Source organism: Equus caballus, chromosome 31 (genome assembly GCF_041296265.1).
Source record: "Equus caballus isolate H_3958 breed thoroughbred chromosome 31, TB-T2T, whole genome shotgun sequence".
Classification (NCBI taxonomy): Eukaryota; Metazoa; Chordata; class Mammalia; order Perissodactyla; family Equidae; genus Equus; species Equus caballus.
The window spans coordinates 9139203-9244412 of record NC_091714.1 but is presented as its reverse complement, the minus strand read 5'-3'; the positions used below and the strand labels follow the sequence as shown (position 1 = coordinate 9244412).

Sequence of the window (105210 nt, the reverse complement as noted above, 5' to 3'; positions counted from 1 at the left end):
TTTCTTCTACGTTTTTCTTGGGCTTAAAAATAGGTTCATTGAAATTTGGTACTTTTCCCTAAGAGGACATTTTATGATCTTGAAATTATTGATGTGCTAAGTTGTTGTCACATTATATCCGACGTTGGTGTTGAGATTCCACTGTGAGAAAAAGCGAAAGGTAATTCAAGGCAAGAGCCCTTATTTAACCAGCCTTTGTTGTCCAAACGGAGTTAAATCGTGTCGTCTTTCCGGTTCCTAATCCTCACTGCGTTCATTAAGGGCTTGAACTGAGTGTCACATTTCTGAAGGGCATTTGTGTTCAAACGGCGAAGGATCACATGGCTTGAGAAATTTAAAAATTTTCTCTGTGAATCTGACTCTGAATTTCTAGAGGGTACTTTCCTTGAGTTTCTGGGAAATAGTCTAAATTTGATGTCCACAAGGAAGACTAGCACTTATTGAACGCCGGATGTCTTTTGGGGATGGAGAAGATCTCTGTGCGTAAGAGCTCATTTTGTCTTTCCATCAGCCCTATGGAATAGGTAGTATATTGTTGTCCCCATTTCGCAGAGGGGAAAATGCAGGCACAGAGAGGTTAAGTAATACGTCCAAGGTTAGATTTATCCAAGGCAAGTGGTAGGCGAAAGATTTTAGCCCAGGCAGCCTGTCTGTGGAGCCTGCACCCTTGGGCTCCTGGCCATACTCTGAGGAACAGAGTCCTCACCGTTCCGGGAGAACACCACGCCTGTTCCTGCCCTCACTCATCCTGTTCTGTCCTCCTGGAGTGCCCCCCGCCCCTCTCCATTGATCATACACTGTCCGCACTGTGTCATCTGGCTCTTTGTCCTTCTCTGTTCTCACTGCTGCTGCCCTGCCTGATTTCCTATTGACTAAGCATAATTGCTTCCTAATGTTTGAGTAATAACCTCAGAACCGGCAAATTGCTCTTGCTCCGAACCATTCTATGTGATCCTGGCAATCACCTTAAATACACTTTCATCAGAAGACTTGGGTGGCTCCCACTGTTCTTCTGTGAATCCCAGTTTGGAGAACATTCAAGGTCCTCCAAAATCTGTCTTTGACTCACTTTTCCAACTTTATCCAGGGGCTGAAACACCAACCCCACACAGGTATTTCTCAGGTCATTTAAGTGTGCTTGGCATATAATAAGCACTTAATGTTAGTTATTATTGTTTTATGTTTAATATTTGAATAGGTACTACATAGTTCAAACAACAAAAATATAGAAATGCATTATTGAAATGTCTTCTACTTCTTCTCGGCCCCATCACCTCAGTTCCCATTCCTCACCTGCAACACAAACTCTTGTTATGAATTTCTTTTTATTAAAGATAAATTATAGTATACTGTACATATTGACCTACACATTGCTTTTTTTCCACTTAATATATCTTGGAGATGTTTTTGTATCAATAGCTGAAGTGCTTTCTCATTTCTTTTTTTGTTTTTTTTTGCTGAGGAATATTAGCCCTGAGCTAACATCTGTGCTCGTCTTCCTCTATTTTGTATGTGGGATGCCATCACAGCATGGCTTGATGAGCTGTGCGTAGGTCCACACCTGGGATCCAAACCAGTGAACCCTGGGCTGCCGAAGTGGAGTGTGCAAACTTAGTCACTACACCACCAGGCCAGCCCCAGGCTTTGCACATTTTTAAATGGAGTTTTGCTCTTTTCCTAATCAATTTACAGGGGCTGTACATATTATGGGAATTAGCGCTTCTTCTGTTCTATGAGATGCAAATATTTTCCCACATCTGTTGTTTGTCTTTTGACTTTGCTTATGATGTTTTATTCATACAGACATTTTCGATTTTGATATTTTTAACTTGTCATTTTCCTTCCCGCCTTCTGGATTTTAAGTCATGTCATAAAGTGTTTTCCCACTCTGAGATTATATAAGAATTTTTCCTTATTTCTTCTATAATCTTGATTCTTTCATTCCCCACATTTAAATCTTTGATCCATCTAGAATTTATCCTGGTATATATTACGAAATATGGCACCATCTTTTTTTTTTTTTTTTCCATTTGGTCACTCATTTATATCAATACCATTTATTGAATTATCCTTATAGTCCCCACTACTTGGAACTGCCACCTTTACATACTAAAGGCCTGTGTGCTTTTGCCTCTGTTCTTGGGCTGTTCTATTCTGTTGGTTTGCTGAGGAGCCGCCTAGACACGTATTGAATATGGGTTAAAATCCCTAAGGCTAGTTTTCCCTCATTGCTCCTGTTTTACAGAATTCTCTTTCCTATTAGCATTTACTGATTTTTTAAATGGTCTTCAGATTCCGTTTGTTTAGTTCCAGTCTGCAACAAAAACAACCCAACCCCCCCCCCCCCGAAAACCTCTTGTTGATTCTTTTATCCCCATCACCCTAAGTTTATAAATTAACCTAGGAAAATGTCATATTTTATGAGTTTTGAATCTTACTCTCCAAGAACCTAGGAAGTTCTTCTATTTTTGTTCAACTCCACTTCCTTGTCCTGCAGGAATATTTTAAAGTTTTTGTCAATTCGGTTTTGTTAAGTTTATTCCCAGGTGTTTTACCTGTTTGTTGCTAATGTACAAGGAGTCTTTTCTTTCACTATATTTTCTAACTATTGTTCGTACATATGGAGGCTTTTGATTTCTGTATGTTAATTTTACAACTTGCTAGCTTATTGTTTTTTTTTTATTATTTCTAGTTGTTTTTGTTTTTAGTTGATTCTCTTGAATTTTCCAGGAATCTAACCATATAATCTACCAATAGTAATAGCCTTACATTCTCCTTCAAAATTTTTGTTCTTCTGATTTCTTTGCCTTGTCTCGTTGCTTTAGGAGGTACCCAGAAGAGTGTTGGATAAATGCAAATAGTGCCAACCTGACTATTTCCTGACTTCATGGGAGCTTCTGGTGTTTCCACATCAAGCTTAACACTGCCTTTTGGTCTGAGATTGACATCCTTAAAACAATCATATTCATTGATTTTTATTTCATTAATGATTTTTTAAAAATTCAGTAATGGAGATTGAATTTTGACAGGTGCCTTATCAGTTTCTATGGAGCGGATTATATTTTCCCTGTAACTTACTAAAATGATGGGATAGCAATTTTGCTCCATCAAATCACACTTGCATTCCTGTACTAACTCCACTCAGTCTTTGTACATTTTATCTGCTAATAGTTTATCTGGGATTTCTGCATCGATATTCACAAGATTGATTTATCACTTTCTCTGTTTCTTATATGAAATACATCTGTCTAGATTTTCTCTCTCTTCTGGAGTTAGGTTGGTAAATTATGTTTTTCTAGAAAGATGATCATCTTATTCACATTTTCAAATGCATTTGCGTGGAGTTGAGCAAAAGAGTTCTTTAATTCTTTTCATTTTCGGTCTCTGTTGTTATTTCCCATTATCATTTCTTATGTCGTGTAGTTGTGATTTGTCTCTTTTCCTGGCTTTGATTAAGCAGAAGTTTGTTTTCAGAGAGCTAGCTTTGGTTTTATTTATCAGTTCTGCTCATTTCCTGTTTCCTAAATTATTAATTTCAACTTTAATTTTATTATTCTTTTTCTAACTTCATGAGTGGTATGCTGAATGCATTCACTTTTATTTTTGTTTATTAATATAATTATATAAGGGCATGAAGAATTTTCATCTGAACGCTGCTTTATCTATGTCTTAGGAACTGAAAGATTGTGTACCCATATATATTTCATATTAGCTGTTGTTACTATTATTATTTATGGTAGAAAGCCACTGGAGAGTTAAGAAAAGAAATGTTTGGTTTCCTAGAATGCAGCTAGATTAAGGTCGGCCTTGACTAGTAGGTGGTAGGTAGAGGATTTTTAGACGTGATAAAAATAGTATTAAGAAGCCATTGGAGATCTCTGGTTAGGAAAGTAAGAAGATATAAGTGTCGTTTTGAAAAGTTGAACATATTAGCATAGCCCATAAATTACAGTTATCTTCTCTAGTGCTTTGTCTTTTCCAAAACAATTTTGGATAGGAAATGCCTTTTTCAGCAAAGATGGAAAAAAGAAGTCTAATCTCTTTCTTAAAGATGATACAGTCTAATCACATAAATGATTGCCTCCATGGAACATTTCATGATTGTTTCAAATGTTGTCCATCTGTTGTTTCATTACTGACTTTGGAATAAGTCAAATAAATTTGAAGTATACTCTAAAATTAATTGGATCGTGAAGCAATCGTTCATGTCTAGTACAGCACTTTATGTTGTTATCACTCATTTGGAAAGTATCTTTGCCTTCAAGGGTGTCTTCTTTCTCTACTATATTGTAAATTCCTTATACAAATACAGTATCTTTTATATTGTAAGAGATCAATTCATATTTGTTAGTAATTTATTTTACTTAAAACTACTCTTGTATAGTTATAAAATTCTCACAATGTACATATGAATAATTGAAATACTCCGAGTTTATCTGCCTTATCGTTATATTATCTCTAGTCATATTCAACATTTTCAGTTGTCTTATTGTACTAAATAGATAATCTGTGCTTTATCCCTCTTTCCTTTATTAGAACAACTAAATTAGTATGTCTTGTACCGCATCTGTGATCTCTTTGATTTGATTTTTGCGTCAAGGGCTAATAGTTCCTACACAATAACCATTGTCCTCTTCTTTCTAACTGATTTTGTTGGAGAAGGCAATGCGCCCATGAAAAACCGTATTTCCTGGACTCCTCTGCAGCTAAGACTAGCTATCTGACTAAGTTCTTGTCACTGGGGTGTAGGTAGAAGTTACTGAACAAGAAAGTTCCTGCCTGGAATTTGGAAGGCAAGGCTGGAGGAGGAGAACCATGCTCACAGGAAAGATGGTGGACTAGAAAACTACAAAGCATGAACAAGACTAGGTACATAATTTGCAGGATCCAGCACAAAATGAAAATGCCAACAGCAGAGCATTAAACACAATGCTGGGCCTTCTAAGTGTGGGCCTTATGTAACTGCACGAGTTACACGCCCATGAGGCTGGACCTGGGGTGAAGGACCCTGGGGCCCGAGGACGTCATGGAGCCCTCATGCCAGCCCTGAACTGCCTGTCTGTTCTTTTTTGAATAGACAGCACAATCCTCTTCTTGTTTAAGCCTCTGTTATTTGGGTTTTCTGTTACATGCATTCCACAACGGATGTGATGTTATCATCCCTGTTTTACAGATGGAGAAACTTACTTTATAGATGGAGAACCTGATGCTTAGATGTGTTTAGTACCTGGTCCATGGTAGGACATTTAGGATGTGGACTTAGGCCCCGTGAATTAGGGTCATGTACTCTTTCTTGTGCCAACCCATCGTCTTTCTTTTCCTACAAAGATGTTATCACTCTGCTTTGCCTTGTTCTGGCAAGATTTTGCCTTCTGCAGGTTTGCTGGTCTCACAGCCTGTCATAGGAGGAGGGTAGCCCTTCGTCCCGTGGGTTTTTGCTCAGTCACATTTCATTTGTACTCTGGAGTGGACAAAATGCAGGGTCTCAGTCCACATTTAAAATATTGCCAAAAAGTGATTCACTTCCATCTGTGGCAAAATGTTTATGCTCTGATGGCTCAGTAATTCTCCCTTTGCAGATACGGAATTAAGATCTTAGATAATTCAACTAAGAAAGAAACTCGAAATATGTGAGATCCCATCTGATGTGGGTTGCCTCTACTTGACCCTTCAGGAGGAAGGCATGTACTGGCGGTCCTCCAGTGAGATCACAACGAGGGAAATTCAGCGAGAATTTATATTCTTAATAGTGCGTTAGAATAAACGGTGCTTATCGTCCTTTAGACATTCTCATCTACGGCCACAGAAACACTGTGGCCATGAACTATTATCTGTTTTATTAGCACTACGAGCCCATCATTGCCACTTCAACTGCTCAGAGACCCCAGTGTAACACAGGCATTGTGTTTGCTGGGCTTGAGCTCTGAGGTGATGGTAATTTGCTCAATTCTGGCACAAGAACCCAACCTTGATTAACATTCACAAGTCAGCATTTCTGGACCAAGTCCTGGGTGGTGCAGGGGTGGGGTGGGCATAGCAGGTCCTCACAGGTAATCACAGTGCATCATGTGGGATGCTAGCAAAAGCATGTGGCAAGCTACCCTCCCCCTCTTTAAAGGAGGAGAGAAAATTTCCTACTTTCCCCAAGAGGAAGACATTCTAGTGTGCTCAGCCAGGTCCCAGGACAGTGAATGCTGGAATTTCACTAGTGTGCACGTTAACTGTATGTGCTTTCCCACCTCTCAGTTGATAAGAGGGCCAAGGGCCCTCATAAGCTAGGCTCAGGCGGGATGACGCACAGCTGCTTGGGGTGCCCAGTGGCTCGGAGGCTGGGGATCAGACCTGGATTTAGGTCGAAGACCCAGCTTAGGCGTTGACTTCCAACCTGTTTTTACCATACTTTGCACTGGGGCGTCAGGCACATTTGTGATTGCGTGGTCCTTAGGAGTTCCCTGGAGGATGGAACTCTGGTGTTCCTGGGGCCTTGACTACTGTATCATCTTAGTATCATGCAAATGTCACTGCAAGCTTGGGCCCTCTGCTGACGCCTTGATTTCTGTCTCGTCTTTCCAACTGTGAGACAGTACATTTCTGTTGCTGAAGCCACTTGTTGGTGGTGCTCTGTCATGGCAGCCCTCGCTGATGTATTCCCTTGGTGACCAGGTTGGGCAGTCCTATTTTAAAAGGCCAGCGGACTTCGTGGCTAGAAGTGGGAACACCACACGGTACAATATTTGAAATAGTCACTAGGCCGTTTCTCCACTGTGCAAAGACAATGACAATAATGACATTTGCTTGACTACGAGAAGGTCCTGAATGTTTGTCAACAAACTGTGCTACTTCCACGTGACAGTTTTCTACCTCCAGGGATCACTCCTATTTTTTTAAAATAAAGAAATTTGGGGTAGGGTTTTCATGACCTGAGTAGGGTCACTGAAGGTCGGGTCAGTGGTAAAGTGGAATAGATTTGAGTCTTCCTAACTTATGGTCTTAGTCATCTATTGAGAAAATTCTCTGATTCTCAAGAACAAGTTGCTAAAAACTTGATAGAGGATTTTTTGTTCAATCCTGAAATACTTAGCATAGTGCTTGGCGTGTGTTAGATGCTAAAATTTGTAGCTATAACTATTAGTGTCCAATTCTGGAAAAAGATTGCTTTTCTTAAGTTGGCAGTCAGGAGAGGAGTATCTGCCCCTTGAAATTTATACATTATTGCTGTGCTCAATAAAGTGTTTGTAATGATATTATCAGGTCTGAACATGCTGCTTTGAGCAATCTGGGTTACAACATTTTTAACTTTGTATCACATTATTAATAAATCACCTCTGAAAAGAATAGCTCTCCACCATCTGGTAGCTAGCCAGCAAAAATATTTCTTTAGCAAATCGAAAACATGCTCAGTGGTTTATGAAAGAGGTTGATAAAATAAGGAAAATAAAAGTCCAGTATCTCCAAGATACTGGATAAATACCTTAATCATTGAACGTTAAAGTTTTAACATATGACAAATATTTTACCATGAGGTTTGCTAATAATCAAGCAAACTGAGCATCATAAAAATAAGATTTGTAAAAGTACTGAAAAATTTAATTTACTAAAAACAAGAAATATTATATTTGCTATGTCACTTTTTATTTGCATACCACATTTTCTGGCCTCTGTGTGACTGTTTGCTGAAAAAACAGCTTAAAGCAGGTTCTACTTTATGGTTTTGCAAACTTCTAGAGAATAGGGATCGTCTCTTTTTCCTAAACACAAGATCCCCAGCCTGCCCATTAATCTAGAATAACGAACGTATATTCAGTCACCGTTGGTTGAATGACCAACGTGTGAATGGTTTTCTTGGTGGGTTTCTGTGAACTGAGGGAGAAGAGGCAACCTGTCAGCAAAGAATGAACATTTTCACTTTGAAATAAGGAAGGCAATTTATTGTAGTGAAATAATGTTGAAGTTTTACACGTGACCTCCAACACACACAAAGTAATTTCCTGCACACTATCGGAGAAGACATCACTGAACAACAAAAAATCTCAAAGTGCTATAAATCAGTTAATAATGACACGATGCATTTTCACTAATCTACCCAAATTTAAAATTCAATGATTAAAATGACATATCGAAGTATTTTCCATACTTTTCTTTTACTGGAGTCTGCAACGTCATTGATAACTGCAAACACGGAACTCTATGCCTTGCCACCTTTGTCTTTTTACTGTGGCCATCAGTTATCACAAAGCTGCTAATTCGAGTAAACTTCTAACAGCGGTTTTAACATTTTCCCTTCCATAGAGTTTCCGGAAAATGGGAAAATTGTCATGACATTTAAGGCAACATTAAAAAAGGCAACAATTATTTTTAAACACTAATCAATAGAAAAGCACCCCAGGAGGAAGAGAACAGCAATGTAGCTGACAGCAAGTTCACAAACAAATATATACACATATTTCTGTGGACATCTTTGCACCGGACGCCCTGTCTAGAAAATATTTTATACATCTGCTGCCTGTCACCCAGATTCAAGTACACACAGACACCACCTGAGTGGCCCCTCTGCTCTCTGAACTGGGCCCTACACAGCTTTTCTAAAGGAGCTTATTCTCGACTTTTCTTGAAAACAGAGTCTAAAAGCAGTTCTCTCTACAGTCGTGCATTTACAGAGACACTGCCAGCTGTGTCATGGTGTCCAGCCCGCTTTCCTAAATGTAGGATTCTCTAGCAAATTGGAGCTGGTCGGCCTCAAAGATCGGCTGACTACATCGCCGCACCAGGTAGTCCCATTTTGTCTTCTGTTTCGACTCGGACACGGTTCTCAGCCGGGGCAGCTCAGGCCTCCTTGGGACAGTCACTTGCCCTATTGTTTCCACAGAAGCACAGACAGTCCTTCTTTGTTTCCAGCTCTCAGTCCCGTGTCCATCAAGTGGCTCTCGATGGCATATATTTCTGGAATCCCCTCCATGGCGAAAAGGCAGAAGGGCTGAGAGTCCACTGTCCTGGCTGAGCATTTTGGCCCTCACGCTGCCAACTGTTTGGCTCCCGTAGGCCGCGAGTTCCAATGCCTGGCACCGAATGGACTCTTCGTAAGATGGCGGACTTCCAGGGCATCTCTGATCAACGAGTTGGAACACATTCTCCACCGAGAGAGCGTAGCATCTTGAGCTAATGTCTAGATTAGTTTGGCCGTGGATTTCAGACAAGTCTTCCTGGACGATTCGGCCAGCAAGCTGGCTCTCTTTCTTCAAATCTTTCCTTGCTTGGTCTCTGGGAAACCCTTTGGGTTTCCCAGACCCAAAGCTGGAGGTTTTGCTCAGTACTTTTTTGTGAGAGGAAAAGGAAAATGACATAGAATGCTTTTTAATTTCTCTGTTGGGCTTGCTTTTCTCAGTCTTTGTGAAAGACTGATGTCTGGTGAAGAAACTTCTTTGAGGACTGGAAGGAGATGCCATGGGGGAGCTGTCAGAGGAAGCATCCAGAGAGCCACTGGAGAAAGCTTTGGGCACCAGCCCCGATGGTAACCCCGAACCCTGAGTCCAGTACTTCACCTTCAGGTCCTGTGGCCTCTGGGTTTTGCTTTCAACTGCAGGAAACACCTCCTCTGGAAATGGGTCCTCAGCTTCCTCACTTTCAAAATGAGAGCTGTTGCGGGCCATGGTGAAGTCATCCTCACTTTGCGTTAGTTTTTGGGTTGTTTTCCGGCTCTCAAGGCATTCTTGTGAGGAGGGCATGTTGGGTTCTGAGTACCTCCTGTCGAGTTGACTCAGGGAGCTTTTCAGCCTGGCTACAGTACTGACGATGGGCTCCCGGCTTAACTCCCAAGTGCGCTGGGGGCCTCTGGGCTCCAAGCCAGCGGCCGTCTCCGAGGGCACCTGGGGCCGCCTGCTTGGAGAGTCGATGGCACAGCTGGATTCCACATCAGGATCGTTGCTGTCATAGGCTGAGTCATTCTGCAGGGTCGACATGTCTGGGGGAAGTGAAGGGACAGTTGAGTTTTTGTTCAATTACTTCTGGAAATAAACTTCAGGACAGTTCACCCTACTGATATCAAGAATGGCCCTGGGTAATTGGTGAAGCTACTTTGGGGCTTGATATGAAAGGAATTTGCCACATTAAAATTTGGTTTCTTTCCAAATCTATTATTTGGAGGTGGAGAAGAGAAACAGGAAAAGGAAATGAGAGAGAGAGAGAAAAGAGAGAAAAGAGCATCTCACTGAAAATTTATTGATCTTCAATTTAAAAATTGACCCTTTGGTAGGTCTGTTATTGGAAGTTTTCCATTTTAACGGACCCACATTTCATTATGTGGAAATAAAAATTTCTCACCTCAACCCTCTGCTTATTTACTTAGTAAATAAAATTGGCAGTTCTTTGTGATTTAAAACAGGAAGTGGAAAGTTCCAGGCTGAAGCTCGACGAGAGCGTAAGCCACAGGAGATATTGCAGGAAAATTCAAGAGCAAGGGTTTCATGTTTAAAGACTTCCCTACGGACTTGAGTCTACTCTGATTTGGTGATTTGTGAAGGTAATTTCTGCTTCAAATACCAGAGATATTTTTCGTTACTGGCATGGACTGGCAGACTGGCATGAACTTTTCCCCACAAATCATAATCAATCAGCAGTTACATTCTGTACCTGAACTGTCGGTGTGTTCCAGGGAGTCATCGGAAGCAATGCTGGAATGCACCGGAATGTTCTCCCCAAATATTTCAAGGCAGTTATCGATGAGGAATTCCACCAACGACTTAACCTGTGAGGAAAAATTAGCAGGTTGTCAGCTTAAAGATATCCTTATTCATTTATTTTTAAAGGGAGTGGGGAAAGAATGGGGACCTGGTGGGCGTCAGCTGTCAGGGAGGTGCCAAAATGAGCGTAAGAGATCTTTATGTCTCTGGAAAGAGCATCTAGAACATTGGTAGCAATCATCTACGTTAAAGTTATTTTTGAGATGTGTACTTTTAATTTGAGAATTAAAAAAAATCTTTTACTTTAAAGTGACTAAATTTTTCATTTAAGTAAGGAGTTGCCCAAATTGATAGTTGGACTGACAGAGTGTGATGCACAAAAGGAAAAAAAAAAATGAAAGGGCTTTTCGGTCCTGGGAGACAGTGACGTAAAAATCTGTAGCACTTATTGCCTGTCTGGTAGGATGACAGAGGACACGGCCCTGGGTCTATTCAGTGTCATCAAATGCACACATCTAAGGGAGCAGAACGATGACTAAAGCATTCTGCATTTCAGATTTTCACCGTGGTCTTGAGTCAGTCAGAGAAATTCAGAGGCATTTCATTGCTTGGCTTTTGCAAACAGATGGTGAGATCATAAATTGGGGGTTTCTCAGAAATAGACCGGAACAAACCTTATTGTTCAAGTCTTTCTGGGCTTCCAATGACAGGTTTTGGTCATTGTCTCGGCTCAGCATGTTGGGTCCCACGCAGATGGCCAGATTGCTAGCGTCCATCTTGGTGACCACCGCGTTCTTGCTGATCAGATAGAGCACGGACACCAGGTGCTTCAGTAGCAGGAGATTGGGCCGGGGCAGCTTTTCGGCAACCCTGGAATAAAGTTCAGGGGAGCTAGTATCAGAGGAAGTGGCTCATGGTCTCTCTAGCTTCAGTGTAGCAAGTTGAAAGTTTCTGTCTAACCCAGACTTCCTTTAAAATGAGGAAGATGCATTTCACAAGTAATATTGTGAAATGTTCATTCAGACACTTCCAGCGGCAACTAACAGGGAATGAAACTGGTTAACCACGAGATCCTGAAGACCTCAGAAACCCGCCTTTGTAATTAGGACACCAATAACACAGCCCTTTGTTATCTACGTAGATCTTAAATTACGAAGCCTTAACTCCTGCAATAGACTCCATAGTTTAATACATTTTGACAATCATTTTGTCGAGTAATCATTTAGCCATGTAGCATGTCTTTCTGTTTCTAATACTGTAAGACTGGTTTTTTTTTGAAATATAAGCATTTGCCTTTTTTTGAACTTCGATCATCAAACGAAGATGACACATTTTTGTCCGATTCCGAGAAACTATTATGGAGAATAAATCAGTTTATAAAAGCATGTTCATAAAGATGACTAAGACAGCATTTAAACAGCAACATTGGTACTAACAATAATAAACTAGATTTATAAAGCTGCACTTTTTCAAAAAATGAAATGGTGACTCTAATATAGGGATCATTTTCCTTTCCCATAAGAAGTTATTGTTATGAAAGTGCTTTATATCTTTAAGTAGAAACTTATTGTGATAAATGTAGCATTTTCAATTTGGAATTTGGAACAGTCTCCAATGTCTTCAATTCAATAAATTTTTCACTGAAAATATATAGCCATGTGGGCCAATCATAATATATAGGCAGACTTTCACAGGATTTGGCAGAAGTGCTGACATTTTAAAGTTAGGCGTTTAAGATCCTGTAGTCACTAACAGGTCACACTTCCATTTACAAATGTAATTATTTTCTTTGTCACGGGATTTGTTTTTATATAGTTTTCATTTGGGTTAATTATAAGACTACAAAATAAGCTATGGAATTTTGTGAACAGAACAATCACTTCCACATTGCTCTACTATGCTTTAGGGGATGTTTTACCGGAGGATTGCGGTCTCGCACAACACCAATCTATGAAGGTTAAGGAAAAACCCAAATTCCTACGCTTGGCTGGTTAACTGGTTTTCATCTACGAATTGGCCTCACACCTTCTTGAACTACTTCTATTTTTAGGCTCCCCCACATATTGAGATTTGTGAGTATTGAAGTTCATTTTCTACCTTTTGAAGAAGTGCTTCCTCTCATTTGGCTAAAACTACTTTTAAAAAGTTTCCGGGGTCCCTCCTGATTTTTATTCTGAGAGTGGATGAGCAATTCCACTCTGATTTCCTAAACATTTACAATTTTTGTGAAGTAGTTATATAAAGAACAAAAAGATGGAGCCCATGCCAGCCCGGCCTCTGGGAATGATTCTGGTGACTTACTGTTTCAGGGCCTCAATCCTGTCCTCCTCATTCAGCTTCTCCAGGGCGCCCATCCACTCCTCAAACAGGTCACAGGAAAGGAGCTTCAGGGGGATACTCCGGAGGAAGTCCTGGAGGATGAAAGGGGGACGATTTGGCCTCTTTGTATTATATCATGTGCTGGCGTCTTCATCCTTACCTTATTTGTTCCATCTCAAGGACCCTATGCTCATCCTAACACAGGCTGTGCCCCCTTCCTCCCTGCCTTTTATTAGTTTGGGGAAATCTCTCTCAGCAACTTCCTAACAACAGGCACAGTAAGGCTATCATCAGAGGGGCCACCCAGTTTAGAGGTACTGACTTGGCCACAGGACAGTCAAAGTTCTTAGAAACAGAGATGCTTATATAAGTAAATAAAAGGCTCAACAAAACCCCATAAAACTCCAAGATCAGTTTACTTTGATTTGTAGGGAGAGGAGCCCATTTCTTACTTCCTGAGAGTTAACGTGCCAGAGCCTCTGGGCAGGTTCTTTGGCACCAACGCCGTGAACTCACCTTAAAGACCGCCGCCAGCAGGTGCACAGGGAGACTTTGCAGATCCACCATGCCTCCTGAGTTGAGCTCTTCCTTTAGCTCCTTGCGGGCCTTCTCGTTGGCTCCTTTCCTGAATATCCCTTCCGTGGAAGGACCTTTTATGCACAGGATAGTGAGAATATCCTATAATAGGAAGGAGGCATAGGAATAGAAAATGGTTACCCTTGGCTTGAAGACACACTTTGCTACTACCAACATAAGAAAATCTACGTCTAGGTGGGAGAAGGAGAATTAAAATTGTGCACATGAACAGTAGCTAAATTCACCTATCAGAAAATATCCTCTCCATAAAAGTTAGCTCTTTGTGACACTAAGATGGACTGAACAAGAGACTATTGATGACAGTTTTTCCTTTCAGTCCAGTTGCTATCAACTGCCTCCCTCAACTGGGCCATTTTTCCAAAAGGAAGTAAATTGTGAAAGCTCTGATTCTGCACATTCTAAAATTATTTCAGGTCTCCCTCCTTTCAAGTCATTCCATATAAACATTGGATTTCTGATCATATACTCTATACCACATCTCTGTCTGTTGATTTTTCAGAAGCTACACGTTTTCAGCATTCTTGATTCCATGAAGTCAGAAGGATGGAGGAGGGACCATCGATCTGAGCTCATGGGCAAATACAACTAATTTCTAGACCGGAAGCGGCCAGGTGTTCTCCTGACTGTACTCATGTGTGGAAACACCATTTCTAAAAGTGGAAGAAAATGAAAGATCGACCCCAACAAGTTTAGCATGAGAACGACATTTAAATTTCCCAAGGATTTTTCACCTTTGGCAGAAAACCAAAGTAGGTTTACGAGGAAATGCGCACCTACCTGAATGGGTCTCGGGAGTGTGTCATCATCACCGCAGATAATTGACAAGGGCTGATCAAACAGCGACACTTTCAATTCTGGCTCTGAAGCCCCAGAAAAATCTGATGATGGAGAAAATCTTTTCATGAGAAAGGGCCAGGACAGCACCTTCTTTGTCTTCTTAATTTCTACAGCCAAGAAAACAAGGCAAAGAGAAAAATTAGATTAAAATATTAATAAACAAAGATCCATAGAAGATGATGGATATCGTCAGCCACGTAATGTCATCGATGGTGTGCCATGTAGGGGAAATAATTTTGAAAAACTGAGAAAGCAAAGGGCGTGGATCCTAATCTAGAAGAATCAATCCGAAAACAACCACATTATTACCAGGGCAACCAGTCTCTATACATCAACACCAAGGTTCCTCAAAGGCTCCACCTTTCCTGTTTTTCCCCTTCCCCAGCTGTTTGCTACAGAAAATTAGCAAAATCTAACTGTGTAGGTCATAAACAACCACCTTAACATATTGACCTTAATAACTATGGTGGGCATTTCTGATGTGAAGTAGATTATTTTAGTTTCCTCCTTTGACTAGTGAAGAAAACGAAACTTATGAGGAGAGGAAGTGACTTGCTCAAGATCATTTTGAAGGCTCTTAGCTGGGCTGGCCATTAAACCCTTGCAGCCACACTGGCGCCCATCAGCCACTAGAGGGAGCTACATCCTTCAGTCTGTCTGCCGTCACCCTCAGGGGATCCCGGTAGCTGCTTTAAGACAGGGCAGGCACAAATCGCTGCAGGAAGGCTTGCCCCGAGACCCGGCAATTGGGAATTACCAGTAAAACTTTACCAAGATATTCGATCCTTGCAAAATCCTGAAGACATGTGCAAAGGATATTGCATCTCACACATTTCCTTCTTTCTCTCTCTTTCCTTCCTTATTTTTTCTCTAATCATAAACGCTCTGTTTTCTGAAGGCATTGGTGTATGTTTCTATACATTGTATACCGGCAAGTGGAAGAGGATGGAGAGAGCAGTGGCTTGTCCTCATATATAGTTCAGGAGAACTGAATCAGGGTTATGTTATAATGAAATGCATCATGAAAAAAATTAAGAGTCAATGGTGGGGTTCTTTGGGATTTGAGGTTAGTAACAATGGGCTCTTAGATTTATTCTCCATTAAGGAAGAAAATGGAAAGGCTACTGTGTATTTTTCATATGTATGCATGCTGTGCTTGTCAAAATATAAATGGCCGGAAGATCAGTTAACCCCACTGAAAGCCCTTGGAGAGCTGGGGTGTCGGCTACGGAGAGGATCTTTTCCATCAGAGCACTCTGATGCTCTAGTGAGCTGGAGCAAGCCTGTCATTTAAGTGTTAATGTTCTGCGGTCTTTAGAAGAAAGCTATAAAAAAAAAAATTCCTAGTAGAGAAAAGAACTGTGGTTTTGCAAACCAAGATCATTTGTTGTTAGCACTTACATAAAAGACCAGTATGCTTTCAAAACTCACCAATTAGCTGGCAAATACTCTCTTCACTCTCACATGATACCAACAGAGGATGTTCCTTAATATCACCCTAAAAATATATTTATTTTAGTTAAAAATAGTGACTGAAGAAACTTACCTAGTCTTTCCCCACAAAATACACATGCAGCATTTTATTTGTATTAAAATTACTTAATAGAGTCCACTGATTTTTTTTCTAGCTTCTGGAATCAACTTTAAAGTCTAGATTGTCATCATATAAGAACCCCATTAATGTGTTTAATGTACTGCATTAATGATGTTAAGTTTCTACTCTGATGATTAACCAATCCAAACAACATTCAAGTAAAACAGAAAGTTCCCCTCTTCTCCCAGTGCAGTTTTAAAAATTGCTTTCTTACCTCTGATTGACATTCAATTAATGTCTCCATATTATTGGCATTTAGTGTTTTTGACTAAAAGAGAAAAAAGTCAAATTAGGTAAACATCTTTTGACTCTTGACTCTAGAAAATTTGAATTAATAAATGTAAGAAGGACACTTACCACATTGCAGCTGCTTATCAGCTTCATGAGCGATTGGGCTGACTGTCCAGTGATGAATTTCGCTCCCGTGTGGCCTCGGCTCTGACTACGAGAAGTCACACGGGAAAGAGTTAAGAGGGACACATACAACGAGTTGGCCAATTTCATCGCCACTTTGGCAAAACACAAAGTTTGGAACTATTAGGTAGAAAGGTTTTCATTTAAAGTCAGTTAGATGTCACCAGCTGTCCGCTGTTAAGAACAGCAGCTGAACACACTTATTTCTAAATTATTTAAACCTGATATCGTCACCATGCCAAACTTTGTTATTCATTTATTACATTCTCATCAAGAGATCATCCAAATAACAATTACAATAACAACTAACAGGTTTTTGGAGAGCTATGTGGCTGGTACTATACTAAGTGGTTTGCGTGGATTTTCTCATCTAACTCAAAAAGGAAAAAACTTATTCCTAGGACGCTGCTTGCAGCAGACATAAAACAAAGATAACATTTATAGAATTCTCATACCCCAAAGCACAGGCTTCATGTTGTGACAAAGCTTTTTGCCTTCAGTGTCTCTCTAAACTATTTGTTGCATATTCCACGATCTAGCTGTTTTCTGTTGGATATGATCTTAAAGACCAGAGACCTGTCAGCACCTTATTTTCTTGTCATGTTCATTTATGGTACTTACCCTCGGAGGGCCTCCAGCCAGAGTTCTTTTACCTCCGGTGAACTGTGGAAAATGGGAGAAACAGCATGACTCTCTGCTCCTACTAATCCACTGGCAGAGAGAAGGAGAGCGAACTGCTTTAACTTCACGTGTTCTGCATTATAAGGCAGAGGGGGCGGGCAGGTGGAAATTCAGAATATTACTGAGACCGGAAAGAGCATCACGGGCTGTCACACAGCCATCGCCAGCCAGACACTGGAGAGCTCTCACTTCCTCATTCCTTTTAGGGCAGCTCTGGTTCTTTTTTTTTCTTCTTCTTCTGCCACTTCAAAGTAAAAGATCTGTCAACTACTAGGAGTGGAAAACATGACATATGGCCACAGGTGAAGGCTCTGATTAATGTCATAGGTGGGATGTGTGAATAAGAAATTGTGTTAGTCTCTACGTAAACATCATTTTATTTTCTAAAGTGGTAATTTCAGGCGCCCTTTTTTTTTGGTATCCTGTTTGGGTGCTGTCTCTTCTCCCGCCCACCCACCCACCCACCATTCTGTTCCTCAGTCACCATAGATTGATTAGGACCATCTGGGGGCGGCATGTTGTCCCTCCCAGAAGCCGCAGACACGCTGCCCCTTTGGAGAAACACGAGAGCCAGTTGTCAACGTGTTAACCTCTTCTCCTTTCCCAAACTCGCAGTCAAAATTAATAATACTTAATTCATATAGCTCTAATCCTGACATGGAAGGAAAACAAACGAGAAATTCCTTTGATCAGACTCATTTAAAGTAGAAAGGAAATGGTGAATTTCACCTGTGGATCCTTGTGGATAAGAGAGAATGTCTGGTCTTTTCTATGGTTAAAAGGCTAGATACGAAATGACTCACATACCTCAAGAGTAGAGTGGATACATACATTGTGACATACACTCGGGGTGGTAAACGGCCAATGCCAAAGGACAGAGACACTGGCTTTACTTTCACCTACTGTCTCTATTGCCATCAACATATGCCAGCTTCTCTGGAAACTTAACCGAGTTGCCGTAAATCAGACTGTAATCAGCTCCAGTATCTACCAATACCAGCACAGACTGTACATTGCTGGGGGACCAGTAAATCCCAAGTTCCACGGGAGTCCTATGGTCCTTTGGGGATCCCCTAAGCCGAGCACCTCCGCCTTCCCCCTAGTCAAAGAGGTACATGAGCTCCTCGCCTGAGGGCTTCAGAAATCCTGAAGGCTTGCCTGGTGACTCTTGCCAGGATTTTTCCCCACTCCTGCTGTCTTCTAGAATTCACACAGTGAAGGGTTGCATAGCGCCGAGGAGGCGCAGTCTATGACTCCATTCAACAATAAGGTTGCATCTCACAGAATAATGTTGAGCGAAAGAAGCCAGACACAAAAGAGCATATTTTGCATGCGAAGTGCAAAAACAGCAAAGGCAATTTGTGCTATAAGAAGCCAGAAGAGCAGTTTCCCTTGGGCACGAGGGTAGTACTACGAGGGATCCAAGAGGGGCATTATAATGGTCCATCTCTCGATTAGGATGCTGCTAGTCTGATGTGCATATTTCTGTCTGTAGGTAATTCTTCAACAAACAGTTTCAAAATAGCTTGACTTAATTCATTGTCAGCGCATTTAATTCTAAGACTTTTTCATATTGATAGCTCTATTGTCTTTATACTGAAAGGAGGTCATGATTAGGCTGGATTCTGGAAAGCGAAGCACAGAGTGGTGAAAACTTGCCCCATAACTCAGTGTTCAGGGGTGACCTGAGGACAGATCCTGGCTTCCAGGCTTCTAGCTGGAGGCTTCCTCCCTCAAAACTTCCCCCATGCTGGACTTCATCCAGTGTCCCCACGGCATCTGTAGATGTCACCACCCTGTCATTGTCTTTCTCCTGCCTTTACAAGCCTCCAAAATGAACTCACTGATCTTTTTTTAATTGAAAAGGGCATTTATGCTGTAGCTAACCTAGTGCCAGTCTCACAGTAGTATTCAATGAATAATTTCTGGATAAATACATTTACTTATAAATATTACTATAATGTGTATTCTTTGCTAATACGTATTTTATGATCTTTTTTCCATTTGACATACTTTTTGGGTTCTTCTAAGAAACAATGTTTGCACTGTTCTTACAACTGAAGTGTCAGTCCTCAATAGAAATATTTCCCTTTTTTTAAAAAATGAAGACCATGTTTTCTCAAATCCTTAGGGTTTCTTCTCTCTATTATGTATTATATCTCACAAAACATATTCTACCAGTGGTTTAAAAACTGGGATTTTTTTTTGCCATGGAATTCTATATTCAAAGGAAGATGAAGCTAGAATCCTGATAAATAAAACGTAAAAAAAAATTTAAAAAAATATATTTCTTTTGTGAGAGAAGGATGGGGAAATCACCAGCCCATCCATTTTGCCTCTTCTGACAAGCCCAAGTTGGGGGTTCCTGGAGGAAACTCAAAAACTCATAGGTTTGGGGCCGGCCCTGGGGCCAAGTGGTCAAGTTTGCATGCTCTGCTTTGGCGGCCCAGGGTTCATCAGTTGGGATCCTGGGTGTGGAACCACACTGCTCATCAAGCCATGCTGTGGTGGTGCCCCACATAGAAAAACTAGAATGACCTACAACTAGGATATACAACTATGTACTGGGGCTTTGGGGAGAAAAAAAAAAAAGAGGAAGCTTGGCAAGAGAAGTAAGCTCAGGGCCAATCTTCCTCACACACAAAAAAGTAAAAGAACAATAAACTCATAGGTTTGGTCTATATTAGCCATTCTCAATGTGTGTTCCAGAGCCTGGGGGGTCCTTGAGACCCTTTCAGGGGGATGCAAGAGGTGAAAACTACTTTTGTAATAATACTAAGGTGCTATTTGCCTTTTTAAACTCTCTTCTCTCAAGAGTCTACAGTGGATTTCCAGAAGCTACATGATGTGGGATGTTTTGATACCATGGAAATGCAGGCTTGTGCGTTCTTGTGTTTTAAAATTTTCTCAGTTTTAATTTCTCCTGAGGCACATATCAGGAGACATAACTAACACACATTAAAGCTCTTTAAGGTTGTTAGTAATTACGTCAAAAGGGTTCCTCAAACTAAGAAGTTTGAGAACTGCTGATCTACACCCTATCTTTGCAAGTCAGGAAATTCTATGTACTTGGAGGGTGTCGTTTACCTATTATTTTCACCCTCACAGCCATAGCCGTGTTCAATGAAAATTCTTTTGAAGGTGTGTTGTCTGACAATCTGTCGCTCCACATACGTATTATTTATTAACAGTTTTGACAAGTCTTAGAGTGAAGGAAGGATTCTTTCCTACTCATTTAAATCCACTGCACTGTGATTTTCCATGTCTTCCACGACAGCCAGCTCTGTGCCTGCAGCTCCCATCTGAGTCTGTGTTCTTTATGGGGGTCACTTCACTTCTTCACTTCTTCACTTCTTCTCAGTTCTTCTAATGACACAGATATCCCTCACTATCAACTCAGCCATCCACATATGGCAATGGGGAAAATGAGGAAGTTAGTCAGATAGAAGAAGAGTGCCATTTCCATTTGGATATGTAAATCTAAAATTTTTTGAACTTTTCGGTGAGATTTGATTGTTATTGGGGGTTATACATCTATTTTCACTTTTCTTTTTTAACTTCAAAAAAATGTTTTTTTATTGAGGTAACATTGGTTTATAACATTGTCTAAGTTTCAGGTATATATCATTATATTTCGATTACCGTGTAGATTACACCATGTTTACCATCGAAAGACTCATTACAATCCATCACTGTACACATGTGCCCTGTCACCCTTTCTCCCTCCCCACTCTCCACTTCCCCTCTGGTAACCACCAATCTAATCTCTCTATCTATGTGTTTGTTTGTTGCTCTTCTTTTTATCTTGCATATTTGAGTGAAATCACATGGTATTTGGCTTTCTCCCTCTGACTTACTTCACTTTGCATAATACCCTCAAGGTCCGTCTATGTTGTCGCAAATGGCAAGATTTCATCTTTTTTGTGGCTGAGTAGTATTCCATTGTGTATATATATATATATATACCACATCTTCTTTATCCATTCATCCACTGATGGGCACTTAGGTTGTTTCCAATTCTTGGATTTTTGGAATAATGCTGCAATGAATATAGGAGCACAAATATCTTTTTGAATTAGTGTTTTCATGTTCTTTGGATAAATACTCAGAAGTGGAATAGCTGGATCATCTGGTAGTTCCATTCTTAATTTTTTGAGAAATCTCCATACTGTTTTCCATAGTGTCTGCACCAGTTTACATTCCCACCAGCAGTGTATGAGGGTTCCCTTTTCTCCACATCCTCTCCAACATTTGTTATTTCTTGTTTTTTTAATTACAGCCTTCTGACAGGTGTGAGGTGATATTATAGTTTTGATCTCACTGTAGCATTTCCCTGATAATTAGTGATGCTGAACATCTTTTCATGTGCCTGTCGGCCATCTGTATGTCTTCTTTGGAAAAATGTCTGTTCAGATTCTTTGCCCATTTTTTAATTGGGTTGTTTGTTTTATTGTTACTGAGTTGTATGAGTTCTTTATGTATTTTTGTGACAACATGAACGGACCTTGAGGATATTTTGCCAAGTGAAATGTCAGACTGAAAAAGCCAAATACCATAAGATTTCACTCATATGTGGAAGATAAAAATAACAACAACAACAAACAAATACATAGATACAGAGGTTAGATTAGTGGTTACCAGAGGGGAAGAGGGGAGGGTGAAAGGGGTAATAGGGCCCGTGTGTATGGTGATGGATGGTAATGAGTCTTTGGGTGGTAAACACAATGCAGTCTACACAGAAATCAAAATATGGTGATGGACGCCTGAAATTTACATAATGTTATAAACCAATGTTACTTCAATAAAAAATAAAAGGAAAAATGATTAAAATGCAAATACTATAAATTATATTGAACAAAAAATTCCCTCTCTTCTAGTTTCTTTTTCTTCTTCCTCTTCTCCTCCTCCTTCTTTTCTTGAGACCGAATTATGGGACTAGACATGGACATTCATTGACATTGAATTTCAGGGCAGAATGGGTTTTAAATGAGCAACTAATTTAACGTCTTATCCCTCTTCTGATGTTTTTGTCCCTGCGGCGTCTTCCACCCAATTGTCTGTCTAAGACAGTTCTTCAAGTCCTCTTGTGCTGAGGGCATTGCTACTCCAAAGTAAGCCATTCCCCAATCCAGCAGAAAGCTCCTGCCTCTGCCAAAGTGGAGCCCACCTTCCAGAAACTTTCCTGTCTTAAATCCCATTCTATTTGGGGAGATAGAGCTTTCAGCTTCCTCTACACAACCCCTGCCAACACCATTCCCTCGCCCCCAAACAAACGAAAACATTTCTCTTTTTGAAATGAAATGATGTCAGTGCCTTCATCATCATCAGGTAATGTTCTTTTAAGCATCATCTCGCTTCTTGGTATCCATCTTTAGCTCTGCATTCTAAGATTCCAAGGCTAACGAGAGGAGTGGTGAGACTTACTTATTTAACACCTGCCATGCCTCATATACTCTGCTAGGCATTTCAAACACCTCATCTCACATAATTATTAAAACAACCCTCTAAGTATGTCATTCTCCTGTCTTATAAATGAGGCAGCTGGGGCTCCACGGGTCAGTTAATTGGCCAAGCTCACTCCGCTGGGTTTGAAACTTTGCTCTTTTGATACTGGGTCCAGTGCTGCTTCCATGAGTTCTCTCAAGGATAACACTTCAAGTGATTCATTTATAAATGGAAACAAGATGTCCAGACTTGCTGTATCAATTTATGCCAGATGAGTCCACGTGGATCCTTGTGGATGGATCCTCATGTAGCAGACAGTCAGATTTAGAGCATCGCCTTGAAACTGCAAAATCCCCTTCTGTCAGTTTCATAAATAATAATAATAAATAGAATACAATTTACATCATCTTTAAAAAATACATAGCACTAAAGTTTCAGTCACCTGCAGAAACTGTTACATGGACAGATTACCATTTTCCGCTTGTTTATAATTCTTCCACTGATGTCCCACGTCCCAGTTTAGTGACGAAGAGACATGCTGACCTATCTGGGACTGGAAGTTAGTAGTAAATACAGCAATAGAAAAGAGTAGGTTAGGGCCTTGGCATTTTTTTTAAAGTGGGAATATCTTTTGGCTCTTCTTATAGACTGCACCATTGATGGGAGAACCATTCTTTGGTGTCTCTGGAAGATTCCAACAGTCACCCTCTAATTCGAAGGTCAGTTTTGTAACTGATGGACAGCCACCATCAGCAGCTGGTCCTGGTGGCTAATTGAGGAGCTGTTCTCCCATCATCAGTGCTGCCCCGTCCCGTGTGTGGTTCCCACCGTGGAAACAGACTGGTAGGGGGCAGGTCCTGCCTCACTGATTCTGAAAATGTCAGAGTAAGTTGGATTGCAGTTTTCTGAACAATAGTAGGAACAATTGTAAATATGGTATGAAGTCGCCACATCAAAAACAAAAAACAAAAACGTGGAATGATTCGTTTCACTCTCTCTATAATCTTGCCTCCTACAATTTCTTTTGAAAAGCAGGTTCTTACCCTGCATGACAGGAGTTTTCAGAACGTGGAAAAGAACTTGAACGGCTTTTGTTAGCCAGCAGAAAGAGACAAGACAGATGGCCAGATTGAAGAAACGCATCATAAAGATCCTTCTTACGCCAGGACATGACTTACTTAACTCCTGGTCCCCGCTGATTTTTCTCCCAAGAACTGCCTTTGGTTTTACTGTGACAAGTGTCTAAAGACAGTAAACTCTGTGACAGGGACTGGGGTTTCTGTACTGATCCTGCATTTTTCACATTGTCCTTGGGAGGACTTATGTTTCTTCCCCTACTTCCAGGCTGCCCCCACGACACCCCTTTCACGAAGTCTCAGTTCCTACCTCGTTCCTGACTGTTGTGAACAAGACTTAAAAGTCATTCACCCCATATTTTCCAGATGGACCATGTAGTGTTACCTAGCTTGCCTGTGGGAACAACAACTCAAGAACCAAGAACCGTCTCTTCATTCTAAGCTCACTGTTCCTTTTTCTCGCTTGGACCACCCAGTGACTCAGAACACCACTTTCCTTAATGAGAGTGATATCAACTGTTTCCCGCATAGAGGATTGCTTTCCCAAATAGGTCACAATATCCTTGAGAATGTCTACATAAACCCAGTTCCTGGCCATCTAATGATTGATTCATACATTGATCTTGGAGATCTAGAAAGTTCTCCAAGTTACAAATAAAAAAAATTAAAAAGGAATCCAGCCTTTTCTCTGATTATGTCTCCTCTCCCTTCTCCCACTTGGCATACGTTTTAGCCACAGAGTTTATTGTCATTCCCTAAAGAGTACCCCTGCATCTCCAGGCCTTTGTTCAAGCTGTTCCTTCCTCCTGGAATGCTGTTCACCACAACATCTGCCTTTTGGAATCCTGCTCTCCCTTCCCTCTGAGTCCACCTTAAGTCCGATTTCCTATAAGAAGGGTCCCACAGACTCTTCCAGATGGAATGACACTCCCTACCCTGGATCTCCAACGGCAGCTGGCCCTGAGCCTCCAGAAGCAGGCGCCTATTTTCGCCTTTTATCTTTACAAGCATCTTGCAAAGTACTTTGCACAGAGTATGCGTTTACTAGGCTTTAATTATTTTCCACATTAAAATTGTGTGATTAAATGAGAACATTTAAATCTCACTGTAGGTTTATTGGTATTGCAATGGGTTTCTTAGTCTTTTTGACTGTCTTTCTTGTCTTTGTCACAACGTAATAGGGACTGTCCTTGCGAGATGCTGTTGATGTTGAGGGGGACCTCCTGTGCTGGCAAGCCTTGCCTTAGTCGTGATCAGCAGCCTTATGTTAATACCAGTGCTTTAGAATTAGCCCCTTGGACTTTCCAGTTTTGCCCCAAGTAAGGTGGCCTCACCTGAGATGGCTTGAGATGACAGGTCTCAGCGTCAGGAGCCCTGAATGGTGACTTTTGTCAGTGAACTTGGAGGGCACAACCACGACTGACTGTCTCTTCATCTCCTGCCCTTCGCAGACCTAAGCCTCAGCTTCTGCATGGAGGAGGAAATCCCTGATGGTCCCATCCTGGATGCTCCAGCTCCATCTGGCCTGGGGGTTGGGACCCCTGACTGTCCCAGGGCCATGTTCCTTGCTGTGTGCAGGCTGGGGAGCCCTGGAAACCAAGGCTTAGAATAAAGGACCAATGGGCGGGGGAGTCAACCATGGCCCAAGGTTGAGACTCTCTCTGCTGGGAACTTGCTTCTGTTCCAACAAGTCCTCCAGCCAGACTGGGCCTTAATTTTCACCTTTCAATGTGGGCATGCGATTTCATAATCTACGAAGTACCCGGGTCTGCTAAGTTCCTTTTCTACGGTGACTGGTTTTGGTGAAATAACAGGAAAACCTCTCACTTGCCTCTCTTCTAAGGAACTTCGAGGAAAGTCTGTGGGTGTGTGGGACAGGGCTGGAAGAATTTTCTGACCTCTCCCAGCCCTGGGGCTCGCAGGGGGCAGGTGGGGACTGATTCTGGGCTTGAGTAAATCCAGTCCATGTCCTTTAAGGTCATTTTATTTTCCTGGCAGGAAAAGGGCTACCCTCCAGCCAAATTTTAACACATGGACAAGCATTACCTGGACATCTCCGAGGTTTGCTGGGACCGCAGCATCCCCAAAATACTACAGAGTGTCACTTCATCTTGCAGAACTATTCTCTGTACCCACAAATGCCTGCATTACTGTGGTGGATGCACATCTTTGTATTAAATTTTCCTCTCAGATCTTTGCAATATTTAATTTATCTTTGTATTGGGATCCAAAAGAGCCCCAGCATAAAATAATATTTGAAGAATCCTGTGTTTTCAGAAAGCTGGCTTGAAAATAAGAAAGGCCAGAACAAAATGTTCTTTTTAAACTGCCTTCCCCACTTACCGAGATCAAGATGAAGAATTAGAAATAAAACATCCTGAGATGAGGTGATTAGAATCTGTAAATTGCTGATGCTACAACTACCTCAGTGCCATAGGCAATGCTCCAACTTAGCTGCATACATCACTTTAAGAGCTAAAAATGCCTTTCTTTCTGATGATATTTTGGCCCAAAAAATTGTACAAAGAAAACACGATATCAAAAAGGGTATGTCAGCAACCGCAAACATCAGTTAATTACAACAGAATTCAGCAGATTTCTTTTTTTTAAAAAAAGGGAATATTATGAAAACCGAGGTTCTTTGTTAGCAGTCTACAAATTTCACATACAGCAGTGGTAAAAAATTTGAATTAAAAAAGCAGAAACTATGGAAAAATGTTTAGTTATCCCCATGCTTTCAAAAAGCCTTTAAAAGAGATATTTACTCTAGTTTCCCTGGAATTTTTTATTTTTTACTTAGCACTTCTTTCATTTGTCATATGAAAAAAATTATCCAGGGCTTTTACTTTCCTGTTTAAATTTTAAAAAAGAAAAGTATTTGTCATTTTGAATGTGTGTGGTCCCTTTCTCCGATACTGTGCCTTATTTGGTGTCTGCTGAGAAAATCTCCTGGGAATGGCCTTTGAAGGTGGCTCGGGCTCCTAGGGGTCTTGGCGTTCAGGGTGGTATGGTGTAGACAAGGCAATGTGGTCAGCATCCACGCAGCTCCCACCCGGGGAGAAGGGGCCAGGGGGTCTGTACTGTGCTCATTGTGTGGCTTCATCTTCTCATCTTCTCCTTCTATTTCAGGTTCAGCTACCAACCACTCACTCCTTAGAGGCTAGAACTGTTGAGTGCTTTCTTCTCTTGATAATGGGAGCTTTTCTGATGCACCGGTCGGTTCTGATTTAGACCCTAGGACCAATTCTGGGGGACTGTGTAAAGCTTGTGTGATTGTTGATGTGAAAAGACTTTGCACAGAGGGAGCAAGGTAAAGCCAGGATGATTCTGGTAAGCCTGATACAGCCTCCCATGGAGAAAGGTAGAGAAATGAAGATGAACCGAGAGGGTGAGAACAAACATACGCGGGGCCGTGGAAGAAGGTCTTGTCATCATTATACACAGTTGATAGTCATAATTGCTCAGCTGTCCCCTTCTTGGGTGGATGAAAGGGACCAGGCCCTTGTGGTATTGTTTGTAGCCCACTACTCCTGGGGAATTCCCACAGAAAAAAGAATCACAAGATTTTCCCTCCTGGCTTTGGGTCATAAAACATTATGCAAAATGCTGGAATCGCAAGAATATTTGTAAAAATGCTTGTATCTTTCCTAATTTTTACACCTGTTGTCTGCACAACTGAGTCCAAATGCCATTTCTCTGAGATGGATCCTTTGTGAGATCTTCAGTGAATCTTAAAGGGCAACCATTTTTCAAATTTGCAGCACAGGGCTGCTCAACTTGAGCATGTATTAGCTTTCTCCAGAGGGCTCATTAAAACACAGATTATGGGCCTCACCCCCTGAGCTTCTGATTCAGCCAGGCTGGGGAGAGGCCTGAAATGTGCATTCCTATCCAAAGCATAGGAAAACAGAAATACGTAAAGATACATGCACCCCTATGTTCATTGCAGCACTATTCACAATAGCCAAGACTTGGAAGCAACTCAAGTGCCCATCAAGGGATGAATGGGTAAAGAAGAAGTGGTATATATACACAATGGAATACTACTTAGCCATACAAAAGACAAAAGTGTCCCATTTACAGCAACACGAATGGACCTTGAGAGTATTATGCTAAGCAAAGTAAGTCAGACAGAGAAAGACAAATACCATGTGATTTCACTCATATGTGGAAGATAAACAAACATGTAGATAAGGAGAACAGATTGATGGTTACCAGAAGGGAAGGAGATGAGGGGAGGGTGAAAGGGGTACATACATATGGTGATGGATGGAAACTATACTATTGGTGGTGAACATGATGCAATCTATACAGAAACTGACATATAACAATATACACCTCAAATTTACACAATGTTATAAACCAATATGGTCTCAATAAAATAATTTTTTAAAAAGTGCGTTCCTAGCAAGTTTCCAGTCGATGCTGATGTAGCTGGTTGGGGACCGCACTTGGAAAGACTACTGTTGAAGTGTCATGAAAAAGCAAAAAGTCAATGCATTTTATTCCTGCTTTCCAGGCATTGGAGTGGTTTACCTAATGACATTTTTATAATCACTAGGTTATTCGACAATTCTAGCACTTCGCTGTCTTTCACACATTTGTTTTGCCCTGAAATTAGCCTGCAGGCCATTACAATGGAGAAGTTCATTCTGACACCATGACAAGCCTCAGGAGCCCAGTAGGAAGTGCAGAAATGTTCGTTATTAAGAATGAGTAAAATGACAGCTTCCCCACGCCCAGAAGTTGTACTTCTGCTTTTATCAGATATTGGGACACATCTCTGCTCCTGATCGCTATGCTCAATGCTATGTTCCCAGATACAAAGTTGGGGGCTACTCCAAAGGAATTGTGCAAACTTTTGTGTTCAGAATAATCCCAAGAACCTTTCCTAGGTAGCCACAGAAAGAGAAGGCGTCTACTGCCTGACTCACTTAGAGTCCCAAGATCTAAGGAAACAGAAGCTTGGCTAATTTTATTTTTTTTTCAAATAAATGTGGTATTCCCCTGTTGGTGACTCACTTCCAGTGGCCCTGGGTTAAGGAAATCAAATGGACCACAAGTTACACCAGCTTGTTCTGAACTTGAGAGTCGGCTGTTTGCCCATAGGGTGTCTCTTCATAGTTAAGAGAGCACAGCTCTCTGCAAAACACTTTGTTGCAAAACCCTAAACACTTGAAGTTGTCTCCTATATTATCATCTACCAGAACATTCTGTGAGTGTGTGTGTGTGTATATATGTGTATAACACTATCTTTTCACTTACAAATCACAAATGACCAGGTAGGTACAATAAACAAGTGTTAGTTAAATCTTTCTTGCCAAATGAGAAAAGGCAGTTTCAGGTTTAAACTTCAGTGCTCTGCCCACTTAGCGGCCCTGGGGAGCTTTTGAAAATCCCCCATACCCAGGCCACATCCTATACCAGTGAAACTGTGATTTCTGGAGATGGGATCCAGACATCAGTGTTTTAAAAAACTCTGCAGAGAATTCCAATATGCAGCCAAATTTGAGACCCAGAGATTCCAGCAACAGCTTTTGGGGTAGAGTGATCTGTTAATTCTGCAACTGGACCCTTGGCTGCAAAGAATGTAGGCGCTGGACAATCTCAGAAGCAGCAGGTGGATTCTCCATCAGGGTGGGAGCCTGGGGATGTTTTCCTCCTCAGAGGAGCACCAGCTCAGGAGAACCACTTCCTGGACTCACACATTTCTGCTCAGGAAGTAAGAAAGTTGGGGTGACTTTGGATCTGCTGCAATCTTGTGGTTGATTAAATGTGGCCATAAATTCTGTGCAGCTTCTCCCATCAAGAGATGAAGTCTACTTCCCCAGTCCTAGAAGGTGGGCTGGTTTCATGACTTGCATTGACCAGCAGACTGTAGCAAAAGGGATGTGGTGAGAGATCTGGAGCCCGGGCCTCCAGTGGCCTGGAAGCTTCCTGGCTCTCCTGAGCGCAGCCCTGAGATGGCCTTGCAGGAAGCCAGTCTAGCTGCCTGGAGGATGAGAGGCCACATGGAGGAGACGCCAGGCACTCCTGTCCAGCCAGTGCCTATTCCGAGCCCTCAGGGACTCTCCAGCTGAGTGACGTCATCTGAGTGACTCCGTGTGAAACCAGCAGAGGAGCTGCCCAGCCAATAGAGTCGAGGAAACCAGAAATTGCCATTGTTTTAAGAGACTCAGTTTTGGGCTGGTTGTGACTCAGGAATAGACGCTTGAAACACAGAGTGACTCCAGAAATTGTTCTTACGACTTTTGCACATGCGCAACATGGATGGCCTTGCATCGTACTGCCAGTACCGATTTTAAAAAGCACTGATTTAATCTCTTGCTCAGTGGGAGTCTACTTTAAAGCAGCTTCATGAGCTGTTGATAGCGTATTTCTCACAGCGAGCACCGGGTGCATATTTTTCAGTGTGTTCCTGATAATAAAGTTTAAAGCAGACTGTAGAGACGTATAATAAAGATCAATCAATGTAGATGCTAAAAAAATAAGTAAATACCTATAGGCACAAATTATATATAAGGGAATATTCAGATGCAAAAGTGAAGGGTAGAGTACCCAAAACTTTGAGAAGTACGTTTACAAATTCCAAAAAAAAAAAAAAATGACTTTCTCTGAGGACACAAAGAGTTAAGCTGGGATACTTCTGTAAATTAGTTCTGATATTACTTGCACTCGCTCAGTCAATGAATGTTTTTTGAGTCTCTACAACGGGGAAGAGGCTTTCCTCGGTGTTGAGGAGATTGGAAAAAGGACATGGTCTCCAAACTCGAGGAGCGAGTATCTTGTTCCCGTCCCATCATTTCAGTTTTCCAAGTTACTAGCTGCTGACAACATGCATATCTCAATGCTCATGGTTGGAATTCAAATCCAGCTCTTGTGGAAACGTCTCATGGTTCTTCAGTGAAAAAGAGGGGAGCCAGCCTTCCCAAAAGGGTTCTATGGATGGAAGAATGGACCTGGGACGGGTGGGACATTTCACTGAACAACCTGGAAAGGGGCGTCTGCTGGGCAACATATTCACGTGACTCAGCATCAAGAATTAATTAAACAAGAAGATTCTGCCTTGCAACTAACCACTCAGATTTAATCACCTCCTCATATTACCCACACACATACACACATTATTTTGCTGGGGCTACCATCACAAAATACCACACATTGGGTGGCTTACACAACAGAAATCTATTTTTCATGGTCCTGGAGGCTGCGAGTCCAAGATCAAGGTGTCTGCAGATTTGATTTCTCCTGAGGCCTCTCTCCTTGGCTGGCAGACGGCCACCTCTCTCAGTGTCCCCCCGTGGTCTTTCCTCCGGGTCCTAATCTCCTGTTCTTATAAGGGCACCAGTCCTATTGGAGTCCACCCTAATGGCCTCATTTTAAGTTAATCACTTCATACATGGCCTTTCAAAATACCATCACATTCTAAGGTACTTTGAGTTAGGGTTTCAACATAGGAATGTGGCGGAAAACACAATTGAGCCACAAATATATATATATTTTTTTCATTTCCCGGAAGTATGCCTGCTTTTGTTTCTCTGTCAAGGGGTTAGTACCAGCTCTCTGCTGTATGTTAAAACCTACAGATAAAGACACAGGGAAGAGGAAAGTAGATGGTTTTGAAGCAGCAGATACTTGAGTCTGAATCTCTGGAGGTCAAGACAAGGAAAGCTGCAGGAATTTCTCAAGGGCTCATGGGTGCGCAGCATAAGCATAAGCATAAGTGGGGGACCCTGTCAGGAGGCGCATCCGTTCACAGGCTTCTGAGCAAGTTAATTGGGAAGAAAACCCCACTTTCTTGTGTGAGATTGCTCAAGTTCCTATTCAAAAATAATTGTCAAAGAGGAAATTACATTTTTGGCGGCTCTTTTCTTCCTTCTCATTTTTAAACTCTCCTTAACGTGATAGGCAGATAGCACTTCCTTAAATGAAATTCACCTAGTTCCTGTTTTCTCTAATTGGAGGCATTTCAAATAAAAAGCCAGGTTGCCAGATATGTATATAATTTCTTCTCTGAAAGGGGATTCTGCAGATAACTTGGAAATCTGAGAGCAGGAATTGAGGGTGTTTGCCTAAGTCCAACAACAGGTATTAATTTACAAACAACAGGTTACTATAGAATCCATTCAATACTATGTCTGAAGGACATTTTCTCAGAGGAGTCTAACAGACCTTTGCTCAACTTCCACAGTGGAGCACTGTTGAAGCCAGACAGAAAGACTGTCTTGCCCAAGAAGGGCGGCAGCCATCATGGCGGAGGTGTCGCCTTCCTGCAGGCTGTGGGAGGAGGGAAGACAGGTTTTGAAAGAGAAAGTATGAAAAGCCTACCCAGGAACAAACGGTGAGACAATGTTACATCATGATCCCAAAATTGAGATTGTCAACAAAAATGGCCAGATGAAAAGATCAAATCCTGCAGACATTGAATCCCACAGACAGAAGTCAACACAAGGAGACTGGGTGAATGTGGCTCGTGTCCCACAGGAGTCCCAAATGGGACATCTTCTTCCTGTGGGTTTTAATTTTTAGTTAGTTTGCCACCCTGCATACTTGTTTGTTTTGTTTTCGTCATGATGGGGTTGAAAAAAGAGTGGTTATGGAGTTAAAGAAGGTGGACTCAGAGCTTGCACAATGTTTCAGCAACGAACCTTGGACATAAAGATTTATAAATTTTACTCTGAGCTTATTAAATGAGTAAAATGTGTAAATGTTTCCTGTACTCCTTTTTCTCAATAAACTACTTTTTCTCCTGAAAAAGGAGCCATATCTGGGATGTGCCATCCCAAAGGAGCCCGAGTCTCTTCTGAGACAATCAAGGGTTCTTCAAGGCATGGTTGTGACTCTCTAAGAGCAGAAAGTCTTCCCATGTCTTCCCAGGGAGCCTGCCTGGCGTTCCTTAGCTGGTCTCCAGGGTTCCGTTGCTAAACAGAAGAATGGAGGTCTTTTCCTGATTCACACACCAATTGAAGTTGGGGCATAACTTGCTTAGTTTTAAGTTGTCACCCCATATTTATAACAAATTTGCCACTAATAATTGTCTATATTGGAATCAATTCTGTGAGGCAATTTGCTTTGGTACAAAATTACGTAGTTATTCTACAGTCAACATATTAACATCTCATGGGGATCAAAGTACTCTCCTGTGACTTACAGGCGCCCTGATGCTCAGACAAGGCTGAAAACGAGGCCCCGGGATGTCTGTGCAGTGGTTTGCTTCTCTCTCTATGAGTGCCGGCACTGCGTCTTATTAAAATTGATGTTCTCTCCACATTGCCTGGCATGTAGGAGGCATCCAGTTAAGGCTTGTTGAGGAAATGAATTCCCGTGGGGACCATCTGTGAGCAGAGAGCACGCTTGGCCATGACTTTGCAGATAGTGCTGATGGAGTGTCGTCCAATGGCAGCAGATTCACGAGTTGGGCTAACCCAGGTATCAGCCCAGAGTCAGAAGGAGGAGGATACAGGGTCATGTTCTAGTTTGGGGACTTTATGGGAAGGGAGAAGATACGTCCTACGTGGTAATGAGTCTGGTTTTCTCTGTGCTCCATCTTGGAAGTCACACTTCTCAGTGTGACCAGAGGAGAGAAGTCTACCCCAGCTGCCCCTGTAGAGAACCTGTTTAGAAAACTTATACAAGAGCTCAGGAAAAGGTCCTGACCCATGGGAGAAGGTAGCCACAGAGCCAGGCAAATGGATGGTCTCTGGAGTATCTCTCTCGTTCTCTGATGGCCACAAGAACCTTGTCCAAAGCTGCGCAGGGAGATTCCTCACTGTTAGCGATCGTGAGAAGCCAATCTCTCTCGAGGGACGAGAAGTGATGTGCCCTTGATCACTAGTGATAATTGACTAGTTGTGTGTGGGGATATGAAGATTTTTGCGTTAAATTTCCTTTATGTCTCTCTCAGAGCGGTATGTTTCACATAGGAACAAGTATAACTATTTTTCTCTTAACAGGAGGAAAACCATCCCTAGTAAGAGTTAATTTTCCCTTCTGAAATCTCCAGACCTTGGCATCCTTTTTCAAGTTTGGAGATCAGGATGGTTGTGTCCTGGGACAGTGGTACTAAATGTTGCCTGAACATTAGAACTCCCTGGGGGGCTTTTAATGTTCCCAGGGCCCTGGCTGGACCCAGGCCAATTCCTCTGGAATCTTTGGACTCAGACATCAGTATTTTTCAAAGCCCATCAAGGACTTCCAATGTGAAGCCAATACTGAGAACCACTGTTTAGAGTCTACGATAGTCCTCAAATGCAAAGGTTTTGATTAAAAAAGAGAGAAGAAAGCCCAAAGATTTCCTTTAATTGGAAAAAGTCTATTTTGTTTTTATTCTCATAACTCAAAAGCTGGTAAAGGGATTTTACCCCCCCTTGAACTTTCCATTAATAAAAAACAAAACAAATTTGTACTGAAAACAATAATGAGAAAATTCAGCCCAAAGTAGAATTTTCCAGAAAGTTATGGGCAAGTGAGAAAAAGCAAAGACTATCATTGAAAAAATACTTTTACAAGAATTTCCTTTTCAACCTGCAGGCAGTGAATGTCTCATATCAAAGATGGATAAACAGCATTTGCCAAAAAGTCCCACCTTCAGCTGTTGCTAAGAAGCTCAGTGTCAAGTGATGGAAATGCCCACGGCAGAGTTAACTCAGTCTGACTCAATGTGGGTTTTAAAGAAGAAATTAACAAATTTTTAACAGTAAGAGCACAAGTAACTAAATGACTAGCAGCTAAATGACTAGTTGAAAAGGATTATCTTGACAGCTGGGCCTGATGGCTCATTCTGCAAACACAACTTTCTAAAGACTGTATCAACCCTGTCTTTCTGTGGCAAAAGAAATATGTGTCTCCAATTGGTTAGATGATACCGCATTCTGTATAGTCCTGAACTACTCTGAAAATAGCGAAAAAGTGGTCTGCAACATATCGGTTATTGACTCTGCCCCAGGGCATCAAGTAATTGTGACTCTCTGCTTTACTCTAATCTGGCACAAAATCTTGACCTCAGTGATTTTGAAGGCAAAGCTTCTCATTAACTGTAGGATAAAGTAGAAACCCCTCAGGCTGACACGGAAGCCCATTCATGATGAGGTCACACCATGCCTTGTTTCCATCCTTGCACCTCACTGTGCCTGTTATCAGGCCAGTGTTCGCAAAACCTTTTTAGTGACCAATGAGAGTCCAAGAGAGTCTTCCAAACTCTTCTGAATTTTGCTTTTCTAACATTGCCCAGCTCTTCCTGTAGGCTGAGCTCTCTGTTGAGCATTTTACAGACTTTATCAAATAAGTTCCTTACCACAAACCTAACGGGTGGGAATTATTATCCTCTTTTTCCTTGAAACCTCATGGAACCATTGTAGTTTCCTCCTTCAGGAATCAGGAATACCTTTTCTCTCTCAAAGTGCCTACTAAAGTTGAGGTGCATGGCGATGCCGATTCCCTGGGTCACGCTGGTTTCTTTGGAGACTTTTGACTGAGCACAAATGTTTATAAGGAATTGGAGCAAAGCAACTCAGGACTAGGCCAAGCTGGATTCGCTCTGTAGGAATGGAGGAGAGAGATGATCCTTGCTCAATGTTTCTGTCCCACGGCTGAACTCAGCATTGGGTCGTGATGGTGACAGCAGTCGTGGTGGAGGTAACTTATGGAATAGAGAGGAAGGGACAGTCAGATGCAGAAGCCAGCTCACCCCCTCCCTCTGACGTGGTTTGTGTCTTCTGTGTGTGCCTGGTGCTTTTGTGGCTCTCTGAGCTTCACCCCTCTTGTCCCTCTGCTGAAATGCCCTTTCCACTCCTCTCCAAAGGTCCCATCCTGCCTCTGCCTGCAAGGCCCAGTTCAGATTCTTCCTGCTCCACACCCCCAAATTCTCCTGTTTCTCCCAACTTGAGGTTAACTGCCTGTGGTGGGTTGAATTGTGTCCCCCAAAAAGATATGTCTAAGTTCTAACCCCCAGGACCTGCGAAAGTGACCTGATACGGAGAGAGTCTTTGCAAATGTAGTTAAGGTAAGGATTTTGAGATAAGGTCATCCCAGATCAGTGTGGGCCCTAAATCCAGTGAAGGAGGTCCTTGTAAGACACAGAAGACACACAGAGACACAGAGAGGAGGACGTGAGGACGGAGACAGAGGCTGAATCAATGAATCCACCAGCCAGGGAACACCAAGTATTGCCGATAGCACCAGAAGTTAGGAGAGCAGCCTGGTAAAGCTTCTTCCTCAGAGCCTCCAGGGGAATCAACCCTGCTGACACTGCAGTTTTGGACTTCTGGCCTCCAGATGGATGAGAGAATAAATATCTGTTGTTTCCAGCCACTGAGTTTGTGGTGATTTGTTACTGCAGCCTCAGGAAATGAACACACTGCCTTTCGCTGGACTCGTCTAACATCCCATCTGATTTTCTCTTAACACCCATCAATTTGGGCTCCATGTTTTACTTATCCTACCAGATTCAGCTGGATTACCCTTCAGGTCTCTCATGACGGCTTCGGCACTGTTGGTGCTCTCACATATTTGCACTGAAGTTGTGAGTTGGAGCAAGGACAAGTTCATGCTCCTGAAGGGACTGGAACAACTCGGAGGAAAGCTTGGCCTCTGTGGCTGTTCTTCTGTTCATGGTGGGGGCCAGCCCAATTCTGACCCAGCCCTGAGGCCTCTTTGTCACTTCAGGACTTTGGGGTGTCCTCACCCCTCCTGTCTGGTACACTCCAGGCAGCATGGGGACGGGTTCCTTTCTCTGTGCTCCCCATCGTCCTCATTAGCACACTTTGCCCGCCATTAGAATGATCTTCCCACGGCCATCTTTACCAGAATTGTAGCCCCTTAAGGTCAGATGCCGTGTCTTATCTGTCTTTGAATTTCCTAAGCCTGGGACTGATGATGTATTGATGTTCAGTGAATGCCATTTAAAGCTCTTAAGCATTTGGTCTCCAGCTAGCTTTTCAGGATCATTTTGTTTCATCTGTTCATTCTGCCTGCCCTCCTACCCCCTCCTCCCAACACCCACCCAATTGCAATCTGGTGATACCAACCTCACGGTTATGCGTTGAATTGCTCCCCCTCCAAGTCCCCTGAAATCCACATGTTGGGGTCCTAACCCCCAGTACCTCAGATTGTGGCCTTTTCTGGAGATAATATACTTACAGGGGTAATAAGTTAAAGTGAGGTCGTTAGGGTGGGCCCTAATCTAACATGACCATTATCCTTATGAAAAGGGGAAATTTGGATGCAGAGATACGCATAGAAGAAAGGCGATGCGAAGACACGGGGAAGATGGCCATCTACAAGCCGAGGAGAGAGGTCTGGAACAGTCTTCCTTAGCCCTCAGAAGAAACCAACCCTGCCGACAACTTGATCTTGGACTTTGAGCCTCCAGAACTGAGACGCTAAATCTCTGTTGCTTGAGTCACCCATTCTGTGGTACTTTGTTATGGTGGCCTGAGGTGACTAATATACCATTGTAGTTCTCAGATCACTCAGCCTCTCCTTCAAGCCTTTGCATATTCTGTTTTCCTTTGCCTGGACTATCCTTCCATGTTACTGGTGTGAAAAACTCAACTTCTGTTGAGCACTGCTATGTGGCAGGCTCTGTGCTAGGAAGCTTACATGCGTTACCTCATTTCACTCTCGTAACAACATGGTATCTGCAAGTTCCTTTTCATGAAAAGAAGCGTTGCATATGCTGGTTGGTCTGTACAAACATTACAGATGGAATTAATCTGAGTGGCCCAAAAAGAGCAATGACATGATTTCATGATACCCCAGTGACTGCACTGAAGGACCTGGTCGAAGGGCATGGCCATTCTTGGGCACTGTACCCTGGTCCAGCATCACACCAGAGGATCTCTTGGTCACCTGATATTGGATGGCATGGGGTTTCCAACATTAGAAAGAGAAATAATTGTTTTGTGACTTAGTGGAAGCCATTCTGGAAAAAGAAAATCCATTTGTGTCACTCAGTTTGAAAGGCTCTCACGTGAGATGAGGGCATCTGTGTCGGGAGGAAAGTGGATGATTCATTGTATGTCAATTACTTAGAATGGTGTTGAGCACGTGGCGGGCACTGTGTAACTCTTGGCTGTTATTATTAGAATACTTCTAAGACTTCTCTGCCCGGGGAGCGTGTCACAAACATTAATTTTGGCTCCTACCCTGTGTATGTGAGCTGCTCTTATGAAGTTTACGGGATCACAGTTATCTACTGCCAGGATAAAATATAAACAGTTTTTCTAGAATATTGCAGCAAGTAAAGGAAGGTGACACAACACCAGCCATTTCCTGCCCAAGCCCCAAATCTGTGGCTACCAACTTTGCAGCACCGGCTTCTCCCATAGTGATGCTCAGGGATATCTCAGTTCTTCCATGTGACTCCAAACCTCTCAGGTATAAATCGCACCTCTTTATGGCTGCTGAGGGGACCCTCCCCTTGGTCCCTTCTTTTGCAGGTGTGTGTATCTGCTCTACACTACAAAACTGTTCTCCATACTTTGCCATGCAGTGGTTTGCCAGAACAATCTGAAGCAAGGAGGGAGGTTGTTGGAAAGCTTCTGAAGTCACCCCTAAAAGACTGAGATCAGAAACTTTGGGGGACAATTCTAATCTTATCAAGCATCTTGGCAATGAACCCCATCTTCACTGACCCGGATTTTGCCCTCCAAGAAAAAACAAAGCATTTGCATCACGCACCTGCTAAGTGCTCGGAATTTCAGTTAAACTGCCTTATTTCTCAATCCTCAAAACTGAGGGGCAGTGGCTCATTTATTCCTCGTCAAAATTCTTTTTCCTCCTTCTTCTGTTTTTTTTTAAGGTATACTTTTTGATGAGGAAGATTGACCCTGAGCTAACCTCTGCTGCCAACCTTCCTCTTTTTATTTTTTCTCCCCACAGCCCCAGCATGTAGTTGTATATCCTAGTTGCAAGTCATTCTAGTTCTTGTATGTGGCATGCTGCCACAGCATGGCTTAATGAGTGGTGCATAGGTCAGCGCCCAGGACCCGAACCAGTGAACCCTGGGCCGCTAAGGCGGAGCACGCAAACTTAACCACTCAGCCATGGGGCCAGCCCTCCCTCCTCAAAATCCTGTACAGCAGATACAGTTATTTCCTTAACAGGTGAGGAAACTGAGGTTCAGAGTTTGAAATTTGCCCGTGGAAAATAGGCAGGAAAAGACAGATCCTGGATTCCAATGTAGGACTTTTTGGCTTCAAGTTCTAGGCCCTTTCAAAATCCTCACACCTTCTCAGCCTGGGAGAACATGAGTCAGGGTGGACTGTCCAGACAGGGAAGGACACAGCTGATGAAATGCGCTGAGAGAGTCCCGTATACAAGGTCTCTCCAGAGGTGTCTGGAATTCCTTAATCCGAAGCCCTGTTTAAAGTTAAAGCATGTTAACAAAGGGTGACCAGCAGACTGTAAGTCCCTAATGTGTGAGCAACACAGGAGCACTGTTCAGGGGTCTCAAAGTCAGATGGCTCCTCCTGCCGACCAAGAGCATGGGTGGGTTTGCATGGTGAGGGGGGGGGACAAAGAAGGCTTCAGAGAAATCTCCAGAATTGCACAAATGACTGCTATTATCTGCCAGGCCAACAGCAAGTTGTAGATGGGAGCTCCCCGGTTCTGTGCAGATGAAGATGGAAGGAGACTCAGCACTGTGTGTTGCTTATGAGGGTCAAGGGGGCAAAGAACGTTGAAGACAAAATGGACCTATATTTACGTTACCTTCCGGTCCCACGATGAAGGAACAAGCGCTGCCCTTTTTGAGGTTTTTGTCCCTTTGACACAGCTGACATGGACAACATTCCCAAAGCAAAGGAGGAGTAATTACAACAATGCTTGAGTGTGTATCATCATCCTTATGGCACTTCTACGCACATCAGAATCCTGTGATCCGTAAGGGGGCTTCTAGAGGTATGATCTGTACTAAAGAAAGGAACATCCCCATTTTGATTCTTTGGGGAGGGGAACCCTCCCCAGAGGTCACTCTGAATCATCTCATGAAAGATTGGGAGAGGGAGCAGGTCTCGTTCCTGTGCTCAACTTCCTATGTGACAGGCTCTCTCACTGGGTTACATGCTCACAAATCTCCTTTAAGGAAAAGAAATGGCATCGTTTATGTACTAAACCTTTCACAGGGAAATAAAGCTAATAGTTAGCCTGAATCCTAGAATCAGCAGTTAAATTACCAAAATCAACTGTTCTTCTTCTTTCTTATCTTTGCCCACAGCTTGCTTCTTTTATTTCTTTAAAAGCAATTCATTTGGATGAAATGCAGGAAAAAGCAAAAATCGGCTCTGAGGGAGCCCTCTTCTAATGATAACGCAGACCCTCCCTGTGGATCTTCGAGAGGACATTTTCACACTCTGTTCGTTGTAACAGTCATGTGTTAATTAAAGCCCTGGGACCCTCTGGAGGATCTCAGGGTTGTAAACCTGCAACTGAATTTGCTGGCACTCACGGGAACTCGGTGACACATGGGTCGGAGGCCATGATGAAGAAGATAGCGTTTCCTCCACGGGTGATGAGACCACCATCTTTGTCCTCCTCCTGCTCTTCCCCTGTGTCACAGGAGACTACCCCCAAGTCAGAGAGAGGCAGCTTCTGTTTGAGTCCGTAGCTCTTGGAAGATCTGGATAAAAGAAAATGAGAATTTGGTTTGTGTTCTCTGTTTGACTCTGAAGGACAGAAGAAACGCTCTGAGTTAAGCTAGTCACTTCCTGAGATCCCTGAGCAGCCCCAATTTAGAAGCTTGGTCCTCTTGTCTTCTCTTCTATCCATAGCTGTCATTTGATTAGCCATCTATTCAGTATCCAGACAGTGTTCAGAAGGAAAGGATAAGCACCAGCAAATATTTCTGGATCTGCAAGTGTGAGGCCGTGCAGTGGGTTTGATTGAACATGGCGCCCACTGGCACAAATGACTTGACATATCCACCAGCTCCCCAGTTGCAAGTGGAAAACAGACCTGTGTTGAGATTTGGCATAACACCAGGAATGTGCCATCCTTAATAGAGCTGAATGAGGATCGTCCCCACCCAGCCCCCACCTTATGCAACGATGTACTCAGCAGCCAAGTGTTTTGATAATAAAAGATAATAATAATAGATGAAGGTTATTGTCTTCTCCATTAATTCTTTTGCAAAGCATCAAAAGTTAGCAAAAGGGCATTTCCTCCCACCTCATATTTAGGAGATTCCAAGCTTTGTTGTACGTATAAATAAAAAACATAATATGTTAGATCAGAAGAAAAGCATACGACCAGGCAGATAGTAGGCACTTAATAATGAAAAGAAAAATTTACGGAAGAATCGGAAATTATCAGGCCCTTTGAAGGATGACTAAAGACTCATGAGTATGCGTGAAACGTTCCTTCTTGACAAGAACAAACTTGAAAGTTTCCCTTTCAATCTTAGCGGCCCCCACCATGTGCCATAACGTAATTATTGTAAGGCAAGGAAAAAACATATTCTGAACGTGCAGGAAATATTCACCCTAGAATCAAGATATTTCTTGACTTCTGGACTCTTATCAAGCTCTTTTTTCTATGAGGCATCTAACTTTAATTTAACATGAGAACTGTGGGAAGGAACAACCGTGGCTTTGGCAGGGAGTGAAGACGTCTAGAGCCAAGGGTGTGGGGGTGCTCATTGTCCCCTGATTTAGGAGGCGAGGATCGCATTATCTTGACGACTAGATCTGAGCTGAATAAGAGGGATGGAATAAATAGTGAGTGCAAAACAAGGGACCCATAAATATTATTTAGCCTCAGCATATTTTCAAAACATTTCAACCATCCCAGACGCCCATGGCAGCCCTAACGCGTAGCAGCGAAATTTGAAGGACTTTGGCTTGGCGGAGAGGAAGAAACTGAGGGCAGAAGAGATGGTAGGGACAGGTCATCATAGCCATTCTCTCATTTTCCCAAAGATTAACAAAGGGGATTCTGCTGGCCATCTGGAAAAAGTCCAGTTCCTCTGTAGGGCAGGCTGACCCACCAGTCCTCATATATATATTTGCAACGACAACTTTCTACTTGAAATAATAAACTAGAACTATGGTTGCATTTAGTTTTCCTCTCCTGCATTGCCACCAGGGCACCTCAGGTTACTTAAACTGCCGAGACTTAGGGCAAATGGCCAGTGACATCTTCAATTTAGGTGACATCTTCAATTTAGGTACCAATGTGGAAGATGCCATGCATTTTTTATGGTTCTTATCTTTGTGTAAATTCATTCTCCTTAAAGATGTCACCCACGCTGTGCGATCACAGAGTGTTCTTTGGAAGTCAACAGACATCTAAGTCTTCCTCCAAATCTTATTTTTGTGAGAGTTGGAGTACATCAAGGACCCAGACTAGGATGACTGTCTCTGGAGCTTTCTCCTCTGGCAATTTTTGTTGCCATGGGAGATGTGTTTTGGCACGCTTACCCTTTGCAAGTAACACATCTCTCCCTTAGACATGTGGCCTGTCGAGAGCAACAAGAGATGCTGTTTTTTTTTTTAACTCGAATTCCAGAGACAACCTCATCTTTCTATAATTTGAAATTAAAAAAAATATGTGCTTGACACTCAACAGTTGCTCTCCCTTCTCCTCCTCCACCCCCTGCCCTAACCAGCCTGCTGCGTTTTATGATCTTCATGACAGATTTTTACCCACTGCCTTCTCAAGGGAGTGGCAGCCTGGGTTATTTTGTGTTTGTGTTATTTTGGTTTGTCTCTAGGTGGCTGTGCCAACTACAAGCCAAATACCCAATTCCTCCCTTTTCTACAAACTCAGTTGACAGCAAGACAAAAGGACACTTCAACCCAGCAAGATGTCATGTTTTTTGTTCACACGAAGGAAAGAGAAAATCAAGAAATGGTCAATGTTTTCTCTCCTGGGAGATGGGGTGGGGTGTTTATCCCCTCATATCAGCTCTTGGGTTTCTTTGGACTTTGATTTGGTCTTCACCAAGACAGAAGATGAAAACGTAAGCTGTGAAACACGATTATAAAGTAGTGACATGGGAGCCAGAAGCGACAAGGAAACTGTCACCTTCTTCTGCAGCTACACTTCCAATGTGATCATTAAGACATGGAGTCAAACGGGAGGAACTTGATAGGCTGGGGCAGGGGAAGGCGCAGCATGGAGCCATCCATGGGGAGAGGGGTCCATGTGATGTGTGGAGTGGTGAAGCTCTCTGAAGTGTCTGACATCTTGCCTCACTCAGAGAGGGTTATGAAAACATACAGAGTTGACGCAATATGATGTGTTGTGTCTTCAACTGATAGGCAACCCAAGACATCAGGAGTGAACTTCCACATGCTCATGGAAAGTACTGCGTTGCTCTTCCGAGGAGACACTCTTATCCCCAGGAGAAGGGGATTGTGCAATGGAGATGCACTCTCTCTGCCAAGAGAAGATGGTAACTGGATGGCTACACTGTCTTGGAAGAGGTTAAGAAATCCTGAGAGGCAAAGACTGGTATTGCCTCAGGCTGGAGGGTTATAGTTAAAAAGGCAGATTATTCACAGACTTTCACTAGGTGAAGTTGATTAAACAACTGAGGGGATGCCTATGAATCTGGGGAGAAAAATAGATAAAAGTGAATTGGATTCACCTTCCCCAGTTAATGGACGTGATCTTGCTAGTTCACTTTGTTTCACCAAATAGTGCTGTTTCTGCCTTAGCCAGTATTCATAGTTCAGGAATCTCATGATTGCATCTAATAACACACTTGTAGGAGTTTTTCTTCCTGTTGTTCCGAATTGAAGCTCTTCTAGGAGATTTTGTTTTGTAAGGGAGGAATGCTTCCCCAGGGGCCCAACAGTGGTTCCATTGAATTGGCAGTTGAGACTGTCATCTGACCAGTTGGGGATCCTCACGCCACTGAACCAAAAGGAAAAGAAGGGGATTACTTGTGAAATAATAGAAAATATATGTGTTGGTCTCTGACCCCATTCCTGGCACAGAGCTTCTAAAATCCTTGTAATTTCCTAAGTGGTAAGAGCACTAGGAGCATCTTTTGTTCTAAGATTTGGTCTTTGGTCTTGGTTCCTGATACAGAGCTCCTAAATCCCTTGGAATTTCCTGGGTGATAGAAGCATCTTTTGTTCTAATGAAGCAAGTCTTGGTGGGCTCCTTCATGGGGGATGGTCACTAGAAATACCAATCCATGATTAGAACCTTGAACTTTCAGGCCTGTCCCTCATCCTCTGGGAAGCGGAGAGGGGCTGGAGATTGAGTTAATAATTGATCATGCCCTATTTGATGAAGCCTCTATAAAAATCTCAAAAGTTTGGAGCTTGGAGAGTTTATAGGTTGGTTAACACATCCATGGGCTGGGAGGTTGGTGCACCTCAACTCCACAGAGACAGTAGCTCCTGTGCTTGGTACCCTTCTGGACCTCGCCCTATGTACCGCTCCATCTGTCTGTTCATCTATATCCTTTATCATATCCTTTATTATATAATAAACTAGTAAATGTAAGTAAGTGTTTCCCTGAGTTCTCTAAGTTATTCTAGCAAATGATCGAACCTAAGGAGAGAGGTTGTTGGAACTCTGATTTATAGCACAGGTGACAACCGGGGACTTGCGACTGGCATCTGAAGCAGTCTTGTGGGACTGAGCCCTTATCCTGTGGGGTCTAGACTAACTCCACTTAGTGTCAGGATTGAACTGAATTGTAGGCTACCCAGCTGGTGTCACAGAGAATTGCATGGTGTGTGGGAAAATTCACACATCTAATGCCAGAAGTATTGTGTGGTAGCAGTGTGAGAGTGAAGGAGAAACGGAGTTTCCCCCGCCATTATTCCACAGGCTGGGTGGATGATCCAGTCTCCGAGAGGAAATTGGTTGTTCAACACAATGGGGGCAGGGAGGACTATGTCTGGAACCCAGAGCATTCTCTGAATTGTCCCTTAGTACCTCCATACCTACTGGAAAACTCTGGCATCAAAAGAAGGGAAGGCCACTGAGGATTCAGACCTCTTTGGAAAGAAGAGTTGAGTCACTACATCAGATAGACAACTCAACAAGCTGAAGGCTTGATTGAGAACAAAGGAAGTATAGAATGGGTTGTGGAGGAAGGAAGTCATACATTTCAACCAACTGGGTAGAAGAGGATTGTAGAAGCTATGGATATTTTCTCACATGCTCTTTGTGTGTGTATGAGTGTGTGCATATATAATAGCATATTTCTTCTTCTCTTTGCTCCTTCTCTTTATGACTTTGAATAAGTACTGTTAATTAATTTACAATTTAGTCTCTAGGTAACACAATATTTGGGCAAGACTGTGATTGAATTTGAGGAATAATTACCCATCTCTTGTCAACATCTTTTAGCTTTGTTTCTTTTTTTCTCTCTTCCTTCTTTGTGGTGCACTGATCAAATTTTCTTTTACCTCCTTATTTTCTCATCTAATTGTTTGGAAAGCATACATTCTATTTTTATTTAGAAGCCATCCACTAACTTTTAACATGCATAACTTGACCTTATGTTTTTCTAACAAGATCTAGAGGTGATTTATGTTTCTATTCTCTTCTTGAACAAATCAAGAATGGTTTAACTTCTTTCTGAAGTCTTCTCTTCCATCTTTTACGATATTGTCATCTACTATATCAGCTTTGTCCTGATTTTAAGCAATACTCAATTAGCTGTTGCTGTAGCCTGTACTAGTCAATAACTATTTGGACTCAGCAGTGCATTTACTGATTTTTTTGGCCACCATTGTTTTTTTGAATCTTCATCTTTGCTTTTGGATTCAATTTCGTTCTTGCAGAAATATACCTTTTAGTAATTTTTTCCAGCATAACTCTGTGGGCACTCAACTCTGTTAGTCTTTGTCTGAAATTGTCTTTATTTTGCTTTAAACTTGGAATGATAATTTTGTTAGAATTTAGATTTTGGTGATGACTATTATTTTCCCATGAGTATTTAAAAGGCATTATTCATGGTCTCTGGCATCTATCATTGCTTCTTAGAAATCCACCATCAGTTTAATTATTGTTCCTTTGTAGCTTGTCTGTTTTATTTTCCTTTTAGATAAATTTCAGATTTTTCTTTTTACCTTTTCCTTTGATATTCTACAGTTTTACCACCATGTGTCTAGGTGCTTAATAATACTGTCCCAGCTCCAGCCTACTTATACAATTTGAAGACATGTTTTTCCTGTCTTCTGGAAAAATTTCAGACACTATCTCTTGAAAATTGCCTCTCCATCTTTATCTTTTATCATCTTGTTTTAGAACTCTAAACTGACACATGTTGGCCTTTGTCTTTCTATCCTTATGTCTTTGATACTTCACACTTTATCTTTCTGAACTACATTCTAGGTGATTTCCTTAGTTCTATATTCTAATCCACTAATGTTCTCTTCAACTGTACGCAACTTTCCATTAAACCTACCTGTCAAGACTTCACTTTCATGCTTTTTGTTTAATTTGTATAGTTTCTGCTTGAGTTTTTTTAGAAGAAGTTAATCCATCTTTCCCCCTCATATTCTTTCCTTATGTTTTAAATATATTTAGAATCTCTCCAGATTGTTTTGTTATCTCCAGCGTGAAAATATTCCCATTTATATTTGTTAACTGCCCCTTTTGGTAGTTTGTTTCCTAATGTGATCTAGATTCTGAATTCATTTTTTAAAAGGGTTGTTTTCCATGGGAAGCTCCTGTTTATGGGAATATGCCTGTGGAATACTTCCCAGAAGCTTCTAGTAAAGCACCTAGAGCATCTCATTAACCAGAATGGAGTCACATGTCTCTATGTCTGTTTCTGGGCCAGTCAGTGCAAGGAGGAGAGAATACACTTAGATCCATAAAGTCCACCCCAATCAAACTGATGGTGGTTCAGCTTCCTCTTAGAAACACGGGCTGAAGGAGAGGAGAGGGTACCTGAATGAAATCAAGGTTCTATTAGAAAGGAAGAAATGGGGTATGTTCACTCAAAACTGTAATGCTCCCAGAGATTTCAAATTTGCAAAGAATCACTTAAGAGATAACAACTGAGTAGAGAAATTCTTCAAGGGCTGTGGAGGGGGAAGAGAGAAAAAGAATAATTGAAAAAAAAACAAACACTGTAAGGGTAAATCTGGGTGAGACGTATTTTGGTGGAGTATGATTTATGACCTTCTCCAGAAATGCCTCACGTTTTTGCAAAAGGCAACTTGAGTTTTTGTTGCTGGGTATGGAGTAGCACTGTGCATTCCACTGTATGCTTTTCTTTTGTCTTTTTTCCTCCTATTTGTAGGAGAAAAACCAGTATAAAAGAATTCAACAAAGAAAATGTAAATACAGTGATCTCTCAATTTCAGATCTGACAAAACAAAAATTTAGTATTAACAAGAATTTGAATTAATCTTTGAGAACACTGTGATCCTCTGAAGGGTCCAAAGTCATTTGCAGAAAGGAAAGGCTATATCCACAGGATTGATGCTCAGCCATGTCTTGCCCCTGGTCACACACATAGTAGTTCAGTAACATAATAGAGAACAGAGTGTCTGGCTCCTGGTTCTAAAACTATCACCAGCTCCACAACTTTGGCATGAGCTCTTCCGTGATTTGGGAGGCAGAGTTGGATAGCAGTAACAGAAGCAACTGGGTAGGCCAAAGGCTCTATGAAGTTTTGCTAAGACTGGTCTATTTCAACGTGTTCAATCAATATTTGATGAGTGCCTGTGTATCAGGAACTATGCTATGTGTTGATACGTTAGGAAACAAAGTCTCTACTTTCATTGGAGCTTACTGGAGATAAAAACATTGTATCAGACTTTATGTTTTAAATGTATGGTTATTTGAATTCTTTATTATTCATGGAGATATCTGCCACTTTGTTGAAAAGTAAAAGCAATACTGATCATAGTAGTAGGTACTAAAATACCAGAAATTCAACATTCTAGACATTTAGGCTCTCTGCGTGTGCACCATCTTCCTTCCATTCACTCATTCATTTATTCAACTGACGTTAGATAAGATGGCAGAGAAGACCTCGCTACAAAGGCAACAATGAAGCTGAAACCTAAAGAGTTAGTGGAAGAATGGTGGTACTGGCGGGAGTGAGGGTAGGGGTTGGCTGAAGAAGAATGTTCCAGAAAAAGGGAATGGCATATGCAAAGAATCTGAGGTGGGAAAGAGCTTATTCCCTTCTTGTATGAAAGCAATGGCGTACCCCAGCCTCCATGTCCCTCAGCTCCCTCCAGCATTTCTATCTTCTACTTGGGGAGTTTGGCTTTCTCCTTGATCTTTCTCTTGCTTGTGCCCAATCTTTTTTATTGTTTTCTCCCCTCACATCCTTTCCCGTGTCCCTTCACCTCACATCTTTTCTATCTTCTTATCATTTTATCCTTGAGCTTTAAGTCTGCTGTTTTCTGGCCATAATGGTATTGTTTAAACTTTGAAATCCATTGAGTCTGTGAACATGCTTGGAATCATTTCTGGTTTTCCTGTAAACCAACTTTTAAACACCATAATGTAAACTTGTAACAATCTGATATACAAACCCTATGAAAGAATCAGCATTTGTTCATCCTGTAGAGTTTGCATGGCTGGCTTTCACATGCTATTTCATTTAATCCCAGCCCAACTTGTCAAGAAGGTGTACTCACGAGGAGACCAAGGCTGCAAGAAGGACTTTGCTAAAATCTAAAGGCTAATAAATAGTAGAGCTGAGACTGAAACCTAGGTCTTCTGATTCCAAGTTGCTTCTTCGCCTTTTCTACAGATAATACCATTCCCCTGAATAAAGACTGCCAACATGATTTTAGTAACCATAGGACAGCTTAAGCAAAGCTTGTGTTGAATAGGACTCAATCTCCAATGATTTTTGAGATTGGAACTCTTTTTAAAATTTAGATCAATTACCTTTCTAGATGGCATGGACAGAACAGATTATACAGCACATTTTTATCCCCTCTCCCATAGAACTAGGATCATTTCTATCTCTTCAAATGGCTTTTTGTTCAGTTGATTCTCTGGATTTTCTAGATCAGGGGTTGACAAACTTTTTCTGTAAAGGGCCAGAGAATAAATATTTTTGGCTTTGTGCAACTGCTCAAAAGACAATGTGTAACTAAATGAGTGGGGCTGTGTTTTAATAAAGTTTTATTTATAAACACAAGAAGCTGACTGGATTTGGCACCCAAGTGGTAGTTTGCTGACACTCATTTAAGATAAATGATCTAGATATTTATTCCTCATAGCATTTAGGACCTTTTTTCAACTTTGAGTAACAGAGACGCTCAAATAACAGTGGTCTAAACAAGAGGGATGTTCATTTCCCTCTCATAAAATGCCCAGAGATGGGCAGTCCAGGGCTGGTATGACAGCTCTGTTCTGGGAAGTCCTCACTGGTCCAGTGGCCTTCCAGCTCACCAGTCAACATCCCTAGGGTGTGGCCTCATTCTTAGGTCTGAGGTGGCAGCATCCAGTTCCAGTAGGATGGAAGAAAGAGGAGGTGGGAGAAAGGCATATGATGACTGACCCTTAAGGAAATTTCCCAGAAGCTGTCACATGGCACTCCCTCTTTCATCACATTGGCCAGACTTAGTCACATGACCACTGGTTTAGCTGCAAGAGAGTCCGTGAAATACAATTTTTATTGTGAGTGATCACATGCCTGGCTCAAAATTCTGTTCCTATGAAAGAAAGGAAAATCAGATATTGGGAAAAATCTGTTCCTGCCACATACCTCTTACTTTGCTTTGTAGTTGAATTTCATTTGTATTATTGCTAATATAACACTGACTAGTAAGCACCTTTATCTTGTTTGTCTTTAATAGGAATGCTGCTAATGTTTCACTTTTAAGTATGATTACAATACAAGAGATCCATTATCAATGTAAGGAAGTTTTCTCCTATTTTTAGCTTTCTAGTTATTTTTTAATCAGGATTGAATAAGTCTGTGATCTGATATGACAGGCCTGCCTATCCCCCTTTTTATATAGCTCACAAGAATAACCTTCGGACCATCTGAACTGAAAAGTACCAGCTTCCCTGTGTAGGTGAACCAGGCCTTCTTGATTTTCCAGGGACAGCTGGCCATGCTGCCAGTGAACCAATCTCAGAGATTCCACCCTGGGGGAAGCCGAAGCTGCCTTTATATGGAATCACCTTCTGGTTCTCTGCAGAGGGCCTGCTCTGTCCAGCTTGTTTGGAGCTGACGTATTATGATGATTTTCTATCCTCCCATGCTATAAACTATAAAATATCCCACTGGAGTCAGTGAGCACCTGGACTGGGCAGCCCTCCCTCTGTTTGTAGAGGCTTGTCCCTGCAGACGTTGGGAGAATTTATTGCTTGCTGTAAGCACAAAAGTTAATCCCATGCTCCTTGTTGAAATCAGAGTCTCCTGGCACCTATGCTTAAGGACTCCCAAGTCCCTAGTAGAGAGTCTTCTGGAAAGCATCTGTTGAAACAGCTCCTTCCTCTCTGACTTAGTCAACCTTCTGTGACTCTAGATTTGACATGGACCAATTTCATTTGCTTTCTCCTCCCTCCTTTGAAGAGATCTGGATTTGTTTTTCTCTAGACCGATGGTACCTACTTGCCCCTTCCTAAAGAAACTGCTGCCTGTGGTCTGGATGCCAGGTCCTTCCTGAGTCAGGGAGTCCTGGGTCTGGCATCTAGACCAGTTCTGTCCTGTGGGCTGTTTGCATCCAGGAGAAATATTCACTTTGCTCCTAGGCTGCCATAAAGCACATCCCATCATCCATTCAAGTCTCAAGAGCCACACCACATGTGTGCTCACCACATCTCTTCTTCCTTAACACGATGACCAGCCCCATAGAGATGGAGCCTATTCCATGAGCCTGGGTCCTAGGATGAAGGAGCTGTAGCTGAGTCATAGCTGACTCACAGTGGGCATGGAGCATGAGCAAGAAATAGACTTTCGTGGTCCTCAGCCACTGAGATATTTGAGTTGTCTGTTTCCCACAGCATAAGCGAGCCTATCCTGACTGATACAGAAAGTTAAACAAATTCTTTATTGCAGGACTTCTCAGACCCTCTGCAAGATGATTGTGCTTGTGTGAATCTCCCAGACGGAGATGAGGTCTACTGATTTTTGCAGTCTTAATACCCAACACTTTCTTAACTGAGGCATCTACTGGGGCTTGGACTGCTGTTCCAAAGAAAACAAATGGATAAATGGTTGGTCATGTTTCTCCAATTAGATTGAAAGACCCTCAGTGTCCACCTAGGGACTAGCACAGGGTCTGAAACAGGGTACGTTCCACAAAAGCTTGTCAATAACAAAAACCTTTAACCCATCCGTGGCCCCTTCACACCCACCCATGCGAATGATTCATTTATTTATCTGCGATAGCAATGTCTTGCTTTGGGAATCGAATTAGGTACTTCATGCCTCCTGCTTAAGACAGATGAGATCCTGTCTGGCCTGTAGAACCACTGACCTCTAGAGACGGTCCCTTCTGGGGCAGCGTTTGGGAGGCAGGAAACTGCGTGAGGAGCCAGTTTCCAGAAGAGCTGAGGCAGGTAAATGAATAGGATTCTAATGCTGAAAACTGGTCAGGAATCACTGTGCAACAGAGATCATAGCACTTTTCAAAGCTCTTCAAAAGGATAGCAATTAGAGCTTCTTCAAGGACATGGTCATTAGGGGGAAATGGTGCTGCCACAGGGACTTTTTTCTCAAGGGCAGTTGCAGGAGAGATCCCTGTGTTCTGAAGAGAAGGAGCGGCGTTGGTGGGAAACATTTGGGCCCCCAGTTAATGCTAATGCCAGGACCTCAGGGGACCCATCAGAGGGGCTCAGGTCTGTGATTTCCGCTGTCTCCAAGCTTCAAGGGAAGTGGCCCTGAGTAATAGCAGGGCGGCCCGCTCTGTAGCAAGTGGGAGGACAGGAAAAGTCAAACCACAGAGTGGGCTCCTCAGCTGCTGGTGCAGTGGCCTCTGTCCTTTCACTCGAGGGGGCTCAGAGGCCCGGGGGAGGAAGAGAAGGTTGGGTGTTAGAGTGAAGGTCCTGTCATGGTTTCCGTGGTAAACCATGGGGTTTCCAGGCCTTCAGATTCCAGGGCCCACCCCACTGTGGCCGCCCACCCTCCAACCCACCTGAGCCAACACAGCTCTCTCTACCGTCACCCTATTTCACCGAGGAAGTGGGCATCTGGCCCCTGCTCACTGGACAGGGAGAGCCCTTCTCAAGGTGGATTTGATTTGTGACAGATTAAGGAAAAATAAATAAATAAAACTAGAGCTTCATAGATCCAGGCATTCTTTTTTAAAGTTGGTATTTAGGGGGCCTAGTCCCCGGCACTGTGATAAACATTTTCCAGTCATTACCTCCCCTAACATTCCCACGGTCACTATGTGGGGTGCTGTTGCTATTCACATTCTGCAGAGGAGGAAACTCCGAATTCAGGGCCAGCTAAGTCCTCTGCTTCTGCTCTTTACCACGGGGCTGCCCTGTATGACCATTTTGCGATTTTCTGGCTGAAATAGGCTATTTCATGGGAACGAAATACTCCTACCGGGTTAGCATTTCTTTGTTTATCCTGTGAAGGTTTGTCAAGCTTCTGCTCTGTGGGAGTCCAAGATGAAGAAGGCTCACCCCATCCAAGATGTGCCCGTGAACTAGGGCAATTATAAGGAGACAGGAATTCCTCGTGGAGGAGTCAGCAAGGGTGAAGGCCCAGAAACGGGAGCGCACAGGCTGTTTGGGAAGCTGTAGGCATTCCTGTGCACGACGTGGGGAGGGGACAGGAGTTGTGCGTCAGACCGGGGAGTCAAGGGTTCTCAATGCCATACAAAGTTGTTGGGTTCTGTGAAGAAGGCGTGAGATGTGACTGGCAGTTTAATTGAGCTGATCTGTGACATTGAGAATTGGAAGTGATGGGAGAGAGGGGCGGTGGGGCGACTTGATGGGAGCAGAATCTTAGAGCGATGATCTGGAAGATGAACTGGGCCTAGGCAGGAAGGGAGACCAGCACAGATGTCCAGACGAGAGAGGACGACACCTGGAGCGAGGCTCAGGGCGTGGGTTAGTGACATGTCTCCGACAGAATGGATTTTGGGGGAAAAGAGGGGAAGGAGGGCATTTTGGCTTCTGCCTGGCCACACGGATTCAGTCTCTCAGTAAAGGGGAGCCTCTCTTGACTTTATGTGTAAGATCCTCTAAGTGAGTTTTTGGGGTAGGAGTTGTCTAAGCAGAGGGCAACGGGTCTTAAGTTCCTGTATCTCATTTGCTCATTTCTATCCTCTGTCTCTCTGGGATAGATCTGCATGTCAAGCCCTCGTGAAAGCCGCGGTAGAGGAGGGCGGAGGTTGCTGGAGAGACCCTGGGATTCAACTGGCAAAGATGGTATAGCCTCTCCCTTTCGTCCCTTCCCTGCTCCCTGCTTTGCTCTGGGTCTCCCCCAGTTACAGAGAACAGAATTCTGGGACTCATGGTTTAACAGAAAATAAAAACACTTGGCACTTAGTGAAAATAAACAGAGGGGCCGGCCCACTGTACAGTGGTTAAGTGCGCACGTTCTGCTTTGGCGGTCTGGGGTTCACTGTGTTCGGATCCCCGGTGCAGACATGGCACTACTTGGCAGGCACCCCACATATAAAGTAGAGGAAGATGGGCATGGATGTTAGCTCAGGGCCAGTCTTCCTCAGCAAAAAAAAAAAAAAAAAAAAAAAGAGGAGGATTGGCAGCAGATGTTAGCTCAGGGCTAATATTCCTCAAAATAAATAAATAAAATATAGCAAAAAATAAATAAATAAAGACTTGCAGTGAGGAAATATTAATCCGGGACAATTCAAGGATAAAATTTCTTCTATGGGGGCTGGCCCGTGATCCAGTGGTTAAGTTCACGCGCTCCATTTTGGCGGCCCAGGGTTTCACTTGTTCGGACATGGCACCGCTCATCAGGCCATGCTGAGGTGGCATCCCACATGCCACAACTAGAAGGACCCACAACTAAAATATACAACTATCTACTGGGGGGATTTGGGGAGAAAAAGCAGAAAAAGAAAAAGAAGATTGGCAACAGTTGTTATCTCAGATGCCAATCTTTACAAAAAAACAAACCCTTCTAGGACATTTGAATCACCAGGAGTGAAATGATGCTTTTAGAGAACACGTGAGCTGTAAAATCAGGACCAGGGGGCAAGCAAGTTTCAATGACCTCTTTAGTTAGAGCACCTTGGTTAGAGTGGTTTATAGCCTCCTGGGACCAATTGTTTATTTTATCATTTTTCCCTAAATTTTGTTTTGCAAATTTTTTTCACCGGCTATATCAAGAAAGCCTGGTCCAAATTAACTACTGATGCAACGGGACCCAGACCTACAAGGCCTCCCAGAGCAGTCCAAATCAAGCCTGGGTTCAAATTCCAACTCCACTGTTTCCTGGTGCTGATTCTAGGCAAGGAAGTAACCCAAGCATTGCTTTCCCCATCTTCAAACTGAGGATAAATATACCAGCGATGGGTCGCTATGCGGATCAAGCTATATAAATAATATGAAAATGTTAGCACAGTGCCTGGCACAGAATCAACGTAGAATAAAATGTTAGCTCTTACTGTGTCATTTAATCCAAGCGACCAAACTCATGTACAGTGGCATTTGGGCACACTGGGGGGCAGGTGAAAGCTTTCATGGCCCAGTAGAGTTGACTGACTTAGTTTCTTCCCGGAGACAGAGGTGAGAAGCCAGTGTCCATTGCATTAAGGAAACAGAGACTGGACTGTGTCCCATGCAGCACGGGTCTTCGAAGTAGAACGGGACACCCAGCATGGTCCATCCAGATCATGCTTTAACAGCACATTACAAGAATCTTTCAGAGCTTAAAATAACCCAAAGTGCCCCCCCCCCCGCCACCCCCCACCCCATCTCGACTCTGGGTCTGTCCCACCTTGTACACCGGCAGGAGGTAGTCCCTTTGTTGATGCTGGGCTACGTAACTGCCCACATCCGCTAGTGGGAAAGTGGCCTGCAGGGGACTGGTCACGGGGGAGTCCCCTTGGCGGAGAGGGCTGTGGGATGCACACAGTGAGCTCCTGAGAAAGGAAAAGTCCCTTCTTTTCTTCTCTTCTTGCTCTATGAGTTAGTCTGAGAATCTTCATGGAAGGGAAGAAATAGTCTCAAGGGTCTTGTTTCTCTTTCTTTCTTTCTTTTAGCATAACCCTCATTCCTGTCAGTCCTCCGTAAGTGTGTCACCAACAGTACCACAGAAACACCAGCGAGTGGAAAGAAAGAGGAAGACGGACAGCCCTCAGCGCTGACCCAGCCCTGGCCCCTCGCCTTGTCCACACTCTGTGATTGGGGTGGCCACCCTACAGTCAACTTCCCCTACAAGAATTCCTGTAAAAAACAGACCTGGAACAAGCGAATTCATGACTGGAAAAAAAAAAAAAAAGAACTCACAGGAATTTAGAAGTACTTACATGCCGCGCTACCCTAAAAATTCACTCCATTTTAGTTTTAAAGTCAACATTTCAGGAAAATGACTAGTATCTGCTGAGTACCAAGGACTTGCCACATGAACATTAAATCTTTACCAACAGCCTCCTGGGAGCTCGTTTACCTCATTTTATGGGTGAGGGGACACGTGCCCAAGCGTACAGAGCTCAAGAAATAAGAGGAGAGGAAGTGAAACTGTCTGTCTGTCTCCAAAGTTTACACTCACTTCAAAACTCTGCACTTCCCACCGCTACACCTAACAGCCTCAACTCGGGGAGATGCCCCAGTACCACTTAGTCAGCACCCAGCTCCCAAGAAGAGGATGGAGCAAATTGCTGGTGATAATGACCCCATTGTCTCCTAGAGCCGGGCTGGAAAGTGACAGAGCTCCTGCAGGTGGTGACACACGGAAGAACGACACTGCCAAGTGGCAGAAAATAAACATCCCACTTATACTGTCCTAGTTATACGCTTTACAAAAAGATTCTGACATTCCGATGAACAGCAGAAAACAAGACTTAAAAAGGATACGATTTTTAGTAAAGTGGATTTCCTTTGGACTTATTGTTAACTAATACGATTTAGTAAAACTTTATTGCTACGAAAATGATAGAACTGGGATCTACTGATGGCAAGTTTATGCATAAATATCTACATCTGGCAATAGAGCCTGTGATCATGCAAACCCCTGCTAGGTGACTTGCAGAAATGTAACCTCAGTGAGTAGACAGAGAACTGCAGATTCAGCTTACTGAATCATATCACAATATGGGCCACCTGTCAGCTCTGCCAGCCACCGTGCTGATGTTTCCAAGCATGTTTGAAAATCACTTGAAGTGTTCCCCAGTTCCTATTCCACCTCTGCTTTGTTCCTGCAGTAACTAGATACGTTTACATGCGATTTTTTAAAATGCCCAAAAAAATACAAGAAAGAAAAAAGCAATCATCTATGATGCCGTTATCCAAACACATCTGTTCTGATTTCTGTGGCTTTATGTTTTGTTTTGGTAGATGGTGGAGCCTGTTTTCCTTCTTGGTTTTCTTCACTTACTTGCCTTGGCTGTTTTTGCACATTTAAGAGTCAGTGCTATTAAAAAAAAGTCCCCTGGGGGGCCAGCCCAGTGGCATAGTGGTTAAGTTCACACACTGTACTTCAGTGGCCTGGGGTTTGTGGGTTTGGATCCTGGGTGTGGACCTACACACCACACATCAAGCCACGCTGTGGTGGCATCCCATGTGCCAAGTGGAGGAGGACTGATACAGATGTTAGCTTGGGGCCAATTGTCCTCACACACACACAAACACACACAGACAAAATCCCCTGGGGATTTTGACTGGCACAACAAGTATACAGTAATTTGGGGGGGAAATGGTAGCTTCTCAATTGAGTTTTCCCATCCATGAATATTGTATAGCTCCCCACTATTCAAGTCTTCTTATATTTCCTAGTGAACTAAAACTTTCTCTATAAAGGTCTTGAACATTCTTCTTAGATTTACTCCTATATTTTAATGACTTTGTTCACTACTGCAAACTAGATATTTTCTTATTTTTACATTTTAAAACACTGGTTTATTTCCAACTTTTAAATTTCTTTTTACTGTCTTTTATTCATCTGGCTGTATCTTAATTTTGCTTTTCTATATTTTTTTGAGTTAAATGATTTAAATTTTCGATTGATGTATTGTGACACATTTTCTAATAATTGCACTTAAGGTGCAAAATATTATGCAGCATGGGCTAGCTTTAAAATTTCATATCTAAATAGTAAAATAAGAGATTTCATTTTTAAATAGTAAATTTATTTTAATAATATCGCTGGAAGTTTTACCACAGCTCTATTTAAACACTTTTGAAAACAAAGATAAAATCTATACATACAATTACCTGCAGCTGAATAGAAATTAAGGTGGAAGTTTTGCAATGAACCCGGGTGGTATATATCAATTGTGCAACGACATTAGTCATGAGAATCACTTTAGTTTCTATGAAAGTACTAATGTTGCATCACCTATATATTAAGTAATTACAACTTCATCTATTTTGGTGTTAAAACAAGATTGTCATTTCTCTTTGATGGCATTTTCTTTGCATTACTGTTTCATAATTTTCTAGCCTATTTTGATTTGGTTAGGAATAAGAACATCGATTTATAGAAGAAGACAACTGATTATATTTCACTGAAATTTTAAGAAATATTGGCCAAATGGGAACCATTTTGCTATAGTAGAAAATCAAAATGTTAAAGTTTTAAAATGTAAAAAACTTTTCTCATCAATCTTAATTATACTCATCTTATTTTTGTTATAAGCACTTACCTAAAGTACAGTCATTAAAATTTAAAAAATAAGTTATATTGATTTTATTACTTTTTTATCCATTGCATACAAAATTCATTGCAAGACTTAGAAAACAGTTTCAGAAGTAACTGAAATTTATTCCTGTCTTAGACATGCAAATGGAGTTGGTTTTTAGGTTCTGATAACAATTCTCAAAACTTAAACTCAATATTTGTACAGGGAAAAATCTTTGGAATTCCATGAATTAAAAAAATACATATACTTCAAAATATATTAAAACATATTCAAAGCATAACAGAAAAACTTCCCATGAACCAATTCTCAAATAGTGGGAACATTCTACAGTTATATTTTAAAACTATTATTTCTTTATTTATAAAGTTGTACTTTTGTTTTACTCATTGCAGACAAATCGAAACTATAGAAAAACATAAAGAGAATAAACTTTTGGATAACTAGTGGAATTTTGAAAAGATTTGGGGAGTAATTTCCCTATTTGGGGGTATAAACTTGCCAATTCATGATCCCACCCTTGGTCTAGAGCAGGCTCACTTATAAGCCTGGAGGTAAATGATTTATGGAGCAGTGAAGTCAGCCTGGGCAGGATTCCTCTTAGGCTGATACTAGCCTGCTCTTTCCCCTGGTCTTCCTCCACTCCATGTCTGACCTTTAATGTATCTTTCCTGGCCCACAGGAGCCTTTGCCTGCTTCCCATCAAGGTGCCCTGCATAAGAACTTGGGCTCAGGGGCTAGTCTTCTTGGGTTTAAATGTCAGCATCTCCACTTAACATGAGTGGGACACTGGGCAAGTCTTCTGACCTCTCCTGGCTTCCTCATCTTTGAGATGAGTATGATCACAGCACCCAGGCTGGATTCAGTTATTGGTCCCAATCTTCACTCCCCTGTAGTAGCGTTACACATCCACACCCCTCACATGGCCTCCTGGTGGGCAGAGCCTACGTCCCTCACTCTTCACTTTGAGCTTGGGCATAGGACTTGTTTGGACCACAGGATGCTAGCGTACATTAAGCAAGCAAAGGCCTGGAGCATGCTTGTGAGGTTGGGTGTGCCCTCTTGCACTTCTGCCATCACCGTTAGAAGCACACGCTCTGAGTGTTCTGCAGGTCCCAGAAGAATGAGACACTGGGGAACATGAACTTAACCTGTGGCAGGCACCCCAGCCCAGATGAGCCCAGCTAGGTCACCCAAATGCTGGAAGACCCGGAGATGCATGAGGGAGAAGTAAGTGCTTGTTTTGTGAGCTACTGTGTTTTGAGATGATCTGTTCTGTGTCATTTTTGTGACATTAGCTGACTAATATAGTACCTGATGTACAGAGTGATTGTAAAGAAAAAATTAAGCACTGTATGTGAAGCACTTCAGAATTTATCACACAGTAACCACTCAGTGAGTGTTGGGTTTTTGGTGTTTCCAACCCTTTGTGTCATACCCTGGTTCCCTAACTGCCTCCTCCCACTGAGCGGATTTTCCAGCTTGAGACTCTCTTGTGAAAGGCACCCAGATGCACCTGCAGTGGTGATGACCCCAGGCCGATTCCTCACATAAAGCCCCACAGTCAGAGGCCGATACTTACAAGATAGGATTTTCTACGGATATAATCATTTCACAGTTTCCGATAGTTAAAATGAGAACATTACTCATATCAGAAACACTTAGAAAGATTTTATTAAAAATTTTCATGTCTACCATCTCTTCTCTCATCAGCATTCAGGTGAGCAGTCAAGATAATCTCCTACTACGGATGGAGATTTCTTTTTCAATGAAGCCAATGACCCCAAGAAAAAAATCATTTAAGATCGGACAAGTAAAATGAAACTTAATGTCAGCTTTCCATTTCTCCAAAGTGCCAAAAATGAGCCAGAGTTTATTTTTCAACAAAAGCTAATAATTCGCCTACATAATTTTTCACTTGAGAAATGGCGACACCCTGTGAGATAGTCCTGTAGCTCTGTGACTTGAGCAAGTACATAAGGCGCAGGGACTATGGAACTTCACAAAGCTGTCACAGGTGACTAAATATATTAAGATGCGCACGTGGTAAACACGGTGTCTGGGCCATAGTAAGGGCCAAGTGGATGACAGACAGTGTTTAAATTTGGCACAGGCTAAGTGGAGATGGGTGCAATGGGGGTCATCCTCTCCTAAGTAGCCGGCAGGGATGGTAAGAGAAGGGGCAGCCGTCAGAGTTTGGGAACAAGCCATAGCTAGAGCTTCTCCATGTTTTATCAAATGAAAAGCATTTCATGAGTAATTATGCATAAATATGAATCCTGGGATGTCTGTCTCTATCTTATCTACTTGGGTCACGTTGAAGATGCTCTTTTTGCCAGTTTCTCAAAATATTTTGTCTCAACAAGAAGAGCCCTTCAATTCTGCAGCACTATAATAGTCAGTTTTTTCAAGATTGCTAATTCTCAAAGCGAGTTTGGATTAAAGCCATACTCAAACTTTAGCGTAATCTGTGATTACATCAAACAGTGACTGAAAAGAGTTAAAACTTCGAGAACTCAGCATTCGCGAGTTTTAAAATCTTACTTCAATTTAGGATGTTATTTCATGTTATATTTATGCTAATGCTAGTTGATATTTTATTCAGCTCTTTAATAACATTTCATAGAACAAATATTTTGAATGAAAAGGATATATGTCTCAAGAAAATCACTAATTGTATGATCTCCTCTGGTCACCAGTGACTTCTCCATTGCCCAATCCAATTCCCAAATCTCAGAGTTGACAGAGTTGACCACTCTCTCCTCTTTGATGCCGTTTCTTCACTTAATTCCAAAACACCACACTCTTTTGGTTTTCTTCCTGCTTTACAAGGCTGTTATTCTTGATTTACTTTGCTGGTTCTTCATCTTCTCCCAAACCTTTTAATGTTGATGCATCTTAGGGCTCAGTCTTCAGTTCCCTTCTCTTTTTCCTTCACACTCAATCTTTTGGTGATCTTATCCAGTCTCATGGCTTTAAATATGGGGTGTATGCTAACGTGATGGTTTCGAAAATACACCCATGAATCCTTTGGTATATCTTTCCTCAAGAAGTGAAGCTTAATTTCACTTCTCCTCTTGAGTGTGACCGGCTAGTTGACTGGTGTCTACTGAATAGATTATAGCAGAAGTAAGCAAATGTCATTTCTAAAATTAGCTATAAAAAGACTGTGGCTTCATTTTGGGTAATCCCTCACTCTCTCTTGGTCACTTATCCTGAGGTAAGCCAGAAGCCATGCTGTGAGGCAGCCCTGTGGAGGGTCCCATGTGGTGAGGATCCGAGGCTACCAATAGCCATGTGAGTGATCCTCTGAGTCTGCCAACAACTATGTGAGTGAATTCGCTAGCTGGTCTTTCCCCAAACTAGCCTTCAAATGAGACTGCAGCCCTATCTAACACCTTGATTGCAGCCTCTAAGCCAGAACTTCCCAGCTAAGCACCTCCCAAATTTTTGACCCAAAGACACCGTGGGGTAACGACTATGGTTGTGAGCTGCTAAGTTTTGAGTAATTTGTGACCTAGCAATAGATAATTAATATAGTTGACTCTCATATCCATCTGTCTCCCCACATTTTCTTTCAGATTTCTAAACAAGCATCTCAAATTCAACACGTTCCAAACCGAACTGCCATTTTCACTTGTCCAGAATCTACTCCACCTTAACCTTTCCCATCTCATTTGAAGGCCACTCCATCCTTCTGGTTACTTGGGCCAAGAGATTTTAGTCCTCCTTGATTTCTCCCTTTCTCTAACTTCCCCCCTTGAATTTGGAAAATTGGCCTTATCTTCAAAATTTATTCAGAATCCCATAACCTCTTACCATGCTGATTGTCGCTTCTCCGATCTCAGCCACCACCATCCCTTCTTGCCTGGATTACTGCAGTAGTCTTCTAATTCACCTCCTTCTTTCTGCCCTTGGCATCTCCCCTGACCCTAGGCTATTTTCAGCAAAGCAGCTAGTGCGATCCTTTTAAAACATAAGTGAGATCACATTACTACTCTGCTACAATCCTTTCAATGCCTTCCCATCTCACTCTGCAAAAAGAAAAGCAGAGTCCTCAGAAGGGCCCACAAGGCCCTGTTTGGGCTGGCACCTGTCAGCTGCTGACCACACCTCCCATCTTCCTGTCCTCACTCTCTCCCCTCCTGCCCCACTGGCTGCTTTGCTGTTCCTTCAACATGCCAGGCATGCTCTAGCCTCTGGGCCTTTGCTTTTGCTGTCTTCTCTGCCAGGGGTGCTCTTCTTCCTGATATCTACTTGGCTGACTCTTTCAATTCCTTATATGTTTGCTCAAAACTCCCTTTTGCAACAAGGCTTATATTGTCCATTCTATTCATTATTGGGACTGACTTGTCTCTTGCTATGAATTTTCAATTCCTTTCACTCAATTCTACTTTCCATCCAATAGCATGTGCAACTTTCCAACATACTAGATCATGTATTGTTTCTTGTCTATTTTCCATCTCCCCTTGCTGGAATAGAAGCTCCATAAGAGCAGGATTCTTTGTCTATTTTATCCCAAGTGCCTAGAATCGTGCCTGATATATAGACATGCTCAGTGAAAACTTGTTGAATAAAAGAACAAATGCTTACAAGACTAGCACCATCATCTGGTGGCAGAAACATCAAGGCCAAGAACCCAAGAATAAATAATTATTTTCAAGAATCTTACACACCAGACCAAATGGCAAGTATCAATTTATACACCTCCACTAGTCTGCTTATTTGCTGAACTTGTGCTTTTGTGGTTGTCTATCTATAAAACAGAAAAATCATATTTTAATATGGTTGCATCCTAGGGCTCAATCCTTGGACCCCGTCTCTTTTTTCCTTTACACTCAATCTTTTGGTGCTCTTATCCAGTCTCATGGTTGTAAATGTAGTCTGTATGCCAATGTGTTGGTTTAAAAAATACGCTCATGAATCCTTTGGTGTATCTTCCCCCAAAAGGTGAAGCTTAGTTATCCTCCTCTGACTGTGGGCTGGACCTGTTGACTTGCTTCTAAGAACAGGCTACGGCACAAGTGATCGGATGTCATTCCCCACCTGATGGGAATTTTTTCAAGAACTAAGTGAGCTACCACAAGAGAAGGGCCTAGAACAGTGGGTGGCACAAAGTAAGCACACATATTGTTCAACATTCAGCAGATTTGCTCCCCTAAGATTTCTCTTTCCAATGGGCTGCTTTGGGTAAGTCTTGATGGGAAGTTTTCCCAAGGTGTGGGAAATAAAGAGATATCTGTTATTTCAGTCAATAGGAACAGGCAATCTAAATTCTTCCAACTCCTGTTGTTTGATAGTGTGGTCTTTGTAAAATGAATGTCAGGACAGGCTGTGTCAACTTGTGAATGAGAGCACGTAGTGAAATCTACACTGAATTCATATTTCAGCCTAAAACAGTTAAAGCCACATTGAAATTCACAGAAACGTGAGAAATGCACTTACATAACTTGTATTTTTTTAAAAAAGTAATGTTGACGTGTCTTGTTCTAAAACGTGATTTTTGGAAAAGAAATTAGACCTTTTGTGGAACAAAATGAATGCTCTTGAATATTGGTAAATGTTAGTAAATATGTCAAATCAAGGCCTTAAGTTTGGTAGTTTCTGAAGTATGTTAATACATTAATGTTCACATTAAAATACATTATAACAGCTAAAGCCAGCCTCACGGACACATGACCTGTGTGGTGACGCGGGTTCCCAAGCTCAGAAGGGCCTTGTGCTTGGTTTCGTGTTCAGCTCTTTGAACAAATACAAATGAAAATTGTATTTTCACTTCAGCCTGGGGTCTATAAGTTATGTAGCTAGCCCTGGGGCTGATTATTATCAATCGTGAACTGATGTTGCCTCAGGGGTAAAAGGACATTTCAAAACATCTGAGCATGTTATGAAATACACTTAACTTCTTTGTGTCTCATACTATTTATAGTAAAACGCAACTGAAAACATTTCCCTTTGGCCATGGATGCAAAGGGTGTGTACTCGTCCACAGATTGCTGAGGTCATTACGGATTTTCACTCACTGATGCTAATCACAAGGATTTGAAAATAACCACGTGGCTCATGGCTCCATAATGCTTTAAAAGTCAGCTATTGATAGAAGCCAGTAAAAACACAGTAAAACTTCTTTAAAATAATTCCTCATTTATACATATTTGAATATGGTACCAAGTACATCCTAAAAACATATAGTGGAAGATTCTAAAGTAAATTTACTTTAGATAACTTGAATACATTTCCCAGACACATAGGAGTTTCACTCTTTGAATTAAAAAAAAGCCCCAAACTAAAGAAAACTAGAGTTAGTCATCATTCCTTCCCTTTGGTGCATCAAGGCTGGTGGGTTTTAAATTTTCCTGCTATATTACAAATTCCTTGAGAGCTTGGACTCAAGCTTACAACACCAGAGGATGGCGGAATGCCTTGGGTGGAGCAGACCTCAACCCATGACAGCAGCAATTAGCAAATAGGTTATTAACAATGAACTTTCAGCCTAGTGGAGGAAATTGAGACTCTCTCTCTTCTCTTTTTGGGCCCAGGGTAAGGTGTCAGAACTCTTCCTGGAAAGCCCTTCAGAAAGTGACTCCTCTTCATAGCAAACACTTAACCCACGTGCCAGCCCCGTTCTAAGCTCCCTACGTGGAGTGGTCCTTTTCATCCTCACCCCTAGCCATCCTAGAAGGTAGGTGCTATTTTCATCCCCATTTTACAGATGAGGAAACTTGAGGCACACAGAACTTCAGTCACAGTTAGGAGATGGCAGGGCTAAGATTCAACCCCAGCGGAGAGTCCCAGAGTGTGTGCTCCGACTGCGCATGGAGCCATGTCCCCAAGCATGGGGTAGAGCTGGCCACAGGAAGAGGGAGTGTACCCTCCCAGGTGGCCCAGGCAGCAGGGACAGCAGGAGCAACGTCCCTCAGAGGGGGTGAAGGTGGGTCATACTGCTGGGCCATGGAGAGCGTGTGGACATCTAATACCCCTTCTTGGAAAGTGCCATCACCCTGACTCTCCGTTGGGGAAGTCACAGAGGATTGCGGTATTGTCATCCTTTTAAAGCAGTGGCCTGAAGGCTCAGTCCTGGGCGCAGAAGCGGCCCTGCTGGTGCACTGCAGCCAGGGGGAGGCCACGTGGCTAGGTCTGGCCGGGTCTCCGGGCTGCGGCCAGCATGTGCCTCCAGCCGGCCCACAGCGCCCCCTGGAGGCATGGCGGTGCGCCCGCAGGTGCCTGTCTTTCAAGAGATGCCCCAAACCCCGCGCTCATCTTTCCGTTTTCATCCCTCACTGCGGGGAAGCATGAGGTTTTTTTTTGAGGCAGGAATCAGTGTGTTCGTTTGAGTGAACGAGAGGGGTGGTTCCGCTGCCCGCTGCAGAGCGCTCTGTGCAGCCCGGGCAGGAAGGCACCGTTTCACTTTCTCGGGAAACAGGGTTTCCCCGCCGCTGTTTGTGTCTCGGGGGATTTCTCAGGGCTCTGAAAACAATATTTCCCTGGCTGGGAGGAATATGGGGGGAGGATGCCTGATGTGTTTTGAATTCTTTGAAATGTCTAAGCATCTAAAAAAAATAATCATGGTGGGTAGGTGTGAGTAGGTCTTTAAAATATGGCACATTTTCCCCCCAAAGCTTAAAATAGAACTTTTCAAGGGAAATTAAATGAAAGTATAAAAAATGTGTAGATGTTCTTCTTCTTACAAAACAGAAGCTAAATGTTACAGCTCCACCCCCCACCCCCAGTCATTATCATCCATGCAAAAGCAGCTACCCCAGTCTTCCCTTAAATCTTTCCCACGCTCTGTATGCAGACCCTGCTGCCAACCGTGAGCATCAGAGCTTTCCCCCAGGGGACCCACTATTTCCCTGATGAATCCTACAAGCCCAATGTTCGCATTCATCGCCTCCACCCCTTTTCTTTGCCAGTGTGGAATTTTGGGGAGGCTGTCACACATTCCCTGTGCTTGTCTGTTTCTTTCTGAAAAATACACGGAATCCTATCTGAGGTGCACCTGGCCCTGGGGAGTGTGGCTCAAGTCAGACAGCTTCCCCCCAGGATCAGAGGGGGCACACCCTGGTGGAATGCTGTCCTTGGAGAAAGAGGATGCAAGTTTAAGGCTTGCTTCTGCCATTTCCTCTCTGTGGGACTCCGGGCAAGCCCTCAACCTCTCTGAGCTTTACCTTCCTCCTCTGTGGAATGGGTTGTGAGGATAAAGCGAGTGCATGCACGTGATGAGCCTGGCAGATGCTCCGTTCTGAGAGGGCACAGGCCTGGGGGTGGTGGGGGGAGGGTATTCCCCAGGCACCTGGGCTTGGTGATATGCCCTAGTTAGTGCTCTCTGGATTTTGTTGTGGCAATAAAGGGCTCAGAAGCCGGCAGGCACGACTCATTTCCAGAGGATGAACGGTGACCAGCCCCCGAGGTCATTGCTCTGGGATTCTAACTGGAGCTTGGGTTTGTTCGAGGTCAGGGGGTCACACTCCTTGGTCCCTGGCCATGTCCTGTCCTCAGGGCCACTGTGTCCCTCACTCAGGCTCAGATAGTCTCTTGCACCCAAAGCTAGCTGGTGGCCTGGCCAGATGGGTCCCGCCACTGCTCCTTGTTTATCTACCACCTTGGAAGCTGCAGGACCAGGGGCCCCCTCCTGGGGAGAGGTTGCTCTTCATTCCTCTTAAGTTTCATGGAGAAGAGGAGCCCCCAAAACTAAGGGGAGAGGAGTGTGGGGCAGGGAGGTGACAAGGGCCCGGTGCTGCCCACTGGGTGGCTTACCCGCCATTGGCCCAGTGGGTCATCCTCCCCACTCTGCTGCCTCACGAGGGAGAATATTCTTTATACTCTACCTGCCCCTTCAGCCTCCTCTCCCATCTTCCCTGAGGCGATGAGGGGGTTACCTAGTTGATGGGTGACTCCTGGGTGGAGCTAATATATCAAAAATTGTAAGCAGGGAGCCAAGGAGGGGGAGGGCATAAAGTGGGGAGTGTGGGAGAGACGACTTGGTCTTTCTCCTTCCCTCTCTGCCCAGAGCAGTTCGAGGTGGCCCCCTGGGGAAAGTCTGGTCTCTGGGGCGAGTTAACAACCTGAGCTCCTGGAAGTGAGGAATTTATTTGGGCCCCATCAGTGAACTTAACAAGTAATTCCCTGGGCAGTTGTAAAGATGTGCTGGATGGGAACTCGGTTCAGAGAACCACGATGAATTTAGATCAGACAAGTATCCAGAGCACATGTAGCTTTTACACCGATAGACCCGCGTGCATGTGTGTTCTCGGAAGTGGGAAAGAAGTCACGGGGAGGTGTTGCGAGTAGATAGTTGTTCTACAGGCAAGACAATTAATATTGTACTCTGTTGACGTCTCCGCCCCTAATCTCATGCAAATATTGAGGAAGTATAGTTGCATATTTTCCCAGGGAGAAAAATGATTATCATGATTGTTAACATTAATGATTTATTGAGTTTCTAAATTTCTGATTTTAAATCTGCTGCTGTGAATACATTCAACACTTTTTAGTAACCCCAAGGTCAAGTTCACCCAGGACTTCTTTGTGATGGACTTCCTATACTCGTCTTGTCCTAGTTCTCTACCCACTGCAGATGTGATGCTGCCGGAGGGATGCAGCCTCTGGGGGCCTCGATTGTCAGATGAAGGGGAGTCCCTTGCAGTGTTGCCAGGTAGTGGAGACTTTGAAAGAAATTGCCTTTTAACAGAGAGGGAGGCAATGACGGTTTTGTGACTTACCTCCGCTTGGCGATGACCAGCCAGTCCCTGAAGAGGAAGAGATGCCTCTGCTTGGTCTCGGGGCCCTGGGTCAGCACCACCGGGCTCTGGAGGATGGGCTCGCCCTGCTGCTCCAGCAGGTCCGGCTGTTGGAGGGATGCTCTTGAGGCTAGGCTTTTCCTGGGGGGGGAGAGTAGGTGTTAATGGTGAGGGAAGAGTGATGGAGAGGCAGAGAGTATATGAGAGCCGCATCCCCAGACAGCAAGTCACCGCGAGTTTGGCTTAACTGGGCGGCGGGGGGGGGGGCGGGGACGGGAATTAGCAGAGAAAACAACGAAGAGGCACATTGCAGGTTGTTTTTCTAAAACCCGAACTTTGAAGAATGGGTTTACAATAAAGCACAGGACACCGGGTATTGTTGGTCCTGCTTCAGTGAATAGCTGATCACAGCTTGTCACGCAAATGTGAAGGATCTCTGTGAGAATTTTAACAATGCTTCCCAGACTTTCACACTCCACAGCACACACAATAAATGACAATATTTGTATAACACCAGGAGGTAAACAGAGGCAGGGAAGGCTGAGCGGCCCACCCAGTCCTTGTGCAGCTATGCCCAGAGCTGAGGGGAGCAGAATGATGGCATCGCCATAACTCTTTTGTGCCACCTGAGTGGGAAGCTCTGACTGAGTCACGTAATGAGGAAAAGTTGTCCCTAAAAGTTGGAACAGTCAGGTTTAGCCGGCTGAGAAATCTAAACGAATGACTCTAAATTAAATGGTTTTCTTCCGTATGGGGACTGAGCGGGAAAGCAGAATGAACATCACCCGGGAGTTTCAAGTCGTCGTGATTCATGACTTGACTCCAGTATCTTCTTGTGATTCTTACGATGCTAGAATCACTCAGTTTCTGTTGCCATTGCCACTTGCTCACTTCCTGGTCATTTACCCTGTTTCTGGCAGAGACAGATGACCTCAGCAGGCAGCGTGCGTGCGTGCATGCAAGAGTGTGTGTGGAAGGAGAGAAGGGATGGCGGGTGATGCTCCTCAGCAGCTCTGACATAGAGCCATAAACATGGCTCCCTGATTGAATGCTTTTCTGATTATTTTAACTTCTGCTCACATCCACCTCCTTCTGCTCTCAAGACAGCGATGCTACCTCTGGGAGGCAAAGCTTTTACAGAGGGAACCTTCTGTTTAATTCCAATGTGGTCTTTGAATAAAGCCGTGTTGGGGCTTCAGGACACATTTCTGTTTTTTAAAGCAAACATGACCATTTTCAATTCTCAGTATTTTCCAGAAATCGATGATGTGGCACGAGTCCCTGATGAACAGTTCCCACCCGTTCCTGCCACTCTGCTCTCTGACCTTCTCACCCCCACACACCTCCCACTGCCCTCGCCTGGTTTCTCTCAGCACAAGGTGGTGTCCTGAAATGATACAGCCCCAAGTAAAGCCTGGGCACTTCAGAGGTAGGGGGTTTTCAACTCTTTCTGATGGCGAATTAACTATTTGCGGGGGGTGGGGGGTGGGGTGGGCAGGATAGAGAAGTTGGGACTCAAGCCATAGCAACTGGGAACTAGAACTCTCTGCTCCATTTATAAAGGTCTTTTGGTTTTCTCTGAGTTTATTTGGGAAACTGCCTGATGATTTCCATATATTTGAGAGATTATAACTCACTAGCATGGAGCACAACTTTGTCTGTCTGGTTTCAGAGTCTGCCTCACTGCCTAACCCAGAGGTTGCACCCTCAAATGCCTGAGGAGCCAGGTGGGGACAATGAAGGGGTGAGGTGAGTGATAGGGAGCGGTGAGGACTGTGGAAAATGGCAGAAGCCATGCTGTGTCCAAAAGGGGCAGCACATTGGTATCACGTAGGAATGTGGGCCTGGTGTTCCTGCTAATTATTTAAAAGGCCAATAAGCTAAAATTCTATTAAATGTCAACTGATTCTAATCATTTATTTAACCACACAAGGCTTGGACCTCTGGCCCAATTCATCCTAGTCACCTGCAGATTTAGAGCCCATGAAAACACTCAGATGATCCAGAACCTCTGGTGATCTGAGCAAAATATTTGAATATTTTTAATATGTTCTAAGCCATATTGAGAGGAACAGATCTAAATCTGTCAGATAATTATTCATTTGAGCTTTAAAAAAATATGAACCCACAGATAACCCACAACCAGTAAAAGGAAGTAGGTAAAGTTTCTTTTTTAAGAATGCTGCTTTGCCAAGTGTTTTCCCACATTTTAATCTTGATTTCTTTTCTTTCCCCTCTCCTTCCTTGCTGGCCCCCCAATTGCCCTCTCCTCCTTTTTTTTTTTTGCATTTCTTTGCGATCCCAGAAGAACCTGTACACTGTCTGGGGTTAATTTTCCTACACACGCTCGGGGACCTAATCTGAGTGATGTCACACAAAAAAAAAGTACCTCGTGTTAACCAGGTTTCACAACAAAGGCGGCTCAGGGCTCGCACCCTAGGGGAAATTTTAGAAACGCACTGAAATAGGAAACAAGTGATGTAGCAAATACCTGATGGACGGAAATAACTTTGCTCTTGGCCTTTCCGCGTGGTGATGAATTTCCAGCAGAGAGTGGGGCCGATGGCGGCTTCTCACAGTGAAAGTGCTGGCTGCCTGCGTTCCACTGTGACCTACTCTGCTCCCCCAGAACTCAACGTGGGAAATGCTCTAGTGGACTGAGGTCCCCACAGAGGTCAGGTCAGCTCCTGCCTGAAGAAGCTTTGGGGGCGTGTTTGGAAAGGGGCAAGGAAAGAATGGTTGGTGGACCGTGGAAGTGAAGCAGGCATGAGCAGATGTGTGATTCTGGAAAGGGGTAGGGGAATATTTACTCTGGTCCTTTCACTTGGCTGTGGGTTTGCAGAGAGGAATGGGGAGTGATGAAATAGCTGGGGGTTCTCTGAGTTTTTTCTGGTGATTTTGTAAAAGGAAAAAAGTGTTGTTCAACTGATTTCAGCATTAGAAGCTGAGTTTGAACCCATCCTTTCGTAGGGGCTGGGGTTTAGAGGTACCAGGGATGTTGGTCCTTAGTGTTGGTCCTTAGTCCCCATGACTTGGGGATCCTGGCATTTGGAGTCACTCCAAGTGAAGTCATGGGGCACAGCCCTCTCTTGACAGTCACGTTATTTTCGTGTGGTTCTTCCCCAAGTCCACATGTGAGACTTGTTACCCAACACTAGGGTTCCACAGCAGCTGCTCTCTGCCCTTCCCCTTTCTCTTACTATTTATTTTCAAAGTTGACTCCAGCCTATGGCTCCAGTTACCACCTTCTTCCATGGGGCTAACGTTAACTGAGTGCCTGCGACGTGCCAGGTGAATCTCTTTACTCTGTTTTTCAATCCTTTTTCAGTGAGGCTGGTTTTACAGATGAGGAAACTGAAGTTCAGGGATGCAACATCGTCTGCAGATCATGGAGCTACCAAGTGGCAGAGCTGGGAGCTGGAATCAAGACTTTTCCATGTGTCCAAACTCTACCTCCTGAGTATTTCTCATTTACCCCTTCTTTTTCATCTTTGGTGTCATCACTGAAGTCCCAAGCTCTCGTAGCACTTTGCCTATATGGCTTTGATAGTTTCTGACAGTTTTCTTTCCTCCTTTCTTTCTTTTTTGCTGAGGAAGATTTGCCCTGAGCTAACATCTGTGCCAGTCTTCGTCTATTTTGTGTGTGGGTTGCTGCCACAACATGGCTGATGAGTGGTGTGGGTCTGTGTCCAGGGTCCGAACCCGTGAACCTGGGCTGCCAAAACAGAGTGAGCTGACTCCAACCACTATGCCACAGGACCAGATCCTCTGACAGTTTTCTTGCTTCAGATCTTAACACTCGCAATTCTCTGTCCCCCTCTAACCTCCACATAACTCTCTGGGAAATTTTAACAAGTGTATGAGCTTAAGCCACACCCAGGCTTACAATCCTGCCCTGCTCGCATGGCCTTTGGGGTTCTCAGGGCTCTGTGTCATTGGCCCTGGCCCTTGGTGTTTGCTGAGGTGCCCCCTCCACATTTCAATGCAGGGACCACGTGTAGTCTGGATTGGGTGTCTCTCTGCCAACCTCTGTCATCGAATTGCTTCGTGTCCATCTGTCTGTCTTCTCTATTGTAATGCAGATTCATTTCTACGCCCCAGCATAGTGCCTGAATGAGGAAAATGCATGATGAACAAATGAATGCATGAACGAAGCCTGCAGCAATGTGTTGAACCACCTTTGAACTTTTATGTGCTTTGCTTAATTTGCTTTCCACTGAGGTCATCTGGATTTCTCTTGCCCTTTCCTGGCTCATCACCCATAATCAGTTTGAAGCAAGGGGACACAGTTGGGGACCAAGGGGAAAAAGCAGCAGGTAATGGAACCACAGAGGAGCCGGAATCCATCGCGGGCCCTGCTCTTGCGCAGACACCAGTGTAGGGAAGAAAGAAATCATGGAGCTAGGGAGGCCCCGGTTACAGAGTAGCCTGGCCAGGCTCATGGCACACAGCCTCTCCATCAGCAGGGTCTCTCCTGGTTCAGCACCTCCTTCTAGAATAAAAACAAACATTGGCTGGACACCTGTGTCCCAGCCAGTGTTCGAGGAGCATCTGCTCCAACCAGGCGGGAAGTTCTTAACTCTCACCTGGAATCACATCAAGGCGCCTTTTCTTCCTTGTCCTTTCTAAAATTGTATAATAAACAAATAAAAATATTTATACCTTATCACAAATGAGAGACACTATCCATTCTCTCTCTATAGGGTATCTGGCTTTTTTTTGATGTTGAAATTTTGTTTTGGGGTTTTAGTAAAACGCTGTGTTTTTTTTTCTGTGATGTTTATCATTAACTCTCTAATATTTTCTCTAATAATAATTAATGGCTTTTCAGAAGGTTGAGAGTTCAAAGCACTTTCCCGACATTATCTCACTTGATTTTACTCCCTCTGCCTTGTGAATCAGGTGGGAATCCTGGAACCCTATTTACAGATGGGGAACCCAAGTCTCAGAGAAGATGAGGAACAGAAGGGATAGATGGCCGGAGGACAATGTAGGTCCTGGTCTGCAGACTCTAAATTTTACCTGTGAACTTCAGCTTTCTCCATTATGTTTGTTTACTTTGTTGATCCTTCGTAGGCCATTTAGAGAGCCTCCCACTAGCATGAAGGCCATGGATGGAATGTTCTCTGTGGAGACACTGTTAGCTGATGGGTTGACTGTGGGCTCAGGGGAAACACCCGCCTGGAGAGCTGCCTGGAGACACCCACAGCGGGGTGAGGGGCAGGAAGCAGCACTGTGCTGCCCGCATGTTAGCTCACCTGAGCTGGGCCTACGTCTGGCTGCCCAGCCTCGCTCTGGGCCAGCACACCCTCAGGGCAGTGGTGGGCTCAGTGCCAGGAAGTTCCACCACTCCCAATGCTTCTCTCTGTGGGCTGTGTAAGAGACATGGGTGGTCCTAAGAGGCAGAGGCAGGGAAGCCCAGCCCCCGGGTACCTGTGGCTGTGGCTGTAGGTCAGCATCGTTTCAGCTGGCTTTGAAGCACTTCGTATTCCACACGAGGACTTCTTAACCAGGAGTCACGGGGGGAGGGCACATAGTTGCTCTTCTTTTTAATCAGCTTCTCAAAGGGCTCCATGTCCCCCAAATGTTTAACATTCACTATTCTACAGGAATTTCATGAATATATAAATAACGTCCTACAACCAAAGTGGAGGTGTCCTATATTATCCCCAATGCATGGTGATGACATACTGCTGTGCTCACCACGTCAGGCAGTGTCCCCTCCTGCCCTCCAGACATGCTGCTGTGCCGTTCGGAATGCTGTCCATGGGATGTGCTGTCCTCCACTTGCACTGGCCAACTCCCACTTGTCCATCAGAACCCAACTCTGCTCAACCCGTCTTCGACTCCCAGGGAAGCCCTCGGACACCTTCCTCTAAGCCTCCAGCACCTGCTCTGGCCCTCACACCCATCTTGCTGTCCTGTGGTTACCTGTCCACCTGTCACTCTGTTAGGGACACCTTGACAGCATGGCCTTTGTTGTAGCATCTTTGCATCCCTAGGGTCCAGTTCTGTGCCAGGTACACAGAAGGCGCTCAGGACATCTGTGTTTGATTGACGGTCTTGAAGCCAGACTATGAAGAGCAGACATGAAGCCAATTCTGGGCCTAATCAGGTCAAAAGATGTGGTTAGCCTGATTCACACAGGACTCTTTAAATGTCATATGAAAATTGTCGCTTGCATTTGGATGATGTGGTTACCATGACAACCAGGGCAGAGATGTCAGCCGCTTATTGAGTACCTCCTGTAGCCAAAGCACTTTATTGGATTCCCTTGTAAGGAGATGTGTAAATTCTGCTTGATTCGGTCATAGAAAGTTTAAGGTCTTGAGTCTTGGTCCCACCACGAGACCAAGCCGCGTGCATCTGATGTGTTTCGTGCTTAGATACTCTCACAGGCACACTGCATATCTAAGACTAAACATCTAGTAAAAGAGATCAGTTGGGAAGTTAACCAGGTGGCTCTGATTCGTCTTTGGAAGGAGAACCATTTGATCGTATGAGTCAGATCATCTGTCGATTACAAATAGTAGATCTTGAACGTGCCAGGTCAATCAGGGTGCTAATATGGAGGCAGAGGGATGAAATCCACCAGCTTTAGCAGATGTCAGACACACTTTACTTTCATTTACCATCTGGAATATCGTTAACTTTGGCAGCAGTCTTACTCAAGGCCATCATTTGACTTCTATAAACCAGACTCCCATTTGTGATTTTTCTCAGCCTTTCTATTGTGTATATTAGCTTACAATAGACTGCTAGTGTCCATAGATACTTGAAACTTTTACTTGAAGTTTTAACTGCTAAAGATGCTTGTAAAAATCATGGTATGTGGATTCAGGTGTTTGGTTCCCAGCTAGCAAATTGAAACCATCTCCAAGCACATCTCTCAAAGGGCTTCTGCTGACCTCCCATCCTCCTGTGATGTATGGAGTGGAGGGCAAGGAGTGGCCTTCCCAGGTAACAAATACTGGGTGGGGACGTCCACCAGCACGCCTGCCCTCCTGTAGGCCAAGTGCATTACCCAGGCTTTCTGTCAAGTTTATCTTATGTTTGGAGAGCTTGGGAAAGTGCTCTTCATCCGCCTGATGAAGAAAAGATGTTCCCATCACTTTCTGAGAGACGCTGCCATCACTTCTCACGTCTCCTCGTGACTCCTCGCTTCATGTGCCCACTCGTTTGTGACTGAGGGTCATTGACCACAGTTAAGGTCCCAGCTCAGTGATGCTCAAGCAAGCACCCAAAATGTATAAGCTCTGCTCTGCTCCAGTCTGCTTCTCTGCACCCCCCGCCCCTCCCATCCTCCGCTCTTGCAGGATCCTCATCACAGCACACCCATCTCAGTTGCCAGGGCTCCCTTCTGAGTGTCGGCACCTCCCTCTGGGTGATGGTGACTCTGGGGAGGTCGGGCTGCATCTGCAATGGTCCCCCCCCCCCCCAGGCCTTTCTGGCTCTCCCATCTCTCCCCAGTCCTTTCACATCAAAGTCACGACATCAAACCTGTGACTCCAAGGCCCCCATCAGGATAACAGCATATAACCTGCATTCTCAAATGACCGGAGGGAAAATCCTGTCTGCCACTGACTGCTGCGGCTTCCTTCAAAATGCTTCCAGCAGGTGCGTAAAGGCAGAAGCTACTTGTCTATATCCGCTGAGCTTTCACATTCAGGAAGGGGGTCTGCTGGCTCCATGGGAGAGAAGGAGCACTCTACGGGGAGTCCATGGGCTCTGCACACTGCAGCAGAGCCTCCAGCATGAGTCGGGGACCCGCTTGCATGTCCCTGAGTGGACTTGAGTTGCGTGTGTCTGCGGCAGCCTGGAGTGGGGGCTTTGTGCCCAAGAGTGGGGTCTGGGGGTAAAGGAGAGACCGCAGGGTAATCACAGAGACGTCCTCCTTTTCTGTGGGTCCCACTGGGCTTTGCCATGTGCTGTCCACTGCCTGGAGTGGCCTGTCTTTGGCCATTCTCCCAGGACCCTTGGCAACACTGTTTTAGTTTCCTCTAACCCCACTGCCTGCAAGAGTTTTAGGTAAGGCCTGAGACTGTGGTGTCACCGCATCTGAACTGGGATCCTAGTCCTCATCATCTGTTCGGCAAGTCATCCAACCTCCCAGAGCATCATTGGGATAATAACTTTGTCCGCTTCTGAAGGTCAGTTTGAGGGTAAAGGATGCAATGCGGTGATGGTGAGCGGTGTCTGGCCTACAGGAAATGCCAATAACTGGTGGCCATTCCAAGCTCATTCGGCCCGACTTACCTCTTGGGGTGTATGAGATCCTTTGAGAGGGATAGTGATGCTCATCAATTTGGACCAATTCAGTAAAGAAAAGATGAAATCAAAACAACACTCTTAGATGGACTACTTTTCACTTTTGTGAAGTGGTTTTTTTCCTTCTCTTTGGTTCTTTTTGGAGTGCACCCACATGATGCCCAGAACACCTGGGTGATCCAGTGACAACCTGACACTTTGTCCTAGTGATCCCATGTGCCTAAGAATAAGCCGAGGCTTCTTCTGCATGGTCCATCTTCACAGCACCATCGCATTCTGCTGTGCGACGGAAAGCGCCCTAGAGAGAGGAGACCACCAGGTGGTGGGGAAATGAGAAGAGAACCAGGGGGACCCTCTGCTGAGGGCGCTCCTTGGCTTAGTGGGTCCCCGGCAGCGGGTTCATGCGATGGGGTTTCACTTACCTGGTGGGTGGCCACGCCTTGCTTAAAATCTTGCCCAGTCCACACGCTGGTGCTGAGGAGCGAGGCTGAGCCAGGATCCTGAGCTGCGGAAACAGAGCAGAGCGGGGCTGGTTTTGGTCTCTCCCTTTGTGGGGAACATTGTTCTCAGGAAATGCAGCGTTGTTCCCCGTGCAGTAGGCTGAGCATCAAGGGGGCACGTCCTCCACGCCCTAGCGCCCTCTCATCTGGCGGGGCAGGGAGAGCGGCTTCTCGCCAGCGGCCTCCCCCACTCAGTGTGGCTGGGTCGGGTCTCTGAGTTCCTGCCTGGGGCTCGTTCTGTGATTTGATGATTCCTAAGCCTATTAGCTCTCTTCTCACTCCCCACAAAGATCCATAAATGGATAACTTTTCCAAGAGGGGACAGTGGGGCAGAACAGATGGAGCAAAGTTTTGGGCAAGTTTTTGGCCTCTTGGCCATCTGCAGGTGACAGCTATATGAGGCCACTGCTGGGCTTCTCAGCATGAAGGTAACATGTTTTGTGCTTCATAGGATGTTTCCTGTCTTGTAGTTCAGTATGAGTTTGGACAGGAAATCCATTGTTGTTTCCCAACATGGCATACCCTATTCTTTCATTCAGTCATTCAACAAACATGCATTCAACTATGTGCCCCAGTACTGAACACAAGGAGTTAGGATTACAAGACAAGCAAATAGATGCCATCTTGCCTTGTGGAGTTTATATTCCAGTGAGGGGTGCAGATAAAAACAACTGGCCCCACCAGGATCTCATCGCCCAGAGGCCAAGTGCCACAAAGGAGCAGGGGCTGGGAAAGCATGAGATAAAGGACCTGCTCTGGTCTGGGAGGTCACAGAGGCCTTCTGAGAGGAAGTGACATTTGGGCAGAATCCTGAAGAAGGAGTAGAAGTGAAGTCAGTGAATGGAAAAGCAGGGGCAGAGGGAACAGCACATGCAAAGGCCCTGGGGTGGGAGCCAGCATACAAGATGGTGGAACTGAGGCAAGACCAGTTTGGCTTGAGCCTGAAGAGGGTAGGGGAGACATGGCGCAAAATGAGGAGGAGAGGCCAGCTATGAAGGCACATGAGTTGTCAGGTTTTTATCCTAAGGGCAGCGGGAAACAATGGAAGGTTGAAGCAGAAGAGTGACATGGCCAGATTTAACGTTGTTCTGCCTCATTCGGGCTGCAGAAACCTAAGAGTGAGTGCCCCCGGGTTGTCATGAGCCATTGCAGGTGTTCAGGGAGCCCTGGAGGAGGAGGTCACCAACATGAAGTGTGTTCACAAACAAAACCTACAAAAGCAAGCTCTCTCCTTGCTATTTTCTGCACCGCTACGCTGCCTGGAAGGGCGTTACACTTAAACTCAGAATAAATACATTATTGATGAGGCCCCAACACTCAGACCCATGGTGAGTGGCTTGGGCCCTGCTTAGACGACATGTCAGATGGTTGCAGTCAAAAGGGGTGGGCCGTGGACGCTTTGAAGGCCCCAGTGGTTGAACTACATTTACCTTAGAAAATAAGCCCATTTTTGCACTAAGTGAAAGCAGGGGTTGTGCAAACCGTTGTTCTCACACTAACTGAGAAACCACGCGGGCTGGAGAGACCAGAGCAGAGAGCTCGCTCTCCAGGCCTCTCTTGGCCTATTCAGTACAATCAGAAGCCTTGATTTCTGGGTCTGCCATGTAGCGACCCTCACGCTGGACCGTAGCTGCATTTCCAGCCCCTCTCATGTGTGGCCATTCGACAACAGTAAGTAGCCCTTCGGCTTTATTTCTGCAAAGGACAGATCGCCAGTGTTTTCTCAATTGTGTCCAGCTGTGTTTATTTAACGGGTCTTGTTTTTAATTTTACTGAGGAAGGTCACAGACCTCGGCTGTACGTTCTGCTTTAATGGAAGACCATCTATCCTGTTCCATTGTGCTGTGTTGACATCTCACACCCTCGGTTTACTCCCACTTTGTAGGCAATCGGGAATCCCCATCAGGTAGTGGGAGAGGCTCCTGTTCCCAGACTGGAGGCAGCTACGCGCGGGAGCAGGGAGAACCGAGCTGGTACATCAGGCCTTCCCGAGTCTGGGTGCGTCGTAATTTAGTCATCTAGTTCTTGAAAGGGCCGGATTCTCTCCAGGTGTGGCATTAGATTTCACCACAAGCAGAAATCCCTACGCGTCAGGCCGTCTGAGAATCAAATGCAGAAAGTCATTCCAAGGTCAAAGAGAAATCACGTTCATGGTCAACAATCACGTAGACCCCGCAGGATAAAGGACGACAAGGAAGGAGTGTGGTTTCCAGGGAAAAGGAGGAGTGAGGACGTGTATGAACAAAAGGAGGTGGATGGTAGAATTGGGCTGCAAACATCCAGTGGTGGCGAGGGGATTTGACAGCAGAGGTCCCCGTGGGAGGCTGTGCTGCGGGTCCGGGCCAGCTCTCCCTATAGCACCGTGTGCCGGGTACCGGAGAATCCATGTGATTGAACCAGAAATAGGACAAAGGAAATGGCTTCTAACCAGCCTCGTTTTTAGGAGTGAAGACTGAGCTCTTCTCTCCAAGGTGTCCATCGGTGTCCCAGCTACGCCTTAACACCACCCTGACAGAGTCATTCTTTTTCACAAGGTTTCTTGATGCTGATGAAAGCCAACACAGCAGAGCGCTCTCACTCCTTTATCCCTCCAGGCTCGTGACTTGAATTATTCCCTTCTTCAGAGCAGGTTTTCATATGAAGGGGACAGGGGTGAGTTTGACAATGCCTGGAAAAGTGCTCTGAGAGCTGAGAGAGTCCGACTTCACGTCTTTGTGCAGTCAGCTTGGCTCTGGGGTTCCGTTGAGGGTTTCTGGAAGATTCACCATTATCTCATCCACCCTCTTTTTGCTGCCCTTTCCAAAAAGGCAAAGCAGTAGTTGAGGGAGACGTGGCTTGTTGGGGAAGCCATGAGCAAGCAGAATGCAGTGGGTCTGTCACGGGTTGGCAGCTCCTGCAGTAGGATGGGCACACACATGCCACTGCTGTGCCAGCCACTGCCCTCCGCGGGTGGGTCAGACTTCTGAGCCAGCAGCCAGATATAGAGCGCATTCTTTTGTCACTGGCACAGCTCCCCTGAAGCATGGGCTGAGCTCCCTGGATTTGGACGATCACGTTGGTATGGCTTCCAGCAGCTGTGTTTGCAGGGGGAGCAGGTTCGCGCCCTGCACCAGCCAGGATTGGTGTCCGTCTGGAGGTGGCCTCATGTGTCTTCCACCTTGGCCTCTCTGGACATGGCTTCATGACAGTTAATCCTGCTGGTGTCCCACGGGGCATCCGAGGGCCCACAATACCCTATAACTCGTGCCCTGGGCTGGCGTGCAGCATGAAATGGAGGAGAGAGAGGAGAGGGATGCCTGAGAACCAGGAGGTTTGGGCTGGAGCCGCACCACCTCCTGCAACTCGCCCTGTGAGCTGGGCCAAATGGCTGAAGCTTCTGTGCGGAGCCTCAGTCTCCTCCTCTGTGAAATGGGCATGCCCTGTTTTCTCCTGTTTTTTCTTGCTCCCATCAGGAATAGGATATCAGTTTAAGTCTGTTCTCTAATGCTTGTCTCTTGTGGAATGAAATACTTCATTTTCTTATGAAAGGAAATGAAAACATCAGAGACCAGGCAGGAGATTTTTGTGACGGTGGGATGTTGCTTTCTTTGCCCTCAAAATGTTCCTACTACTTTGCTCTTTAGACTGGATAGTGTTCTTGTCTCAGAAATAGCAGCTGGTAAGTCTGTATATCCAGCACCTTCATCACGCCCTCTAAGAAGCTGTTGACCTGACTGACTTGAAGTGGTTTAGCTGTCTCCCCCTTCGGATGTCATGTCCCCAAAGCAGGGACTACGTCCTCTTTTTCTGTTTCCTATCCCCAGAGCCTACCAGTACAGGCCAGGCGTTTCGTAAGTGCAAGAAGTTGTTGAATGGACAGATGAGGTGAATGACAGGATGGCAAGTCCCCTGAGGATAGGGGACACATCTCTCCCACACTGTGGTGCCCAGCACACAGCCGACTACAGAGTGGGTGGCCAGCAATTTAACTCCTAATGAGTTCACTCACCATACACTCAAAAATAAAGTCAGCCAGGAGGGAAAAAATCGGATACACACTGCCAGAGAGAGTGGCAGGGACCCGAGACCCAGATGACGCACAGTACCTACGGAGGACATAACAGCTTTCACTCGTCATATTTTGATGACAGCATTGGAGAGAATGGCTCATCCAGCCAAACCCACGGGCAAGGGAACTTATTTCAGATGGGAGTTTTTCCCTGTCCAGGGTGGAGAGTAAGGAGCCATCCATTCTTGCACACCTACAAAACACCAGGCCCTTCTCCAATCATTCTGGAGTCAATACCTATGGAGCTCCATGCAGGAGCCTGCACTGACTACTGATGGGGGACAAACAAGGAGTGTCCCTGACCTCGGGGAGCTACAGAAAAAGGTAGGTACCTGACAGGCAGCAGTGGGGAAAGTGCCTGACTGTGGAAAGGCCAGGGGGAGATGCTGAATGGAAGAGGAACTTGTTGGGTTAGAGAGGTCAGGGAAGGCTTCCTGGAGGAGGTGGATTATGCGCTGGACCTAAAAACACCAGCAGGATTGGGGCAGGCGGGCCACAGTGTGACTTGGGAATGGGCCAGGCGTGCTCAGGTCCAGGCACTAGATTAACAACCCGGCTGGAGGAGGAAATGGAAGAATAAACTGACAGCAAGGCGATTTCGTGTGGACTGTATCCCACGTGGCCACACGAGCCAGGCTGCATGGATACATTTTAGCTAATCCTGGAAGAAATCACAGAATCAGAATCAACATATGGGTCTCCAGCTACAGACCCAGCTTCCTTCCTCCCGTGTCCCTGGGTCCGCGCTCTGCTCTTCCTTCCTGCTCCTCGGCACCACTGCCCTTTCTAAGTAGGTGGTGGGTAGAGAAGGAGGTGGAGGGGAATTGCCATTGTCCTCCCAGCCAACCTCTTGCAGAGGGCCTTGTGGTCACCTTTAAAACTTGAGGTTTTCTTGATGTTTATAGACACACCTCCGCCCTCGCCCACAAACTGAAGTCTATTCCTGGACTCCATCTGGAAGGAAAATCATCACGGCCCTGGAGGTTGGACGCCTCCTACTGGTGAGCGTTGGTAACTACAGCATCTAAATGGCCATTTTCCCGACTTCTCCCGGGAAAGAGCCAGGTGGAAATGGACCTTGAGATGAGTAACTGCTAATATTTACTGAGTACCAGGCCCTTTTCTAGGGCCTTATATGGACTGGCTCATTTTCTCCTCACAGCAACCCTACAAGGTCAGCACTGTTACCATGCCCATTATATCCACGAGGAAACTGAGGAACAGAGAAGTTCAGAGTGTGCCCAGGTTCACACAGCCAGGAATCCACCAAGGTGTGCCAGCTGACACGGAGCTGACTACTAACAATAATGCAGGACTTACAGGACCTATTACTGATAGAAAGTTGTAACATGGTGATGCCAGTTATTTAAGGAGTTAATGTTAAAACTGAATTGTTCTGAAGGGTGCAAATTGTTCAACCCAACAAGCTTTAAATACCTACTCTGTGCAAGCCCCGGCTGAGATGCTACAAAATGAAAGACAATGTTATAATTACAAAGTTACAATAACCCACAGTGTTATTGTATCAATGATAAGATGTGTTCAAATAGTTATAATGCAGAAAGAATGTTCTAGAAGAATGCTATGAATGCTATGGGAACACAGGGAAGAGACATGATTTCTGGCATGGAGTGAGGACTGGTGGAAGCAGCAACGCAGAGCTGATAGAACTTTCTGGAAGGGTGACCTCTGAGCTGGGCTGGTGATGGAGCAGATGATGAAGATGGTGAAGGGAGAGAGGAAGGCATGTGTTGGTGGGGGGAGTCATACCAGTAAAGTCAGTGGGGCAGGAAAGCAGAGGGCGCTTGGAAGGCCCATTGATGAGTGAGGCTGCTTGGAGCTGAAGTGAGAGAAATTAGGTAAGACTGGAAAGTAAGGATGGGCCAGGTCACTCAGGGGTTAAGGATTTCAAACTATATTATAAACATGGAAAGTTTTGGATCGGGAGAGTGACGAAAGCAATACATGTTTGCTGGTGCAAACAAAATTGTGAGCAGGACTCGCTTTAGGGGAAGGCAGAATGTACCTAAACAGCAGGTCACATTTGCAAAGACCTTCAGAGGATGCTACAAACACAGCATCCACATATGCGCCTGCGCTGGACCAGCACCGAACAGCACACCTGTCTCCAAATCCGCCCACCTGGCACCGTAGCTGGGTTTCTACCTGGAGCACCTGGTGAGACAAAGGCTGGGCTATTTAGAAGTCCCAGTTGAATTGCACATAGTTGCTCATAGATGGCAGAGAAGATGGGAGCCACGAACACATTAATAATGATACTCATATGAGCTAATGTTTCTTAATCACTTCCTCTGTGTAGGGCACTGTTCTTGGTGTGTTCCATAGCCCCTCTCATTTCATCTTCGCCATAATCCTTTGCAGTAGGTACCATTAGGATCCCATTGTACTGAGGGGAAATTGAGCCCAGAGAGTCCACACAACTCGTAAGTGGTAAAGCTGGAATTCAGTCCCGGGCCCACTGTCTCCCGCATCCTGTGGGTTTAACCGCTGTATCAGTTTATCAGACTACGTAGCTATAACTATAGGCTAGCAATGGAAGCAGGGCCCTGAGGTGAGGGACGCAGGCAGGAACATTCCCAAAGAACATGGACAGAAAGCCCAGAGCAGGATGGCTCTGTGAAGGGAGAGAAGGTCCCGGAGGACACCAGGGGGTGGCAGAAGCCCCGGACCGTCTGATCCTGTGCAGTGTGTGTGCAGCAGGGTGGGTAGGAAAGCTTAGGCCAAGGTCACGAGCCTCCTAGACTATGAACTCCAGAGCAGAGAGCCACAGCTGTGTGGGTCCTTTTTGCGTCCTCAGTGCCTTTCTCTGATCCACACGTTCTGGATTTATGTTTTATTTGGTCTAGCTCAATCTGCAATTATATACATATTTTAAAAATCTAGTTGGCAGGGACACATTTTTTTCCTTCTAAATGTCTTATTGTGTTGGTTCAGCTAACGGACATGCAGATTTATAAGGAAACATATTGGAGGTCAAATTAACTAGCATTCATTTAACATACAAAACAACAATACAATAGAAACCAACCTGAAATTCAGAGAGGTCCTTGGTTTGCCTGAGGTCACACGGCTGTAAGTAATGGGATGGCTATAGGCAGTCTCCTATGTCCTATGATTTAATAAGCTCTTCTAAATTTCCCATTTTAAATTCTACATCCCATTACCCTGTGACCCAGAAGTTCTTCTCCTCAGTATATGCCCAAGAGAAAAGAAAATATATGTCTACACAAAAACTTCTGCGTGAATGTTCACAGCAGCATTATTCACAATAGCTAAAAAATGGAAACCACCTAAATGTCCACCAACTGAAGAATGGATAAACAAAATCTGGTGTGTCCATAGGATGAAATAATGTTCAGCCGTAAAAAGGAATGAAGCTCTGACAGGTCTACAATATGGATGAATCTTGAGAACATGACACTGAGTGAAAGAAGCCAGTCACAAAGACCACAGAGTGTACAATTCCACTTATGTGAAATGTCCAGATCAGGCAAAAGCAGAAAGTAGGTTAGTGGTTGCTGGGGAGGGGAATGGAAACGGGGATTTGCTGCTAATGGGCATGGGGATTCTTTTTGGGGTGATGAAAATGTTTGGAATTGGATAGTGGTGATGGTTGCATGGCTTGCTGTTATGTGAATTTTATCTCAACTAAAAAAATAAATCTGTATGCTTTAAAACTACGTCTCTCACATGACATTGAATTTATTATTCTCTCTGGCATATTGTCTGTATTTCTACCCATCAGAGAAGTGTTTGAGCTGAGAAACACCTTTTTAAAAAGGCAAACACGTGGGCCAGCCCTAGTGGCCTCGTGGTTAAGTTTGGTCTTGAGTGCTCTGCTCCAGCAGCCCAGGTTCGGTTCCTGGGTGCGGACCTACACCACTGGTCTATCAGTAGCTGATATGCTGTGACAACAGCTCACATACAAAAATAGAGGAAGTTTGGCAACAGATGTTAGCTCAGGGTGAATCTTCCTCAGCAAAAAAAAAAAAAAAAAAAAAAAGGCAAACACTTTACAAATGCCATCGGTCAGTTGCATCTTAGAGAGAGTCAGTTTAATGAGGTTCCGTCCCTCCCAACCTCTCCACGACTTGGGTCAACACTGAGAGAAGGACGTCTTGGAAAAGGAGTCAGAGCACTGGAAACACAACTCTGAAGGAGGTAGGCGTAGATTTGGCTACCATGGAAATCTTGAGGCAGGCCGGTGGGCTGGGGGCCGGGGTCTGGGTCGTGAGTGGAGCGAATGGTCAGGGCACCCTTGGCCGGGGTCATGAGGAATGAAGGGTCAGGGGTCATTCTAGAAGACATTGCCTAGCTGTGTTGAGCTGCGTCTGCTTTTCCCCTGCAAAGTCACAGAGTGATTCACAACGGACCATTCTTTTGTTCTTTACCATTAAAAGAGGGCCAGGATAGCATAGTACAACCTGTGCCTTGAGAGGTTTGTATCCAGCTCTGCCACGGACTAGCCATGACCGTGGGCAAGTTACTTAACCTCTGTGCCTCGGTTTCCTATCTGTACAACGGCAGTAATAATAGTAATTTCCCTACAGAGCTGTTCGGGGCCTCTGACGAGTTTCTGTAACTAAAGTGGTTAGAACAGCGCCCGGTACTTGGGGAGGGCTGGATACATACTTGAGATTTTCTAGAGACTCTAAACAGTACGTTTATCTTTTGAAAAGCTGACTGATGGAAAGAATTACATTCTCTGCTTTCTTTTACATAGCTTCTCATTTCCCACACTCATCTATTTGTTAGGAAGAGACTGAGCAACTTTGTTATGACGAAAAGAATGTTATACTTTAAATTACATCCTAGTCCTGTGCCCCACTGGAAACAAAGTTTCTAAATGAGCAAATGCTGCGCAATTGTTAACACATTTTAAGGAAATCATTTATCTGGGTAGAGGGTACAGAGATGGGTAATTTTGCCAGACAAGGCTGCGATTCACATCCATAAGCTATTTCTATTAAGTTATAGTTTTGGCATGGGAATCAGGTTGACCCTTTTTGAGCAGGTAATTCGAAATCAATGCCTGTAGACCAGTTCCCTACAGAAGAGGTGGAAGAGTGGGGGGTTTCAGCCTGTGACCCGGCAGGTCCTCAGGCCTGGGTGTGTCACCAACTTTGTAGGATTGTTGCTGTGCAAGAGCATATCCCATGACTCACAGGTGCCCTGCCAGCTGGAGTCCCCTCAACAGGATTCTAGAGCGCCATACATCTGGAGAAATGGCGATGAGACGGGAGCAGAGATGTTCCTGGGCTGTCACTCGGCACCTCTTCCCTGATGGCACTTGGCATGGCCATGAAATTGATTGGGATCACAAGTCAGAAAGCCTTTGACAAAATATGGCTTCTTTTCATGAAGACACAGCCTGAAGGATTTGCAGAGTGATCCTTCTGAAGCATCGTACGCTGGTTTGGAGTTTCAATCAGTGATCCTTGAGTTTCGGATCACCTCCTAGCAAATGCTTGTCTTGATTTCAGGCCTTTACTTCATATGATGGTTATATGTCAGCAGATACAATGTGTGCTAACGATGAGTCAGGCCACAACACGGCAACCACTGTAAATCCGTAGGCCGTGTTCACTGACACATACAGTTAGGGCTCACTGGGTTGGTAGTGTTCCCCAAAATGTCAGAGATGGAGATGGACATGCTAGATCAGGGTGTCACTGTGGACTGACTCTCTGTGCCCCAAATGTCTGTATATATACTCAAGGTTATGAGCTTGTAAATTCCTGGAATCGAGGGAGCTGAGTGGTTATGAAAATTGGGAAAGTATCGTTGATATCAGGCTCTCGTTGGATGGTGCGTTGACTGGCCAAGTCAGAAACAGGGTCAAGGACCAAGTGTAACTCCAGACCTGGCATTGGGATAGTGGCCTCAGCTTGTTATAAAGACCAAGGGGTGTGTCATAATCTAACCCAGAGTGATTAGCTACAACCATGAGGTTGTAGGGAGGGCCTACAGAGGACCCCAGGCTGTGTTGGGATGACATTTGAGCTCTCCCTAAGGACTCCCCCTGTTGGTTCTGTGTGCGTGTACTTCATTCCATCCTTCTTCAACATCCATGGCTCAGATGACAACTAGCTCATGAAAACTCGCTTTTCTCCTCTTGTCTCTTTGGCTTCCCAGGGGAGTTTCCAGAGGACTAATCTCTTGTCACTGTCACTGGGATAGACCAGGGGGGACACTAAGTCCCTATTCCCATCCCAGTTTGCTGTGCATCCCCAAGTGTTATGGAGCGCTCGCATCCCCCTTAGGTGTCCAACACACAAAAGCCCGTCTTCACTGTGCCATCCAGCCTGGGGATGGGGAGCCCTGGGTGGCGCTGTGTGGCTGCTGGGAGGTGTGGCACCTGTCCTGGTCATCACCCCTCAGGAATTTCTTCTTCACCTTGTGTGAAAGGCTTGGCTGTCCACATGGCCTCTGGCTTGTCACCTAGTTCTGTCACCATCTCCCCTGAACTGCAAAGACAGTCAAAGTGGTTGACCCTGACCCCCCAGCCATGCTGAGTCAAGCTTCCTGCAGTGCGGCATCGTTGCTTCTGATGCGACGAGCCCGGCTGTGGATTCGATGGACCAGGTCGCATTCGGGCTCCTTCACTTGCTAATGGAGATGTTAGGATCTGAATCACAAGGTTGTTGGGAAGGTTAAATGAGATCATGTGGGCACAGTGTTAGCCCAGGTCCTGGCACAGAGCAAGTGCTCAAAGAGTTTGAGATCTTACTGTTTTTATTCTCATAACTCTTTGTGGACAGTTCTCTTGTGAATAATGGCAAAAGTCAAGGCTGTCACGACAGGGTGACTGCAGGACAGTGGGTGGGAGACCATGGAGGAGTGTTGCTGTGGCCCATGGGGTAAGAAGACAGACACAAGGGCAGCTGGTTTCTCAACTATGGGTCACAAGAGTTCATCGCTCCATGATGGCCTTCCTTGCCCTGGCCGTGGGACAGGCAGTCCAGCATTCCACTCTTCACACCTCCTCCTGGGCCAGGCCAGTGCCCTTGGGTTGTCTGAGAGCCCACACTCACTCTGTTGTGAGTTCAGCCTTAATAGCAAACCTTACAATCACGTCCATAGTTTCAGTTCAGCTCCTTCCTCCGAGGGAGCTACATCCACTTCTCCAGAGATCTCCCCAGAGGAAACAGACTGCACAGAGGGGTCTAGAACAACCCCATTCCTAATCTTCCAGGCCCCTCTGGCTCCAAATCCCTCCCACATTATAAATGAACAAAACATCCCTGTGGAACCCTCGAAGAAGACAATTCTGTCTTCCCCCTTAGGCGTCTCTGTCTCCCACCTGATCCGAGCATAACCCTTATTTTTCATTCATCAGCATTAAAAAGAACAGAACTCATTACAGAATAATTCTGTGTGCTGGCCCTAGCAGAGACTGGGGCTGTATTCTTAGCGTCCGCAGCCCTCCCCCCCTTCTGTATTTCTCTCGGTTTCTCCCTGTCTTCCTCCCTGAGTGTTGAGGATGCCCCGCACACGGCCTTCTGCGGCTCAGGAAATCACAGAGCATCAGCCCTTTTCCTCCATGGCTCCCAGTGGCTTTCCCTGTGGCTGCCATGGCCTTTGTTTCTTATAAGCATTATAGGCTACACATAATGGAAAGAAACTTAACCACTAAAGGGAAAAGCTGGAGATAAGAGTTTATAATTACAGGGAAACAGCAAGAAAGAGCAAAGCTCTCTCCCCCAGCATCTAGGAGCGAAAGAGGGTACAGGCGAGGGGGCGGGTCCACGAAGCCACTGCTAAAGGCCAATGAGCTCCTTTCTTTCAAAACTAGACCGGCTTTCAGGAGTCCCCTCGCATCCACCGTATCATTTTTCCCCAAATCTGATACTGTCACAACTTTGAAGTCATTGCCTTTAGCATAGAAATTATCTAAAGAAACCAAAAGGGAAAAGCAAAATTTTAAGTCACTTTTGCTCCCTGTCAAATATTGGGAACACAGTGTCCAGAAGATTCTAAAAAGAAGCCCGTTTGAACTGAATGCTTCTGATATTATAGGCCATACTCTACCCTTGCTTTTATTAGATAATTAAAAAGTTGAACTTTAACAAATAATTTTTTTTGCCAAGGTGCAGTTAGTTATCAGTTACTAGTCAACTTATCTACCTTTTTTTCCAAAAAGGCTTGTGCGTGGATCCTAGCCTGTTTGTCTCACCCACTCTGTCTGATCTGAGAGCCAGCTTGTTGATTTCCACCTCCAAAATATCTCCCAGAGGTCCATATCTCTTGGCTACAATCCAGGCCCGCAGTGTTCCTGCTCACTTTATTGCAATAACATCAAGACCAGTAGATGTTCTTGCCTTTGCTCTCTACTCCCCCCAACCCACACTCTCAGTGGTTGCTAGATTGTCATTAAAAACACAAATCCGATTGTGTCACTGTGTCACTTTCCTCCAGGGCAATGGTTTTTCGTCCCCTAGGAGCCCAGGACTTCCGTTCCAATAGCTCGCTGTTCCTGAGCACACCTTCCTTTCATGACCAAGGGCTGTGGTGGGATGTTTCTCCATCTGCAAGTCCCTTCTCTGCCTGGCAAACTCCTACACATCCTGTAAGACCTGGCCAAGGGTCATCTCTTCTAGAAGCTTCCCTGTTTCCCCAGGCGGGAAGCCTCCTTCTCTGTGCTCTCCTTACACCTGTGTATCCCTCCATGGTGGCCCTGATCACATTGCCCTGGGCTCCTCCACCAGCCATGAGGTCCTCTGTTTGGTCAGCCCAGGATCCCACACGCAGCATATATTTGATCAATGCTTGTCCCGTGAACAAGTATCTGAATTGATAGGGCAGTTGCTAATGTAACTACAAAGAGAAAACAACCCATAAAGCATTTGTTTCTGAGAACACAGGACGGCCAGCCAAGATAGAGGACTCCTACGGTGTCTGCGGCGTCTGCGTAAGCAGCATTATGCTTTTCTCTTCCTCATGGTTACACAAACCCTCGCCTTCTTAACTCCTGCAGAGCCACTGGGTTCTGCGTTAGAGCTTCTGCCTTGAATCTGGATCAAACGCTCCTGTGGTCCCTTTAAGTGTGGCTGAGATGGTCTAAATTTAAACCTCTCATTCCTTCTCCTTCCCCTTTGCTCCAAGATGTATCATTTCACATAAGACACTACAGGGAGCTCTTAAGAAAGAAGGCCGCTGCTTAAATGTACTGAAGTTTCATTTCATTTAACGTGTTAAATTCACTTAACATCAAGGAGTGCTGTTGATTTCAAGTTAACATCATTTGTGAATAAATCAACAAATCGTTTAACACCCACAAGTATTGTCTGGGCTGTTGCTCTGGACACAGAACATGATTATTCTTGATCTTAGACTAAATTTAGAGACTTATCTGCCTGAAAATATAAAGAATTGCCATTTCTCTTCCGAGTTAATGTTTCTTTTTAATTAAACTTTAAAAACCACTTTGAGAGCACTGTATCAAAATATTCTGTATTTTCTACTCCCAGCACTTAGCGGAAGGTACAAAACTATAAACTAAAAGAGGACAGAGGACACTGGAATAGAGAGGCGAGGTTTAGATTTTTGATTAGAATATAAAATCTTAACTCTTAGGCTCAACAAACATTCCCTTTCTTCCAATATAGCTTCAGTCTGAGATGTCTAAATAAATATTTCTTTAAAAACTTTAAAAAATGTATTTCACTGTAGAAAAATACAAAATATGGATAATAAACAGGCAAAAAGAAAAATCTACAAAAATTCCTACATCGAAGCCAATCGTGGTTAACATTCCAGCACAGAGTTTCCGGACTGTCATAGGAACATATTCTTCTAGATATCTACGTACACCAAAATTGGGTTGATCGATATGTAGTGTTTTGAACAATGGTCTTTAAGTTGGAGACTATTTTTAGTCCTGCTCAGGGGGACATTTGCTATATTCAACCCCCCTTATGTGTCAGTGCCCAATTGACTTCAGACTGAAATGGCCCCTACTTACCGTGCCCTTTGTGGCAGGGACACCGTGACGGCTTCTCCCTGCTGGTGCTCTCGGAGATTGCGGACCAGGCATGGTGGTGCTGCTCCAGGACGGCAAAGAACTGAGCTTAGAGTCTCCTGACCCAACTGGACCTGAGTCGTCAGCACATACGCTGGCCGTTCCAGGCAGAGGCGCTATGAGAAGGCGCTATTCCATGCAGAATGCCCAAGCACTGCACGCATGCGCCCTAGCATTCTCTTGCTCGCTCTCTCTCTCTCTATCTGCCAACTGGCTAGAAAGTAGCAAGTTCTCCTTCCTTCTTTCTCTCTCTTTATCTCTCTCACCCTAAACTTGAATCGACTTGCCAAATTCTTAAGAACTTCATGCCGCAAGGGTCTCTTTTCAGCCAATGTGACTTACAGGGTCATCCTTGCACAAAACAGGTCAGTCAAGCACCTCTCTTTGCAGAAGCTTCTGTCAACTGTCGGACACGCTTACCCAAGGGTACAGTGTGGGACAGTGATTGAAAAGCTGCGCACTGTTTCCCTTCATGTCGAATAAAAAGTGTTTCCATGAGCGATTGCTTTTTATAGCGCACACAGGTGGTTGTACTACCAGCCCCTCTCAGGAAGGCAGAGGGCTCTGCTCCTTGCCCTTGCTAAGAGAAGCCTTTTAAGAGAGAAGAGAAGCATTGCTAAGTGACTTGCTTTTTTCTGGGAATTTGAATCATTGATATTTTCAAACTTTTTCTTAGTGTCAGCCGTTTGAATTGATTCCAACTGGTAATAAACAGAAAACATCTATTTCTCAAGAATTTTCTATCAGAGCTCTTATAGTCATTCATAAGACCCTTCAGAATTTTAGATTTAGCTGCAGCTTGAAAGGTAATCTGGCCCAAATGCCCCATTTTATAAATTCAAAATCAGTAATTTCTTCAAGATCTCCAAGTAGCCCAATTTTGGATTGCCTTCCAGCATTTTCTAAAATATTGCAATTTAGTCTCTGCTACTGGACTCATCATTTGCATTGGGTATAAAGATGGCATTCCAGACCAAGGTGCATGTTCTAGATGTCACTAGTCTGTGTGCTGCATGTAAGCAATGGATGTAGCAGGAATAGAATGACTTTCTTTGCTGATCTTTGTGTGGACTTAAACTCGTTGGCATAGTTTCAGAGAATACAGAGAATCTGTTAAAAATTCAAAAATGAAGCTCCCGTCTTAAGGTTGCACGTTGAGAAAACCGTGCCTTATGAAGCTCCAACTTTCTTTAAACAATGTGGAAGGAGAAGAATGACTTCAGTTCAGGAAGAGGGAAGCTGAAGTGGACTGGGACAGAGTCTCAGTTCTAGTCCAGACTTTTCTGCACTGAGGAATTTACTAGCTTATCAATTTCAAGGCAAGGCATCTGAAATACATGTAGCCTTTAGCCAGTTAGTCTGAGTAGGAGTCTATTCTGCTCTATCATATCCACCCCTTTCTTTGGAGCCAATGTTCATGGTTGTGGGGACCAGCCGTGCTATGACTTGGCTGCCACCACTGGCCATGGCTGGTCTGCTTCTGGCAAGGCCAACAGTTTTTCCACACGGCTCCTGACTACAGTCAACCCTGCTCCAAGAATAATCATCATATCCAAATTAGGATATGGTTCTTTCTTGGGAATTTTGCAAGTGAAATGACGAGAAGAAACCATTACTTGGGCATTGGGGTGGCAGGAGGAAAAGTTAGGGATCCCTCAGGGGGCCATACACCCCCAGTGCATTCTGGGTAAGAGGAGAGAGCCAGTCTGCAAAGCGAGGAGCAGGGTGAAGCTGATGGAGCAGAGCAAAGTGAGGGGCTGAGGGACCCTCATGGCAGCCATGGGGTTCTGTGGGTTCGCATATTTTCTAATTTTGAGTTTTGTGAGTCTTTCCAGAGTCCTCATGGCAAATTCACATCTCTAACTCCTAAAAATTGATTCATTACAAGTGAAGCAGGAGTCGCTGGAGAACACTGAATCCATCAGCCATGGGCAAGAGAGCTTTTGTGGAAGCCCAGAAGTCCTGCAGAAAAGTTCCAGCACACCACTGGAGCAAAAAAATCTGAGACTGCACACATTTGAGGGAGTAAGAGGAACAGGTTGACTTCACCTACATCCATCCTCCCCTGCAGCAGCACAGCTCAGGGCAAAGAGAGCGAGCCCTTCCCTGCCTGTGATTTCTCCCACAGGGAAAGCGAGAGTGTGGGAGTGAATGCCTGGCTTCCCCAGCTGTGTGGGATGCTGCTAAAGAGGGCCATTTCTCTCTCGCCCCATCCAGGGTACTGAGTCATGAGCTGCATGATGCCGGGTGTGAGCGTCTGGCAAAACAGCAGCCAGGGCTCAGAAGGGAATGTACTAAAGGGATGTGGATCCTACTAAGCATGTCATGGACTCCATCAGGAGGCCTGTGCATGAACTGCTGGGGACCTCTCACCCCTGGAGCCCCCCACCTGGCCCATGGGCACCCCAGAGCTCTGCATGTCTCACTCACGCACACCCCCACCCCATGGTCAACAACTGCACATGCTCCTGGTGCTGGCAAGAGCGAGCTTTGGCAGATGGCTAGTGAGCATGTGCAGAAAGTCAGCCTGAATCTGCAGGCCAGGGAGAAACCACAAACTAGATAAACCTCACTTGATAAATCACTGCCTTTGGGAAAGCAAAAGGGAGGCAGTCAGCACTCGGCTTGGCGCGTGGCAGGATTGAGAAAAGGCATACAAGCTGCCCTAAGAGGAAGCAAGGAATGTGGAACAGGCGCATCCATAGAAGGTCGGAGAATAAAAAGCTGAATTCATAGAAACAGAGAGTAGAATGGTTGCTAGGGCCTGAGGGAGGTGGGGCTGGGGGAAAAGATACTGTACTGTATACTTGGAAGTTGCTAAGAGAGTAGATCTTAAATGTTCTCATCGGGCACACAAAGAAGGTAATTATGTGAGATGATGGAGGTGTTAACTAACTCTACTGTGGTCATCATTTTGCAATATACAAGTGCACCAAATCATCATGTCGTACACCTTATATGTCAACTATATCTCAATAAAGCTGGAAAAGAATCTCGTCGTTGGAGGTTTTTTCTTGAGTTTCATATTTCCTGGAGGATTACCCTTATTTCTTATGATATTCCAATTGTTAAGTCTAACATTAGTCTTACATATTGCTACTTTGAATAAACACTATTATAGATAGTAAGCAGAAGTTTATACAATCTAAAGTAGGATATACTACATGATATATTTATATTAACAAATAGAACATGTTTTATTTTTACATTATAACAGTTATATATGATTACTGGAAAGAATTTAGAAATTATTGAAAAAGTAGAAAGAAATAAATGCTGGTAATACTTTGGTAAATTTCTCGCCTGATTCTTTTCAATGCATTTTGCATAGTTGTAATCCTTCTATAGACACAATTTTGTTTCCTATTTTTTCCAGTTACCATTACAGCACGCACATTTCCATGTATATTATAAGCTTTGTATGTTTTTTTTTTTTTGAGGAAGATTAACCCTGAGCTAACATCTGCTGCCAATCCTCCTCTTTTTGCTGAGGAAGACTGGCCCTGAGCTAACATCCATGCCCATCTTCCTCTACTTTATATGTGGGACACTTGCCACAGCATGGCTTGCCAAGTGGTGCCATGTCCATACCTGGGGTCTGAACCGGTGAATCCCTGGCCACCAAAGCAGAATGTGTGAACTTAACCGCTGCACCACAGAGCTGGCCTCTATAAGCTTTTTATGTTTTTGTGGTCATATATTATTTAATATTATAGATACACTGTCATTTATTTATTATGTCCCCATAATTTTAAGGAATTAGATGGTTTCAAAATTCAACTTTAAACAACATTATGGTGAACGCCTTTGTCTATACTTGTAAACTATTTTTACGGTATTTAGGACTATAATAAATACTATATCTAGTATTTAGGATTATTTGCTTAGAACAAATTCCTACAAGTGTATTTTTGTCTTAAAGGTTCTATTTTATTTTATTTTTTTTGAGGAAGATTAGCCCTGAGCTAACTACTGCCGGTCCTCCTCTTTTTTTTTCCTGGGGAAGCCTGGTCCTGAGCTAACATCCGCGCCCATCTTCCTCTACTTTATACGTGGGACACCTGCCACAGCATGGCTTGCCAAGTGGTGCCATGTCCGCACCTAGGATCCGAACCGGCGAACCCCGGGCCGCGGAGAAGTGGAACGTGAGAACTTAACCACTGCACCACCTGGCCGGCCCCAAGTTCTGATTATTTTAAAACTATTTGTACACACATTACCATTCCACTCCAAAAGGATTGCACCAATTTATTCTCCATCTAGTATTCAGGAATGCTCCCTTTTCCCCATTCTCACTAGCATACGGTGTGCTCATAGTTTAAAATCTTTGTTAATTTGATAGAGGAATAATTTTTTTCTTGTAATTAGTTTGTGAAGGATTATCATAAGACTGAACATTTTTCAAATGTTTTTTAACCAAATGTATATCCTCTTTAATGATTTCTATTCATGGTTCTATCGCAAACATTTAAAAGAAGGACAGTAGAGGAGAGGGGTCCTGAAGTGGCTTCTGACAATCACCCCTGACACAGTCATCCCTTTGTGACATGAAAATACCCATGATGACATGGAAAATGATGAAAACTCATAGTGCCACCAAAAATTAGTGCCAAAACATAGAAGAAAGTTCCACCTCACAGGTGCTGCTGTTTGAGGGGCCAAGCCTGTGCCTTAATTCAGTGATGGTGTTTCATTTTCCAAGCTCATTTGGTTGTAGAACTCTATTATCTTGGAGCACTTGTGGTACCCAGGTTCCACTGAATCATGGGAAATGCTGTCTAAGGAGCTTTCATATTATGGATGAAGAACAATATGCCCAGCCAAGGTGCCTTTCATGAGTAAAGACCTTAGAGAGACTTTTTCAGATATAAAAGCTTCAGAAACAGATGCCTGGGGGCCACCTCTATTATTTCTGGGTCCAGGGACAAGACAACAAATAGTGGTCTACATACCCCTATTTATGTGGTATTTAAAAATTATAAATCAAGGTAAAAAAACTCTTCAGTAAAATATGTCCTATCTTCCTGACTCTTCATCATGACTCGGAGGACCTGGTTGGAGCTGTGCACTAGAACACAGTGACAGCAGCCAGCCTTTGACAGTTGTCCCAAGCCAGCCCCCTGCTCTTCCCACCCACTGGGGGGCTTGCATGGAGAAAGGGGCACCCAGCCTTCTCTCCTTGCTTCACCCTCACCCCCCCCCACCCCCACCAACAGCCCAATTTTAACAGAACACAGACACCGCTCAGTTTTCTCCTTCCCCAAACCATTACATGTGTCTCATAGGAAACTGCCCCATCCATGGTTGGGGAGGACAAGTCTTCATTAGGCCCCAAGCGATGGGCCTGGGGGAGGCCCAAGCAGGCTGTGAAAGCAGACTAGAGCCTCTGGGCTGGGAATTCCAGGCCCTGGGTGTTGGGAAACTAGGAGGGGACATGAGCTCAGGGTAGCCACATCCCTTTGGCCTCCTGAACCTTTTGCCCATGGGGAGAGGTGTAGCCAGAGAGAGTCCAGAAGGGTCACCCTCCAGAACAGAAGCCGGAGCAGAGGCCCCTCTTGCTGGGTCCAGAGGCAGTGGTGTTCCCATCGCTCTTCTTGACAAACTTGCTTGAAGGTGGACTGCATCCATCTGAAAGATGAACTGAGAATGGGAAGAGGAGGATATAACTGGGCCATGGGACTACCAAGAGGCCAGTGGTTCTCAGGGTGGGTCAGCAGACCCGCAGCATCCCCCGAAAACTTTCTAGGAATGTACTGAATCAGACACTGGGGTGAGCCCTGCAGTCTGTCTCAGCAGGCCTTCCAGGGGACTGTGATGCGGCGAATGTCGGAGAGTCACAGAACTGAGTCCCAACCTTGTCACAGGTGTCCTAAGAGGCCACCTGAGCCGATGAGCCATCCACACCTAACTGATGGGGCTCCATCGGGCCCTCCATGCCGGGAGGGGCCCGGCCTCCTTTCCCTACAGCATCACAAGAAGGGAGAGTTGGTGATTCATTATGAATTGTTCTTTCTGCAGCTGGATTGCCTGGAATTGGATGCAGGAAGTTCCTTTGGAAAAGCCTCTCCCCAGGCAGGAATTCCCCCAAGGATCAGAAGTCAAGCTCAGTGTGTGGATAGCCAGGGAAGAAAGATCAACCATCCACACTGGCGCATTCCATCGACCTTCATCCTCTCCGTGTCAGTTCTCCCTGAGCGAGAACTGCAAAAGGAACTCGGAGTCCCACTCTCTCTCCCCAGCACTGGAGATTATTCTGATAAATGAATGGCAAGCAACAGGATATATTGGAGTATATGAGAAAGCCATGTGGTGTAAACCTAACTCAGCCTGACCTTCTTTTTCCAAAGGAGCCTGACATGGCTGTTGAGCATGCATTGTATATCTGCTTTAGCATTTGCTGTGTCCCAAAGACAAGACTAAATGCCCTTACGATAAAGACGCAACTTCCCCCACGTTGGCATTTCCTTAAGGATGAGCATCTCTCCCTCTGCTAGGAATTGATTGCTGCGCCCACTCTGTGACCACCCAGCTCAGGACAGCAGACCTGCTACCCTGCTGTATGGATAGCTGTGCTGTGTCGACAGAGCAATCTCGTGACTGTTGTAAAAGGGACATTCCTATCATATGTGATGTCTGCTCTTTGTTCAAAGATGGTATATAATCACTCTGTGCACCCCACTTGGGGAAGGAAGGCCCCGGGCTCAGATCTGGCTCGTAATAAACTCACTCCAGTTTTGATTTATAGAGTGGTTATGGATTATTTGAGTCAATATCTCTCTGCTTCTGAGATGGGAATTTTGCTTTTGCATAATAATGCTAAGGCCAGTCATGGAGATTCAGACACCATTTAAAAATAAGTAATTTTTTAAGGCTCCCTAATAAGGCAATGGTAATCCTTTTGCTATCTGTAGATAAAATAAACAGGATACATATGTTTTTAGCACAAAAGATGGATTTTTCATTATGTACCCAAAGTTATAAATCAGGAATGATAATTCAAATACATTTAGCTGTTTAAGTGCTAAAAAAGTACCGCATAACAAAACTACTATGAATTAAAATAACCCTTATATTTCATATTTTCTTAATTATAACAGCATCTACATTAATTCAAATCACCCCGGATGATATAAGAAAGGTATCGTTTATTTAGTCTGGACACCGAGTCTGGAATTCCCTGCCATAATCTGTGCCTTGCTGGGAGCCGAACTCCATAGGTCAGATGGTTGCTTTATCCAGTTTTTTCCAATTATCAAGCGAACTGTCTCGTTGGTGGCATCTTGCTCTTCCGAGGGAGATACTTGTTTACTAGGAAAAGGGGTTGGTCACAGTTGCCATCTGTTATGAGCCGAATTGTGTCCCCTCCTAAATTTGTATGCTGAAGTCCTAACCCCTAGTACTGCAGGATGTGGCTGTATTTGGAGAGAGGGTCTTTCAAGAGTTAACTTAAAATGAGGTCATGGAGTGGGCCCTAACCCAATAAGACTGAAGTCCTTGCAAGAAGAGATCAGGACACACAAAGGAAACACCATATACTCCAATATATCCTGTTGCTTGCAACACTGGTGGCAGTCTACAAGCCAAGGAGAAACGTCAGGAGAAACCAAACCTGTCAACACCTTGATCTCAGACTTCCAGCCTCCTGAATCACGAGAAAATAAATGTCTGTTGTTTAAGTCACCCAGTGTGTGATACTTTGTTACAGGAGCCCGAACTGGCTACCCCACCATCCCATCTGATCGGCTCCCGGCCGTCTTTCTACAGGAGAACCAGGCGGTTGGCCATTCTGGTTTCCGTGGGTACTCTGCCTCTCCCCAGGTCTGATTTATGAGCCCTGTCTTCTTTGGTATTTATGGCAGCTCCTCCTTGGCATCCTTTGCTGTTTGGATAAGCATGACCTTTGCCCCTTCCCCTAAATGCTAAATAAAGAAGTGACAGGTTTGACAGGCAGCCCCTGTCACCCCTTTGTCTCACCCCCTGCTCGGGCCTTCCTTGGGCACCATATGCTGTTATTTATGATCTATTTGTGTGTGGTCCTTCGGTCTCTTATTTTTCTTTACAAGCTTCTTATCTGAGCCCACGGAGAGGTATCTCCATCTCTAGAGGTCCCCTAGTTATCTTTAATCTTGTGGTGTGAAATAAAAATATCCAGTACCCTGAAAACAGAGAGCTGAGAGTCTCTGATGGTGGCCTATTTCATGCACACAAACATGCACACACACACACACAAGCATATACGTGTGAAGCCTTTTGGTCGAATTATGATTTGTGTGGACATGCCTGCCTCCAATCCACGACGTGTGGAGTTTTTCTAGGATGGCGACTGCGTTGTATATCTCTCTGTTGCTCCAGCCCTAGCAGGACGCCTGATCTTTAGTAGGTGTGCAATCATTCTTTTTTCCAAAGGATGGATGGATGGATGATCATGAGGGAATGAAAATTCCAAGCTTACAGAAGCAAAACCATAATTTCTGATCATTTCAACGTTACCAAACTTTCCTACCCAAAGGGCAGGACTTATCTCTTGATGCAAAACTTTGAAAATAAACTAGGTCACTGGAAGTCACTCTTGCAGCAGGCTGACTCTATACACGTTGATTGTGAATGCAACATTGATTTCGATTTTTCATCCTAGTCTCTTTGCTTGGCTCCTTTCCCGGTGCACAAACTCCCATCAAGGTCAGATTCATTTATAGTATCCAGGATCAACTATTTCTCCCAGGGTTGTAGAGAGGAACAAGATACTTTGTGACTCCCTGCGTGCTTAAATGGAGATGAGGTTTTATTCTGTGGCTGAGGGAGAGGAGACAGGTTTGGGCAGAGGCACTTGGTGGAGGGGGGATGCAGGCAACAGCAGAATGGCTCCGGGGACCATTCTAGACAGAGATGTTCCAGGCTGAAGCTGGTGGGTCAGAGGAGCTGCTTCGTGAGACCTGGGACCCAGGGGAGGCTGCTTTGGGGGCAGACAGTGCAATCCCCCAAAGAATTGGGGGAGGCCATTCTTTTCACTTTTTACGCTGTGCTCAGCTGAGCAGCAGGGAGCACAGGGCATGTGGTGCGGGAGTACGGGGGAGGGCGGTGGCCGTGGTGATAATACCATCATGCACTTCTTGGGCAGGACAAACATTAGTGGGTTCACCAACAGTCCACGCGGACACCCCTGGAGTTCCAGCCACAGCAGGAGAGGCCGTGAGGCAGGGCAGAGGGACAGCTCTGGAAGCATGGGTCCTGATGTCCCAATGCCCAGGAGCTATTGTCTTTCACCTTTGTGTGATGAGGCCTTGGAGACAATTCCCTTCCATGGAGGATGTGATTCTGTTTTTCAGGAAACTCAAGTCGTTGGAGAAGTATATCTGATAAAGCCACATTATACCATTATGAGGTGAGTGTATTAGATATTATTTTCTCCATTTCCTCCCACACCTTCCCCAGGGGCCCCTTCACTCGTCATTAACAGCACTGTCTTTCCCTTCCTCTCGGCTCCTATTTCATTTATTTTCCCCACCACTGTTTGGTACTTACTTCTCTCATTTCTCACCTATCAGTTTTGCTTACTCACCTAGCTTCTAGAGAGTTCTTTGAGAATGGGATCTGCTCTCACTTTTTTTTTTTAAGATTGGCACCTGAGCTAATAACGGTTGCCAATCTATTTTTTTTTCTTTCTGCTTTTTCTCCCCCAATTCCCCCAGTACATAGTTGTATATTTTAGTTGTGGGGCCTTCTAGTTGTGGCATGTGGGACGCCGTCTCAATGTGGCCTGATGAGCGGTGCCATGTCTGCACCCAGGATCCGAACCAGCGAAACCCTGGGCCACCGTAGCGGAACGCGCGAAGTTAACCACTCGACCACGGGGCTGGCCCCGACTTGTTTTTTTCAATACCAGAAATCTACCAAATTCTAGGTGCACCGCTGGTATTCGAGGATTGTTTGTTAGTCGAACGAGTGGCTTGGAAAACAGAGTGACTTTCTACGGAGATGACCCCTGGAAGTGTTTCCTTCTGTCCCAGTATAGCCACCATGGTGCGACAGCTCTTTGCTATTCTCAGAGGTGCATCCTTTTATCCTCCTACTGTAGAGCCACATGCCCTGTGAAGATCCTGACTAGTGAATTTTGGAAAGAGAATCTCTGAGAACTGTAACTCAACTTTGGGTAGAAGTCTATTCCGAATTCTGTGGACAACTTGAGTCTTGGGAGCATGTCTTTTTCTTGCACATAGTAGGCACTCAATTAAACTTCGTTCAATAAATAAAGAGAAAACCCCTCTTGTTTAAATAAAAGAGTGAATTCGTGTTAGTTGCACATCTACCACGTGCATAGCTGGATTGAACTCTTTTATCTTTAGGACCCACGGGAAGAAAACAAGGGAACATACGGCGTCTGCAACAAACGCTCTGCTCTGCTAACGGAGAGGGGAGGCTGTTTGCATGCCCATCTTCACCGTGATGGCTCTCTATTTCCCTCTGGTGGCGGATCTGTGCACTGCACTTGATATTTCTGAGGTTCCACTGAGGTTAGATTTGAATAGAACAGACTGTTAAAGCCTGCAGGGTCCTTAGAGGTTTTTGATTCCAGTATTTCTCCAGCTGGAGGGATTGTGATGGATTCTGAAAAGCCTCTGAATTCTCTACAAGATTAAAAATTAGTGTAAGTTTCGGTGATAATCTAAAATACAAGCATATTCTGGGTTACGCAGATGCCCATTTTCTATCCACGCACCACCCTCCAATTCTGTTTTCTCGTTTATGTTGTGTTTACAGTCAGGCTGGTGCGAAGGGTTACTATTTCAATTGCCAAGGGAGCCTCAGGAGGTTCAGGGTCCCTGTACCAATACAGGATTTGCAGTTTGAGAACCACGAGCAGCATACTACAGTATCAGCAAACCCTGTGCAAAAGTCCTGTGGTCTCAGTACCACTCGTGGAGGTGAGAGGCAGTGTAGTCCAGAAACGTGACACTCTCTCACGTTAGTTTTGCCAGTGGAGTTCTGTTGACGTGTAGCGTTATTGTTTATTTAAAAAATGTTTTAAAATGTGCTTTGGTGCTATTAAGAGCTATGAGTCTAAATAGTTTACACCTTATTTCATAATTGTGTATACATGTGTCATTACAGTACCAATGAAGTAATCCAACCGTGGAGGCCTGCAAATTTTCCCTTTAAAAGTGGTCCAGATGTTGCGCACGTTGAGATGATGCAACTGAGGCCCAGAGGAGTGACCTCATTCACTCAGCATCACGTGGTAGCTGGTGGCAGAGCCAGATATGCCCACAGGAGCCTGAGCTTTCAGACTCGCAGCCCTGTCTTCTCTCCACTGTGCCACACACAGCACCTGGAGCTAAAAAGTCTGTTTCGATATAAACTCTGCTCTTTGCTCCACTCTGTCAGTGGAGACCTGATCAATAATCATTCAAAAATAATAGACATTGGGGTATGTTACTCCTTTTCATGCTGATTCAAGTCAAAGTGTATTTCACACTGTTCACTGGACTCGTCTCAGCACCATAAAAAGTATAACATGCGATTCTCACCAAAGAACAGCTTATAATTAAATTTGGGGGAAGGACATACATGGAATTTCTAAATAATTAAGGATAGTGAAGGAAGATACAGCATCCAGTGAGTGGTAGACTGCCACCTTTTGTCCCACCTGCCAGGCGTCTCTTAACACTGATTTTCTTCTCTGCATCCCAGCAGTAAACTTTCTGAGCCGAGAATGAAGCCCAGTTCCCCTTGGTACCTCTGGTGCATCTGCCGAGGGCTCTAGGCCTCCACTCCTGTCTTCCAGAAGTGGACTGGGGACATTCCTCAGGTCCTTACGCGAGAATATGGCAGCCTGGCCTCGGTCTCTGACAAACACACTTTCACGAGGTCTTAGCGTGTGGGAGGCTGCTCAGGACGAATCCAGGTCCTTGCAGTCGAAGGTCTCTTTCTACCAGCAGTTTCTCTGCCGTTGGCACAGCCCAGTTCGCCCGGCTAAAACAGCAGCGAGCTCCCACTGTGGTTGGCCAGTGGCCCTTGTCACCGGTAGGGCTGCATGTGCCCAAAACACTGCTACCACAGAAGTGTGTGTGCATGCATGAATGTGCATGCACAGGTGTGTACCAGTGCGTGCACATGTGTGTGTGCCTGCGTGTGCACACAGACATGCATTTGCACGCTCATGGGAGGAGTGACTGGCTTCCAGCCACTGCAGGGAGAGGAGCAGCTCTGGGTAGAGTTTGGCTTTTTTAGGCAGACGTGCTCCATGGGGGACCCCAAACGTCCCCACTGGAGTATTTCTGAATCAGTTTGGACTCTCAGAGATTATGTGACTCCAACCCAAATCTCCAACCCAGGGGTGTGGTGTTTCCTAATTCCAGGCTGGGTAGCTGTAAATCCAGCCAGTGTCCTCTGCAGGTGTGGCCCTGCATCTCCACGGCCTCCAGATAGAGGTCCTGTATCTGTAACATAAGGAAATGCGTAAGCAATGGTTACAGAGTTTGTGAAAACTAAGACAGTCTCTGGTCTTTTCACATGTAAATCATTCATTCATTCCCAAACAGGGGCATTTTATTGTTTCTTACCACTCTGTGTGGGCTAGGCCATTTGGGCCAGGGTTGAGAGTTGGATGACGTCATCCCTCGTCCTCTGTTCTCAGGCAGGCTGGCCTGGGCTCCTTCTCACAGGACCAGTCACCATTGCTGATGTCCCATTGGCCAAGACGTGACATGGCCAAGTCTAGCTTCAAGGGGGGTGGGGAGTAGATTCCACCTCTGTAGGGGGGCAGGGAGGAGCTGCAAAGTCACATCATGAAGGGTGTGTGCCAAGGGCTTGAGGATTTTTCGAGAATCTCCTCCACACCCAAAGAGCAAGGATGAAGACACTGTCCCCACCCTCACGGGATTCAGAGTCTGGATGCCCAGGCAGGGGATTATACAGCCCCCACAAGCCGGTGTCAGAGTTGAGTAAAGCCAAGGGTGGCGTGCAGTGGGCCCCTGCGGTGGACAGAGGCCATCAGCAGGCCGCACAGGCAAGGTGACTCTGCAAGCTGGTGCCAGTGACCGAAGAGGTGAGGACAGGTCTGCTGTCCTGAGCAGCCGCACAGAGCACCAGGCGTCTGGCATGCGGGACGGGGGCTGATGTGGTGCCTGGTGGGTTGCAAGGAGGAGAGGCAGCAGATGAGGCCACCAATTAGCTAATCTGACATTATTACAGAAAGCATGGGACCACATTATTAGTATTTTTAGTCAGTCTCACATTCCTTCTCAGGTGACTTAAAATTTTACTTTTACGAGCCCTAGCAAGTTTACTGGAAAGTTGTACAATTCTTTTCTCTCTCTCTCTCTCTCTTTTTTTTTGGTATTTATTAGTGCAAGTGACACAGCAGAATGGAAAATATGTGGATAATTTTTATCACTTTTTTTTGTCTTTTTTTTTTTGAGGAAGGTTAGCCCTGAGCTAACTGCTGCCAATCCTCCTCTTTTTGCTGAGGAAGACTGGCTCTGATCTCACATCTGTGCCTGTCTTCCTCTACTTTATACGTGGGACACCTACCACAGCATGGCTTGCGGTGCCATGTCCACACCCGGGATCTGAACCGGCGAACCCCAGGCCGCCAAAGCAGAACGTATGCACTTAACCCCTGCGCCACTGGGCTGGCCCGTTTATCACTGTTTTAAGGGTGATTTACTTAACTCTTTTCCAATTTCAGGTGCGTGTTGACATTTCTGTGCGAGTTACCTTTCTCATCTCAATGATACGGTCAAAGGGAAAACACATTTAACAATCTGTAGCTGAGGCGGTTGCAACTTCATCTTTTTGGATTAAATTTGGCACAAAGATTCTGGCAACATTAAGAGCTGAAATTGTGGGAGATGTATTTATTACGGCCTGTAGCCTCTGTAGCAGAAAGAGAATTTTGTCTGCGGTTGTAAAGAAAAAAGCCTTGAGGATTTATGGAAGCGCAAATTGCCCAGGTATCTCCATAAAGCACTAGTAAGGATAGTGGGGCTCCAGGTGATGAGCGGCGCCGGGGCAGCAGCTGTGTTTTGCTCTCTGCCCCTAAATGACATGGGCCTCTGTGAACAGCTCCCGTTCCTTCCCCCTCCCGTTCATTCCCTTCTCCTTCCACTCTCTTCAACTTCCCGCTCTTCTTTCTTGATTTACGCTAAAAGAAGAAGTAGCTGTGTCTGCGTCCTTGTAAGTCCTGTCCCTAAGCTCTGGATAGAATAGTGATGAGAGCTGCCTTGCGGCTCAGGTGGGATGGGAAAAATCCTGGGCTACTTGTCCAGATGGGCAAGCAGATCTCCCTTCAGGAGACAAAGAGAAAATGCAAGAAGATGCATCAGAAATGGAAGTTTTTACTGTAGTCTTTTTCATTTTTGCATTCCCTTCCCGCCCAAGGCATCCCGCACCTAGGTGTCTAATCTAGGGTTTGGCATTGAGTGAGAGGAAGAGGGAGAAAGAAACCGGAGGCAAGGCAGTCCCCTCTCCTTCTTGAAGCTTCTGTTGGATGGAGATGGGGGCAGGAGAGAAAGGGGAGGAGAGAGACAGAGGGAGAATGAAGGGGAGAACAGAGGAAAGGAAGGGGAGAGAGAAGGAGGGAAGTTAGGGGGAGAAGACGCTTTGGTAGGAGTAAGAGGTTCTGATATTTTGTGCTCTAGCATGGCAGTTTACACATGGAACTAGGACTACATAATTTGGGAGGGAGATTTACAAAGTATCCACTCAACTAAGCACACAGAGGCATTAGTACCAGGATGTTCATTGCAGCATTGTTTGTAACTGAAATGTTGGAAACACTTAAATATTCAATAATAAGGCAGTAGTTAAACATTATGGTTTTTCTTCCAATGGAATACTATGCAGACATTAAAACAATGTAAGTAGACCTCTACCTATTGACATTAAAGATATCCATGATGTATTTATTTTAATTTAATTTAATTTAATTTTAGAGGAAGATTGGCCCTGAGCTAACATCCGTGTCCATCTTCCTCTACTTTATATGTGGGATGCCTGCCACAGCATGGCTTGATAAATGGTGTGTAGGTCCACACCTGGGATCCGAACTGGTGAACCCTGAGCTGCCAAAGCGGAACGTGCGAACTTAACTGCTACACCACCTGGCCAGCTCCTCCATGATGTGTTTTTAAATTAAAAAAGAACTTTGCAAAACTTTACAAAACAATATCTCTAGTACAATATTTCTTTGTAAAAAAGAATCTGTGGATTCTTTTTATCTATGGATGCAAAATGTATCTCTGGATGCCAAAAAATCTGAAACAACAGGCATTTGCTAAAATGTTAACTGT

The 105210-nt window shown here is 44.4% G+C and overlaps 1 protein-coding gene and 2 long non-coding RNA genes across 3 annotated transcripts; 2 read left to right on the top strand and 1 right to left on the bottom strand.

Annotated features, from left to right (window-relative positions):
* Positions 1–7899: 7899 nt before the first annotated feature.
* Positions 7900–90078, bottom strand: TAGAP (T cell activation RhoGTPase activating protein). Its single transcript, XM_001500883.7, has 14 exons — positions 89864–90078; positions 75753–75835; positions 67045–67203; positions 40087–40257; positions 17059–17100; positions 16381–16465; positions 16238–16291; positions 15861–15927; positions 14370–14536; positions 13512–13673; positions 12978–13087; positions 11351–11546; positions 10627–10741; positions 7900–9958 (listed from the first exon to the last, which is right to left on the bottom strand). The coding sequence occupies exons 1-14, from the start codon at positions 89933–89935 to the stop codon at positions 8697–8699; spliced, it is 2745 nt and encodes a 914-aa protein (XP_001500933.5). The 5' UTR covers positions 89936–90078; the 3' UTR covers positions 7900–8696.
* Positions 69513–71628, top strand: LOC138921695 (uncharacterized). The gene is made up of 2 exons (XR_011434495.1): positions 69513–69741; positions 70391–71628. It is a non-coding gene; the product is annotated as an uncharacterized lncRNA (long non-coding RNA).
* An 8642-nt stretch (positions 90079–98720) lies between the features above and the next one.
* Positions 98721–100198, top strand: LOC111771413 (uncharacterized). The gene is made up of 3 exons (XR_002805236.2): positions 98721–98825; positions 99247–99302; positions 99822–100198. It is a non-coding gene; the product is annotated as an uncharacterized lncRNA (long non-coding RNA).
* Positions 100199–105210: the final 5012 nt, after the last annotated feature.

Excerpts from the sequence above, each read along its gene's own strand:
- TAGAP (XM_001500883.7), bottom strand. The coding sequence starts at position 89,935 with ATGCCTGGTCCGCAATCTCCGAGAGCACCAGCAGGGAGAAGCCGTCAC. Across the intron at positions 75,836-89,863 it reads TCCCTGCCACAAAGGGCACG|CTCAGGATCCTGGCTCAGCC; the intron begins GTAAGTAGGGGC and ends CTGTTTCCGCAG. Across the intron at positions 13,088-13,511 it reads TGCTGGCGGCGGTCTTTAAG|GACTTCCTCCGGAGTATCCC; the intron begins GTGAGTTCACGG and ends TTCATCCTCCAG.